Genomic DNA, 138,377 nt, shown 5'->3' with positions numbered 1-138,377 from the left:
GGAGGGAGGATGGAGCTCCCGAGGTGATGGATGGGGCTTGGAGCAGCCTGGTCCATGGAGGGGTTGGATTAAATGACCTTTAAAGTCCTTTCCAACAGAACCATTCTGGGGTGGCCGCTGGGCACTGGGAGCTGCAGCCCCGGGGAGCTCCAGCTGCTGTTCCAGGAGCTGCTGCTGCACAGGGCTGGGGGAAATGACAATTCCTGTGACAGGCAGAGTCCCACACTTCCCCATGCTCTGTAAACAAACTTCCCTGTGCCTGGAGACAGATCAGAGCCCGGGACTCCATCCCTCTGCTCCTCAGCACGCTCAGGGAAAAGCCAAGAGCAATAGATTTATGGAATCCAAACATCACAAATGCGATTTATTTACACTGCTGACGCCAAAAGGAGAAGCAGATGCTTCTGTTTGGATGCCTAATTTCAGGAAAACATGGGGGTCAGTGTGAGGGAAAGGAAGGGATCAACACATTCAGTGTGTCACCCCCAGTGACAGCCCTGGTCTGTTCTGATGCTGAGAGGAGCTGGAACAGAGGCTGCACAGAGTTCAGGGGAATAAAATTGGTGTTTATTGAGAGGCCTTCAAAGGCCACACCTGGCAGTACCAATCGTGGCCCTGCCTGGATGGCTCCAAGATGGGAACAAAAGAGGGTTTGGTCTCAAGATCTCACACCTTTTTAGGTTTTAGTCCATTTGCATGCAAGCATCAACTGTCCAATTAATAGTCTCAAATTGTGAGGTTCCATCCTCCTTCCTTGCTGGCCTGCCCTCCTATTTCCACGTTGTTTATGCTTAGGGCCTGAAGTTTGAAAAAACTGTTCTTGAGTCCCCAGCTGGAGTAGGACTGGTTTGTCTTCACCACCCAAGCACACCAGAAAAGCACACCCAAGCAGAACAGAAAAATGCAGAACTTCAAGCACCAATCCCTGTCGCATCCTCACAGCTGTGTGTGCCTGACACAAAGCTCAGCCCTCCAGGAACAGCCTCCCTGCTCACACAATCCTATTTTCTCTAATTCTGCTGCAAGATATCCATCCAGGATAGCTGCAGCAGGGCCAGAGCTGAGCCAGAAGCTGCAGAGCAAGGCAGGGCTCTGGCTGACTCAAATCATCCTGCTTGTGCTGCCTCAAACCATCCTGGGCACAAAGCAGTGGATAAGAACCCCCAGGGGATTTATTTGGGAGCTGCACCGTGCAGGGCAGAGGTCCCCAAACAAGGTGTGAATAAAGGGGAATTGTGTGGCCACTGAAGGGTGGGTTTGGCAGACAGATGTGGAGCTGGCTGTGCCCTGCAGCCTCCTGTGGGATCCCACACTGGATACTCCTTGGGAAGAGCCTTAAAGCCCATCCAGCCCCAGCCCTGCCATGGGACACCTTCCACTAGCCCAGGGTGCTTCAAGCTCACCAAGCCTGGCCTTGGACACTCTCAGGGACAGCCACAGCTTCTCTGGGCACCTCCCCACCCTCCCAGGGGAGAATTCCTTCCCAATATCCCCCCTAATCCTGCTCTCCATCCTAAAACCATCCCTCTGTCCTGAGCCTGCCTTTACCCGGATCCTCCATCAGGTGCCAGAGCAAAGCAGGGCTTTTTGGGCTGGTTTGAGCATCTCTTCCAGCAGAGGGCACGATGTGCAAGCGAGAGCCGCGATCCCCGGCCAGGAGCGATTCCTGGAACGATGGAAAAGATCCAAACCTGCTGGGATGGGACGTGCCGGACACGGTGTGTGCTTGGGGTGGCCAGAGCCACTCACTGCTCCCAGCCCGGGGCCAAACACCTTCTTGCACTTTGGAGAGCGTTTGGTTTCTTTATTAAACATCTCCGGAGGTTATTTAAATGACATTCGTGGAAGCTGCTGGGAATTCAAGAAAATGGAGCTGTTAGAAGAAGGCAAATTGCCCCTAATTTTCCGGAATTTTGATCTCGAAAGAGCAACATTTCCCAAAAACATTCAAGGTCTTCTAACTGATTTACTGCAGGGAGCAAATCCATCTCCTCAATACAATCAGCTCCAGGGGGATGTGAGGTCCAAATCCAAGTGTTTGGATTATCAATGCTTCAGAAAACTCATCTCTAAAAATCCCTGTAGGAAAATACCTTCCTGTCTGAGTCTTTCCTTTCCCCTGGATTATTATGAAACATTCTTGGAAAGAGGTTTCCCAGCAAAAGAAGGAGAAAAGTTCCCTTCTTGCCTTAATCACTGAGTAAGGTAAACATGCTGTGTAAACTCAGCTCCAAATTATGGACTTTGGTCATTGCTGCGACATGGGAATTCCTCTTTCTTGGGCACCATTACACATCTGATCCAAAAATTCTTTTATTTGACCTCTCTGCTCACATGGTGCTGCTGCACCATGATGAAGTGTTGAAGGCCTAGCTGACACTCACTTACAAGCAGTGAAATATAAACCACTTTTCTTCCAAGAAGCAAAGTTTACACAAATCCCATGTCCTGGGAGAACCTCTTGTGAGAGAGAGGGAGATGTCATCCTTCAGCTGCCCCATGCCAGCTTGATCTGCCCATTGGACTTCCCTATTGCAGGGATGGGTGTCTCTCCCTGCACCCCAGAAAAGGCTTTTGTGGTCCTGGAGAGGATGGATTGGGGGTTTGGTGCAGGAAATAGCTCCACAATAAACACAGATGGTCAAGAGAAGCTGTGGCTGCCCCATCCCTGGAAGTCACCATGGTTGGACAGGACTTGGAACAACCTGGGATAGTGGAAGGTGTCCCTGCCCATGGCAGGGGGGGTTAGATGACCTTTAAGGATCCTTTCCCACCCAAACCATTCCATGGTTTTGTGATTCCAAGCTCTTGGCAAAGGCAGATCTGAGCTCTTTTGCAGAGAATGATCTGACCCCACAGCTCCATCAACCACCAGGAGCCAGCAAAGACAACTCAGGGAATTGTATCCAGGTGGAAAATAAAAACAGCTCGTGTGCTTTAGCTGAACTGTAGAGAAGCCTTCTTTATTCCAAGGGTTTGGAAACTTCAGATGAGGATGTGAACAAAGGGACTGGAGGGTCTGTCCTGGACTGCAAAGTGCTTTGGGTGTCCCAGCCATGCTGATCTCTCTGTCCCAGAATTTCCTTGTGGAGCATCTCCTTCCCTTCCAACCTTACCACTGCCACAGCCCCAGCTGCTCTCAGGAGGGACATGGGGTCAGCAGGGAGCCAGGGGATCTCCAAGATCACTGATAACCTGAGCTGTTCCATGTGCAGAGCTGGCACCAGCCAAGGGAAAGCCAAAGGCTGCTCATTCTCCTGGGAAATCCCTTCCTCCCCTCGCTGCTGGGTGGGCACAGGGTGGCTCTTGGCCCTGGGGGACAGCACCCATGAGAACAGTTAAACCACCAGCAGCCCCTGGGTCTTCCCTGGTGGCTTTCTGCTGACAGGGGGAACTCTTCCATTTATCAGTTCCATCATCCTGTGCGGGGTTTTGTTTCCTCTCCATCTGCAAAGGTGATCAGAAGTGGGGCTGAGGGGGATCAGCTTCCAGGAAGTGCACCTCAGCAAAACTGTGAATTTGCTGAGATAGGACAGGAGATAGAACATCCCCTGGTGTCACTGGGTTCTCTCTGCCCTCTTTGCCAACAAAGGCAACAAATGTGGTCTAAAGATTCACTATAAAACCTTGCCAACACGGGCTGTAACAAAATAATCATCTCCTCTAGATCTTTCCAGCAGAACCTCAGCAAAAATACATAAACAATAGCCAGGCTTTAACAAAACAGATTTTTATTAATTACAGCACTTCAAGTAACATTTCATTTCTCCTGGGAGCGTCTCACTTCAGGCTTCAGGAGCAAGAACAGGTTATCACAGTGCATCAAGTTATTAGGACATCCTTCCTGCTGACAGGATCAGCTTTGATTTGGAACGTTCATCCAAGGCTTTAATTGACTTGATTACATTGCTGCTCTGCTTTTACTGATCCCCAGCCCTTGGCAGAGCTTCCTTTTGAGTCTCTTGAGAAGCAAAGTCAGCACTCAGCTGCTGGTGCTGCAGCCACGAGCTGGGGAAGGCAGAAAGATCTGGGAATGGCACAAGGATTTGGGAATGGCAGAAAGATGTGGGAATGGCAGAAAAATCTGGGAATGGCACAAGGATTTGGGGATGGAAGAATGATCTGGGGATGGCAGAATGATCTGGGATGGTAGAAAAATCTGGGAATGGAACAAGGATTTGGGGATGGCAGAATGATCTGGGATGGCAGAATGATCTGGGATGGCAGAATGATCTGGGGATGGCAGAAAGATCTGGGGATGGCAAAATTATCTGGGGGTGGCAGAATGTCTGGCAGAAGCTCAGTGTCTCCTCACCACAGTCTGCACCTGGAGCTCCTGTGTGAAGTCAGGAGGGTTTGGAAGTGCCCATGTGCACCTTGGGCAGTGTCAGAGGTATTTGAAGCACTTTGTGCTTTGCTGATAAAATCCCAGAGTGCTGAGGAAATCCCAGCAATCACCAGCTGGGGAGCAGCTCTCACACATCCAGACAAGCCCCAGTGTGGTCAGAAGGATGTTGGTGCTCATGATCCTCCACACCACTGCCAGGGCTGAAGCAAAGAGCTGCACTCCAGCCTCACACCCCCTTATTTCTGAAGAAGGATGTGAGAGAAGCTGTTTCCAGCTCTGGGAAGGTTCCAAGGTGTGACATCTCAGCCCAGCTCTGTCCCAGGAGCTCCCCAGGTGGGGCTGATGCCCTGAACCCACCTGGGACATCTCAGTGCTCACCTTGTCTCTCCATCCCACCTGCAGAGCCTGGGGTCACCTGAGTTAGGAATATTTTAGGACACAGATCCTGTCTCCAGTAAACAACTACACAACTCTTGGCTCAACAGATCCCTGAGGAAGCCTTTAAGCACCTTTTGATATAAAAAATAGTCGGGTTGTTTTACAACCATGAAATGTCTTTTGTTTCACCTCTACAGTGAATAAAGTCTGAATAAACACACACCAGCTGTGCTGTCTCAGTGCCAAGGGTCTCCTCAGCCCCAAACTGTCCTCAGTAATGCTGGACAGCACCAGCCTTAGTCCTGGTTATTGAACAGTGGTTTGGAATTGCATTGCAGGGCTTTGTGCTGTCCCAGCACTCCCAGAGGGAACACATCCTACTTGGATTTGAGTCTGGACCTGGGAGACATGCTGAAAAATATCTTGTAGTAGATGTACACGTTGACAATCCTCAGCAGAATCCCCAGGCTGTAGCTGAGGGACTGCAGCAGGGCCGTGGCCGTGCTGGAGAGCTGGAACAGGAGCCCCAAAGTGGCACAGGAGGGGGCAGAGGCACTGCTGGCCCCCAGGTGCTCATCCAGCAGGAACAGGGCACACTCTGCGGCCACCAGCGCCCAGATCCCCCTGCAGAGCAGCCTGGCCTTCCTGACTGTCCTGTGGGGCCGGGACTGTGCGGGCAGGAAGGTGATCAGATAAGCCTCACAGGCCACACAGCTGAGCAGGACACAGCTCACGTGGGCGTTGGCCATGAGGAGCATCCGCGCCAGGAACGGGGCTGCGCCAAAACCGCCCAAAAACAGCTCAGAAACCAGGCTGAGCAGAACCAGGAGGTCTGCCTGGGCCAGGCTGGAGATGAAGACTGCAGTGGACTTGGAGGAGACCTTGGCAGACTGCAGGAGGATCATGGTGTAGGCGCTGCCCAGCAGCCCCAGGAGGGTGCTGGCAGCGTTGGAGGAGGACAGCACCAGGTACTGGATGTATTTCAGTGCCAGGTATCTTCTGAGGTCTTTCATGTGGTCTCTCTCCATTGAAATGCCAGTTAGGGAAGAATACCTGGAATACAGATACAAAAAAAAACAAAACCAGTGATTAAATGTGAAATTAGCAGAGTGGATTCCAGGCACACTATGATTCCAGTGTCAAGAACTGCTTGGAGATGATGCCAGCTCAGAGCTTGTATCTACACACTCATAAACAGAAATAAAGTTTGGATATTTTTAGGTAACAGCATAATCTTGCACTGAAGGGATGTAAGTGTGAATTATCTCTGGTTCTGAAAGGGAGGAGCCAGAAAATGATAAACTGCAGTTCCTAGAAAATACTAAAATCATCTCCGAATTCAGTTGTAACAAATAAACAAGGAAATCGTTATCTAAATGGGAGAGGGGAGATAAGGAAGAACAATGCGGGTTTCCCACAGATAAAGCAAATTGATTGAGCCCAGCTTCCTCCTGCAGCAGGGTGATCAATCCTGCTGGGAACCAGCCAGTGTCACATAGCTTGAATTTTCTGAAGAGTTTCAATCTTGTTTCAGGAGGGGTTTTTGGGGAGGAGCAAGGTGAGAAATGTGGCCTAGGTGAAGCTGTGGTTAAGTCACACACAGCTGGATGGGAACCCAGGGAAGGCTCATCCTCAGGAATTTGAGGAATGATGTGTCATGTGGGGCTCAGCAGAGATCTCACATTTGGGGTTTTCATGAATTGCAAGCAGGAACTCAGCAGAATTCAGGCCTTGACTGAGGTGTGTGACCATTTTTGAGGCCACGAGCTCAGGAAGGGGTCACTGAAGAAGTTTCAAGGAGGTTGATCCTCAGAGATTGAGCCAAGTGTAACAATTCTGCTTCCCTCCTATGGAGCAATTATCTCCATGTGTAAATTCCCCAAATTCCCCATCCCAGCACCTCGGAGCTGGTGTTTCAGAGCTTTTCCAGCACATTACCCAGCAGGTCTGGGTGGTTGTTTAAATCATCACCTGGGTTTCATTCTGCTGGGATGATGGGAAAATGATAATCCCAAGTGATTCCCACAAAAGGCACAGAGCCAGGTTAGGGAGACTGGGATTCCCAGTGCTTGTAGAGACTTGACTGGTACCAGGTTGACTCAGATTCACATGGGCCTGTTCTCCTTTGTCTTTGAAGTGTCTGATCCAGCTGGCTGGGGGAGAAGTAGGAAAAGATTTCTCCCTGTATTTCAGCTGAGTCAATTCATCCTACCCTCACTTCCCACAGTGATTAAGTGGAAAAACGATTCTGCATTTTGTGGCAAAAGCAAATCATCTTCGAGGTCTTCTGCAACCTTAATGACTCCATTATTGGTTTGACCTTTTGTTTTGATACAGAGCACCAAAGAAATTCCAGTCTAATGGAACAAACCCTGAATCCACAACGTGGAACTCGTGCAAGTCCCCAGCTCCAAGAGCAGGAGAACCAAGCCATGACAGGTACAGCTGAATCCTGATTTATCTTCTTATCTTCAAGCAAGTTACTCCTTTGAAAGGTTCATTAAGAATCCCCTGTCATTTATTTTTCTTGCAACCTATTTGTGTCCATTTTCATTAAATATATTGTTGAGGAGATAAATTACATGCCTTGATGAAGATCTTTGCTCATTTTAGGACCACCATCCAAGGGCTGGATTTACAGCAGATCTTGGCCATGTGGAGCATTGGAACTCAGAGCTTCTGGGCTTTGGCCCTGCCTTACCCCAGGGTTTGGTGATGACTCAAGGGAGGAGTGTTGGAATCAGGAGCAGCCGGAGAAACCAGAGGAGGTGCCCAGGAGGAGCTCAAAATGCTTCTCCCATCCTCTCTTCTTGATCTTCAGCATTTCCCATAGTGCTGCTGGCATTTTTCTGAACACCACAGTGTCCTTTGGAAAGGAACTGGAGCTTCTGGCTGGAGGATTCCTTCCAGAGGTACCCATCCCTTCATCCCAGAGCTGCCCCTCGAGCAGGATCACTGCCAGGGCTCCCTCCACCTCTTCCACACCATAATTGAGGGGTTAAAACTGGCATCCAGAATGCAGCAGAGCAAGGCTAGATTTCCTCCTTTGCCTCAGGGGATTGGGATGTTTATCTCTGTGGGTGGATAGGGATTGTCCTCGTGCCTCTGCAGGAATCTGGGCACAGTGTGAGAACGCAGTGACACCAGGGGCAGGGGTCAGGAGCAGCCCCATGGGTCACCACACAGGCACTTGCACGTGTCTGATGGGGAAAACACATCCCAGCTCCTGGCACTCGGGTTCATCTGCTCTTGGGAATGAAGCAGAGCTGGGAGATGTTCCCAGGTGCTGGAGTTTCACTCACAGAGAGCTCCAGGGGCTCCTGGCAGAGTTTTGGCACTGCCAGTGCACTCTGTCCATGGGCTGGGCTGTGGCAGCAGGGGCAGGGGATGCTGCCCACCCCACAAGGATGCTGTGAGGGCACAGTCCCTGCTCCTGCAGCCAAATCAGGGCCAGAGACACCGTGGGCACGGCTCTGGTCAGATACAGGTGAGAGAAAAGCAAACCTGGGTGAAGAGCAGGTGCATGGAGAGAGCACAGGCAGGGCTGAAGCCACAAACCCCTCCTGTGTGACCCCAGGATCCCCATCCACATCTTCCTCCAGCTGGGAAATCCCAGCCAAAAAGACATTTGGTGAGGAGAGAGCAAAGTCTTCCCTGTGCCTGGGCAGGTGGGATCACAGCTGCTATGGGAACAGGAGTGGGGAGCTCTGTCCTGGATGTTTCCAGAATGGCCACGCTCAGTGAAGGAGGAAACCTGAGCTTTGCCCATTTATTTCCAGTTTTCAAAGCAGCTCCTGTGGCCTGTGGTTCAGGTCACCCACAGGAGGATTCCTGCACATGGACAAGGACACCTGGGCAGGTTTTGGTCAGATGAAATCTCAGTTCAAATTCATAGAAGGTTTCCTGAACCAACACTTGGTGTTTTCAGTGCACTATTTTTTTATCTCCATGGGCATCTCTCCTCACACACTTCCCAAATTCCAGTTAATAATAACTTCTCATTTGTCATAAATACACTGTTGTAGTCTAAAGGTTACCCAAAAATACCTCCTGCACTTAAACAACTAATTCCTTTCAAAATTCCTCCTGGAACGATGTCAAAGAATATAGAGAAGAACAAATGGAAAAGGCAGATTAGCACTGAATATCCCGGCTGTAATGAGGTGCTGCTCCTTATTTGAAAAGGAAAAATACTTACAGTTGCTGGAAGAAGCAGGCAGGGATAGTTTTCTGCATCCCTGCAGCCTGTGATGTCTCAGCAGAGCTGAAAAGTGCCGTTTGCCTTGGAGTGATTCCTGGTTTTTATACAGAGCACCTCGTGTTGGGCTCCACGTCAGCGCTGCAGGATTTGTTTTCCTGGGCAACTTCCTCCAGAGCTGGTTTCACAAGGATTACTCACTCCAATCCTGGTGCCCATTAACTTTCAGCTGTCTGGAAAAACTGATGGCCTGAGTGGAAAAGGAGTCCCAGACACTTCCCCACACTCAGGCTGGAGCAGATCTCAGGCGGCGACCCCAGGCTTGTCTGGGTGAGCCAGCACAGGTTACCCACGAGGAAAACCCTGGGAGCACAGGAAGGATGTGCCTGGCACGGCTGGACTGGGCTATCCCGGGAATGTTTGTGTTGCTGTTGCCTGGGATACCCAGGTTTGGTGCTGCTGACGCTGCACTCCCGCTCCTCATTGTTCTCCAGGGTCCGAGCCAAGTTCTTCCCCGTGTCAGGAAAATTAATCCACAAACAGCAGAGGTTTGTCCAAAACGGAGACAGGGGAGTCCTTTTGCTTTATTCAAATAAAGTGAGAGGCCATGGAGCATTCCCCTGGAATCTCTCAGATTTTTGATGGATGCAGCCTTTATTTTATCCTGATTTCCCAGCCACATTTCGCTCTCTCTGAGGTACATGAGAGGCACTGATACCTAAATTCCCCCTAATGTATAACCCTCCCTTTTAATTTTTAATTCTTACAGAATTCGTGGTCTTCCCCATTGCATTTTTATGTTCCAATATCCAATTTCATTTATCAACAAACCCACAGTTTGTTTGAAAAGGCAAATATCTTTTTCCATTCACCAATCAGTGGAATCCTTCCCATTGTTTCTTTTACCTCTCAGTGCTGGTGTTATCTACCAGCAGACCCACAGTTTGAGAAGACAAATCCAACATTCCCCTCACCTGTTCTAGGGATTTTCCTCATGGCTGAGGAGCATCCCAGAGCATCCCAGAGCATCCCAGGGCATCCCAGAGTATCCCACAGCATCCCACAGCATCCCAGGGCATCCCACAGCATCCCAGAGGATCCCACAGCATCCCACAGCATCCCACAGCATCCCCCAGCCACCGTGGGGAGCAGCAAAAGGACACATCCCCATCCCAGCCACACGGACACGGGCACAGCTCCCAGGCTGGGGGTGCCCATCCCCTGCCCACAGCCAGCACATGGAAACAGGGAACTCGAGGCAGTGATGCTGCCTGGGTTTCTGATCAGCCAGGAGGGTTCACTGCCTGTCCCACACCAGCCCTGCCATTCCTGAAGCTGTGCAAGGATAAAGCAGCAGGAATTCCAGGTGCTGCAAAGCTCTGGCAGTGCTGTGCCCACCTGAGGATGGTGCAGGGAAGGAAGCCCAGGGCTCTCCTCCCCACCTGGAGACACTGGGGGAACATCTGCCAAAAGCCCTTGGAAATAGGGATGGACTGGGGGGCAACAGAATTAAATATTCATTTTTGTGTTTGATTCTAAGGAGTGGGTTTGCCAGGGACTCTCCATAGCAGTTTTGTGCTTTAAAACTTTTGCTATGCTTCACAACTTCTATCATCTTTTACAGCTCCTATTTCACAACTTCTGTTGTATTTGCTTATTCCTCTTGCCTGCCACGATGATAAAACAGAACCAGCAGCTGCAAGGGCACAAATTCTGCAAACTGGCCACACTTTTCTCAGCAGCTCAAAATTTCACAATGACTTGGGGACAGATAAGATGAACCCTCCATCTCCCAGGGCACCACCCTTGTGGTGAGAGCTTCCCCTGTGCCACCCACCCTGTGAAAACAGCAGGAAACTCCTTTTCTGGGGAGGCTGATCTGGGGGATCTGGCTGTGCCCAATTTCACTGGCCATGGGGAAGGTGCTGGAACCTCTAATCAGCTCTCTCATTTAATCAGTTTTAGCCAGTGTTTTCCCATAAGCTGTTTATTTTGTGCTACACCTTTGTTTGAAGGCTGTGCCCAGTTCCCTACAGTGATTACAGTGCTGTGCCCTTTACAACTGGGCAGCTGAGGACTTTTTTTGTTGTTGTTGGTTTTGTTTTAGTTTTGTTTGTTTGGTTTTGGGGTTTTTTTTGTTCCCCTCAGCAGCAGAAGTTAATTAGAATTCAACACTATGTTGTAAGAAAATTTCAGTTTCCTTCTGTCTGAAGCACATCACTTTTTATCCATGAGGGTTTCCAGCACTCTTCCCTTGCCATCTCAAAAAACACAGAATGATGGAATCCCAGAGTGGTTTGGGTAGGAAGGGATTTTAAAGCTCACCTTCCACTTTCCCAGGTTGCTCCAAGCCCCATCCAGCCTGGCCTTGGACACTCCCAGGGATGGGGCAGCCACAGCTGCTCTGGGCCCAGGGAAATGGCATCATCTGAATATTTTGTATTTTGAGGAAATTGAGGGAGGACAATTTTCTTCTCCAATAACTCTGCAGTTTGGTCCTACAAACCAGGTCCTGGTTCCTGTTCTTTGGTGGTTTTGCAGTTATCTGGTGCTGCTGGTGCCAGCTGCCATCCTGGTCCCTGGGCTGATCCATGGCTCTGCTGCTCCCAGTCTGGGCTGCTCTTCTTGTGCTTTACCTTGGTTTTATTTTCTCTTGGCTTGTTTGAGAAACCAGAACAGTTCCTGTCAGATCTTCACCCAAGTTTTCCTGGTTTTTCCCCCCATGAAGGTTCTCCTGCCTGGACATCTTTATTCTCCTCAGAGAATGTGCATTTCTTCAGCACCTTTTGTGATTCATCCTTTAAATTCTCCACAATCCCACCTCTCCCTCACTTGGCAGAGTTCAAAACGTTCCTTTTCAAAGTCAAAGCCAGCTGAATGATTGATTGATTGATTGATTGATTGATTGATTGATTGATTGTCTCTTCTGGCTGGAAAAGGAGAAGGAGAAGGCAGGTGAGTGTCTGCAGGTATGAGGAGGGGCTGGGTGGCACAGGGCAGGAGTGATGTGTCACAGCTCCCACTGCCACCAAGCCACAGCCACAGCCAGAGCTCCAGTGGCAGAAAAAGAGCTGAGCTGCCCTCCAAGCCCTTCCTGATGGGAAAACTGCAGGTGCTGCACGCTGGAGTAACAGGAATTGGAAAAGCTCAGCCCTGTCCCTGCCAGCTCAGGTGTGGGTGTGTGACCTGGTGTGCCCTGCCCCTCGCTCAAGAACACAACTTTCCCATTTTCACCTTTTCAAAAAGCTCATCAGCAAAGGAAATCATCATTGTTGTATTGCCATTATTCTCAATTTTCAGGGTAGAAAAGGAAATTACCTTTTAACGAGAGCAAATGAGGGCTAAAGCATTACTAATGGAATGTTTATTCTTTGTGGACAGTAATTCCAGCCACAAAGCAGGATTTCATCAGCCCCTTCTCAAGAGCTGGCAGGAAAGATTTCCTTACAGAGAGACAGGAACAAGGTTGATGGCACAATCCTTTTTGTTAAGGTGTAGAATGGATCAAGATTACAGAAAAAAAAATGCAGAAAGAAGTGGTGGTGATTCATAAAACTGGGGGGGAGACATTTAATGCAAATCTCAGGATGTTCTGGCTTCCTCCTTCACTAATTCCCATTTCCAGTGTGGAAATACTCGTGGAGCAGCACTTGGGGACACACCCTTCATCCCGGAGCTGAGGGGGGAAATTCCCACTGCTGCCCTGGGCTGAAATTTTGGGAATAGCTCGAACACGTTGGGAAGTTCTCAGCTCTTGTAAGGGCAGCTCTTCTGAGCTCCCCCAGCCCCACTCAGCTCCTCGGGGCTCTGCCCCTGCCTGCTCCAACCCCTCCCAGCAAATCCCTGGAGCTCCTGGATCTCTCCTGAGCCATGGGCAGACCCTTGTGGGGTTTGTTTCTGTTCCTGTCCTGGTTTCCCTCAGTCTCTCTCTCGTGTCTGAATCCTCCTGGTCAGATCAGCCTGGTTCCAGTTAAACCCTTGTGCTTTCCTTTGAGTCATAACATTTCACTGCTCAGCTCATCCCCAGGGATGAGGCTGGCAGGAATTTCCCTGGAAGCCACAGATTTCCTCAGTTTTCTGCTGAACTCTCCCACCTTCCCCACCCACCCACCAACCCACGCTCACCCCACCCTGGCTGGGATCCATCCCCACCACGCACCCTTAGCAGGAAATTATTCCCATCCAGGCTTTCCCTCTGCCATAAATTTTGTCACTTTGACCATCCCAGTGCTGTCCCCATCCCACAGGAGGCTGGGATCAATCCAGGCATGGTGCCACCAGGAGGTACCAGCCCAGAGGGCTCAAACAGAGCTGATGTCATCCCATGGCTCACCCAGATTTACCTGGAGCAGGGATTTCCCAGCTTTCACACAGTGTTGTAAAGTGAGAGCAGAGCAAACACTCATGGTGAGTGCAAAGTCATTGGAAAAACCCAAAGGAGGTTTTGGGGTTGGAAAAGGGCAGTAGAGGGATGGCAGGATTGGAGGCTGTGCTGAGCAGGGATCAGCTGGGAATCCCAAACCACCAGGGACAGCTCCAGGATCCATCCATCTCCATCTGCATCACCACACAGAGCAGCCCCAACTCACAGAACATGAGAAATCCCTGGTGCTGCCTCCAGTGTGTCCCACAAACCTCTCCTGCATGAGCATTGCTTGTGTTCAGCTGGCAGGGGCAAAGTTGTCAGAGAGAAAAATTAATGATTTCTTCAACACACAATGCTAGGAGCTATTTTGGGTGTTATTGTTGCACTAAAGAATAAAAGAGGAAACAAATTCTGTGTTATTCCATGCAATTCCCGTATCAGTGAATGTGTTTACTTTGGACAAGTGACAGGAATTAGGAAAATGTTTCCTAGTAGGGCCACACAGATGGATAAAAATAACTTCCACAGAAAATCACCTAATTAAAAGAGTGACCCAAGTGTGCTGCTGCAAAACTTTGGCAGGTCCAAGCTGCCAACCCAGGAAAATCTTTTTGGATCATGAAAATCCTCAATTCCCTGCAAAGGTCAATTAAGGTTTATCCCCAAAAAAATTATAATTTGGGGGATTTATGGCAAAGAGCTGGGACATCTGTAGCTCCTGTGGTCCAGGGGAATGGGAGGAAATAGAGGAAAATGTTGGTTTCTGCTCAAATTCTGGTCACCAATGCAAGTTGGCATCAGGATTTCGGGGCCTTGGCAGGTCACAAACTCTGCTGGAGCTGATAAAAGACCTGGGGGCAGAGGGAGAACCACATCTGTTCAATGGGGCATTGCCATGAGTTTGGTGGGGTTTTTTAGGGCCCCATGAGGGTTCCCCAGAACAAACTGCCCTTCCCTGTCACCTGTGTCCCCACAAACCCAGCACAGTGCCGTGCTCACCACAACCTGCACTGGGAAGGCTGAAGGATTCTGGAGGTTTTTTTGGGATTCTTTCTTTTGAAGAGAGCAGTGGGACATGGAAATGGGACCTGTGAGGCACCTGTTGCTCCTGGCAGTGGTTGTGGAGAGCCAGAAATTCTGGGAGCTGATCCATGGCAGGGATGAGCCAGGTGCTTGTGCTCACACAGCCCCAGCTGCTCCTCCCCAAATCTGTCTGGAGAACAAAAATAAAAGCTGAACACTGATTCCCCTATTCCATGGAGTCCTGCTGTGCCTCAGGAAAAAGCAGGAAAACACAGCATAGAAAGAATAACGGGAATAAAGCACAACTAAATAAATAACGAGGCAAGCTAATGGCTTGTGGTTCCTGCAGGGAAAGCTTGGGAGCTGGGAAAACATCTGCCTGATGCTTTTATAATTCTGTTCTAATACTTAAAGGCAGGGAAGAGAGGCTGAAATTTGATTTTTGAAGCAGTGGAAAGATTTGAGTGTGGATGGATTAATTGTAAGATAATGCAGAAATCAGTTGTCAGCCTGGAAGTTCAACAGAAGCAGAGCTGGTGTGACTCAGATGGCCCCAGATGGCCAAAAAACCCAATTTTGGTGGTGTGGGGTCTGCAGGGAGCTGCAGCCAGGCAGAAATCTCTGAGATAGTGCAGAGAGTTTTTCCCAGAAATCTGAATTGTGCCCAGAAGGGGCTGGGGTTGGGATCAGTCCAAGGTCACTCCTTGAGCCTGACCTTGCACAGACAGACACAGAGCAGACAGGCAGAGCTGTGCTGGGCTGATTTTTATCTGTGGGTCCTCAGACTGTGCCAAAATTGAAACAAAATCTCATCAAAATTATTTCAGGGAGGTCAAAGAAAGTTGGGAAAAATCCCAAATCCAGCAGAGGCACTGACTGGAGTGAGCTGCACCTCTCTAACTCACAAAATAATGGCTCAGAAGCAGCACCAAGAGGGGTTTAAGGTGTTTTTTGGCAATGGGTGATGAACACCAGGGTAATTACAGGTGGTAATTACAGGAATCCTTCAGCTCCCTGCACCTCAGCACTTGGAAATCCATTGGGAAGGGTTAAAAAGTCGTTAATTCCAACAGAATCACGTCCCAGCTTTGCAAAAGCTCCACTGATATCAGATATTTATCATCCCCCATCAGAGTTTTTCTTTGCCAGGAGTATTTTTGTGTTTTGTGGGATGTCCAAATGGATGGAAACAGCCACGACTTCTTTGGCCTTGAAATTGCCCAAACTCAGCCTCAATGCGGCCATAAATCTGGAAGAGAATATATTTTTATACAAATATTTGAGTTATTCATATTAAGTCATGTATTTTATTGCTGCTGGATTGAACTGGTGATCAACACTGATGAATCATTTTCTAGGATGTTAATCCCTGTCCTGACTGTCCCCAACAGGGACTGATAAGGGACAGCAGCCTGGGCTGGGACTGTCCTCAGCCTCCAGCACCTCCTGGAGCATCATTTGAGGCATCACTGATCACAGGGGAGATGATTTCTGTGTAATTTTATTTTATTTATTTATTATTTTATTTTATTTTACTTTATTTTATTTTACTTTATTTTATTTTATTTTATTTTATTTTATTCTATTTTATTCTATTTTATTTTATTTTTTAGCTTTACCAATAGCTGCCTTGGCTGCTCTCCTGTCCTTTCCCAACCCAGGTGAATATTCCATTTTAAAGCCTGTTCCTGGCATTTTATGGGTCTGGGCTGCACAGAGCAAAATTATGGCAGAAAAAGAGTAAAAAACCTTCTCCAGAGAGCACTAAAAAGTCCCCCAAGAGCCATTCTGAGCACATGAGATAAGAGCAGGCAGTTATATAACTGAGGGATGATTCAGAGCCCAGAGGAAGCATTTTTGGGCTGATCAGGAGCTGATAGCTGGCCTGGCCCGAGAGCACAATCATGAAATCCGAGCAGAAAGGATGGGACTAAAGATTTGGAGCAAACCAAGGGAGCCAGAGCAGCTCAGGGTGGTGGTGCAGGGTGCTGCAGACCACACAACTCCTCACTCTGGTGGAAAATGTGAATTATTTTCAGGCAGATCTGCCGGTGACATCCAGGAAATGAGAGGCTGTAACTATTAAAACCAAAACTTCGATTTTATGAAGATTTCTGGTGATATCTGCTGCAATCTGCTGTAGAAGCAGAGCAGCAGGAGGGCTGGAGGTGGGCACTGGGGCTGTAGGAACATCTCTTCACAAATTCCTGGTATGGGGGGTGTCCTTATCTGCCCTCAGCTCTGCACAAAGGGCCTGATTAAGTCATTGCTCATCAGGGGCTTTCTCTTTGCATTTTTCCTTTCAAGTCAACAAGAAAACAAAACAAAAAAAAAAAAATCATCATGAGAACTGCTCAAAGAACAGGAAGTTTCTGATACTCTTTCCTGTGGTGTTTTTAACCAAACACTTTGCATATCTGATGCTCCAGATCTGTCATTCTGGAGGGCTCAGTCCATGTTGTCTCCAATCCTGGTGCTGCAATTGCAAACCCTGCCCCTGAAGAGCTGGGGATGAAGAATTCCTTGAATTTATTCTGCTCCAAAGCTGAATTTTTGGGCTGGCCTTTGACATTTCCCTTGGCTGAAGAGCCTGGGGGTGTCCAAGCCCGGTTCCATCCTCCCTTCTCCTTTCTCCAACAGCTTGATTGGGCTTTTCCCGTGTTAATTGGGCTGGTTTTTAATGATATCCTTCCAAGGTCTTATCTCTGTCCCCATTCCTGCAGGGTCCATCTGATACCTGTTGGATTCCTTTGGAATTTGAAGCCCAGGGCAGAGCTCTGAGGCTGCTCCAAGTGATCTCAGTTTGGGGCTTTCCCTGTCCCCATCCTCCTGGAACAGATCATTTTACCACCCAAATATAGCCCAGAAATCCAGGAATATTATCCTAAAAATAAATTAAATGGCATTTGGGCACGTGATCTTGGCTTGGCAGTGCTGGATCATGGTTGGATAAATGAGCTTCAGGGTCTTTTCCAACCTAAATCATTCCATGATTCCAGTTCCCCTGGTGGTTATTGTGCAGCAGATGAAAAATGAGGTTTTTCCTGGGAAGTTGGTCTTGGCCTTGTGCTCCCCATGTCTTCCCAGGGTAAAACTGTGAATGAGAGCAGAGAGGACAGGTGCAAATAAAATAAAATGGGAATAATTAAAAGGTTCATCCTGTTTGATCAAAATATCAAAATATCAAAATATGTTTGATCATCAAAGATTAATTATGGAGTTTTATTGACCTGGCATTTCTTCTGAATAGCTGAAATCTGATTTCCACGTGGAGGTATCCTCAGCTAACATGGAGCCATTCAAATGCAAGGCAGGATTTGCATCCTGATGGATTTTTCCTGAGAAAAGCCTCTGATAGGGGCTGCAGTTCTATTCCAGCACGAGATGCTGAACATGATCTCAGGGATTCTGTGGAAAATACTGGATGTGTGCTGTGTCCCAGATAATTCTCTGGCCATCCTCAAATTCTGAGCAGCAATTTATATCACAAGACACATTCAATAAATACAGGCTACAATTGTCACCAACAACTGTTGGACTTGGGGATTTTTGAGCTCTTTCCCCACCTTGCTTATTACATGAATTATTAATTCACATTTACCTCTCTGTTTAGATATGAACAAATTTCCAAGTGCTAGAAAACCTAAAAATAATATTGATGCCAAAAATCCACTTGTTTTCATGCTGTTTATTCCAATCCACTTCCCAAAAGAGAAGCTCAATTTCCACACACTGTTTCCAGCTTTTTAGTTTGCTTTCCAAAAGATTAAAGCAAAATTTCTCCGTGAGGAATTTTTTGCTTTTGTAGTATTGAGTTTCCAGGAGGGGAAGTTTGTTTTCTCATCTTCCAACAATAAAGAAGTCTGGAGGGTTTTAGTATGAGAAAACTCTGTCCAAAATGATCATCAGAGAGTTCTCACCACTTTTTTGGGTGAGAAATGCTCCCAGTAGCCCCAGTTGGGAGGGTTAAAGTCACTGGTGGCTTGCAAGGACCCTCACACCCAGCTCCAGCCTGAGGGTCCATAATGCACCTTTAGGTCTGCCTTATTCTGGAAAAAATATTAGAATGAAAAGATCATTTGGAAAGATTTGGATATAATCCAGATTTCCCATCAGTTCTACAAAACCAGGAGAATTCACAGGATTTCCCAGCTCCTCATAAATGAACCATGAGGAACTGGGAAATGTTTTCAGGCTGTTTTTCCCTGACAAGGGATGCTGCACATTCCCTGAGCGGTTTCTCTGTGCTGGGACTTGTGAAACAGCAGAGGCAGAGCTCAGACCCAGCCCTATCTGCCCCCATCTGCTGCAGCCCTGGTGTTCCAGTACAAAACAGGAAGGGGAAGCAGCAATTGGCTCTATCAGAACAGCATCTCCAGCCAGAGTGGCTCTTTGTTCTCACAGGTTAACACGTGGGGACCATGAAAAAAAACCAACTGAGGAAATGCAGCTTATCAAGTCAGCAGTTCAAAGGGTTTTGTGATGATGGCTTTGAGTTTGTTCTGAGGTGGTTGATCACCTTGGGATGCTTTTCGTGGCACCCAGCACTGCTGGACTCAGGTGTTCAGTGCCTGGAGGAGCCCATCCCATCATGATTCTGGGAATGTGCAAGTTCAAGCCCTCTCTTTCATAAAGCCACAGGGAGAGTGTGACCAGCTGGTGGCACTTGGGTCAGTTCTGGTGCTTTGCTGGGTCCTTCACCAACCAAACCCCAGCAGAAGGATGGCTCAGGGGCCTGGTCTGCGGGTTTGGCCCCACAAATTTGATTGAAACATCTTTTCCAGAAGTTTCCTTTGGCAGAAGAACCTGAAATGTCTGTCCTCTGTCCCAAAGATCCCTCCAAACCAGTGTGGATGAGTTCAGGGAGGAGTGGAACTGCAGCACCAGGAGCTGTGGCAGTGGGGACAGCCCTGTCCCTGTCCCTGTCCCTGTCCCTGTCCCCACACCATGGCAGCTCCACTTCCCAGAAAAGGATTTGGGTTTTTTTGAGATGAAATCCTGTCAGTGAAACAGAAACAATCAGTTATCCCTGACTGATGCCTTTGGTCCTTCCCAGATTTGTCATCCATCTCCATCCCCACCTCCTTTTCAGGGGAGAGGACAGCATCATCCTCCAAACGTTTGGGATAACAAGGGCTGAATGTGCTCCTTGAGCTCAGTCCTGGCACTCATTTATTTTATTCATCTCAGCAGAGCAAGTGCTTTATCCCAAAAAATGCTGACTGCAGACCATGCTGAAGGTGTCCAACTCTCTCCCCATCCTCCCTCAGTCCTCTCTCCTCAGCAGCCACTCAAAAAGTTGTATTTGCAGTAAGGTTTGATGGGCTGGGTGACAAGGGCTGCAGTTTCCTTCACAGGAGGTTCCCCAGCTCTGGTGTCACACAAAAAACAGGGAATGGGGAGCTTTGTTGGCCTCATGGCTTGGGATGGAGCAGCTTCTTGCAGCTGCCAGGGCAGGTCACTCATTAATACCAACCCCTAAAAACCAACAGGAGATGGGAGCAGTGTTGGAAGTGTGACAACAACAGAAGGAAATCTCTGCTGGAGCTGGGTGCTGATAACACCAAGTCATGGCTTTGATCCCTGGATAAGCCATTCCCTTACAAGTTGGACTTGATGATCCTTGTGGGTCCCTTACAGCTCAGAATATTCTGTGAATTCCCTGTGCTGAGTCCAGGGAACAAAGCTGAGGTGAGAAAAAGGGATGAAACCCCAGAGAAGCAGCCCCCACTGGGGGGAAGCAGCCAGGCAGAAGCTGATACAGCAAAGGGATTCCACAGCCTTGGCAAGCAGCAGAAATGACTTCTCCAAACCAGAGGAAGCAGAGGAGGAGGGAGCAGAAGCCATCCCACAGTGTCCTTCCCCCGTGTGGCTTTGTCACCCAAACACCGACCCAGGCTGACCCTGCTGGGGGTCAAACACCAACCGAGCACTTCCCAGAGCACAGCCCACCTGGCTCTGGTGGCTCTGGGCTGTCAGCCTTCAGGGCACTGAGTGGATTGCATTGAAAGGCTCTTCACGTCCTCTCACACCGAGGGGACACCCCCAAACCTCCCCTTTCCTTCCAATTTCCCACCCCTCTGCAGTGGAAGCTCTACCCTGCCAGGTCCAGGAGCACTGCTCCAGCACTCCCCTCTCTAACCCCCACCAAGAGCTCTCCATCCTCCTTCCCTCTCTTTTTTTTTTCCCTTCTGCTTTCCTCCTGTGCTTTACCTCACTTTCAAGAGCTCTCCATCCTCCTTCTCTCTCTTTTTTTTTTTCCCTTCTGCTTTCCTCCTGTGATTTGCTTCTCTTCCAGGAGGGACATTCCTGTCACACACATTCCAGGCTGAGTCCAGCTAATCAGGGCAGGCATTCCCAGGTCTCCATGCCTGATTTCAGGCATCATCAGCACAGTCCTGCTTTTCTGGAGAAATCCTGCAGCTGACACTTGCCCCTGGGAGCTCCCTGCCAGTGCCACACTGCCCAGCCCACTCCAAATATCTTGGGGCAAGTCTGAAGCTGGGATGCCATCCTTATCCATGAGATTCCAAGGAAAAGGACTTTTTTTTGGGAAGTCACAGGAGAGGAAGGAGAATGCAACACTTTTAAGTTGTTTGTTTCCTCACAAAACCCCACCTTTCTTCTCTGCCCTTCTTGAACAGCCAGACTGGAAGAAGCTGCCAGTGCTGGAGGGGTTTTTCATTCACTCTGGAAAGCCTTTAGGCTTTTAGGAAGTTGTCTGGAAGTCCTGCAGTAAAGAGATAAGCAGTGTGCTGGATCAGTGGCATTCAGGATGCTTGAGGAAGGAATGAGTTGTTGGAATCCCGTGCCATGGGAAATTTCTTGGAATGTGGTTGGAATTTGGGGGAGAAGGCAATGGAGGGTCAATCAGTGCTAAGTGTAGCCCTAAAGCATGGTCAGGCTTTTACCAGATTTGGATGGTCCCAGACAGGTTTCCAAAGCCTCATTTGTGCCTTTATTCCTTATCCCACTGTCCTGTGGAAAGGGAATCAGAGGAGTTACAGCCTCAGAATCAAACTGCTCTCATCAGACCTGATGGGGATTGCTTTATTGGGATCCTCCTCACCCTCACTCCTCTGGGAATTCCTCCAAGGCTCCTTTGAGGAGTCCTCTCCTCCCTTTGCTCTCCTCTGGATCTCCTCACATGTTGTTATATAGGGAGATACCTCAGTCCTGCCCACCCAAATTCAACGTGTCATCTTTGCCACATTTTGTCAAAGCTGCAATCTGAGTTCCTCTTTCATTCAGTGTGGAAATCATTCCCACCAAAACTCTGGTGCAATTCCAGCACATCTGGAGCAGCAGCAGCCTCCTTGATCCCACACCAACCTCAGTCTGACTTTGCAACTAGAAATCTTCCTGTTCTTGAGAGTGAAAGGCAGAAAAGAAAAAGGAACAGAAAAAAATAGATCTATCAAGGAAATAAAAAGAAAAGGAGAAGGAATTACTGAGTAGCAAAAAGCAGAAGGAATGGCCAGGAAAGGGAGCAAAAAAGCAGAAGGGTGGCTGAATAGAGTAACAGCACAATGTGCACCACAATTAAAACAAACTCCCAGCACAGGAGATTGAAGGCAGCACAAGGAATTGTCCAGTCTTGAAAACCTTCAAAATCAGGTGGGACAAAGCCCTGAGCAGCCTGGCCTGGCCTGGATGGAGTAGGAGTGGCTCTGCAGATCTCCTGAGGTCCCCTCCAGCCTGAATTATCCCCTGATCCTGCAATTTGGCTGCTCCCAATATGCTGCCAAGCATAAAGGTTTGCTCCCCCAAAGGATTCCCCACTGCCCCAGAGGAACCAAAAGCTGCTGGGTCCCACTACCCAGCCCCCTGAGACCATCCACATTCCAGTTAAATCTGGGGATGGGAGAATAGAAGAATTCCTTCACTCCTTAGCAAAAGGTGGGAACAGCATATTATGCATCCTCAAAAGAAAGCAAATATAATAAACTGAAAGTTCAGAGTGGGACCCCCATACACACATAAAATATTCAAAATTGAGAAAAGTAATACTTCATTTGATATAGCCTTGGAGTTCGTTTGGTTTTCTTTGGTGGGTATCTTTTATTTTTGGTGGTTTGGGTTTTTTTGGTTGGTTTTTTTCCTGGCAAAGCCACAGCTCTTTAAAAAAAGATAGATAAATACAGCATATTCTGGGATGCTGGAGGAGCAGAGTGAGAATTCTGTCTTCCCTCCTAGGACACCAACACCACAAAATCTCCTAAAAACTATTTTAAACCGGGTTGTAACTCTGCTATCAGAGATGAGCTCCCTGCCCGTTACAAGCAGGAGTAAAACACAGAACAGAACCAGGGCGGGGTGAGCTCCCACCAGACCGGGCACGGCTGCGATGCTCCCAAGCGCTATTTCCAAGGAAAGTGGGAAAACCTTGGGAAAACTGAAAGTTTGGGGTCCCGGTGGGGCCAGGGCGGGGCTGGGGGCGGGCTCGGGGGCGCGCCCCGCTTTAAGAGCGGCGGGAGCGCGCCTGGGACAGATCCGCGCTCGCTCCGACCCCACAGCGCTCCGGTAAGGGCTGCACTGGAGCTGCACCGGGGCTGCTGCAATGGGGCTGCTGCATTGGGGCTGGGGGTCCCGGGTTTAGGGGGTCCCGGGTTTAGGGGTTGTGCCTGTCCCGGTTTGAGCCGCTGCATCCCTCCCGGAGCGCAGCCGCGCCGCTAATGAGCTGCGGTGTTAATTAGCGGCCGCTCGCCGCGATGCTCGCTCCGTTCCTGTCCTGTGTCCCCGCTCGCAGAAGGGGATTTGGGAGTTTTGGGGTGTTCCCGTCCTTCCCCAAACGGGGATGCAGAGCCCGGAGCGTTCCTCGGGATGGGGATGCTTCGTGCTTGCGCTTGGAACGAATCGCAGCAGCGACTTTGTGCGTTTGGGCTGTGCAGTTAAATTGTGATCTGCTGGTGGTCAGAGGTGCTCCGAGAGCTGGAGCCAGGCTGGGAGAGCTGGGGGTGCTCATCTGGAGAAGAGAACCATCCAGGGAAAACTTAGAGCTCCTTCCAGTGCCTAAAGGAGCTCCGGGAGAGCTGGAGAGGGACTGGGGACAAGGGATGGAGGGACAGGACACGGGGGATGGCTTCCCACCGCCAGGGAAAGGTGGGATATTGGAAAAAAAATCATTCCTGGGAGAACCTGGCACAGCCTGCCCAGAGAAGCTGTGGCTGCTCCATCCCTGGAAGTGTCCTGGGATAGGGGAAAGTGCTCCTGTCCATGGCAGGGGTGGAATGGGATGAGCTTTGATGCCCTTTCCAACACAAACCAGTCTGTGATTCCATAGAAAGCTATAAATTTATCAGTGCTGCATCAGACTGAGAATAGCAGTAGTTCAGGGTTTTGCTGCCTTTGGGAATGTTTTATCCACTGTGGTTCCCTTTCACTCGTGCACATTCCCAGTGAGCTGAATTCACCAGCGCACAAATAAATGGTTCAGTGAACTGCCACTGCACAAATATAAAAGTGCCTTTCCACAGAATAAGAGAAGAGATGCTTTTCTTCGCGATGCAAATGTAAATCCTCAGCTGGGAAATTCCATCCTGTGGGATTCTTGTTGATTTTTACTGATGCATTTCTGGGTGTGATGTTCTCTCATGCTTAAGCAGTTGGATTGTGACCATCAGTTTCCCTTTGGTTGCAAAACTCAAATTACATTTAGAAATACAAGAGAAAACAGGTCTTGCTTGTCCTTTGGCAAATACCTCGAGTGGTTGTTTAAACTGTGGGCTGGTTTGCTGGAATTGAGGCCATAATGTCATAAAAGCATAAAAGATCGTTGAGACGTGGGCTGGTGCCTTTGTTCAGGATTTCTAAGGAACAGCACCCCTCTATCCTCGTGTGGTGACAGTCCCCTCATGACACCTGCTCAGCTTTAGGTCATTTGTGCATTTCAGATAATCCAAAGACTTATAAAAGAGTGCAAACACCAAAATAGCTGAAATTTAGCTGTCACCTGGAAGGCTTGAGCATCCCAGAGCATCTCTGAATTTAGACTTCACTAAGTCCTGGGGGCAGACAGAGAACCTAACACTGCTAAGTTATTTTTATGGGTGAAAATACATTCAACAGCAATTTTGAGCATATTCATGGTGCAGTTGTGAGTTGTCATGGCTGATCTTGACCCAGCTTCTGCTTTTGTTGCTGTTGTGGTGTCCTGTTATTTCAGCTGGCTCTTGTCCTGCAGATCTGATCTTGCTGCTTTTCATGGTCTCAGGCTGCAAGGGAGGTTCTGCATTTGAACCATTCAAGACTGAAATTCAATTAAAAAAAAAAAAAAAAGGACAATCAGAGCTGAAAAATTATTAGGGTCCACTCTTCTTTTTTTAAATTCCATAGTGCTGTTGTCACCTTCGTTATCCCTCTCTGCTGTTTTGCTGAGTAGCTGCCTCAGTTTGTGAGGAGTTAAGAGATATTTTTGGCAATTTAATGTCTGGATGACTTGGCCTCAAGTTGCCCCAGGGGAGGTTTAGATTGGATATTAGGAAAAATTCCTTCACCAACCCTGAACTGGCTGCCCAGGGAGGTGCTGGAGCCATCACATGTTCCAAAACACAGGGATGTGGCACTTGAGGACACGGATTAGTGATGATCGTGGTGGTGGTGCTTGATGGTTGAACCCAATGATCTCAAGGGTGTTTTCCAGCCTTAAGGTCCTGTGATATGATTCCATTTTGTCACTCATGACCAGCTGTTGGTACCTGGTGGAGAAAGATGGGTGTAGTGAGGAAGGGTCAGATCCATACCTGAGAGAGATGACAGGTTTTCCCTCTTATTTCATCATGGATTTTTATTTTCCTGTGCTGCTTTAGCTCATGTGCCTTTTCCCCTCCAGGCCTGACACCAGGGAGTTGGTGCCTCAGCTGGGCACCATGACAGAGCTGTCCCCCAACTTCTCGTGCCACCACCACTCCATCGACGACTTCCGCAACAGCGTCTACTCCACACTCTACTGCATGATCAGCATCGCGGGCTTCGTGGGGAACGGCGTGGTGCTCTACGTGCTGATCCGCACGTACCGCCAGAAAACGGCCTTCCAGGTCTACATGCTCAACCTGGCCCTGTCCGACTTCCTGTGCGTGCTCACCCTGCCGCTGCGCGTCACCTACTACGTGCACAAGGGCCACTGGTTCTTCAGCGATTTCCTCTGCCGCCTCTCGTCCTACGCGCTCTACGTCAACCTCTACTGCAGCATCTTCTTCATGACGGCCATGAGCTTCTTCCGCTGCATCGCCATCGTCTTCCCGGTCCGCAACATCGGCCTGGTGTCGGAGAAGAAGGCCAAGTTTGTGTGCGTCGGCATCTGGGTGTTCGTCACGCTGACGAGCGCGCCCTTCCTGCGCAACGGGACGTACCAGGACGGCAACAAGACCAAGTGCTTCGAACCGCCCGAGAACTCCCAGAAGACAAACCTGGTGGTGATCCTGGATTTCATCGCCCTCTTCGTGGGCTTCATCATCCCCTTCGTCATCATCACCATCTGCTACACCATGATCATCCGCACGCTGCTGCGCAACTCGCTGCGCAAGAACGAGGCCAACCGCCGCAAGGCCGTGTGGATGATCGTCATCGTCACCGCCACCTTCCTGGTGAGCTTCACGCCCTACCACGTGCTGCGCACCGTGCACCTGCACGCGCTGCGCCAGCGCGGCTCCGCCTGCGCCGAGACCCTGTTCCTGCAGAAAGCCGTCATCGTCACCCTGCCCCTGGCCGCCGCCAACTGCTGCTTCGACCCCCTGCTCTACTTCTTCTCCGGGGGAAACTTCCGGCAGAGACTCACCACGCTGAGGAAGATGTCCTCCTCCAGCTTGTCGCAAGCCTTCAGGAAAAAGGTGTCTGTGAAGGACAAGGATGAGGAACCTTTTAGAGAAAGCCACGGTGAGGAGAATGGGAAGGCAGCTGTGGCTCCTTTGTAAGGAGTTAAACTTTCCCATCAGAGCTCTGCTGGCGGATGGAGATCTCTGAACTCTTCCAGAAGATGGGATGGAGGCTTTCAAGCCTTTGTTGCGGTTAAATGACTGTGGGCAGAGCCTGGTTTGTGGTACTTGGTGGGGCTGGGCAGCCCCTGGGACCCCCAGAGCCCCTTAGGACAGAGCAGCCACCTCCAGCAGACCGTGGAGCTGCTGCTGACCTCCCAAACCCCTTCCAAAGCTATATTTGGGCATTTGCTTCGTTTCACAACTTTCCAAGAGCGTTAATTCCCCCAGCCAGTGGGAAATGTAAACAAAGCTTGCAGCGCGTGGGGAGCTCTTGACCAACGGCGAGTTTTCACTGGATCTTCAAACAGCCGCCAAGTTATTTACACAGCAAGGCCAGGATGATTCCTGCCCTGCTCCCAGCTGCCTCTGGATTTTGGTTTTTATGCTCATTTTAGGTTTCCAGGGCTGTGCATGGGCTGCAAATCAGGATGGGCCCCTCTCCCACCTCCAGTGAGCAGCTCGAGAGGCTTTGGTGGGCAGCAGATTTGTGGGTGTTTTCCCAGTTTCTAGAAAAATCCATGGGATCAGTTGTAAAATTGCAGTCTCTTACTGTGCAGGATAACTTAGGAATAAGGATAAGAGGGAACCTTATTTCAGTAGGACTGGTCCTGAAGTGATGGCTGCAGGACTCAGAATGTCACTCCAGTTTTTGGGGAAGTTTAGGTAAAAGTGCAGCTCTGCATGCTTGGAGTCAGATTTGCCTTTCTCAACTATTGGCCAAGGGTGTTAAATTAATAATAAATATAAATAAAGCTCTCCAGGATGTTTGATCCTGTTCCAGAGTGTTCACCTCACCCACACCTGGCAGCATAGAGGCAACAGGAGGCCCCTGGAAAGATCTTTAGGAAGAGCTGGAGATTCAAAATTTGAGTCTGGATGAGATGTGATGCTGAAAAAACATTTCTTCTGTAAAGAAAAACTTCCAGCTCTTGGAGGGAAACATTCCTGTACTTTTCCAGGGGATCTGCAGGAAGGTAACTCCAGCTCTGCTGGAGCAGAGCCTGGCCAGAAATGTGCAACACATCCCAACAGAAATAGAAATTCTTGTAGGATAAAACCTCTCAGTTGGAGAAGGAGTTGATAAATGAGCAGCAAGTGTGTTTGGATAAGGTATTTATGAAATTACTTGATTTATCTTGAATAAAGAAAACAGTTTTAATAGTGAAGAATAACAGTCAGCAAAAGGAGTTTGGCTTGGACAGGAGAAATTATCTGTACAGATAATAAGAGTGTGGATTCTCTCTTTTCACCACAGCCCTGGCTCAGCAAAAGGCACTTAAAAAACCAAATTCACCTGCAGGACAAATGATGGATGTGAATTTCCAAGGAGAGCTGAGATTCCTTTTTGAAATTTGAAGGATAAAGCAGTAGAGGGCTGAAAGCTGCTGCTGCAGAGGGGATTTAGAGACCCCATAAACCCCCAGGGCAGAGCCAAGAGTTCAAAGCCAGAACTGCAAACTGTTCAGGGAAAAAACGTGGATGAATTGGCTAAAACTCATTTTCAAGGGCTAGCACTGAGTACTCCACTTGTGTCTCCAGGCTTTAAAGGCATTGTGAAACTGTAAATAAAAATCCTCATGGATTTTTAAGAAGAGGATGCAGGAATAACATGGCCATTCCCAAAGTTTAAAATATTGTACAGCAAAGCTAAGTGTGTGTGTATATATGTGTGTATATATTGCACAGCATTTTTATTGCACCAGAGGTATTTTTTAACGTTTTGCCTTTTTTATTTGAATGAGACAATAATAATGGCAAAGGAAATAGCAGCTTTTTTTTTCCTTTTCTTGTGCAATAGGAAAGCCTGTTTTTAAAAACTTTGCTGCAAAAATTGCAAGTGAAATTTCAATCACTGTTTTTTCTGTGGCTTGTTTGAAAATCTTTTACAGCTTCTTCTTCCCTACAATAAAACTATACTTGCACACAGCACCAGAGTGTAATATTTGCTTAATAATAATAATAATTTTTAATGGCGTAATAAACACTTAGAGCAGCTCAGATGCTGCTGAGATGTTTGGGGAGTTATTTTGCTCCAGCCAATCTGGACTTTGCCATAGCCCAACTTTCCAGGATTCACCTGGAGCTGCTGTTTGGGGACCTGCTGGAGCCAAACCACTTCTGATGCTCTTGGTAGAGCAGCCCACCAAAAAGCAGCTGGAACCTGGATAAATTGGGATTTACAGACAGAAAAGGCTTGGAAGACACTCGGAGGGCAGGGATGCTCTTGGTGAGGGGGATTTTTTTTTGTCTGTTCTGTGTTGGGAGTGTTTTCTGCTTGGATTTCCCCAAAGCAGGGTCTGCAAGGGGGGATGTTTCTTATAAAGCTCCAGCCCGGAGGGATGAGGAGGGACTTTGCCATCAGCCCAGGTGACAATGTCCCTGCGTGTGCCTTTGCTCTGTGGGCACAGAAAAGTGGCAGCAAATCCCGGGCAGGTTTTGCCCAGGAATAGGAAACTGGAGAGAAATCCGGGATTGTTACTGGGATGGGACAAGTTAGGAATTGCGGTGTTTTTGGGGGCTGTACAACGTGACAGGAGCTGGGAAGAGGGGGCCGAGTGTCACAGGATGGGGTGACAAAGAGGCACAGAAAACGAAATTGAGTGGGTTGGGATTTTGTTTAAAGCCGGGCTTTTTTCTGCTGCGGTTTCTGGTCCGATGGTGTCCCCTAGTGCTGAGCCATTCCCGGAGCCGCCTGTGGCTGCCGGGGTTCCCTCTTTTCATTTAACCCAGCCCCAGTTCCTCTCCTGTCACACTGTCCTGTTTCCTCTGCTGTTGACCCTTTCGTTCCTTGCCTCCCAGCCCTGCCTGTATTTTATTTCACAATCTTTGGGTTTCTTTTTTTTTTTTGGTTTTTCCTATTTTTCAGGATGGATGCTCCAGCTGGGAAGGACCCAGTCTTTTCCCTCCTCCTGCTTTGGGCTCCAACTTCACCTTCGACTTTGCTTTAAAAATGCTGAATTTCCCTCGGATGACCATCCCAGAATGGCCTGCAGAGCTTGCAGTGGGTACAGCCCTCGGGCATCACCTCCTGTTTGGCCTGGGTGTGTCTGGAGGGTTTTTTCTCACCAAACCAGTACAGCTGGGGCTGAAAAGCTCTGCAAGAAACTGGTTCTCCATGTGGGAATGGGATGGTCCAGCCTTGTCTCCCAGCAAAGGAAAGGGAGCAGCCACACAGGCACAGCTGGGGAGTTCCCAAACTGCAGGTGGGACATCTCACACTAATTCCATAAACTGCTTTCCCATAAAACTCCTGCAGGATGTGAGAAGCCAGCAGCCCTTCAGTTTAATGAGCAATAAAGTCCAAGCACTGGCAATAAACAGAGATTTCCTCTCATTCCTGCTCTGTGCATGCTGCCTCCTGCCCCCCCCCATCCCTGAGCACAGATTTTGGGGCTGGAGGGGCTCAATCCATTCCCACTGCCTGGATTCCCCAGGGATCTGTGCACTGAGAAGCTCTGGGTCCCTTCAGCAGGAGTTAATTCTCAAGCTGAATCTTAAATTAGCATTTTTTCCCAATTCCCACTGTGGTCTGACATTAGGAGAGGGACATCTCCCACACGGCAGGAGAACACCAGGCTCTTTATCCTTCTCCTACACAGGGTACGACCTTATTACCAGGGGAAAAAAACTAAGGAGCAAAAAATGAAGGAAAGCCCATCAGATTTTGAAATACCATCAGCACTAAAATGTCTTAGAAACATTCAGCAAGCAATAAAACGTCTTAGAAACATTCCTGAAAGCAAACCTGAGGGATGAAAAGCCCAGCCTGACACTTGGGGTTCCAAATCCCTCTTGGGATCAGCAAGGTTGGGAACTCAACCCTGCTTCTCCCAAACTCTTAATTCCAGCCCTGCGAGTGGCCACATGTACAAACAACTCTTTGGAATATTTGCAGACTTCACTGGAGGGGGAAATGTGTCTGTTTTGTTCTTGTCAGTGTGGTTTTTTACGCTTCAGAGGAAACCAGGCTGCCCTGGGAGCAAAGCAAGGGTCCTTTGTTAGGTCAATAAATACATTCCTGATGGATCTTCACCAGGTTGGGAGGGACAGAAGGAACAAGGCAGCAAAACTCCACATTTCTGATCATTAATAAAACCTCCAAGTCCAGGACCACCGCTGCAGATCTCTGCTGGGGGAAGACTAAACAGAGTTTGGTTTGAGTTTGGTCTGTAAAAATCCTTTTATTTGCGAGGAGCACGACTTCCTGGTGTTCTGTTTGAGTTTCATTTCAGCAATGAGGTCACTTGGGTTGTTCAGCCTGGAGAAAAGAGGACACAGGGGAGGCTCCTGAGGAGCTGCAGCTCCAATCTCTGCTCCTCGTGACAGGGACAGGACCCAGGGAACAACTGGAGTTGAGTCTGGGGAGAATCAGGCTGGATTTTAGGAAAAGGTTCTTCCCCCAGAGGGTGCCCAGGCTCCCAGGGAATGGGCACAGCCCCAAGGCTGCCAGAGCTCCAGGAGGGTTTGGCCAGCACTGCCAGGGATGCCCAGGGTGGGATTGCTGGGGTGTCTGTGCAGGGCCAGCAGCTGAACTCTGATCCTTGTGGGTCCCTTCCAGCTCAGGGTATTTCATGATTCTAACTCTCCCCACAGTGCCTGAGCCCCCCAGCAACACCTGGAGGGATCAAGGACAAGAAGCAGAGTGTCACCATGTCCCTCCTGTGGGGACACCCAGGACAGGAGCCTCCTGCAGGTCTTTGTCCCACCAGCCCAGGAGGCTGCAGGGGCAGCTGCTGGGTTTGGGAGCAGTTATTGCAAAAGGCAGCCTGTGGCTGGACTGTTAGAATTGCATCTGTCCCAGGACCAGAGAGGCTTTATTTCCTTTCTGAGTAACCCTGAGACAGCCCCTTCTCTGCCTGCTCTCCCCACGTTACTCACAGCAGGAAGCTGCTTACGTGAGTGAGGGCTGGAAAATGCTGCGCTGCCCTTTCGCCACCAATTTTCAAGGAAAACGGAATGAGAAGTTCCCCCAAACTGGCCTTGAGCCACTGCCTCCTGTCAGCAGCATCTCCTCCCACACTCCTCACATCCTTCATCATCCCAAATCACTGGGCCAGAGGTTCACAGGACTGCAGAGCTGCTCTGGGTTCCTCCTGGGTGCTCAGGTGGGAAGGGCAGGGAGCAGCTTCCCTACAAAGCTGGAGCAGCATCCTCACCTGTGGGGAAGGGCTCGTGGTCCCCAGCTCCAGGGAAGAGACTGGAGCAAGGCTCAGACCCCAGGGCTGTGTCCCAGAGAAGATTCCAGAGCCTTGCACGAGGAACCCCAGGCTGAGATCAGGTGGATGCAGCACCATGACTCCACTCAGGGTTAATCACATCCTGTGGGAGGAAAAGGAACCCTCAAGGATGTGAGCTAACGAAAGAGAGGTGCTGAGGAACGGATGTCAGAGCCCTGGGGGACAGTCCTGCACATCCTCAGCTCCTGGGCTGGATCCTCCTGGGATTTATCCCTGGGATCCATCAGGAGGAGCCTCCTGGGATTTATCTGTTCAGATCCAAATTGTGCCACTAACACCAGCTGATGGTAGAGTTTGCTGCCACTGTAATTAAAACTAAAACTAATCAATAGAATCTGAGGTTGTTCTGAGGGTCAGCAAATGTCCCTGGTGCATCTGCACATGGCAGAGGACACTGGAGGCACTGGGCAGTGCTGAGCAGGACCCACAGAGAGTGGCACCAATGATTCAACTCAAATTAAATGTTTCATTATTAATTATTATTATTAACTCTCTCACATGGTGGGAATTCTGCTGGTGAAACAACCCCAGCAAACACCCAATATTAATTATATATTCTATTCTATTCTATTCTATTCTATTCTATTCTATTCTATTCTATTCTATTCTATTCTATTCTATTCTATTCTATTCTATTCTATTCTATTCTATTTTACATTTATCTAAACTCAGGCACAGCCTCCACAGCTTCCAGCGAGGTGCCCAAGCTCGTGGCCTCCTCCACCAGCACTGACCCCTCAGCAGAGCTGTATATTTTGATTTTTCCCTGTTTATTTCTACTGGGTGTTCCTCTGAAACAACTGTGCTCCAACAAGGACTGCTGGAGGAGGAGGCAGCTCGTATTCATACTCAGACAGGGCAAAATTTGTGGCTAAACTGACTCTTAGAAGGAAGTTGGGAAAAGTAGAAATATGGTTTATCAGCCATCAAATCTAGATAAACAGCACAGCCAGGAAAATACTGCCCTCCTGTGAGCCAAGGATAGTGGTAATGAAAAGTTAAAGCTGAAGTTTCAACCCCAACTGTGATTCAATTACAAGAAAACAAAATGTAAATTCTCCAACCCCTGCTTTCCCTGGAAATTTGAAATTTCTACAAAATACCAGCTCTTTATCCAAACTACAAGGACTATGTAAATACAAACTGCAGATGTAGGGAGAGGGAGGAGATTTGGGGCTGTCTGAAAAAGTAATAAATTGGGGAATATTTTTGTTTCTTTCTATTTCATGTTAAACTTCATGGGCTTTTCCTTGTGTTCAGTGCAGCATCACCTTTGCCATCCCAGCTCACACAAACACAGTCTGGACTCCTTTTGGATGGAGGGAAATATATTTCAATATTTTATTGATTGATTCTATATAGAAATACAGAAATAGGAAGAGCAGGGGCAGTGGTGAAAAGGCAACGCTGAGCAAGACCCTGATGTTGGGGAAGTGTTTTCTGTCCCCTCTCCCAAAGTTAAAAGGGTCAGGGCTCCCTAAGGAGACTCTGACAGCATTTTATCCATCAGAAGGAGGATTTTAGAGCCCTGTAACCTTTGCTAAGAGCAGGGATTTACAAACCTCATTGAGTGACACTGTGACAAATGTCCCGTGTCCCACACACGCTGCCCGGGGACGCTGCTGGCACCGTTTGGGGAGAGAAGATGAAGTAACAGCAAAGAGGGGAAGTGAAAAGGAGATTGCTTCATCTCTTTATGAAACTGTTGTGCAGTTCTCTCGAAATGTGCGCTTGTTTCTGGAGAAATGGCTGGGACAGGCACCGAGGCCACACGTGTCACTGGGGGAGGGATTTGGTGATTTGGTGGCTCTCCAGTCATTCCCAGGTACAAATATTCCCTGTCTGGAGGCTTTCCCTTGGCTCCAGCAGAAATGTTCAGCGTGATTAAGACCAAAGAGGGTCACTCCAAGGTTTTTATTGAAGGAATGGCTCAAATACTTTGTCTCAGGAGGAGGCAGTGGGGCAGTGCTGGGGTTCAGCCTCCCCATCCCTGAGCAGGGCAGAGGAGCTCTGGGATCAGATCCCAAATCCCTTCCCAGCACACAGGAGCTCCTCATGCCCCTCTGACAGCTCTAGCACCGATCTGTCCTCATCCCATCGTGCTTATCTCACCCCTTATCTCACCTCCAACGAGTCAGGACTCCTGACTGCCCTGGCAAGTGGGAAGTGAATTTTTCCTGCTGTGTCAGGGGAGCAGAGGGGCAGGGATTGATGCTGGAGCACCAGACCATCCTCCACCAGCTTTTCCAGCAGAAAAATTCATCCTGAGCCCACCACCAGCTCAGGGTGAGCACCAGAGGCGGTGACAGGAGCACTGCCCTGCAGGGACAGCTTCAAGGCACACTCCAGGAAATGTCACAGCTCCGTGCTCTGCTTCCACCCCCCTTTTTCCTTCTGCTTTCCTCACAGTGATTGGAAAATTCACCTCTGGAGCATCCCAGACAATCCCCACATCAATCCCCATGGATGCCCTCAGCTGCAGCTGCTCCAGCCCCTTTTCCAGAGCAGGGAGAGGCAAAGCCAGCACTCCTGGAGCAGAGCCTCTGGAAGGGTTCCCCAAAATTCCCAGCACCAGGCACAGCAGCAGGGAGGATTTTTCACAGCAAGAGAGGATGGGGAAGGTGGGAAGGGGCCAGTTTGGGGGTTTTTTTTCTGCTTTCTCTTCTGAAGTGTCCTCAATAATTCTACTTGCAGGTTCTCTCCCAGAGATCTGCTCTGGCAGCTGAGAAATGCTCCCTGTGCCACCACCTCACATGGAATATCAGTGCTTGGACCTTCCCTCTGAGGCTGGGAAACCAGATCCATGCCAATCTCAAACTGGAGATCATTAGCCCCAAACAAATAAATAGATTTCAGTAATGGATACAACGTGGAGGTTTTTGAATTCTTCATAGCTGCATCTCTGCCTTTTGCTGGGTGGGTTGGGTTTTTTTTTTTTTTTCTCTTTAGCCTGAAGTGCTCCCAACTGCCTCGTGCCATGTAGCTGCTTCTTATTTGCATCCCAGACCTGATTCATAGCTCTGCACTGATATAAAATAGATCAGATATAAAATGCTGATTGGGGTGGGGAGAGTCCCTGGTGCAGTGTTGAGGACACCACTCTGATGGGAAGGGGATGCTGCCCCAGCTCCAACATCTTTGTGGCTCTAAGAGGAGCCCCCAGTGCAGAGCAGGGGCCCCCAGGCCTCCATCAAGTGAAAAATAAAAAACAAAACAAAAATTAAAAAAGAAGGGAATGGAAACAATCACGAGGAATGGGGTTATTGTAGGAGAGAGCAAGTAAAAGAGGTTGTTTGGGGACAGGGAGGGAAATGCCAGATAGGAAAGAAATAGAGAGCTCTGAAGAGAGACAATGGAGAGCTGGAGAGAAACAATTGCAGTCCCATGTGGACAGGGAGCAGGGAGATCAGCAGCACGGGCAGCTTTTCCCAAAGGTGCTGCAGCTTCCAGCCCTCCCAGCCCAGGGATGGACATCAAACCTTCTGTGCTCAGCGAAATTCTGGTGCCAGAGTGAAGGGAGAAGGGTTTTCACTCCCTAAAAGTGAGTTAAAAAGGGAGTTAAAACAAGGGCAGCAGCCAGAAAAACAAGTGAACCTGTGGGAAGGTGGAAACCTGCTCCGAGTGCCCAGCAGGGCAGAAACAGCACAAACAAAGGGGTGAGCATCACATTACACCTGACACAGGAATATTTCAGGTTTTATCAGTCCTGAGGGTTCACCTGCAGCTCCCCTGGACGTGCCCTTCAGAACAAGTTAAGAAAGAGATCAGCATTTCAACAACTAAACTCTCAGCCTTTTGTCTGATGGAAAAAATTAATTCCAAATGTGGAGATTTCAATACAGGCGGTAATTTTGTTACAATTCAGATTTATTCTGTTTGCTTTCTTTTTAGTTTTTTTTGTCTTTCCCCTCCTCTCTGTTCTCCAGACATTGGCTCTGGTGCCTGTTCTGCTTCTCTCAGCTGAATTCCATGCAGGGAAATGAGCCCCTGCACAGCCCAGGGAGTGAAATCCCCTCTTAGGAATAAAAACCCAGGATTCAGGTGCTTCTGCAGCATCCTGGAAGTGTTCTCTTCATGCAGAGCAGCAGGAAAGCACATCACAGATGGTTTGTTAAACAGCTTCACTTCTTATAAATGAACTTATTTTGGCTTCCTCCTTTCATCACCAGAGCAAGGACGAGCATCTCCAGCTCTAACGTGTTTAATTATGGTTGTTTGGATTTCTGAGGCTCCTTGGAGCTGTGAGCACACTCCCAGCTAAGCACACCTGACCCAGCTGTGGTCTGTGACCAGCTCAGCTGCAGGACTGTCCCTGCACCCACCTGGGAGCGGCTCTGCTCCTGCTCCTGAGCCTTCCCACTGCTCACCCCTTCCCTGGGCTCTGGGGATGCTGCAGCACCAGGGGCAGAGGCAGGGTGGGCTCCATCCCACCAGGAGATCCTGTTTTCCAACACCAGGGGCAGGATGGGCTCCATCCCACCAGGAGATCCTGTTTTCCAACACCAGGAGCAGAGGCAGGATGGGCTCCATCCCACCAGGAGATCCTGTTTTCCAACACCAGGGGCAGAAGCAGGGTGGGCTCCATCCCACCAGCAGATCCTGTTTTCCCCAGCTGAATGTTGGAGCAGAAGCCCCAGCAGGTGCCACGTTGCTTCCCAAGGTCTCTGCTTGGACCTGCCCATTCCAAACAATTTCTTGAGGCACAGAGTTGTTCAGCCTGTTTGGATTTGGGCTTTTGTTGTATTTTTTTTTCCTTGTTTGCTTTTCGGCTTGGGGTAAGAGTTATAGATTTATGGCTAAACAGAGCCAGTGGTTGGAGCTGGACTGAAATGAGATGTTTGATTCCTATCAGGGCCCTTGCTGAATAAATTGAGGAGAAACAGAGCAGAAAGACCTTGCAGAAGGTGGGAGAGACCAGGCAGGTGCTCCACAGCCTTCTCCTCATGTCATGGTGACAGCAGCTCCAGTTTGGGGCTGAGAGAAGTGAGGAACAACTTCCCTGCTCCAGGTTTTTACCATTTACAGGAATCCAGTGGCAAGGTGGGAGCTGCAGCATCTGGAAGTGTCCAAGGCCAGGTTGGACAGGGCTTGGAGCAGCCTGGTCCAGTGGGAGATGTTCCTGCCCATGGCAGGGCTGGGATGGATGGGATTAAATATTCTTTCCAACCCAAATTACATTAATTATTAGAGCCAGCTCTGCTCACAGAAAGATTTTCAGTGGGCCAGGGTTTCATTCCCTTTTCCAAACAGCCCCTGCTGTGTTTGCACCCTGCAGGATGGGGCAGAGGGAGGTCAGGACATGCAGTGTTTGCTCCTGGGCTCTGCCATATAACAAGTGAAGGAATCATAAAGCAGGTGTTCCCCAGCACTGAAATTCATCCCTCACACCTCCAGCAGCCATAAACACCAGCAGTGTTTGTTGTGGGCTTTTGGTTTGGTTTTTATGGTAACGTGTGCCAGCAGGTTTGTGGATTCAGGGTTGATGTTCAGTGGGATTTTATGGCAGCAGCTCTGTTCCAGGAGTTCCTGGTTTGGACTCAGGGTTCTTGGGAGGTTCTGGGTCCTGCTTGGAGAAAGAAGCACAGACAGCAAAATGTGGTGTCCACCTGCATCTCATGCTTCCCTGCCAGACCCTGCTCCCTGTCCATACTGATGCTAAGCAGCTGCATTTTCTTTTTAATCCATCTCTTTTTTCGCTATAAGGCACCACCAGAACTGAACCAGGACCGAAAACCACTCAGAGGACAGAGAGTTCTGTGAATATTACCAAACCCAGAAGAAAACCTCCAAACTTGGTGTAATTTCTTCAATTAAAACAACATTAATTTTAGTGATCACCAGTGCTGGTGCCGCCCTTTGTCCCCTGTTTGTTTAGTGGGTGTTTAATGACCCTAAATCATTTCTGCTGGTGTTGATTTGCTTTTGTGGTTCAACATCAAAGAAACAGCAGCTGGATGGTGCTTGGAACAACCTGGGCTAGTGGAAGGTGTCCCTGCCAGTGGCAGGGAGTGGAACTGGATGGGTTTTAAGGTCCCTTCCCACCCAAACCACTCCGGGATTCTGCAATTCCACGGAACAGGGATGAGAGCACCTGCAGAGCAGCAGGTGTGTGAGCTTTGGGGAAAACCCCCTCTCCTGATGATGCCCTCCAGGCTTTTCCCACTGTGCTGCTCTCCAAACCCACAGCCCAGAGCTCTGCTTTGCTCCCTGTGGAGCAAATCCCAGAGCAGCAGGAATCGCTCCTGTGGTGTGGAAGGAGCGGTGCCAGCACACACGGCTGGAAAATCCGCTCCAGCCTCGCTCTTTGCTCCTGCAGATCCCAGCACAGCTCCCAGCAAGGTGCTGCTTGAGGGAATTTTGTTTGCCAGGCTGCCCTGCCCCGCTCCCTCCTGGAGTGGATTTTGTTGGAGCCAGGGAAAACCAAAAAACGCGTTCCAAGGCTCGCAGCTCCCAGCGAAGGCGGGAGAGGGGAGGCTTTGCTAGACACGAGTTCAAATAACCAGAATCGTTATTACTGTAGTCAAAGGATGGAAAAATAAACATTTTTATTATGGGCTGGAACTAAAACTCCAGGAGGGCTGCTAATCCCCCTGATAAGTGGGGTGTTAGTGTGGAGGGGGGGTGTGCATCCAGATTTTTGTTATTCAAGCTCCCCTGCCCACGTTCAGACTGGCTTATGTTGTAATTGCAATATTCCTCTCATCTTTCTTTTCTCCCCTCTCTGTCAAAGGCTTTTCTTTTCCATTTCTTTAATATTTTTCTTTCCCCCTGCCCCTTTATTTTTATTAACTCACCTAGGGTAGTTGAATCAGCAAATTTAAAAAATGAAATCGCAATTCCAAATTTTCTAGTGGAAGAATGAGCATGCTTTTGGCACTGCCTCTTGCCATTGTTTTGTTAAGACAGACTCTCCTTAATTCCCCTCCTTTCCATTTTTTTTCTATTTCAGAGCCTGCCCTTCCTTTATAAGCCCAGCTTTCTTCCCATTTGTCCTTGCTTTCCTCCCTCCTGACTCATTTCCACTTCCCATTTCTTTTCTCTTTCCCTTTCCTTTTGCCAAGTGTTCTTTGATGTTATATTCTGCTATTTTTAATTCTTCTTTCCCAGGCCTGGATCCACCCCTAACCCAGTGCCCTCTTCCTCTCCAGACTGCAAGGACAGTCTGGGCAAAAATTTCCTCAAAATCCAACTTTTCCCAATCCAGTCGCTGTCTCTGTGTGTGGAACCCGCTGTCCTCACACGGTCCTTGTGGCTCTCCAGGAATTTCAAAATAGAGTTAAAGCTGCCCTCAGCCTTGTTCCATGTCATTCCTGACCCATTTAATCAGAGCCTTCCTCCCAGGCAGTTTGGTCACTGTGCTCCTCACGCCAAATATTCCTCCCGTGCGGCTTTTCCGTCTGGAACATCCTGCCTCTGCCTCCAGCCTCACCTCCCTTTCCAATTCCAGCTGTAAAAAACAGCTCTCCCTCACTGTCCTGCTGTGACAGTCTGGGTGTAGGCAGCAAACATTGGGTCATTTCTTTTTCCAAGCTGTCACACTTGGAGCTGTTGGGGTTTTAAAGGAGGATTTGGAGTTTTTGGTGCGCAGGCAGGTTTGAGATCTTTCATCCCAAGGCTCACTGGAAATCAGCTGTGACTCCAGAATTTTCTCCACCACTTTGCTGGAATGATCTTGTTAGGATTTAAAATTTCCATTTTAAATGGAAGTTTAAGGAGGAAAAAATGATTGAAGGAAAGGCTGAGGGAAAAGGAAAGGGCGATTTTTCTGCACTGTGTTATTACCTACAAAGGAATTCTTGTTCTTATCAAAGCTGGGGGGTCCGGGAGCTTTCAGAGCAAAGAATGCTCAGCATTCCCTCCCAAGGACCTCCTTTATTCTGGATTTCAGGCACAGGACATCACCACAGGGGAGCACAACCACCACTAGTCACAACTTGTGAGGTTTAGCTGGCAATGGATAAATAACGAGCCTGGGAAGTCAAAACAGTCCTTGAATCTCTGCTTTCAACAGCAAAATCCATTTGGTGCAGAGAGTTTCAGATTTCCAAATCCCATCTGGTGGGGCACTTTCAGGAGATGTCCCAAAAATGAAGCCCAAATATTTCGCTTCAAAAATGAAATCCCCAGGGCACTGCAGATTAGGTAGAGCCTGTGGAGTTCTGAGATTCCTGAGATGGAGCGCTGAAGATTCCAGGAATTCTTTCAATGGTGACATTATTAACCAAATTTTTGTTTCTAAAGCAGGTCTGCACTCACAGAGTCCCGTGCTGGTCTGGTATTCCACCTTTCCTGAGGTGTTCCCAGACTTAAATGGGAGCTGGAATTAAAGAATTCCATTTGAAGTCGGTGAAATTCAGAGTTTAATATCAGGGACAAAAGCGTGGTGAGACTCAAAACAAAGGAGCAGATTATTTTTCCCGTAAATATTTGTTTGAAGGTTTTAATCTACTTTATAGGTAAATTTATAGGTTCTTATTAACCATAATAAAACACAGGATGTGCTGATCCACCTTATTTCACAGGGAAAAGAATCAGACCAGGAGTCACACATGTGCAGGAAAACTTGTAGAAGGGGTAAAAAGAAGAGGAATTTTCAGTGCAGAGATTTTTACCAATTATCTTGTTAAGAGGAAAAGATTTCTCCTGGCTTTTCCACCTGGAATTTGCAGTGGATTCAGCTACAAAATTTTGCTTTTCAGATGCAACAGATTTTATGTTCTTTCACTGTTTGCTCCCAATTAGCAGGGAATATATTCATCATTTTATGGGTCTATATGAGTGAAATTAATGGTAAAGTTACTCTGAGAGTTGTTTTTGCCTTTGTTTAACAAGGTAACCTATTAATTGCTTTAAAATTCAGCACTTCAGGACTTTCTTACTAGGGCCTGCTTGTTTAAAAAGGTGGATGGGAATTTATTTTAGTCCTGTCCAGCACAGGGTGTTTGTTCTGGTAAATCAACCCCTTCAACCAATCTCCACAGAGCAATCCTCTGACATTAAAGAACAATTTCTTCTAGTCATCATAAAAATTTTTATATTCATTATGAATACATCTAAGATCGATCTGGGGGTAAACACAAGCCCATTCATTTTAAAAGGTTAGTCTTTCTATGTCTATTATATAGATTATGTATACACATTTATTATATTGCATATAAATGTCAAGTGTGACCTTTTTCTGCTGTGATCCACAGTTTAGTAGGGCTTGTATTAAAGCACAGCTGTCACATTTATTTTACATCCACATGGAGCTGAATTCCACACAGAATATCTCTGAAATTGCTGCTTTAAGCAAGTTTGAGGCACATTTTTTTAAAAAACATATTAATAGAAATATATGGGTGTAAACTGCCTGCTGGAAATAAGGTGAAGCATGTAAGATTTATTGGTACATTATTTGCCAGGACAAAAATGGATGTGCCAGAGGGGCTCTACATCCCAGGAAGGTTTTTTCAGCCCTTGATCCTCCTTGCAGCAGGCTGAAGATGGGAAGGGAATAACAGGAATATTCAGGTTGGAAAAGACCCCAAGGCCACCACTAACCCATGTCCCCAAGTGTCACATCCACAGGGATCTTAAATCCCACCAGGGATGGGGTGTCTGTGCCAGTGCTGGACAATGTTTTCCTTCAGAAAAATTGAGAAATTTTTCTTCATGTCCAGCCAAACTTTCCTCTTTGCCCCCTCAGTCTCACTTCCATGCTGTCACCATCACAGCTTTTTGTGTCACGACAGTTTTAGGGCCAAGCACGCTCTGTGACCCCAAAAATTGTGGGGTGGAATGGCAAAGTGGGAAACCCCACAATGATCCACGAGGGGGATGGAGATGGGAGACCCCCGAGGGGACCGGGACCCGGTTTGGTGACACGGGTGGAGAACTGGGGTGACAAACAGTGACTGAGGGTGACACTGCCCGGGGGGGACAGACAGTGCCCAGGGGTGACAGTGCAGTGCCTGAGGGGGACAGACAGTGCCCGGGGGCGGCTGGCGGTGTCCGTGTGTCCGTGAGGGACAGACAGTGCCCAGACATGTCACCCACCCCCTCAGGTGCCACCACCGCGTCCCGCCGGGGCCGCCCCCCCGCGCAGCTTTGGCGGCCGCGGGTGTCCGGGAGCCGCGGATCCACGCGGGCTGTGGTTGGCGCGCCCGCCCGCCCGCCCCCGGCCAGCGGCGGCGCAAGCGCGGTGCGCGCATTCCATGATGGCGGCGCGGGCGGGCGGCGGGCGCTGAGGCGGCGGAGCCCGCGGGGCACACGGTCAGTACCGGGGGGAACGCACGGGCAGCGCCGGGGGCCGCTCCTCGGGGCTGCTTCCCTGAGGTCTGCTGCTCCCCGGGGCGGCGGAGAGCGGCGGTGCCCAGGCGGGGCGCGGCGGGCAGTGCCGGGAGCGGAGCCCCGCGGAGCGGAGGGCGGGGGCGGCTGGAGGGACAGGCGGGAGCCGGGCACGGGAAGGGTGCGCTGGGGCGGGGGACAGCCCGGGCTGCGGGGCAGGTTCGGGGACGGGGCAGCTGGGGGCAGGATCCAGGGGGATCAGCTGTCCCGGGACATGGGATGGGGTGTGTGGGATGGCACGGGATGGATGGGTGTCCCGGCTGGGCTGCAGTGCCCGGGGTGCCCGGCTGCGGGGCAGGCAGCGCTCGGTGTGTCCGGGATCTGTCCGGCTGCGCTGCCCGCTGCAGCGCGGGCATCCTCCGGGAGACCCGGCGGCTTCGGGCACAGCGCTTCAGGGGAGCCGATCCCAAAGGGGCTCTCTGTGCTGGGAGGGGGCTCCGGCTGAGCCTGCCCCATGGGGTTAATGCCGGCGGGTCGCGCTTCCCCCGCTCCGCTCCGCAGCGCAGATTCTCCGTCTCCTCTCCCTCCCCTGTCCTTACCCCCTGTTCCGTGGGGCAGCCCAGGCTGCGATGTGCCGTCGTCCCCCCCAGGTCCCCCCTGGCCGCCCCCCCGTGCTCCCTCCCCGGCAGCCGCTGCCTGCGAATGCCACGTAGCCTTGTAGTTGTTCCCCTTGGCTGCTCCGCAGCTCCGGTCCCAGACACCTCCCCCGCGTCCTCCTGGGCTCGGGGCAGGGGGAGGTCACTGCTGTCAGCCCCTGCCTGCCTGCTCGCCATCTTCTGCCCTCCCCTCCCCGCTGTGTCCCCTCTCCGCCGTGGGGCAGCAGCAGCGGGGACCCGCCGGGGTCACTCCGTGCCCGCTGCTCACAAAGGGCTGGGACTGCAGCAGCGGGTGCTTCCCTTCGGGGACAGTGCCCAGGGATTCTGTGCCACCTCTGCCGCCTCACATCGGAGGTGTTTAGTGTGGTAATGTCAGAAAACAGGGCAGTAATGCATTGCTGGCAGGTGTATTTGCTCCCTTCAGCAGCTTGCCCAGCTGGTTTCTGAGTTTCGTTTCTGTTCAAAGCTTGATTGGAATGATGGAAATTCTCTGTATTTAATGACTGAGGTTTCGTTTTTGTCCGTTCTGCTGATACTTTGTCTTCTTTTTCTTCTCTCTATCCTTTGCTAATTAAATTTTTCTACATTGGCAGCCCTTCCTTGCTTTCCCTGCTGCCTGATTGGGAATATTGACACACAGATAAGTTCCCCAGCAGCCCGCTCCATGTATGATTCCTGATGTTTTCCTAATGCATTTATCTTTACAACTCCGGGTTCAATAGGGAAATACTGTGTCAGTCACAGATGGAAAGACTGAGGCAACGAAATATTTATGGCCCAAGGTCGCACAGGAAGTATGTGGTGAGGCAGGGAATTGAATCTAGATTTCCTGAGCCTCAGATTAGCATTTGAACCAGGGAAGCATCCTCTCTGTATTTTAAGCCAATAAATTGACCTTGGAGTTAAGATGCAGTGTAGAAGAAAGTGCTTTGTGTTTGGTTCAGTATCTGTGTGAGTAAGAAGCAAAGCCCGAGTTGCTTCCCACACTCGCATTCCTTCTCCTGGTTTATGTAATTTGTGAAAAAGGATAAGGTGGTAAAATGGGAAAGATGTTGACTTTCTCAGGGCTCAGTGTGTGATCATGGGTATTGAAAAGCAGCCAGCTATTACACTCTCCTCTCATTTTGGGCTTTTTACCTTCCTGTTTCCAAATCTTGGAAAGTTTAGGAGAGCTGTTGTTGTCTGGGAATCATTTGTTCTCAGCTGGGATCAAATAAATCTCATTTTCTAGAGAGCTGAACTAATTCACTGGATCTCAGATCTCAGTTTGGGATCCTTCATGGGGCAGCCATGGATAAACAGGGCTGGCTGATGGCTCACACACCTCCTGGAGCAAGCTCTTACAAGTTATTCCCTCAGCTGTAGCTCAGGATTGTTGCAGCAAGTTTTTGGGAAGTTTGGCTCCAGCTGGAATGAAGCAGCACTCTGACAATGCAGTGGAATGATTTCAGCTCCTTGGGCTGGTGCACAAATACCACCTTTCCCTGCTCCTCTCTGGGCACAGCTGACTTTTGGTGGTGATTTGGTTGTTCATTTTCTTCAGTGGTTTTGGGGAATTGGATGTTAGAATGGTTTAAAACAATAACTCCTGGTGGATTCACCTTGAGAGAGAATAAAGATAACTTTGTCTACACAAATCCATTTCCTGCCACAAGCCTTGATGTCAGACTGCATCTCTCTTTGATGTTGCACTGACACCAAATCTGGATATAAATGTTCTTTATAACTCTTTTCATGACCTTTTGATTGTCATTTTTGGAGGTTGGCATTGGCATCCTGTTAACTGTGGGGCTTGTCCCAGCCCTGCCAACAATTGTCATCTTTTGTGGTTATTTTTAGGAAAGATTTGGTGAAAATAAAAAAAACCACCAATATATCATATGGACTGTGCAGACAGGAAAAATTCCTGTATTCTACTCCTGTTCTGCCTGGCCTTGGGTGAATTTCATGCAAATTAAAATTTATCTTTTAAACTTGAACGAGTGGCATTTTTATTTGGTGACTTGCTATTTCCACAATTGGGAAACTTGTCAGATTTAGAAGGAAATACGTGACTGGGAAGACATTCTTCTAATATTGTTCATCAAAGTCAGGAGCTGGTATGAAATATTCTAAGAATTCTTTCCCTAGTTCCATATTTTCTTAATTTCCTGCCATGATTTCATTGAATCAGGGAAGAATTTTAAAATTATCTCTGAAAGCAGATGAGAAAACCTCAATGTTAGTAATCCTACAAGAGGGAAAAAATTACATTTCTCACTTCTAATTTTGGTCTGTCTGAAAGCACCAGGTCTGAGCTCTCAGTATTTAAAGCTGGGCTTGCTCAAGGCTCTGGCCTCAAGGCTGGGGGATGTGGGAGCAGGAACCTGTGCATTTTTTCACCTGTTTTTAGCACGTTGTCATGAAGCTTCCCAAGGTCAAGATGGTTGGTTTTCAGCTGTTATCTTTGCTGCAAGCCAGACCTTCACTGAAAAGTTTTGGATTCCTGAGGAGGAGCACACACTGAACTCTTTATTGCATTCTTGAAGAGCTTATTGTAAAAGCAGCGATAATTTATTCTTTCAGTGGTGCTAACACAATCCTTTCTGTGTATTGACCAGCACAGACAGACCACTGGCTCCCAGCCCTTGGGCCCTTTCAATCCTAATGTAAATCTCCCCTTGTTCCCAGGATCTTGATTGATGTGGAAAATGCCTCCTTTTGCCCAAGATTCACTCTGGGGCCTGATGCTTTACATTCAATATTTTTCCAGTGTCTCGTTTAAAGTAGCTCAGGAGGAGCATTTGTGGGGTTGTGATTTCAGAAGCATCTTCAGATGATGTCATCAGTGTGACTTGAGGACAGTGTCACCTTTTTGGTGACAGTGACAATGGATTGATGTGTGGGAGCTTCTCCAGGCAGCCTGAGGAGCCACCAGGACTGAGATGTCTTGGAGAGTTCCAGTAAAACTGCAGAGCACACTGCACCTGCCTGGGCCTTATCTTTAGATATTTGGGAAAAATTTCCTGGAATGGGTGGCCAGGGTTTGGAAGGGGCTGCCCAGGGAGGTTTGGAGTCCCCATCCCTGGAGGTGTCCAAGGAAGGACTGGAGGTGACACTCAGTGACAAGGTGGGGTCAGGCACAGCTTGGACTTGATGATCTTGGAGATCTTTTCCAGCCTTTATAGTTCTGTGAAAAACAATAATTGGGGATTGACTGATCCCTGCAAAACCTTCCTGTGTTTGGAGGGCCAAAAGAGGGCTCAGTGTGCAAATATTTTAGGAAGTGTTTTAGTGCTAGATGCAGCTTGAGAAAGGTGATTTATACATTAAACCACTTCAGATGTTGTATTTAATAACTCCTGGAGCTGTTCATTTCCTTCTGCTGGAGCATCTTTAGTGGAGCAGTTTGTAGAATAAAGCTCTGCTCCCTATAACAGCAAACTGGGATTGTATTTCCAATTTTCCAATCCAAATTTATGTCTTTTTATGTCCCTTATCAGAAGGGAAATGTGTGCATGACAATTTAAATTTGGGTATGTTTGGAACCTGCTTTTTCTGTCTTTGTTGCTATGTATAGGAGTAGAACAGGTGTAGAGTAGGTAACTAAATAAATCCATTTATATCCAAAGAGCTCCCCAGTGCAGTTAGCACTGCCTGTCCCCTCCTGCTTTTTCCATGAATCTCTGGTGTTCCTTGCAGCTTGTTTTTCTTCAGGTTTCATGTTTGCCAAAGCACTAACATGAAAATGTTGGGGTTCTTTGCCTGCAGAAAGAAGCTTGAGGACAGCACACGTTTCTCACTCTGCAGGAGGCACTGGAACATTCACCAGGAGGAATTCCAAGTCAGGAGAGTGACAACGGTAATTACACAGAATTTAGGATTCTCCCTGATTTTATGAAGTGTTTATTCTCTCATTAAGTCTCTAACTAACACTTTAAGTTGAAATTAATGTATTTGACAGACCTCTAAACTTAGGGCTTTTTTTTTATTCCTGGAAGAAAGAAGCTGGACAGCTTCTTATCAAATGGAAAAAATGAGGTAGGGAAGGAAGAACTGATTTGAGTTCCTGAGGTAAGAAGAGTTTCAGGTTCTACAGGAACATTATTGATTTTGTAAGGTGGCAGCCTTATCTCTACTTTCACATTTCTTACTCTTTCTTCTCCCTTCACCCACTTAGCTGGAAGTTTTCTCTTGGAGAGAATTGCATAATTGGCTTTGGATGAAGAAAGTAAATTCTGTTTTTAGCCAAACGCATTTCCTGTGTGGAGAACAGCTGGAATGGGTGACAGCATTCTGGTAGTGATTTACTCAGATCCTTTGGTTTTAGCTGGAAATCATGGACCTGGTCAGGTCAGGGAACTGATCTGCTGGAAAAGCAGAGAGGAATCTGTCAGAAACTTGGGGAGGAATGTTAGAAAGCAAAACATGATCAGCAAATGGATTTCATACAGGAGATAAAGAAGTGAGAATCATGCTGCATTCCCTGGATCTGTCCAGGTGTTTTGGGAGGAAAAGCATTTAAGCAGGTTAAATCCATGAAGTTTTTTATCTGCTGTTCATGCCCTTTATTAAATAACTTCAACATTAATGTCTCTTCCATGGCAATCAGCTGCTTTCAGCTCTGCTGAGGTATTGAGGTGACCACTGATGTGTCACTTGTTTGTCACCTGCAGTCACTTGCAGGCAGTTTAATGTTTGCATAGGAGGAATTTTATGCTCCTGAAGGACTTGCAAGATGTTCATGTTGGTTTTAAGCAGATTCTGCTTTAAAAAAGCTTTAATCTGGTCACCCAGGTGTGTATGTTTGTCTATTTCAGTGTGAGGGGTGAGAATTATTTAGAGGAACTATTCAGATTTAGAAGATCTCATGTAAACAGCATTTTGATGTATTGTAAATTGTCATTTTGCTTTTTAATGCCTATTAATAACTTACATAAACTATCATCTTTAAATTCTTGAAAACTGAAAATTTCTACTTAGGCAGTTACATAAAAATGTGATTCAATCCCCAAACTTCCAGCAAGTTCATTGATCTGCAAATAAATATTCAAAGCTCAGATGGAGAAGTAAATGGTTTCAGTGTGTTCAGCTGAGCTGTGACAGTGATTCTGTGCTGGTCCTGCCCCATCACCCAGACTGAGGGAAGTGTTCCTGCTCCAGCCTCACAGGGATGAGCTCACATTTGCATTTTTCCCTTGAGTTTTCCATGAACTACAAAAATGCACATGGTCTGATGCCACGAGACTGCTCAGCTGTGGTAATTACAGTCATTTATTGGTGTGTTTTAGCCCTGGGTTTAAGCATAACCTGTTCTAACCAGCCCAATTTGACCCAATGCTCAGCTCAAGTGTTACAGCCCCAACCTCTGGTGTTGTGCAAGGAAAAGTCTTCAGCTGCTGTATCAAAAGAATTCCTCCTTGCTCAGAGTTTGCTTAATCTGCTCCAATTTGAAGAATTCCTTTGCTTTTGCTGGGTTTTTCTGCTTGGTTTTGAAGTTTTGGTTGTTATAATGAGAGAGGCCTGTTTGTGCTGCATCCAACATTTGGTGATTTACAGATCAGAGCTGGTGGAAAATCAGCCTTTGCAGAAACCTGTGAAATGCTGATTTTCCTCCTGTTTGGTTGGATTAGACAGCAGCTGGCTGCTCTGAGCTGTCTCATGGTGGGGAGCCTTTCCTGGAAATGGCTTAGTTGCTGTTGGTTTTCATAATCTGCATGATTACCTTCCCTGAACTGAGTTTCAAGTAAATAAATTGGTGGAGATGCAGAATGCAAGCATTTGGGAAAGTGCTTTTGGATCACCTCTGTCTCATACCAGCTATGTGTGTCTGCCATCCCATAATCTCCCCAAATTCATGGAGCTCTGGCACTAAAAAAGGCTCAATTTTGGTTCTTTCCTGGCTTAATCCCAGGAGGTTTCATCCAGGTTTGGACACACATGGCATAGGATAAAACAGAACAGCCAAGCTCAGGGTGAATTTAAATTCCCCACTGGAAGATTCTAAAAAAAGCTTTTAAAAAAACTTTAATATTTCTTCCTTGCCATGGGCTGGGTGTTCCTGGCTGGAGGGAGGGACTGGGATGAACAAGGTGCTGTGGAATGATGTGTTCCTGTTGGAGGGAACATGTCTGCACATACAAGAGCCATTCCTCTGGGTTGCTTCCAGGCTTTCAAACAGAACTTCTTCCCCTGGAATCTGGTAAATGGGCAGAACTTTCTTCTTTTCATGGAAAAAAATAGCATAAAATGGCTTCAATTTTACCTTCCACTTCAAGATAAATTCATGCTGTGCTCAGTTCTGCAGATCCTTCAGAATTTCAGAGCCTTGGGAGTGGGTGCAGCTCCCTGTAGGAACTTGCAGTTCCCAGCTGGAAAACCTTGGCACAGCTGGAGAGGCTTTGTTTGATCTGCCCAGCTCTGTGCTGCTTCCAGGTGGGAATTCCAGCTGCCTTTTTGCTGACCAGTTCAGTTCAGCTCCAAGAGAGAATTCCAGGCACACACAAGGGTTTGTGCTCTGTCTTGTGCCTCTGGGCAGAGATTTTTTTGGGTTTTTCCATGGACTGTGGTGTCTGTTACTTCCATAGCTTCCAAGTGATCCAGAGAACCATTTGGATATAGAATTTCCATAGTATATGGTTAATGTGTAATGTGGTTTGCTTCAAGGTCTAAAAAAACCAGAATAATGTAGTTTGAAATTCACAGTTTTATGCTTGGAAAATCATATTTAAAACAAATCCATTGTTACATTTCATTTAATAAAGGCTTTTTCATCTAAGATTGAAATTTTTTGCCTTGTGTAGCATTAAGACATTAAAATGAGTACCTTAGCTTATTCCACCTTCCTAACAGGTGGAAAAAAGGAAGTTTTGCATTTAATTCTTTTTTCTCTCTTTCTGGTTTTGGTTTTTTTTTTTTTAGCTACAAAATTCCTTAACTTTTTTTTCCTTTTAAGCTGAAATAAGAATGAAGCACCTTAATGGCTCAGTCCTTTGAAGTGCTCAGTTCTCTGAGCATTTGTAAAGCAGGATTGGGATTAGGACAGCACCAGGACCTTCCAGGAACTCCTGGGTTTTGGTTTATGGGGCTGCTCACTTGGGAAGCAGCACACAAGTGCTCAGGGTTCAACTCTGCTTTTCTGGCAATATAAGAGAAAAGCCATAAAAGAACTAAAACAACGAAGGAAAATATTTATTCAAAAGTTCTGTCGTGTTTGCATTGCAGAAACTGTTATTGCCAACTTTACAGACCTCCTAAATGAATAATTCTGAGGGCAGGCATGGCCTTAATGTGAACATAATGTTAAATAACAGCTCAAATAAAATTAATGCACTGCCTGAGCTTTTCTGCCCAGCTCCCAGCTCTTCCCAGTGGAGTTTTCTTTGGGAAGAGCAGCAGGAAGTTGTGCTGTGTGGAAGCCTGGAGGGTGGGCAGTGACCTGTCTGTCCCCTGGAATCCTGAGGGATGGAGTTTCAGGCTGGAAAACAATCCTGGAGTGCTGGGGGAGGCTGCAGGGGACAATTGTTTGATGGCTTTCCTGGCACACTCCCGCAGGAACCCGATCCAGAGGGATGAGGGAGGGTGAAAGTTGATCAGATCCTTCAGGGCAGAGCTCCTGTGGCATTGCTGGCTTGGAGCTGCTGTTTCTGGCTGCTTGTAGGGATTTTGGTATCTGGGAAATGAGAGCTTCCATCCCAATCCCAATCTTATCCTCCTCCAAGGGGAATTTTAGGAGAGATGAGCAAATTATTATTGATTATTATGTATATAAATATATGTATATATTATTATTGATGCTAAATTAAAAATCCTTCTGTAATTTGGTCAGAGTGTGGAAGCCTTGTCCTGTGTGTGTGGACATGGGTGGAGTTTTGTTGAGGTTTTTTTGTTTTCCTGGGGTCACAGACCTCACCTGGGTCAAAGCCACCCCTGGATCAGGCTCTGTGTAGGGACATTTTCAGGCAGACTCAATACTTAAAATATTTGAATCCATTTGTTGGGAAAATCATGAACATTTTCAGGCAGGCTCTCTCAATATTCAGAATATTTGAGCCTATTTACTGGGTAAATCATGAACATTTTCAGGCAGGCTCTCTCAATATTCAGAATATTTGAGCCTATTTGTTGGGTAAATCATGAACATTTTCAGGGAGGCTCTCTCAATATTCAGAATATTTGAGCCCATTTCTTGCATAAATCAATAGAGACATTTTCAAGTGAGCTCTCTGAGTATTCAGAATATTTGAGCCCATTTTTTGGGTAAATCATGGGGAATATTTTCAGGCACAAGGCTGTGTTGCCCTCCTGGCTGGGAGCCAAACTTCCCACAAGATGCTGCGGCCGAATTCCCTCGGGGGCCATTAGAAATGATTTCCAGGATTTGAATCAAAACATGGATTTAGTGGGGAACAGATGACTTATGGAGCAGGGGTGGTCCCTCCAGAGCTCAGCTTCTAACTGAGCTTCTGTTAAATCTCTCCTTGCCTTCATCTTGCTCAAAATAAACCCAGTCCACCCAGCAGGTCTCACGTGTGGTCCTGGGGCACAAATTATTTTAGGGTTGGGATGGTACCTTCAACACTTTGCTAAATCTGTTTATTGGGAAAATTTGGGTGGGAGAGTGCAGCTTGGGGCTTATTTCCCCAGTTGCATGGGGCATAGCTGGGGTATTTAGGAATCATAATTAAAGTTGGATCTTTTTTGACAAGGTTATTCTTCCTTAGCCTGAGGTTTGGGATGGCTCTGTGGTTGTTCTTGTGAACAGCCTTTGGAGATGAGTGATGGAAAATTGAACTGACAGAGTAAAAATACTCAGAGGTTCAGTTTGCAGAGCTGGACTGTAAGGCATGGCAGTAACAAGTAATATTCTTTATCAGAGAACATGGAGTTTTCCCCCTGCTCAGAGAAAATATATTTGCTATACTTTTATATATTATATAACATTTATAATACTAATCTGTAATTCTGCCAGTATAAAAAAGGTGTAAGTAAAGCTTTAGGTGTTTATACAATACTGCTTTTAGTAAAGAGCAATATTGGAGTAGTTTATTTCCTGCAATAAATGAAAATTTAGGATCAGGCTGACAGGTTGCATAAGGCACTGAACCTGGAAATCAGGAAGTCTCTGCTGAATTTCAGGCTCTCCTTCCTGGACACATTGTTCTTTCTAACTCAGGCATGCTGTATTTTTAAAAAATAAAGTCTCCATTTAAGTAATGAGCTCCTTGGAAGAGGAGCTTTCTCATCTTAAATCCAGCACTTACTGTAATGAAAATCCAGCCTTTGGGAAAGCTTCTGTCTGGGGTTATAAACTGATTTTTCTCTGTTTATGAAATGTGTTTGGTTTCTTCTCTGCACAGTGGAAAGGAGCTGATCCATGCCTGTCTCAGTGTTCCTCCCATTTAGTCTGAGATCTTTCTGGAGAGAGATTTTTAATGTGATAGGAAAATACTTAAATATGAGACAGCAGGAACTTTGAAACTTGCTAAATCCATAATACTGCAACACATTTGCACTGTAGATAATCTCACAATCCATAACATGACTAAAGGATACAATTCCAATGAAAAAATATTTTTTTCTTTTATGAAATATTTCTCTTTTTCATATATAACTATTAAGAAATGAACAATCTTTTGTTTTTACATGTGCTGCAGTAAATAGTGACAAATTCACTGTCAGTGCCCAAAGACAAACAAATTGTAGGTTGTAAATTAGCTCCAAAAACTCCTGCTAAAACAAGAATGATGTGTTTATCCAGGAAGATTCTTCTGCTCAGAACCTTTCTTCCAGATATTGCTGTGACAATTTTGAAGTCATTTCTCCCGTGTCATTCCAATGGAAATGACAGAGCTGAACACTGGAAATGGCTGAAGGAGCTCAGGAAAATGCTGGGAGTTCTTCCCAGGAGTTTACAAAACATTTATGGAACTGTTGTGGTTGGAAAGGACCTTTAAGATCCCCAGCTCCACCATTTGGCTGTAAGTGCCCCCATATGTGAGCATGACCATGTTGTTTGGGATTGTTGAACTAGTCCAGAATTAATCAAGTTTTACAATATGGATTGGGTTTATTTCATTTAAAATTTGTTTTGTTGTGAAAAATTACTGTATTTCACTTTTTTAGATTTGAAAACAAAAACTCAAGCTATTTAACTTAGAAATGTGTTACCCACTAGCACTTCTTCCAGCTTCAGGTTTGTTGCTGAGATGATTAATGCCAATTGTTTTATTTTTTTGTGGCTCTGAAGGCTGAATTCATCCCTCAGCTCAACCCAGGTTTGGGAATGACCTTTAGCTGGTGTGTCATAGAAACCACTGCAAAAAAAATGAATCAGGCCAGAAGTGCCCTTGCACAATGTAACCTTTCTAAAATTTAATCTGTTCAATTCCATACTGAGTCAAAAATCTCCAGGACAGGGTGACAAAGCTGTAGAGACACCTATACAAGTTCTGCTATTGATTCATATTTAATGAGTCACTAAACTTCAGTTTATTCCTATAAATTACCAAATTTTCTTGCTCTTTAATGCTTCCAGATGGGATTTTTCTTGCTTATTTTTAGTCTAGAATTTAAGATTTAGTGTATTAGCTCATCTTTAATGTCAGTGCAGCCTGTGAATTCCCAGGACTGTAGTTTTCTCCTTGTTTTTTTTTTCTTCCCTGACCACTTGAATGGTTCCTGGTGATGATAAATCCCTCACTGCCAAGAACAGACCATGGCCAAAGCAGATTGAGCTGCTCTTCTGAGGTTTGGTGCAATAAAGTGGCTGTAGGGACCAGGCAGCTCTTGGATGCAGTGTCCCTGTGGCTGGGTCCAGGAACACTCCCCAGCTGGATTTGTCTCTCCAAGCTGAGAGTAAATCCAAGGGTTTAGAGGAAGCCTGGAATCCCTGACAGAGTTTTAGGGATGATGGGGAACTTGGGAGTGTTGGAGGAGAGGCTGGGCATGGCCTGTCCCAGAACCCCCTGATTCCAGGGCTGAATTTCCCAGCGTGGGCAGGAGGAAGGGAGGGAATTCAGCCCAGCTCAGGTGAGACCCCACCTGCAGAGCTCCCAGCACAGGAAGGACCTGGAGCTGCTGGAGAGAGTCCCAGGAGGCCACAGAGCTGCTCCAAAGCTGGAACCCCTCTGCAGCCAGGCTGGGGGTGCTCACCTGGAGAGGAGAAGGCTCCAGAGTGACCCCAGAGCCCTTCCAGTGCCCCAGGAGAGCTGGGGAGGGACTGGGGACAAGGGGTGGAGGGACAGGACACAGGGAATGGCTCCCCCTGGGGATATTGGGAAGGAATTCCTGGCTGTGAGGGTGATAAAACCCTAACACAGGGTGTCCAGAACAGCTGTGGCTGCCCCATCCCTGGAAGTGTCCAAAGTTGGAGCAACTTGGGCTGGAGGAAGATGTCCCTGCCCATGGGAGGTGGCACTGGATGGGCTTTAATGTCCCTTTTAACCCAAACCATGCTGGCATTCCATGAGTGTGGGTGAGATCCTGGAGTCTCCTCTGTGCCCCTGTGTGATTGTCCTGCACCTTTCCCTCAGGAGCAGGACTGGATTCCCTGCCCCAGCCCAGCTGTGGGAAATGGCTTTTCAAGATAGAGCTCTGGCTTTGTTTTGTTTTGCAGGAAATTGTGCTGAGTATGTAATAACTTTTCAGGAATTCTCTTTTTATTTACCCAAATACCACCTACTTCCTCGAGTGGAATGAAGACTTTGGGGAGGTGAATCCTTGGATATATTTCCCTGGAAAAGTTTTACCTGTTGAAGTGACATTCATTGATTGTCTGGATGTTTTTGCTGCTCTTATCAGTGTTTTCAAGGCATGAAGCACTGCCCAAAACTCAAAATAACTTGGGTTTTTTTCCAATTTCTCAGGACATCCCTCTTTGTCCTCAGTTCTGCCACTTGCAGCCACCCCAGCCCAGCTGCACAAGCAAATATCAATGTTCTGAGTCAGGTGAAACTGCCCCAAAACTTCTATAGATGGTTTTGTTCCTGTCAATACTTCTGTTTTCTCTGACCATATGGCCAGTGCTACAAAATTGGCTATTTTTGGAGTTTAACAGTTCAAAACCATTTATTTCCTGATACTCCAGATATTAAATCCTTCCTTGGAAAAATGAAATTACAGCACTAAGCAAGCAGAAAGTGTGTGGAGGTGTCCATGTAAATTAAATCCTCAGTGTAATTAAGCAGGAGATGAAGAGTTCTAAAAACCATGAACCTTTATTTAAAGTTGTAGGGGTTGAGTACAGAAACTCTGAACCTTTATTTAAAGTTGTAGGGGTTGAGCACAGAAACTATGAACCTTTATTTAAAGTTGTAGGGGTTGAGCACAGAAACTCTGAATTTTTATTTAAAGTTGCAGGTGCCTTTGGGCCCTGTTTCAGAACACATTTTTCTGCAGCTGCTTATTTGTTGTAGTTGAATTTCAATGCAGGTGGAGTTGTCTTTTGGTAAAGGGGTTTCCCCTTTATTTTAAGTACTAATTTCTGTTTTCTTTGAGACTCAAGAAATTCATATACATGTATAAAATAAAAAATTTTTATTTCCCATGTGTACAGTGGATTCCAGTTGAGGCTTAGATCCAACCTCAAAAAATGGGAGAGGTGTAGAGGAACAAACCTTTGCCTGAATTTTACTGTTCCAGGCAGGGTTTTTAAAGTGGAATAGTTCAAATTTGAATCCTTGGCAAAGGAAATTCCAAACCTGACAAAAAAGGAGATTATTTTATTCAGGAAATAAACACCATGCTAAGGCAGTTCAGTGTATTTATTACATGTATTTAGGCCAAACCTGATGCAAATTTGATCTTTGAGATCCTGTCCAGCCCTTGCACCTTGCAGTGATGTTTGGTTTCTGAAAATTATTACTGGAGCTGCCCTGGAAAAGAATTTCCTTGTGAAAGGAGCTGAGTTTTGGGAAGTCTTGAGGAGTTTGTTTTGCTGGATTTTGTGTGATTGTATCTCTGATTTTGGGATGCTTTAGCAAAGGAGGAATGGGGGTTTTATCAGTGGATTCCACCAGCTCCTTTGCTTTGCCTCAACAACACAAGAAAAACCTTTGTAATCTCAGCTTTCTTACAGATTTCTCTGTACAAAATCAGTTAAACGCAGAAGAAATTATATTAATTATGTTGTATTTCTCCTACTGTTGCTAATCTGCTGGTGCAGAATTAATCAGTTTTCATCTTTTTTCTTCCCCAAATATTTCCCTTCCTGTGCTGCTTGTGGAGAACTGAAGGAGGATTTGACACTTCCAAGCAGCCTGGCTTGGTTCTTGCACAGATTTAGGGGGGTGTTTTGTGGTTTGCTTTTTATTTTTAAAGAATTGGGCTCTCCTAACCACATTTTGCCTTCTGGTTTATGGGAGGTAATGGGAAAGGAGAAGGAAGTGTCAGCATTTCCTGTATCCTGTTATCTTGTGCTTTTTATGGATGCTGGATTAACTATACACTGAAAATTCCCCACCATTGGGAACTTGCAGCTTGACTTGCTCTAATTACTATAATTAATTTGTATCATGTGTATTTTGACTTGATCTAATTACAGATTATTCCCTGGAGGCTCTGCAGCACTTTTCCATTCATATTTCCCCATGGCTCCCTGTCAAAAATTTTGGGACAAAGCAGGATTTTGTGTTGTCTTAAGCTTTGTTAGATTTTGTACTGGAGAAATTGCACAGTTTGGGGATTTTTGATCATCATTAAGATGTAAATGTGGTGTGTGCATTATTTAGCCTAAAGCTTGGGGTCTGGAGTGGAAGCAGTTTAGGAATTTGAAGTGCAAATTTAGGAATAAATTGCTGTATAAATGTAAATTCTTCTAGTGTGTAATTGCAGCACTGAGGTACCAATTCCAACACTCATGGCTGATAATTAAAGGGGAGAATTTTGGGAAAAAGACATTTATTGCTGCCATGAAAGGAGTTAAAAGTGAAAATCAGAGTTTGGGTGCACTGGGAATATTCTGAGTTTGTCAAACAAACAGAGAATGATTTAAGGAAGGGAGAGCCAGATCTGAACCTCATCTTTTTTTTATTTTGGAGCAGGTGGAGGTGAGCAGGTGTCCATGAGTGATCCCAAGAAATGATGGCTGAGCAGCCGCCCCCCCTGGAAGCCACACCTCTGCTGAATGAAGTGCCACTCCTACCTCACATGGTCAACGGGGACAGCATCCAGCAGGCAAGTCAGCCCTGAACTGGGAGCACTGGGAACAACTCCACAAAATCCAGGCAGAGCTGAGCAAGGATGTGAACACTGATGGCAGGAGTTAAATGGAGAGAGGAAAAAATTAAAAAATCATTCAGCTCCCAGCCAGTGGACAGGTGTGCAGAAATGGCTTTAAAATGGAGCTGCAAACTCCCAAACATCAAAGGAAAAATCAGGGGGTTAATAAAGGTTTTGAAACTCCTGTGGAGTAATGAATAAAGATTGGCAAGGGATTGCAGAGGAAATCTATTCCAGGAAAATGAAAGGAAAGACCTTGGCTTCCTGGTTTTAAGTGTCTTCATTAATAATTGCAGTGCTCTGGTGAAACCTGAGTGTGTTTAGTTGAAACTTTAGAGCTTTGTTGGACACAACCCTTCAGAAGTCCCTGGAAGGATTAGAAACTCAGGTAAAAGTGACAGCAGAACAGTTTTGAAGCCCAAATATGTGAAAATTGTCAGTAAATGTGGATTTAGTGTTGGGCAGAATTTGAGTGCTTTGTACTAGAAATACTGGGAGCTCTTCCCATCCTTTGAGGTCTGGGAGGCCAGAAATGCTGAAAGTTTAGATGCAATCTTTAATTTGTCATTGTTGCAGATAAAGAGAGCCCTGTGTTGTTTCAGTTATATACTGAAATGAGCTTTAGTAAAGAAAAAAAATAATTTTCCCTTTCTGCCTCAGATCCTGGAGGTGGAAACACACTGAGTGTGTCTGGAAATGAGTAAAGTCTCCAAGATATTTCTGAAGCTGTGGCAGTAGAAGGTGAAATTTCAGCCCTGCACAGCTGGCAGGTGGTTCAAGTGGTTCTGGTTTCATGAGGAAAAGAGATCAAGTAAATTTAATTGGCCCCTGTCCCCAGAGATGTGTGTGTGGGACATGGAGCTGACAGTCACTGACATTTTTAGGATCTAGAGGGGACTTTGCAATCAGGTGAGATTAAAAAAAAAAGGAAAATAATAAAGTTATACTGTGGTGATGCATTTTGAGAGCAGATTTGAAGTTCAACTAGAATCTTTTAGAATGTTTATTAATTCAGAGGATTTTTAATTATTTCACTGCCTGTGGAGGACAGGGATGAGCTAATTATTAATTATTGTAGAGTGATTTGTTTCCAGAAATCAAACCTGGATGTTTGAATCCATTCATTCCATTTCACTTAAAGCAAAAGCTGGAAGTTTTCTGGAAGTGTTTCTGACTCCAAAAGAGTGTGAATGAGAGGTAAAAGCAGAGCTGTGGCTCTTCCAGCCCTGGAGGGGTGCTCAGGACCCCTGGAGGTGTTGGCAGCCCCTGGGCTCAGCACTCCCCTTAGCTCAGATCCACCCCTCAGCCACACTCCAGCTCCCTGCACATTGTCCTTGTTGGAGGTGCCTGGGATTGCATTTGCTTCATGAAGTGCAGTGAGTCAGTGCTCTGAGACATGGCCTGTGCATTCCTGGAATTCCAGGCTCCCAACTGCTGCAGCCCTGCCACTGCTGCACTCCCTGGGTTCCTTCTCTCCCTTTTCCTGAGCTCATTCTGAGTTCTGCAGTTCATGGAATCCTCAGAATCTCTCAGACAATCCCTTTCTTGCCTCTGAGTTTTGCCTTTCCCTGAGGTCACTCCCTGCCTGTGGAATCCTGGATCCACAGCAAATTTTTTTCCTGTGGAAAATCCCCAGCCCATTATTGTCAGTTTTCTTTGAACAATTAACACTTCTCTCCCTTTACCCCAAGAAATGTATTAGCTTTGAAGTCATGCATTTATTTGCATTCTGAAGTGACAAATCTGCATAAAAAGTCATTATTAATGTAAATTATTTAAGGGCATTCTCTGCCATCTCTCACTCTCCTGGAGCCATAATAGATATGACTGAAGGGCCTTTTCAGGGAATTTGGTACTCACTTCTATCCAGAAACAATTCATCCACCCAAACAATTCATCTCCTGTACAAAGAGAATCAATTCTCCCCTACAAGGGAGGTTATGAAAAATAAAATCAAAGATTAATACACCAATATGCAGGAGCTGCAAAAACAGTATTAAAATAGCATTTATCATTTATCCTTGGAGTCTGTAGTGATGAGAACTGGTGCCTGGGGAGTTCAGGGAGCTCCAGCACTGAAAATGTGACAGCACAGAAAAATCCATTCATTAATGTCATGTGTTGCTCATTTTTTCAGGAATTAAATGACCAGATGATTTCTTCAGGTCCCATCTACCTGCTACAAATGTCACTCCATGAATAGTGCAAAAATACTTTCTAAAAATTGGATGGAAGAAAACCACACTGATTTTCACAGCTGCTTTAACAAATACATTTCATTTCAATTTTTACATCAGCACCAGGTTGGAATTTTAGTGGTGTACCTGCAGTTCCTACCTTGCCAAGCCCCCTTTTTATTAAAAGATCAGCTGTGCAATGTCACAATGTGCTGCCGAAATGAGGGGATGGTTTGGGATCCTGGCCCAGCTCCAGAACATTTGTGACAAGAGGATGTGGCCATGTCCAAAGGGTGTCCCTGGAGTCCTTCCACAGGGAAAACACACCTGGAGCTGCAGGGCAGAGGGGGTGGGAAAAGCCTGGAATGCAATGTGGATCTCAGGTCATTATTGCCTCAGTAAAAACAGCAAAAGCAGTGTGAAACTTGAAATTAAAATCTTACTTCATGTGTGTCAGGTGAGGCACTTCTGGGAGTAAGCAGAGAAAAAATGCAAGGATTTTATGTCCAAGTATAAAGGAATATTTTCATTCTGCCCAAGGTTGCCAAAGCTCTGTTGTTGTTTGTCTCTAAAAGGAGTTTTCTCCCAGAGGATTTCTCAAATGTAAAAAGCCCCCAACCCCTCTTTTTGTGTTTTGTTTCCTGCAGGTGATTCTTGTCCAGGTAAACCCAGGTGAAACATTTACAATTACAACTGAAGATGGACACATTCAGTGCATTCAAGGTAAAGGCAGGCTCAAGTCCTGAATCCAGATATTTTGGTTCTAGGGTTATTCCACTTTTTTTTTCTTTTTCTGTGATGTCACATGGGTTTCCTGCACTGGAATAAATCAGATTTTTCACTTTGTGTCCAAGCACAAATGAGGCAGCACTGAGGAGCTGCCAAGATTCCCTGTATCCTGCAGATTTTCATTCCCAAAAGATGAGTTTGAGTGTCTTCCCAGGATTTTAACACATGGTTTCTGTGGCATTTAATCCACAATAATTTAAAGAACTTTAGTGGGCACTGGCACCTATTGCTCCACTCTGTGCCTGCAAATTCCTTTTTACCTTTTGGGTAAGTGACAGAAAATCCAAGTCAGGGCAAAATATCTCCTGTAAGTCAAGTTGAATTTATCAGTGTTTCCATTTTTGGAGTATTTGTCACTATTTTACATGGTATTATATAAAAAGTGTCCATTCTGCTTTCATCAGATCCCCTACAGGAATACTTCCCTTGAGCTTAACATAAAAAATAATGTATCTAAACTTTTTTTTAAGTTCCTGCATCAGCTTTACCCCAATACCTGCATTTGCCTTCATTACTACAGACTTTTAGCTGTCACAAATCAAGAGCTGAAATTATTTATACAGATTTTTGTGCAGTTTAAAAGACACTGTTAGCCAGAGCGTGGTGCTTGGGATAAATCCAATAACGGAACAGAGAGAATGGGATGCAGTTCCTGGTGTTTCATACTCCAGGGTGAGCTCCCATTTTGGAAAAAGGTGTTTCCAGGTGGGAAAAGGTTTGGCTGTTAAAAAGTGGCCCCTTGTCCTGTGCAGGTCCTGCCCATGTCCCCATGATGTCACCCAACGGTTCCATGCCGCCGATTTTTGTGCCTCCCGGTTACGTATCTCAGGTACATTTATTTCTCCTTCTCTTGCAGTCTGGTTTGGAGGGAAAATTTTAATAATATTTTTATTATTTACTGCTGATTTTAGCTGTGAAAAAAGCTGTTTTTCCACTGAACTTACCAATTATTTCACTGTATTGTGGGTTCTGTCCCCTCTGTTAGTGAGCAATGCCTGATGCGGTTTCCAGGATTTTTAAATCCTGCTCCCAGCAGTTAAAGATACTTTTAGTAACAAGGACAGCTCTGAATTGACAGTGTGAGCCCCATGAACAGGATCCACATGTTTATTTTTCATCAGTCCTGTTGGCAGGGTGAAGCTGGGTCATGTGAACAGTTCCAACTGGCTGCAGGTTTTCCATTTTGATATAAAAATTTGTCAGAATTTGCAGTGCCCCTTTCTTTCCCAGCTGTGATCTCCTGAAATTGCAGCAAAGCAGCACTGCTGGAGCAGTGTGGTGGTGATGCAAACACTGATTCCAGTGATGTGTTTGGGAAATGAGCAGGGCTCTGGGCTCTCCCAGCTTTGCTTTTCCACTCCTGGGTGTTGTTCAGGTCAGACCTTTGTGTTGTTACCAGAGATACTCCCAGTTCCAGTTTGATTTTTTTTTTCTAAATTGATGAGTTTTAAAAGGAAATAATTAAAACCAAATGTGGAAACAGAACTCATATTGTAGTAATGTTGAAAATCAGGAGTGTTCTGAGGAGGTTTGAAAGCTGTGAGTTCTTGGCTTCTCCAGGCAGTTTCTTTTTGCACACAGCTGCATTTTGGGCTTGTGCTGTTCTTCAGCTCTGCAGAGCTTGAGGAAAGATTTCCCCAGACAATTTGTGATCCCTGTGAAATGGATCCCTCAGTGCAAACAGTGGGCCAAGCCCTGGCAGCACTGAGCTGCTCAGCCTGAAAACCACATTTATTTGTTCTGTTTGCTGTCACCTGAAACCAGCAGGGTTGGGTTGTTTTCCCTTGGTTGTTGTGACAGGGATTGACAAGTTGGAAAGCAGCTTTAAATCAGAGCTTGGCTTACCTGGGCTGCTCTTGTCAGATGAGGTGATAACTTTGTGTTCCCAGTGTCTGGAGGAGCCCAGGGCTGGTTCTCTTGGGTTCTGCCAAAGTGGAGTGAAATAATTCAGCAGTGAGCAGGTTGTGGATTCCCATCCCTGGAAGTGTCCCAGGACAGGCTGGATGGGGCTTGGATGAAATTTAAGTTTTTTTCCTACCTAAACCAACCTGTGATTGTTCAGTGGAAGGGGTGGGATGAGATAAAGTTTAAGGTTTTTTTCCTACCTAAACCATCCTGAGATGCTGTGATTGTTCAGTGGAAGGAGTGGGGTGAGATGAAGTTTAAGGTTTTTTTCCTACCTAAACCATCCTGTGATTGTTCAGTGGAAGGGGTGGGATGAGATGAAGTTTAAGGTTTTTTTCCTACCTAAACCAACCTGTGATTGTTCAGTGGAAGGGGTGGGATGAGATGAAGTTTTTTTCATACCTAAACCATCCTGGGATTCTGTGATTGTTCAGTGCAGGGGGTGGGATGAGATGAAGTTTAAGATTTTTTCCTGCCTAAACCATCCTGGGATTCTGTGATTGTTCAGTGCAAGGGGTGGGATGAGATGAAGTTTAAGATGTTTTCCTACCTAAACCATCCTGAGATGCTGTGATTGTTCAGTGGAAGAGGTGGGATGAGGTGAAGTTTAAGGTTTTTTTCCTACCTAAACCAACCTGTGATTGTTCAGTGGAAAGGATGGGATGAGATGAAGTTTAAGGTTTTTTTCCTACCTAAGCCATCCTGGGATGCTGTGATTGTTCAGCACTGTGGTGTGACTGACTGCCTCCAACTCTGCTTTATCCCAGCAGCACCTGCCTGGTTTCCACACCCAGAGCAGAGAAATTCCTTGGTGAAAGTACAGCATTTTAGGGGATTGTCTCACGCTCCCGTTTCTCCCGTTTGCCAACAGGTGGTGGAAGAAAATGGAGTTCGGAGAGTGGTGGTGGTGCCCCACTCGGGGGAATTCCATCCTTCCATGCATCCCCCTCCTCCTCCCCCTCCTCCCCACGTGCCCCATTACATGCACCACCCCCATGCCCTGCTCCCACCCCCTCCCCACCCCGTGTTCCCCGCCGTGCCCGGCACAGGAGAGCTCCCACCTCAGTTCATGCACCAGCACCCACCACCACACGTGTTCCAGGAGCAAGGTGAGCCCCAGCAGTGTCCCAGCCCAGGGGAGCAGTGTCACTTTGTTGGTGGCTGTTTTCTTCTTGTTTTGTTTTTATTTATTAAAGCTCAAGAGATGGATTTTCATGTTTGGGCTTGGTTGTTTATTAAATCTTATTTAGAGTACAGAGTTCTTCAGTACTTATAGCTAGCAAGCTACAAGTGAGAAAATGGAGGTGTAGCTAAAGGCTAAAATCTATATTATTTCTACTTTTCACCTAATAACTAAATACTTGTGATGGAATTTTCTATCTAATTAAGAATTATTGCTCAAAATTGTGAACAAGAAGGACGAAGAGACAACACTTAAAAAACCTCTATCTTGTCCTATACTTCTATTTTAAAAACTCCAAATCTCAAACCCTTCACCCTGTTCAGCTGCACACCAGTGATTTTAACTTTATCACTCAAATTTCTCCAAGGCCTCAAGTCAGAAACAGTGCTCTGCTGAGGCTCAGTGTCAGAAAGTTCAAAATTTTCAGGGTTCCAGCACTCCAAGGGTCCTGTCACTAACTCAGACCCCCACTCTGGGTCAGGAACTCACCAGTGGTTGTGTATTTTCTGAATTTTTTGTTTTAATCTTGTGTTTTCAAGGAATTATGCACATTTGTACCAGAGAAATGTTGTATTTTCCAGGCCATCCCTGCTTTTGCAGCTGAAAATCCCACAGTAGTGACCCCTAAAATTCCTTTCCCTAAAACTCTGCCCAATGAGTTTTGTCACAGCTTTGGTGTGAAGTTTATTCAAAATGAACTTAATTTGATACATTCATGTATTTTTTTTTTTTTAAAGTCTAAATATGACTGAAAAGTGAACAAAAATAACCCAGAAAATGTCATTATCCATAGTGGAGGGTGAAGTGCAGACCCAAAAAAACCTGAATGAAGCAAAAAATCTGTGAAGGATTAAGGTTATATTGAATTAAACCAAGCTCTAATCCTTACTTTATACAGTAATTTTTTATAATCAAGACTTAAAACAGAAGTTAGACTTAGTAAGACCATTCATTGTCTCTCAAGCTTAAATTGGTAATTTAACTCACTCTAGGGTAAAACAGCATTCAAGCTGTGTTGGAAAAATTCAGTTTGGGTCCTAAATGTGATGAATTTTTTGCAAATGTGTCTGTAGCAGGGAAGAAAGGCAACTGTAAAGCAGGACCTGGAGCAGCTGACGGGAGAAAGGCCCCAAAAATTCAGTTAAAAAAGACCCCAAACTCCAAAATCCCTGCACTTCCAGACTGACAAAGCACAGGGGAGTTCCAGGGGCTTGGTTTTAGTGATTTTTTCCAACTTGTAGATTCAGAATAATGAAATCATTTCTCCCTTCTTTGCAGAACCTCGTTCCCATGGAAGGACAAACTTCATCCAGAGGGACGAGAGGAGTCTCAAAATGCCAGAACACTTCAAGAAGAAACTAAAGGACAGACAAGCCAGTGGTCACACCAACAATAAACTGAACAGCCCTCCCTCCTCACCACATAAAGTCCTTAATTCTTCCAATGCCACAATTCCCAATGGCAATGGAAAGGGCCAGCAAGGGCCAGTTGGAGCACTAAAGCAGAAGCAGATAGGAAAAACAAAGGGCAGTCCAGAGGCAGAGATGGGAGGTAGGTGGCATGGACAGGGGAAAGAAATCTCAGTTATTTTCTTATTTTCTATGAATTCATTGCAAAGCAGGTCCTGAAAAAGCTGAATTTATAAATTTGACTGTTCAGGATTAGAGTGATCCTGAAATCCATTATGGTTAGATTTTTTTTTTGTCTAGGAATCATTGGAATATCAAGATATTTTTTTTATTTGATATTCGTCAAATAAGGCCTTCAGGAAGATTTAATCTTAAATCTTTTTACTTCCCTGCTGTTTCTGAGGATGACCCAGAACTTCTGCTGTTACTTTTTGTGATACTTTTTGGTTACTTAAACCTTCAAGAAATAGGAAAAATTGAGCAGTTGTGGAGGCTGCTGTTTAATTAGTTCTAATTTCAGCTTTTTAATACCTTGTGCAGTGTCACTGTCTTTGCTTTGTGACAATGTCAGGCTTCTTCCAAACTGGGAATGTTCTGCCATAGAAATTCCAGGAAAACACATAAGGCAGAGATAAGATCTTATTGTCATTTTTTTTAACACCTCTCATTTTTGGAGGACTGTTTTTGTGTTGTCAAAGAAAACCTATTTCTGCTCCATTAGGAAAAGATCCCCTTTGTGCAGGATGTACTAAAAGGGTTTTTGTGCCACTGTTGGTTTTGGATAGTTGGTGTTCCTGCCCCTCACACAGCCAAAACAAACAGGGGAAATGAACTTTGCACAATAAGAACCATTGTTCAAGTCCTAATGAGGCCAACTCCATCTCGTGGTGGCCTTTTGGTAACAGCCTGGGTTGCTCTCAGGCTTTGGGATAATCTGGTTTGTGTTTAAATTGCAGAATCTGACACAGAATCCAGGAAATGTGATACTCACTTGAGCATTGGCAAGCCAGTTGTAAGTATTAGCCTTAAATTCCCATTCTTTTCTGGGCCTGTGCTTCCTATAAAATAACTTGTGTTTTATCAATCCCTTTTTCTTTGTTCTTAATGGTTTAATTTTTTTACTAGAGAAGATAAATACAGTTTAGTTGGCAGAGTTTATAGCTGGGAAAGGGCAACCATGCTGGAAATTCACTGTTTCTCAGCCTGTAATCCCAGAATATTCCACTGTTGCAGTTTTCCAGTGTATGTGAGGGATTTTTTTACCTTGCAAACCAGGGGCCTGCTAAACTCTTGGAAGTTTTATCCACTCTTGGAACCATCCTTTGCTCAGCAGAGAGGATTTAGGAGTATTGAGGATAAAATTTACACAAAGAGATCCTCTTTTGATGTTATATTGAGAAACTGGAGCAAATATTTGAGTATTTAGAGACTTATTTAGGAAGGTGGAGTTTGGTGAGGGTAATTAAAATGTCTGTGTTTGATCTTGAGCAAGTTTAATGAGCTCTTCTCTGCATTATCCACACAGCAAACAGGGGTTGTGTTCCTTTGCACCAGCTTTTGAGGGGTTTTTTGGTACTTTGCAACTTTTTTCCCTGCTGCTTCTGATACCTGTACTCAGAGCTACCACAGGGCTCTGTTGCCTTGGGCAGAGAGAATTTGGAATGTGGGAATTAAGCAGCAAAAAAAAAAAAATCAGACAAGAAATGTTGAGTTTACAAACCCAGCCTGTGCTGTCCTTAGGATCAGTGGTTGAATGTTGTGTGAGGGAGCTGTCAGAAAATGAGGTGTGTGTGCCTAAATGTGATCTGGGGTCCTGCCCAAGAGTCCCCAGCTGAACATTTGCTCCAAATGAGTGATGGAAACGTTGATGCAGGAATTTTCTCTTCCTGCCCCAGCCTGGTGTTGGTTTGGTGTTGGAAGGGAAAATGAAAAGAGGAAATCCAAAGAATGCCTCTAGATTCCCACTCCAAAGGGAAAGAATTCCTCCAGTGAGGAGCTTCCTAGGCCAATGTTATTGACTAATTAACCTTTTCTTGCAGAAAGCAAACTTACTTGCATTATTTATGCTTTTAATAGGTTTCTGATATACAAGCAAGATCAGCCGTTCTGTCCTGGAATCTCCCAGTTAGTTCACAGAATGGAGAGAGCCATAGTCATAGTCCAGCAGCATTTACATTTGAAGTAGCAATATCCAACAGTGGTAAAAATGGAAAATTTAAATCTGTCTATGTGTAAGTTTAGTTTCTTCCTTTAAGCACAATGTTTAAACCATTAACCAATCGGCAATCTCTCTATCAGGAGCTGTTTGTTGACTTGCAGACCTTCCTACTTCACATGAAATAAATTTTAAGTAATGTCACTAAAAGAGTTGTACATGGACAGTGGGAAACTTAAATGTGCACTACATGGTTTTGCTTTTCAATGAGCTTTGAGCCCTGAGGTTTAAGGAAGAGCTGTAACTCTGCTTTCTGTTTGTTTTTGCCTTTTCACAGTGGGGAAGAATTAACAATTACACTGCCTGATCTCAGACCAGCCACTGATTATCATGCCAGGTATGCTGCTGGGAAGGAAATAATGCTTTGGGGGATGTGGGAATTCCAGGATTATTGTGGCTTCATGGAAAGGGGGTGATACAAACAGTTAAGGAATACTCTGAAAACAATCCACCATGCTGTGGACACTGGCTTTGCTATCTAAATTCCCATTTATCTTCTAACTTCATTAAAAACCACCTCATTTTCTTCCCTGCCATCTTCTGTGTTTCCTCATATTTCTCAGTTAAAAACTTTAAATTATTCTCTGCTGGTATTTTTTTTTAGAACAACACTCTGTAGATTGCTGTGGGCTGGAGTCAGTGGTAAATTAAATAATTTAGCCTTGAAATTGGATCTGAAAGTTTGCCTTGTCAGCTTGATTTCCAGAAATGCTTGTCTGACCTGCAGCAGTGCAAGCAGCAAAGTGGGAATGGCTGGAATGGGATGATCAGGAGTAAATGATCCTGACTGGAGGTGTTGGGCTGGCCAGGGAGAGAGCAGCTGGTGAGACAAACAGGGAATCTGGGAAGAGCCACTCGGTGCTGGGGCATGGAGCAGATGAGATTAAAGATTCCATGGAGCAAATTCCTGCTCTGAAGCCATGGAAGAGTTCAGAGTGTGGGAAATGCTGGGCACAGCTCCACCTTCACAGTGGGTTGTGTTTTCCACAGAAAGAGGCAGGACTGCTGAAAACATGAAACAGTTTTTATTTTATGATTCAGCCTCTTTAGTGCCCATACTGCTGCACAAGTGTGGGCTAGATTTGAATTTTGAGGTGTTTTTAGCAAAGTTTCATTTCCAGCCAGGTATCCTGTTACCATTTGGGAACACCTGCCATAGAATTCATCCCCTATCCCACAGGTATTTCAGCACTGTGACACAGAGTAATGGCATAGTAAATGAAGTGTGAGAAGTGGGGTTTGGGGTCAGCAGGTGTGACCCCCACCCTGCAGCCACTGCTTGGGATTAAAGCCCTGGAGCTGCCAGCTCTTCCCTTGAATTTCCAGGGGCCAGTGCAACAGCCACACCATTAATTACCCTTTGTTTAGAGTTTCAGCAACCAGCAGTTCCATCAAAGAAACCATTTCAGAACTGGTGAGCTTCACTACAGAGAGCTGTGAGCCAGACTGTCCAGCTGCCCCCAAACTGATTAACAGAACCAAAAACAGCCTGAGCTTGCAGTGGAAGGTGAGAGCCAAACCTGGGGCTGGCTGAAGGGGAGCAGAGCTCTCTGCTGGATTCCTGAGCTTGTCAGGAATTCAGTGTGTGCTGTAGGTGTTGCCTTTTAAGTTGCTCAGTGAAGATTGGTAATGAAATAATGATTTCCTTTCTCTTTTTTTTTTTTCAATGTTTGCTGAGTTTCTTGCCTGCAACTTTAGTGGGACAGAGTTGGTAGGAGGGATCTTCTCTTCTGAACTGGTAGAGAGGAAAAAAAATGGGTTTTTATTTATTTATATCTTAGCTTGAGGTCCTGGATGATAAATAGATATGACTTAATGTTCTTTTAGTTATTCTGACCCATTCAGACTAAATTTCTTCGGGTGGTTTTATAGATTCTCACTTTTAATCTGATTTTTGGATATAACCACTGTCTGTGAAGGCTTGTTGGTAGCTGTGTTTGCTTAGTTTTTGTTGTTTTTCTTATGACCATGCTGAAAAATGGTTCCAGCTAAATTACTTTAGTGAAGTTTTTTGTACAATCTGTGCTTAGAAAATGAAGAAGTTCCCATTTCATGTGCCTTAGATTGCACAGGCATGTGGTGAGCACACAGTACAAGGCACAAGGAAAAGAGCTCTAAGAATATAATTTGCTTCATTTATAAAATAAAACCATTTCTAAATTCATATTCTAAACTATCAGAACTAAAAGAAGTAGCACAGCAGTGGGAGTTTGTAATATTCAATATGCAAAAATATTTATAAAACATATTTACAACCACTTGATTTTAACTTTTTTTTCATTGTTTCTTTATTTTCAGTCCTCAAATGACAATGGTTCCAAAATAACTAATTTTCTTTTAGAATGGGATGAGGTAAGAGCTTTTCTAGTACAAAAAAAAATCATAATGACATCTGTAGAACAATTAAACTTAAAAATACCCTTTGCTTAGGTACAGCAGCTATTTTGGTGTCACTGTCCTGACAGTTTTGAAGGGAAAAATGATCAGTGGGAGAGGGCAGTGTAAAACTGCCTCAGTTGCCATCCAGAGTATCACTAATTCTTTTGAAATGCATGAGCATTTGGCATCTTTGGGTAGTGTCACAAATCTCTGAGCATCTTGCTGAGATGTAATGCAAAGGGATGAAAAACTTACAGAATGTGTTTTGTTTTCAGCTCAATGGTTTACCACCATTTTGTCAAATCTACAGATATCTCAGTCCCAGTGTGGTTTATTATCTGCTCAGGGTGATTCAGGATGACCATGATACATTAAATTTTGCATTCTTAAGGCTCAGTAATTTCTTTTTAAATTACTTTTAAATGAGTGCAATGACATTTCTCATGGAAGGTGCCCCAGCCCATGGGACAAGATGAGCTTTAAAGTCTCTCCCAAGCCAAACCAGTGTGAGATTCTGGGATTTAGGAAGATGTAGAGTGAGGAGGGTGACCTTGGCAGGGATCAGGGAGTGACTCTGGCTCTCCCTGTTTTCCAGGGGAAGAATGGCCCCTTCAAGGAATGTTACTACGGGCACCTGAAGCAGTACAAGCTCACCAAACTCACTCCCTCCACAAGATACTCCCTGAGACTGGCTGCTAAAAACGACATTGGAATGAGGTAACCAGGAGCCCAGGGATACCAAATGATGGATTCCCCCCTGGATTCCATCAGCTACTGCTCACCCTTGTTGAAAATCTCCTCCCCAGTGGGTTCAGTGAGACGGTGACGTTCGGCACGGCCGGGGTGGTGCCGCCGGCCCCGGCGCCGCCCGCGCTGCTGGAAGCAGGAGTGACCTGGATGGCCCTGGCATGGAGCCCTCCTGCAGGAGGGGCCTTGGATGACTCCCTCACCTACAGCCTGGACATGGAGGAAGAGGGTTCTGTAAGTGCTGGGCTTTGTGTGGAAACTTCTTCATAGTGCTGAAATAAAAATGAACTTTTTTTGTAACTTCGATAAATGGTTGGAAGGTATTGCATGGAGATCGTGGCAGAGAGGGAAAGCATTGCAGGGAATTCATGGGAGGCAAAGCATTGCAGGGAATTCATGGCAAAGAGATAAAGAATTGCAGGGAATTCATGGTAGAGAGAGAAAGCATTGCATGGAATTCATGGCAGAGAGATAAAGAATTGCATGGAGATCATGTAGAGAGAGAAAGCATTGCATGGAATTCATGGCAGAGAGATAAAGAATTGCATGGAGATCATGTAGAGAGAGAAAGCATTGCATGGAATTCGTGGCAGAAAGAGAAAGAATTGCATGGTACTCATGTCAGAGAAAGCATTGCATGGAATTCATGGCAGAGTGAGAAAGCATTGCATGGAAGTTATGGCACTAAGAGAAAAAATTGCATGGTATTCATGGCAGAGAGAAAGAATTGCATGGAATTCATGACAGACAGAGAAAGAATTGCATGGAATTCATGGCAGAGAGAGAAAGAATTGCATGGAATTTGTGGTAGAAAGAGAAAGAATTGCATGGTACTCATGTCAGAGAAAGCATTGCATGGAAGTCATGGCAGAAAGAGAAAAAATTGCATGGTATTCATGGCAGAGAGAAAGAATTGCATGGAATTCATGGCAGAGAGAGAAAGAATTGCATGGAATTAGTGCTACAAAATACTGCATGGTATTCATGGCACAGAGATGAAATATTGCATGGAATCCATGGCAGAGATAAACTACTGCATGGAATTCATGGTAGAGATAAAATATTGTGTGCAATTCATGGCACAAAGTATTGTGTATAATTTATGGCTGAGAAATGAAGTTCAAGGTTTAAAAAAAAGTGATTTACCCACTCTGGATTTTGTTTTACCTTAAAAATCATTGCCTCTGTTCATCCTGATTTTCCCTCCTTGCCAGGGCTATGGATTCCAGCCCCAGTACAATGGGGATGAACTCTCATGCACTTTAAGAAACCTGAGGAGGAGTACATCCTATAAGTTCAGGGTTTGTACCTTACTTTGTTCCTAATTTCATGTGCTTTCCTGGGCTTTGGCATTTTCCATCAAATTTTTCAACTTTGTATGGAGACAGCAGGAATTCACCTGTTGTCCCAACAATTACCTGTTGTTAGAGGAGGATGTCCAATCTGGTTTTTTGCACCAGCTAATTTTGGTATAAATGGTTGTCTTTATTTTGGTTGGGATTTTAATAGAAGATTTTTTTTAATCACCTTAATGTCTTATCAACATAGAGTACTGTCACTAAATAAAGCATTTATTCTCTTCCCTGCTCCAACAGCTCTTTGCCTACAACAGTGAAGGAAAAAGCAGCCCCAGTGAGGTGGTGGAACACAGCACCAAACCTGACAGACCTGGAGCTCCAAGCAAACCTGTTGTGAAGGGCAAGATCCATCCCCACAGTGTGAGAGTCACGTGGGGTAGGTGCCTTGGGGTGTGGAAATCCTCTCTCTGATGAAATGAGAGGGAGCTCAGGCTGATGATTTATCTGCAGGTGTTGTTATTTCAGGGGAAGTACTTAACTTTACCCAAAAATGGTTAATTTTGATGCTGTGGTGTTGTTCATTCATTTCTGAGAAGCAGTTGTGATAATACCCTCTGGGTTTACTGTGATGTTTAAATAATTCTCATGTTGATTTAAAAAATAAGAGCTGATACTTGAAACTGGGAGTGTTTTCTCATTTATTCTTCTTGGCATAATCATGATTAATAATAGGAGGGAAATTGCTCTGAAAAATGTATTTTGAATAATTAAGTGCACTGATTTCTCTTGCTGGTTGACCTTTCTGTTTGAATAAATATGCAATTGTTCACTGGAAAAGCTGATAACAATGCCTGAATATTAAATCTTCTGTAACTGAAGGTGTTGATTTCTTTCAGAGCCCCCCAAGGATAATGGAGGATCAGACATTTCTAAATACTTTTTGGAAATCTCTGAGGCATCAGCTGGTAAGGAATGACCTTTGGGTACTAATACAGTACTCAGTCTCCATCCCTGGAGGTATTTAATTCACATTTATATGTGGGACATGGTTTAGACTTGGATTTTGGAGATGTTTTCCAACTTAAATGATGCTTTACTCCAGCAGTCACTCCTGATCTCACCCAGTGTGGTGTGTTGTACACATTCTCTGTATAACTGATCATTTCAGTTTAATTCTCTGGCTCAGTAATTGTGTGAGAGAATTTTCAGGTGGGGTTTTAGAAAGGTTTGAAAGGGTAAAGTGCTTTTCCTTCCCCCAGGAGGGAGGTGGGAGCCCATTTACAGCGGAGCCCAGCGGGAACACGTCTGTGACCACCTCAGACCTGGCACCTCCTACAGACTGCGCGTGTCCTGTGCCAGTAAAGGTGGGGACAGCCAGGTGAGCAACAGCAGCAGGGGAGAGGTGCTTCTGGAAACCATTTCTGTGCATGTTTGATCAATGCTTTATGTCTGTGCTCTGCAATGACCTGTGTCCCTGGCAGGCCTCTGATGTCACGACTGTCACGACAGCGGCCGTTCCCCCGGGCCCTTGTCCTGCCCCAGCCCTGGTGGGCAAAGCCAAGCCCAAGGAAATCACTTTGCAGTGGGGTAAGCACCAGAGCTGGAGTAAAACACTGCTCTGATTTCTGTCATCCACATCAAAAATCTATAGAACTCTTAATGGGGGGAAAAAAAAAAAAAGTAAAAATCTGGAGATGCTCTCCATGACCTTAGTTGTTTTGGGGGTTTGGGGTGGGGTTTTTGTTTTGTTTTTTGGGATTCTTTTTAAGAAGACCAAAGCTTCTGTCCATCTCTGGTAGTGAGACTTAAGCAGTGAGAAAGCTTCTTGTCCATGATTGACACCTGCTTGGCAATTTAAAAATCATCTCTTGTTTTCTTGCTGTTATGTCAGTGAATGAGATAAGCAAAAATTAATGAGAAGAAAACAGGGGAGATAAATGAGAAAACCCTGATGAAGGCCATCTTCTAAATATCATTACCTGGAGCGGGGAAAGCAAGCTTGATGAAGTGTTTCTGCTCAGATACATGACAAGAGAGTGCCCTAACTTAAGGAATTGAGAAATTAATAGGAAAATCCGTTCTCTTTTTGTTTGCCAGGCCCCCCAGCTGTGGATGGAGGCTCTGAGGTCACAGAGTATCTGCTGGAGATGGCCAGCTCAGAGCAGGAGGAGCACAGGGTGGTTTATCAGGGCCCAGCAGCTGAGTTTGGAGTGACCAACCTGCTCCCAGGGAGAACCTACAGCTTCTGGCTGCGGGCAGGGAACAAAGTGGGGGTGAGCACTGCACTCCCATCTCACTGCTTGCACACAAGGGACCAGTGATGCTGCTGAGGGGCTTCTGTAGCCTGTGCTGTGTGAGCCTCCTGGTGTTTGTGCCTTTGGAAATGTTGGGTGGGTTACCCCCAGCTCAGCCTCTGAGCAGTGTTGTGTGGGAGGGGAGAAGGGTGGGGTAAATGTCGGTGCCATAAAAATCTTTGTGAACCAGTCCCCAGCTGCTGCTGGAAGGCAGATCCCTGCTGGGGGAGGGAGGAGCTCAAGGAATCTGAAACTGAGCCCTGAACTCTGCTGTTTACTTCCCTGTCAAGTTCAAAATAGTTTTTCTTCACTTGCACATCAGTCCTTGCCGTGATGCTGTTGCTGTGTTCATGCAGTGTTGTTTCCCTGCAGTTTGGCCCCCACTCTGAGAAGGCAGAGTTTTGCACTGCTCCAGGACCCCCTGAGCAGTGCTGCAAACCCCTGATAACCTGCAAAAGTGCAACTTGTGCTGTGGTTTCATGGGAGGTAGGTGTTGATGGCTTCCAGTAGCACCCAAATTAGTGTTTGGCTTTTGGAATTGTAGTGACATATTTCTGATACACAGAAATGAGACAAGGAGTGTGTGTAGGGGTGGAATATTTTAAGCTCATTTCTTTATAGTTGTCTGTGTTGGGTTTGTAAACTTTGGGAGTTATTGCAGTCCTAACTGACAGACTGTATGGCATTTAATCCTCCTCATGGTGTGGTAGTTATTGTATTAAGTGGTGAGTCAAAATTCTGGTGTGAACTGTGGTGGTGTTAACAGCCACATATCACCTTTTAACTTAAAATCCCTTGGAACAGACCTCAGGTTTCAACCCCTGTGCTTCCCGAGGTTGGATTTGATATCTTGGAGGTGTTTTCCAACCTTTTCTGTGACTCTCACCCAGTGTGTCAGTGTAACAGAGCTCCCCCCTGGGCGCTGGGAGTGTGGAAGTGCCAGAGCTGAGCAGAATTTCTCCCTCACCCACAGAGCCCGGCGTGCAACGGAGCAGAAATCACCGAGTACAGGCTGGACTGGGGCCAGGTGGAGGGGTCCATGCACATCATCTACACTGGCCCCTGCCAGAGCTATGAGGTCAAGGGGCTCGCACCTGCAACCACCTATTACTGCAGAGTCCAGGTAGGAAAAGCCTTTTGGTGCCACTGGGTACTTGCAGTTTGGGGACAAACTCCAGCTAGGGAGGAATAAAGTCATGTGCTCATGAAATAGAAAAGGTAATTGAGAAAAACACTTCCTTTGTCCCCCAGTCCCTCCTCATCCCCTGAATCTGGAAGGGTTTAGATCCAGTCTGCTGTGAAATACCAAATTATTCAGGAGATTTTCCACTCTCTTCCACATTGCTTTAACAGCACACAGAAAGCTGTGAGAGCTGGGAGTGCCTGGTTGGAAAACAGGGATTTGGTAACTCCTGTGTGGTGTTTTTCAGGCTGTGAGTGCCAGGTCGGCACACAGGGATTTATTTGGTAATTCCTGTGATGTTTTTCAGGCTGTGAACGTGGCTGGGGCGGGGCTGTTTGGGGACACCGGAGTGGTGACCACGCCCCCGTCGGTGCCCGCAGCCGTGGCCGTGCTCCACTTACTTGAAGAGGATCAGATGGAAATTTCCCCTCCTTTCTCCACGTGCCTTGCAATCCAGTGGGAAGAACCCTGCTGCCACGGGGCAGAGATCACAGGGTACAACATCGAGTATGGGGAGAAGCAGCTGGTCACTGTGGGGAGAAACACAACCCATGTCCTTGAGAATCTGCTGCCTGACACCCTGTACAGGTAAGAATTATTCTGAAATCACATTCATAGAATTTAAAAGTCCTTTGAGGGGAGCACTTTAAATTTTTGGAGCAGTTTTTCATGCAGCTTAGAGACTATTTGCCTAATTCATCCTGCAATTCCAAAAAAACCTCCTTAAATTCTCACATCCAGACTCCAACCATGACATTCACAGCACTGAGATCATGGTTGGAGTTAAGGTTCACATTCTGTCTCAAAGCCAAGACTTTCAGGTTTCTGGGTTTAGAATTTTTCATTGGGATGCTCAGGTGTGTGGACAGATAAGAGCAGAGCAGGGGGTTCCTGTGACCTCAGCCTTGGTTAAAGCTGAGTTCAGATTTCATTTCTAACTGCATCTTCATTGCTTTACTGTTTGGAATTACACTCTGTACACCTTTTAGCTCTTGCTTTGTTACCCAGCACTTTTCCTGACCATGTGCTGCTCTCTCCCATTCCCAGGATCAGGGTCCAGGCCATCAACTGCCTTGGAGTTGGTCCTTTCAGTCATTCCATGAAAGCCAAAACCAAACCACTACCTCCTGACCCTCCCCACCTGGAATGTGTGGTCTTCAGCTACCAGAGCCTTAAACTGAAATGGGGAGAAGGGCCCAGCAGAGCTTTAATTCCCAACCCTACTCAGTTCAACCTGCAGATGGAGGACAGGTTTGGCAGGTGAGACCGTTAAGGATCTTGTGGTTTTATCTCTTCATGTCAAGTTTTTAAGGGGTTTTATGTTATTCTCCCTTCTGTTTGCACCACTGAGTCGTTTGGGCATCCCAGAGTTTGCCCTTTTGCAGTTTTGCATCTCCCATCTTTCAACCAGAAATTATATCAACAACTTCTGCTTATAAGCAGTAAGTACTACTTCAAGAACAAATACCTTACCAGCATCCTGTGCTGGCAGGGCTATTTTTGGACATTCTAAAAGATACCAAAAAAAAAAGGAGTTGACCAGCTGTTATTTAACTGGAAATTTCAATTTATTTTGGATATTTAAGGGTTGTCCTCTTGATTCAGAGGAGTTGGGCCCTGCAACCTCAGTGGGAAGAAACCTGGGACACTGGGAATGCAGCATCACAGCTTTGTCCTTAACTCAAATCCCAGTGTTTCAGGTCTGATGCTGCCCTGCACATGGTGATTCCTGGCTAACTGTGTGTGTGCTCTGTGTCCCCCAGGTTTGTGACAGTCTATAATGGTCCCTGTCACACGTACAAGGTGCAGAGGCTCAGTGAATCCACCACGTACCATTTCCGCATCCAGGCGTACAACGACGCTGGGGAAGGAGCCTTCTCAGAGGTCTGTGCTTTCACCACCACCAAATCTCCACCTGCACCTCTCAAAGGTGAGCTGGCACTGCCCTGCTCTTGGAACCCTGGAAACTTTTGGGTTTTCTGTGCTAACAGGCACTCTCCCCTGCTTTTGACCTGAAACTTCCAAAACTGAGTGATGGAACTGGGATCGCCAGTGTGGAGTTTGAATAGAAGTGTGTAATTCACATGGTGGAAAACTCTGAATTTATAATTTTAGAATAGAGTAATATATAGAAAACAAGATGGAGGTTTTAGGGCACCTTCTTCTTCATGGCTCTGGGTGGTACTTTTGTAATTGGATAGAAAATTTTGCATTGGGGGTCACGGGTGATTGGTGATTGGGTTAAAAGTAAAAATAATTTAGGTGTCTGTTCTTAATTGGACAGATTGGCCCTTAAAAGGCCTTGTAGAGAGAGAGATACATCTCCATTTTTAGTTTGTTAGCTAGAAGTGCTGTAGAACTCACTGTGACATAGATAAGAATTAATAAACATCTGAGTTTGAACACAAAACACCTTCTCTCGAGCTCTTAGTCCTGACTCTGGCAGAGAGAAAAAGATAAAACAAAGATAATTCACAATACCCTGGCAACTTCTGCAAGTCACTGGTGGGCAGGATTGAATCCTCCAGCCTGACCCTCAGCCTGTCTTTGCAGGCACAGACACAAACTCCTCTGAGGGGCTTTGGGTGTGAAAAGGGCTCTTTCGTTGTCATCAGCTCCTGCACTGCAGCTCTCCCAGCCCTGGCCTGAGCACTCCCACCTTTGCTCTGACATTTTACTGGGTTATCCATCAAAGTTCCAGCAGAGTGCAGGCAAATGAGGGCACAGTTAATTCCTCTGGTCTTCACTTTTTAACATGGACATTAAAGGTCACTGTGAAGGTCAGAGTGCTGAGTGCCTGCAGCAAAATTAATTGAACCGTGGTTAGAACATCATTTCAGCTCTGCACATGGACAGAAATGCTACTGCTCTCTGCAGACATCATGGGCTCACCCTGGCAGCTTGAAAAGACCAACAAGAGTAATCTAATTATCATTTTTTAAGCTCCTCTCATCAAAAAGAAAGAAATCTTAATTGCTTTAAGTTACTGGAATGAGTTACCTCTGAGCATGACAGCTGTACATTTATACAGACCATTGTTCTTTTTTTAAAACACCAACAAATCACTTTATTTTGCAGCACCCAAAGCGATTCAGCTGCAAGAAAACACTTTTGAAATCACATGGGAGCCTCTACAGCCGATGAAAGGAGATTCCATTGTTTACATCCTTCAGCTTGCTGCTGGCAGAGAGTTTGATCAGGTACCTTTCATGCAGCACCAGGAACATGAGGGGTTTTGACTGGGAAAAATTATTACAAAAAAAATATGTGCATATTTCTTGTGGAGGGTGAAGGAGCTTTAAAGAAGAAAATGCAAGATGATTTTTCTCTCCTTTCTGAACCTCCCATCCTAGGAGAGCCCTCACTGTGGGGTGTGGCAGGAAACTTAAATAAATGGTGAATTTTCCAGAGATTTAAGCTGTGATTTTATGAATCTGGAGAGAGGAGAGGAGATCAACTCCAGTTCCAGATGCTGAGTGAGATGTTGTAGGAGAATTCTTTGTAAGGATAATGCAGAAGGCAAACTTTCCCAATAAATTACCAGGAAGTGGAGACAGCTTTACCTGCCCAGTGAGGGTGGGAGTTACAAAAGTGGGCTGGCTAATTGAGAGTAAGTTGCAGTTGCAGCTTGAGACTCAGAGTGTGCTGGCTGTGCTGTGAGGAGGAAGGGACATGTGGTCATGCAAGGGACAGACAGGTAGGAAGATGATGTGTGAGGGACAGACAGGATTTGGCTGCGGGGTAAGAGACAGCTTGGACTTGAGCCAGTCGTGCAGAAGGAAGAAGGAAACTTGCAGAGAGGATAGAAGGAGTCAGTACTGTGTCAGAAAAGGAGTCAGTGCTGTGTGAGCTGCTTGTTAGAAGAGGAGTCAGAGCTGTGTGAAGCTGCCAGTGAGGGAAGGAGTCAGAGTTGCTGAGAGAAGTTCAGTGAAAGAAGGCATGAAAGGTTTTTGATAAAAGGCTCCTGTTGGTGCTCCTCTGTACCTGATAGCTCTGAGGAGCTCGTGGCTGACGTGGCTCTGTCTCCCGCAGGTGTACAAGGGCCCCGAGCCGTGCTTCCGGCTGCCGGCGGCGCAGACGAACTGTGAGTACCGCGCGCGCGTCTGCGCCGGCCGCCAGTGCCACGACCTGCCGGGCTGCCCCGAGCTCTACGGCCCCTACAGCCCCAGCGCCGTGTTCTGCTGCCAGCGCCGGGAGCCGGGCCCTGCCGCCGCCCCGGCCGGCGCCGAGCTGGCGCAGAGCGGGAAGCGGCTGCACGAGGAGCGCGTCATCGCCATCGCGCTGCTCTGCGGCTTCGCCGTGGTCGCCATCCTCTTCGCCGTGGTCATCCAGTACTTTGTCATCAAGTAGGGCAGAGCTGGCCGTGCTCAGCTGTCTGTACAGAGCTCTCTGGGGTATTTATGGGTAGTTCAATGAAATCCTAGCTGGGAACCCCTCACTCCGTGCGTTCCCACTCCTGCTGCTGGCGAGGCTGGCGAGGCAGATCCTTTCCAAATGCTGGACACAGATTTCCTGTGGGTGATCCTGGGGTCTCTGCAATCAGGGTGAGCTGTCAGAGAGCAGCAGCCTTACAGTGCACACTGAGGGGGTGTGCACACTCCTCTCTCCCCATCCCAGGCACTTGGAGAGGGAAGGCTTTGCTAGAACAGTCCTTTCCCAGCACCACCAGAGCAGCAGGAGGCGGTGGCTGTTCCGTCAGGTCTCGCTGTAGTTTGATATCCATGAAATCCAGCAGCACAAGTGCTTGAGCTTAGAGCAGAACTGCAGAGCCTACTAGAGCATACCACATTTACTAGACTGTAGAAGGAAAGCAGAATATTGACTTAGTGATATTACTACTTTACAGTTATTTTAATACTTGGGATTCAGTAATAATCATTTCAAGTGTTGGAGTAGAGGGTGCCAGGGTTTTTTAGGGTTTTAATCCAAACCAATGCCAGCAGGACGTGGCACTCGGCCGGGATGCCCAGGAAAGCTCTGCCCGGAATGTTCCTGCTGTCCTGAGCAGCTTTGGCCCAATCCACATTTCACTCTCAGTGCCTGAGAGAAAAGTAATTCCCTGTGCAGCGTGCTCAGAACAGCACAGGAGTTGTCTTTAAGGAGAAAGAGTGCATTTATGATAAATGTTACACTATTTGGCTCAAACTGAGCAAATGTTTTTTGTACTATTATTAACCTAAAAAATAAAAAAGTTCAGCCTGCTTTGGGTGCCCTTCTAACTTAACCCCAACGAGCAAATTGTACGTGAGAGAACTCTTTTTAGATAACGTTTATACGATGTTTTAAACTTGCTATCCCAGTGGTAGCAGCTTCACATTCCATGGTTTTCCTGTTGGGAATGTTCAGCCTGCTATGAACTTGTCTGAAACTCGTCCTGGTCGGCTGGGGGATATTTTTGTGGACACTGTGCACTACATTTGACTGTCGTGTTCCATCTGCTTGTGGGTCCCTGAGGAGGAGCCTGGCAGCTCCTGGCTCCGTTAGATCAAAGCTTCTGAAAGTTGGAACTCACAAATTTCCAATGTTTCAGGCTGGGTCTTGCCAAGAGCATTTGGAACATGCCACAGAATGGTAGATTTAAGGTATTTTGCAAAGTCTGTGGCTCCACTTTGGCCATCAGAGCGATGCACTTGTGGGTGGGAGGGTGGATGTGACAGAGCTACAGGCGATGTGTTTCCAGTAATTAATTAATCACTTTTAAGGGTCTTTCTCCTACAGCAGTTGAGGAATAACGTTGTGTTAGAGTTTTGAGGCATTGTGTTGTATTTCAGATGTGGAAAACCTAAATTATGACCTAGTATCACTTAATCCTCTTCACAGTAGATTGATGGTGCAATCTGAAATTCATCTTTTCAAAACGTACTCTTCATTTTTGTACTCTATTTATTTTGATTAAAAGTCCTGGAAAGAAAAAAAACATGTATGTTTGAATGTATTGTTCTACTTGTAGCAGAACTTTAAGTTAATCATTTATTATATCATAGAAATCTCTCCCTCCAGTGTCAGAGTTTTATACAGATATTAGTCTCTAGTTTGCAGAAGAGTTTACAATCTGTCTTTATTTTCCTCATAGTCTCCCTTTAGCAGATAAACTGCCTGCAGCAAATCTCTGTTGCCAAAGGGTTCTTTCTTAACTCCTTAGAACCAACTTGTAGAGGTTTATTTGGCAATAATAGTCCTGAAATTAGGATTGCAGAGTAAATACTAACAAGTCACCACTGCTAAAAAATGAAATCGAATCCTTTTGTAATTGCCACAAAATGCTCATATTTTCAGAAAATATCCGGGATTTTTACTGCAATATGGATTTTCCATCAGCTGTTGTCCATTCCAGAAGGATGTACCCTCGTGGCATTAATGTATTTTAGGTATCTTCAGTTTTCTTGTATTGTCATTTTTGAGGTATCTCAAACGTATGTTAAAGCTGCCATGCATTGTATTACTAAATTGTAACTATCAAATAGATAATATATTTAATACAGCCAATAAATAATACAAATGTATTCAAATTTGACTCCGAGCTCCTGTGGTTTTGTGGGATTTGTTCTCTCTTGTGTCGTGTAATTTAATGCTCAGTGACATCAAGAGCTGAATTCACTGGGGACCCTTGGAATATCACTTCCATTTCTTCTCACACTGCAGGAAGGACCTGCAGCTCCCAGGTGAGGTAGAACAGTTCTTTGATACTGGAGAATGAATAATTTGGGCCTGATAACCAATTTTCTGTCATTTTGTGTTGACTCAGGGCCTTTCCCCCTTGAGCTCTTCCCCAGTGTTTGCTGCTGAGTGTGGAATTGCCTTAATCATGTGATGAAGGTAAGATGGGAAAGCTGGACACTCAGCCTGGATAAACTTTCCACTTCAGGAATAATCAGGGATGAGGAGCTGGAAAACGCTGGGGTGGAGGAGGCAAGGGGAGTGGGGAGTCCCAAAAACTGGAAGCACAGGGCCAAAGGGAGCAGGGACATCCAGCACAGGATGTGTCCTGTCACAGTCCCCAGAATTCCTCCAGAACCCAGGAATGGGGCTCTAGCAGGAGTGAGAGGTGTCAGCTACAGAACAAACCTCCCCCTCCTTGGAGCTGGCTCAAAAGTCAGTTTTGTGGAGCCAAATAGTGTGGGATTGGTGCTGGAAAGGTCAGAGCTGAGCACAGGCACTGCTTTGTCCAGCAAATTGCAGATCTGACGTTAGGGAGATTCCTGCTGCCCTTTCCAAGAGGCAGAAGCTCTGGCTGGGGTTGTTCTTGCAGATTTGGACACCTCCCAACAAGAAAAGCTGTCTTTGTGCCAGGGCCCTGTGTGCCTGCACACCTCAGCAAATCCTGTCTGGGGAGAACTTCCCAGAGAAACTTCATAGAATCATGGAATAAATTGGGAACGACCTTAAAGCTCATCTTATTCCACTCCCTGCCAGGCAGGGACACCTTCCCCTATCCCAAGTTGCTCCAAGCCCTGTCCATCCTGACCTCGAACACTTGCAGGGATTTGAGATTTATGGGATTTAAATCCTGCACTGTGAGCAGAGCCACGTGCCCAGGCTGTGCTCCCAATTTCTCCAACAGATGATTCCCAGCTGGCCAGCAGCTGCCTGGGAGGAATGACCCGCGGCAGACGGAGGAGTCGGCGCCGGGCCAGGACACACCATGACCCCATTTCCTGTTTTCTGATGCTCAAAACAACCCCAGTGTCTGAGCAGAGGGGAAGGGTGGCTGCTCCTCCATTGGGCCAGCGTGTGGTGCCCATGGAATGTGTCCTTCTGTGTTTATCCTGGAGAAAATGAGAATCCAGGGGAGCTTCTGGCTCTGCACAGGTCCCTGCCAGGAGGGCTCTGCTCCCAGGGAACAGGGACAGGAGGAGAGGAAACAGCCTCAAGCTGTGCCAGGGCAGGGTTAGATTTGACATGAGCAGGAATTTCGTCATGGAAAAGGTTGTTAACCATCAGAACTGCCCAGGGAGGTGCTGGAGTCCAAGGAAGGAGTGGAGGTGGCACTGGGCTGGTGACACAGAGGGGTGAACTCGATGGCCTTGGAGGGCTTTTCCAGCCTCAGGGATCCAGCACGACTGTGCCCCACAGGACTGTCCATGGGGAGAAGCATCCATGGCCAGGAAGGCGTTTGTGGCCCTGGGGACAGGTGGCTGCCCTGTGGGAACTCTCCCTGTCTTCTACTGCTGCTTTCCTCCCAGAAATCCTGCAAGTAGCTCCTGGTTGTGCTTCCCAGAGTGGAAAATCAGCTGTGGGCAGGTGGAGAAGGTGGCACAGAGGGGGCAGAAGAGTCAGAGGGTGGCACAGAGGGTTTAGGAATAAATCCCAAGCCCCACAGACTTGCAAACTATAATTTTCTTTCCTACCTCAGGAACAAATGTGCTGAACCCATGTGCTGAGTTCCAGCCTGATCCCAGCCTGTGGAAGAGCTCCTCTCCCCCCCTTTCCTAAAATAAGAGGAAAGAAAAGTGGAATTTGTTTGTTGTCTAAGGTCAGTGTCTGGAATTCCTCCTCCCTCCTTCCTCCCAGGATGTTTTTGTGTAACGCGCTCTGACTCATGGAAGTCAAATGACTTGGCCTCAGCGCTGCCTCAGCACAGGAATTTTGGCACAGGAATTCTGTGCCTGCCCCTTGTGCTGGGTCAGGGTTTTCCAGCTCCTCCAGGCTCTGCCAGAGCCGTGGGGCTGCTCCTGTCCCCCAGGCCGTCCCCAGCACCCCCAAACCCAAGGCAGGGCTGGGGTTGTCCCCATCCAGGAAGGTTCTGGGTGCTTTCCTGGCTGTGGATGGGGCACCTGAGCTGCTGCTGGAATGGATCAGAGTGTTGTAAATACATATTATGGTATTGGTTTTTCACAAATATTAAAGTGAATATTGTATGTGTAGTGTTAAAATAGTATATAATTTTCTTTAAGAGCAACATAAGCTGATAAAGTATCTTTATAGTAAGTGAACTACCTACTTAGTTAAATAACACCCAAACACCTGCTGCTGATAGACCAGTTACCAGCTGTGACCATCTATAAAAATTAAAAACCACAACTCAAATTAAGACTGATACAAAAAATAAATTAAAACCACAGCCAAAAAACATGCATACTCTAAAAAAGCAGACTCAAGAAGTAACCATGTAAAATAGTTCTTAGAATATATAAAATAGTTTATAAAAATGTTTTAAAATGTGTAATAAGTGTATAAATATGCAATGAGCTGATAAATTTAAAGAGTGTCTCCAAAACAGCAGGTGTGCTCTTAACTAAATGCCAAGCACCCAGCCCTTATAACCTTTTGCTTTATTTTATTTGTCTGTTGTTGTCTTTCATTAAACCTTTTAAAATCTACCAGAAAAGTGAACCTCATTTTTCACAAGAGGAGCAGCTCTTGGTGTCTCCATCTCTGAGGAATTGGGATGGGAGTCCCCAGCGCCTCCTCTTCCTCCAGGCCTGGCTGCAGTGGCACCATCCCAGATTTTAACAACACACTGCAACTGCTCCTGGAACATTGCTGATGGCCTGCTGGACAAAATCGCAACAAAACTTTATTTTTGGTTCTGTTTTGCCTCAGAAAGTGAGAAACTTTGACTAAACTCACATGGAATGTGCTCTAAATGGCTTCCAAATCCAGTCAGCTGTCATGAAAACCAGCTTTAAAAAGCTTTTAAATTTGCTTCCAAAACAGTGGGAACACACCGCCATTTTTAGTTTATCCTGGGAATGCTGGCAATTTAAAAAGTGGCTTCAGAGCTGTTAATGAAATAACAAAACATCCCCTCCTGCCTCACCACAGGCCAAATGGGGGTACTGAGCTGCAGCAGGGGGAGCAGGAAAACAATCACTTGAATCCAGCAGATTGGTCTGTGCATCAGTTGGCCTACATGAATATTTATAGTAAAATCAATTCCCGCCTTGCCAGGCCGCGTCTCCATGGTAACCCCGCTAGGCCGCGTCTCCATAGCAACCCCGCTAGGCCGCGTCTCCATAGCAACCCCGCCAGGCCGCGTCTCCATAGCAACGAGCCCGCCCGGCCGCCGTAGCCGCGCCCTTGTGTCACATGACCGGAAGCGATGGAGGCGGCCAAGATGGCGTCTCCCAAGAGCGCCCCTAAAGACGCGCAGGTACCGCGGGGTCCGGGGGGATCCGGGCGGGACCGGGAGGTACCGGGGGGCTCGGGGGGCTGAGCGGTGCTGAGCGGTGCCTGTGTGCCCCCCGCAGGTGATGGCGCAGATCCTCAAGGACATGGGCATCACCGAGTACGAGCCGCGCGTCATCAACCAGATGCTGGAGTTCGCCTACAGTAAGCGGGGCCGGGCGGGAAGTGCGCGGGGAACCCCGGGGGGAGCAGGGAAGTGTTGTGTGGAGCAGGGAGTGCTCTGTGAATCCGTGTTTGTGCGGGGGGTCCCCGTCAGACTCGGTGACCGTGGAGATATTTTCCAGCTGTAATTCTGTGACTCTTTAAAAGTAATCACAAATCGCAGGATAGTTTGGGCAAGGACACCTTGCACTGTCCCAGACTGCTCCAGCCTGGCCTTGGACACTTCCAGGGATCCAGGGGCAGCCACAGCTCCTCTGGGCACCCTGTGCCAGGCCCTGGCAGGGAGGAATTCCTTCCCGTTATCCCATCCAGCGCTGCCCTCGGGCAGTGCGAGCAGTACCCGCCAGAGCCAGCCGGGATGGGGGTGAGGATGGGGATGGGGAGCATTTAATTTAACCCAGAGCCTGTTTCCCTCAGGATACGTGACCACGATCCTGGAGGACGCCAAGATCTACTCGAGCCACGCCAAGAAGTCGAGCGTGGACGCGGACGACGTGCGCCTGGCGATCCAGTGCCGCACCGACCAGTCATTCACATCGCCCCCGCCCCGCGATGTCAGTGCCGGGCATGGGCGGGGCGGGGCGGGCCGGGACACGGGGATGAGGCTGGGACACAGGGATATCACTGGGACACAGGGATGAAGGCAGGAGAGAAGGATGTGTCTGGGACACGGGAATGAGGGCAAGACACAGGGATGTCACAGGGATGTCTCAGGGATGTCACCAGGACACAGGCATGAGGGCGGGACACAGGGATGTCACGGGGATGTCACCAGGACACAGGGATGTCAGTGGGACACAGGGATGTCACCAGGACACAGGAGTATGGCCAGGACACAGGGATGTCACAGGGATGTCAGTGGGACACGGGGATGTCACAGGGACACAGGGATGTCACCAGGACACAGAGATGTCTCAGGGATGTCAGTGGGACACGGGGATGTCAGTGGCACACGGGTATGGCCAGGACACAGGGATGTCACAGGGATGTCACCAGGACACGGGGATGTCACAGGGACACAGGGATGTCACCAGACACAGGGATATCTCAGGGATGTCACAGGGACACAGGGATGTCAGTGGGACACAGGGATGTCTCAGGGCTGTCAGTGGGACACGGGGATGTCACAGGGATGTCAGTGGGACACGGGGATGTCACCAGGACACAGGGATATCTCAGGGATGTTTCCATGTCTCTGCAGTTCCTGCTGGACATCGCCCGCCAGAAGAACCAGACGCCGCTGCCGCTGATCAAGCCGTACTCGGGCCCGCGGCTGCCGCCCGACAGGTACTGCCTGACTGCCCCCAACTACCGCCTGAAATCCCTGCAGAAGAAGGTGAGGATTGCTCAGGGGCTGGGGATTCACCCCTGGGGGGTTGGGAGTGCTGTGCAATTCCAGTTTGCCACACCTCTGAAAGGTGGGGGTGAATATTGGCCTGTGCGTGACAGCTCGGAGGTGTCCAGGCTGGATTTGTAAATGTTGGTTGGTTGATTTGAAATGTAAATTTTAAAATAGGGGAAAATTTAAAATATGGGAATATTGTAGTATTAAAGAAATACTGCAGAATCGTTGAGCACTCCAGGATCAGCAAATCCAACCTGTGCCCAATCCCCACCAGAGCACTGGGGGCCATTCCAGTCATTCCCTGGACACCTCCAGGGATGGGAGCTCCAACCCTGGGCAGCCCCTTCAATGCCTGACCACCCTTTCCATGAAGAAATTCCTCCTGATATCCAGGAGGAACTCTCAGGTTTAATGTTAAGTTGCCAGAGGCACAAGTCAGGATTTGGTGTGGATATTAAAGAGTATAGAAATACTCCACCTCAGTTGTTTCTGCTTTAAAGGGAAAATATTTCCTTTGCTGGGAAGCCCTGAATGCCTCAGTGAGGGGATACTTTCCTGTTGATTCCAGACCTTTCCCTGATTCCCTGGTTTCTTCCCACAGGTCTCCTCCACAGCAGGCAGGATCACAGTCCCTCGCCTGAGCGTGGGCGCCGTGAGCAGCAGGCCCAGCACTCCCACTTTGGGTAGGAATCAGCTCCACAGGGGATTCCCACCTTCATTCCAGGAAGGAAAAATAAAGAGAAATCATTTAAAACACTTTTCATTCCCTCTGAGGGAATGTTCAGGAATGCCTGACCTTATATTGTTTGACAGCATCAGAAAGTTAATTTCATTAATTAATCTTTATTATACAATAACATTTAAACAAAAATGCATTGCACTGTTCTATATTTGTGATAAATTCTTTATTTAAGGGCCCAAGAACTTCACCTAAATTTAGGGTTGTTTTCCCCAATGTCAGTATGATGCTGAATTAAATAGCCCTGGGAAAGATCCATTTTTAAAAGAATCTTAAAATTTAGAGCTGTACACTTAAAATCGTGTGTGTTTATAGTCTGGAATTCTGTAGATGTGGCAAAATGTGCAGCTCTGCCTGGAAATCTGACTCCTTATATCTGCTGTCTTTGTGTTCCTGTGCTTAATAACGAGTTCCACTTGGGAGGGAGTTGTGGGAGTGTTTGTGGGTTTATTTTGATTTGTTTTGTGTTGATTGCAGGTACCCCCTCAGCCCAGACTGTGTCGGTGTCAGCCAAGGTGGGAGCGCCGGTGTCGCTGGCGGGGCAGCGCTTCACTGTCCAGATCCCATCCTCACAGCCTGCTGGCAAGTCAGGTATTCCTGGGGTTCCTGGGATGGAAACAGGGTAACCACAGAGCCACAGGCTGCTTGCCTTGGCATCCATGGACAGAGACACCCTCCCTGCTGCTGCAAGCTGCCCTGGAACACCTGGGGCAGCCACAGCTGCTCTGGCCAAGCTGGTGTGGGAATTTCCAGGAGCTTCCAGTGTTAATTCCCATTCCCAGCCAGAACATCACCATCCTGGGCAGCTCCCTCCCACCCTGGCTCCTGGTTCCCTCTCCCCCTTGTATTCTCACCCCCCCAGCATTTCCCCATCCTCCCTCTTGGGATGAACCCCCCGGAACATTCCGGCAGCACAGCGCTTTATGAGCCTGGAATAACTCAGGGATTGCTCCAAAGCTTTCAGTGAACCCTTCCCATGCTTCCCACAGCCACTCCCACCACCCCCACGGTGCAGAACGTCCTGATCAACCCTTCCCTGATCGGCCCCAAGAACATCCTGATCACCACCAACATGGTCCCGCCCGGCGCCGCCGACCCCAACCCGCTCAAGAGGAAACACGAGGACGACGACGACTACGACGCCTTGTGAGGGCCCACAGCCCTGCCCGTGGGATTCATGGAGCTCTGCCTGTGGGATTCATGGAGCTCTGCCCATGGGATTCATGGAGCTCTTCCTGTGGGATTCATGGAGCTCTGCCCATGGGATTCATGAGCTCTTCCTGTGGGATTTTTAGAGCTCTCCCCATGAGATTTATAGAGCCCTTCCCATGGGATTTATAGAGCTCTTCCTGTGGGATTTATGGAGCTCTTCCCATGGATTTCACACAGACTCCAGAGGGTGGGAATGGGTGGGAAGGCCCCGTTTGGGCCTCGGGAGTGTGGAAATAAAGTGGAGAGTTTTTTTTAACTGTTCATATTTATGTATTTCTATATAAACAGAACTATATGATTCCCTCTCTTGTTACACTCTGAAAATATTTTATATTTGTGTTTACAAACAGTCACATCAGATACTCATTTCCATTTATAACAGCACCTCCTACAGAACAATTCCAGCAGGGTTTGGAGCTGCCCTGTTATTGGCACTTTATTGATTATTGGAATAACTGCTCTGGGTATGGGCTGTGCTGCTAGAGCAGGACATTATTTCTGTCTTGGTTTGAAGGTCTGCTAAGGAAAGCAGGAGCCTGTCTTGAAATGGAAAAATTCAAATCCTCTCCCTCCAAATTATTATAATTTTGAAATTAAGGATCTCTCAGTCCAGGGGCCAGGGGGATTTTTGCCAGGAATTCTGCCCTGTGAGGGTGGTGGGGCCCTGGCACAGGTGCCCAGAGAAGCTGTGGCTGCCCCATCCCTGGGAATGTCCAAGGCCAGGCTGGACAGGGCTTGGAGGAGCCTGGGAGGGTGGAAGTGGATGAGCCTTAAGTTCCCTTCCAACCCAAATCCTGGGATACCAACAGGCACATAAAGAGTCTCAGGGAATCAGCCCTTTGCACATCCCAGGGAAGGGCTGGGTCACCACCAGTAGCTGTAGAGGAAAAATAAATTTAATAAAAATTATATTTATTGCCTTTTCTGCCTGCTGAGACTCAAAGCTTCAGACTGAGGGCAAGGAAAAGCAGCAGAACCACCTTTGGGGTGTCTGGACAGAAAGACCTGAGCAGGTCCCAGTGGCAGCAACTCCTGGACTGGTTTTAAGACCAAGGTTAAGTGCAGAGAGCCCAGGGGAGGCTGGGGACTGTTGTGCACAATAATTCCAACTCCAAGCCAGGTTCCTTTAGTAATTCCTTTATTAAAACTACAAACCAGGGTTAAAATTCCTACATTATTCACATTGAATGCATTGAATAAAGACAGTCCAGCGGCCAAAGGGGCCAGAAAGCCAGACCAGTTCAGAGCTGCTGGTTTAAGACTTCAGCCAGGGCCTCCTCACTCCATGGCTCTCCCAGGGCAGCTGAAAGTTCCTTCAGGCTCCAAGGGAAGAGGCAGGAGCAGAGCTCCAGTGCAAAGGAAAAGTTCTTTCAAGATTACAGGTGAAACCGTACCCAGCAGTACAGGAGGGAGGGAGCTGGGAACACCCACCTGGAAAATCCCCTCCATTCTACCCCAAGAATTCCAGAGGAAAGATTCTTACCCTCCTCCCCCTGCCCCAACACACAAATATTTACAGAGACAGGACCAGCAGGAAGGAGAGTTTGACTCCCTTGCTGAGGGCAGGAGCTGCTGCTCCAGCAGGAGAATCCAACTCCCTCAAAATTCACCAGGAATGTGGCCTAAAGGGATGGGAAAGCTCCAGCTCAGTTAAACTCCTCCTTGATGGGGGTGCAGCCTGAGAAGAAGCTGATGGTGCTGTTCAGCATCCTCTTCTTCTTCTTCCCCAGGGGGTTCTGGTTCTCCCGGCACTCCTCGTCCCTGCCGAGCAGGGGGGCAGCGGTGCTGGGAATCTTCAGCAGCACCTCCTGCTCTGTGATGTCCTGCAGCACCTGGGGGAAAGCAAGGGACAAGCTTTGGAGTGCCAGGCCAACCTCAAGCGTTGCTTTTTTTACTCAAGTCAGGAAAAAGACCATTTTTTGGACAAAATATCAAGATGCAGCAGGAAGAGACAGCAGTTGAAGTAAGGGGTTCCCATGGGATAGGGGAATTTGTTTAGCTGAGGAGAAATGAGATGTGCCAGCTCAGAGAGAACAGCTTTGAACATGGACAGATGTGATTTCACCCTGCAAGCTCCTCCCTTCCCCCCTTCCCTCGCTGAAGGTGCTGCAGGAAAATGTGGCAAGCTGTGGGATCATTTCATTGGGACACAGGAATTCAGCCCACTCTCAACTTCCACACGAGCTGTGCAGAGTTTTCCAGCAGCAGCTTCTCCTCTGGGGTGTTTTCCCTCCAAGATCCCTCAGTGAGCAGCTCTGCTCTCCCCTGAGAATACCTTGGTGGTGGGAGTGACACACACAGGCTGGAAGAAGCTCTCTTCTTCTTTCATCTCCATGGGGTCTTCCAGCTTCAAGGACCCTTCTGAGTCCCTTTTGTGCTCCTCACATGTTGTGATTTCCTGAGGGGCAGCAGAGGGTGAAGCTCTTGCAGAACATCCATCCCTTCCCTTCCCACCACATCCCCCTGCTCTCCAGCTGGGAACTTTTCCACACTACAGGATGCTCCAGCTCAGGTTAGGCCTCCATAAAACAGGCAATAATTAGGTCCCACTAGGAACAACTTCCTCCAAGAACATCAACTTCTCATGGACCTTCCCACTGCTACAACCCCTTCCCCAAACCATCCCTTCCATTCTTAAAAAGAAATCTTGGAATGAGTCAAGGTTTTGTGTTGTCTGAAGCCAAAAACACAACTTTAATTTAGTGAGTCCAAAAGGAAAATTGAAATTATTTGTCCTTGGATTTGTGGAGGAGAAGTGGGAACACGAAAATCTCTGCTGTGAATCTCCAAAAGTCTGTGCTGAAAGGCAGAGTCTGGTCCTGCAGTGGAAAATTGTCCTCAGTTACCAGAGAGGCACTAATCAGCAACATTCACAGAGCTTCAGCAAAGTGCACGTGCTCTGCCTGGACAAACTATGCTTGTGTGGGAATTATCCCTTCAGCCAGCCTTGCTCCTGCCCAAATCCAGGCCCTGCAGCCCCTGTGCTCCCCAGATCCAGCAGCACTCACCAAACCCCTCTCCCTGTTCCTGCACGTGGTCTGGTTGCAGCTGCAGCCGTCAGTGCATCCCAACTTCTGCTTCCTGCAGCCACACTGCCTGTTCCCACAGCGACCCTTGCACGAGCACTGTGGAGGGAAGGGGGATCCAATGGCCAGGATGCTCCTGGAATGCTCCAGCTCCTGCCAGCTGTGACATCTCAAGGACAGGGACACCCCCAAGCTGCCCCTTGGTGCATTTCACTGCCAGTCCTACATCCCAGAATCATTTTCTTCCCAATATCCAGAATAAATTTCTTCCACCTACAGATCCATCTTCAGGATCTACAGGATAAGCACCTTCAGTTACTCAATGCCTGACTTGGGTCATACAAAAGATCCAAATTTCCGAAAAAAGAGGGAGCCCCCACCCCAAAAGCCTCAGGAATTTTCTGAGCCCCAGGCTGAAGCTCCAGCTTGACACAGACAGATGGAAGCTGAGGCTTTGTCAGGACTGGAAGTTGCAGATTCCCAAAGGGAACAGGGATCCACAACAGGTTATCTTTTTTGTTTTTCCCTAAAACTGGCTCTCTGGCTGTTCCCAAAGCAGAGGCCATCTCAGGCATGGGCAGCACGACAGAATATGGGATGAAGGTGACTTGGACAGGGAAAGCCTGTCCAGGAGTGTGTTGCTGACTGCAGACAACCTTTGCTGTGTCTGTGGGAAGACCCCAAATGTCCCCAGGCACCCAAAGAACCCATTCCTGCCATGTGAGAACAGTGCAGACCCCACCCCTCACAGCTCCACACCCAATCCTTGGACAGAGTGATTCCCTAACAGGCACTGGATCAGTGCAGCTGGATCTTACCCCCATGAGGTTTTTCTTTCCTTTGCCTGCTTTCCCAGGAAGCCACTCAGCATCCTCCAGCTCCCCAGAGTCAGAGAGCAGCTCCTCCACATCCATCTCAGGGCTGGGTGCTCGGGGCTTGGCCGTGGTCTGCCGGCGGGTCTTGGGCTGTGGCACAGGAGCACCAGGGGTTAGGCCTCCAAAATTCACACTGATTGTGTTTTATTAATTGTTATTATGTTTTAATAAGGTTTTGTTATGTTTTATTAAGGTTTTCAAGAGTTCCTCACAGCCATGAAGGTTGTGGGGTGAGGGAGGGGGGAAACAAAATCCAATTTAAAGTATTAATGACAAATCCTTGGAAGTCTGAGTTGTCACATTACATGACAAAAACCAAGTGTCACACTCCTGTCCAAAGAGTTTGAAATCATTTCTTCCTCCCAGCATTAAGATTTGGCTCTTTACAAAGCAGCAATGTTTGCCTTGCTCCATAATTTAAAGACTGGGAATGCCCCAGAAAAACAATCTGGATTGTGAAGGGGGGATTGTTTGCCTTTTTCTTTTTTTTTTAAATCATTAGCCTTCTGGAAAGGACTGAAGGGGCCACTTCAATGAGTGGAACAAGTGCTGGTAAAAGCAGCTTAGGAGAAAGAAAAAAAATCCACATTATCACCAAGATGAACTTTGGCAAAGAATTCAGGTGCAATACAAACTGTGCAGCCTCTTACTCTGGGTGGAACATAATCAAAAGAAGAATCTGGAGACTCAGGTGGCCTTTGCTGGATGTGCCGGAGCTTCTGGCCACTGGCAACTTGGAGGAGCAGCATTTTCTGTCAAAAGGGCCAAGAATTAGTTCTGCAAAATCCATTAAACCCAAGTGGCACAAGGTTCTGGTGTCTGTGCAAGGCTCACCTGTTTCAGATTGTCGTTTTCCCGGAGCAGTTCCTGGTTCTTCTCACAGATCTCCCTCATTTTTTCCAGCTCCTCCTCCTGTTTTTGCAGGACAAGAGGAAATTTGTTTCATTGGAGATTAAATAAGAGAAAATGCCCCAGGGTTTTTCCAGCCTGCACAGGGAACAAACAATCCCTGTCCTAATTCCAGGTATCCCAAAGGATTCCCCTCCCCAGCCACTGCACCTGGAACTGGAGTCGCTCCTGCAGTTTCTTCTCCTGCTCATTCAGGGAATCCTCCAATCTCTTCTCTGCTGCTTCTTTCTGCTGGAATTGGCTGAGCAGGTACAGAACCTGAAAGCAAGTTGGAATAAACAGGGGTGAATTTCTGAAAGGAGCACTTGGCATCAAAGTCCAGGCTCAGGGAAATTTCCTGCAACTTCCAGCACGATTCCACCCTGATCTACTTGAAAAGTGATCTTGTGTTCAGGTGTAACCTCATTTAAAGCAGGAGGAAAGTTACTGAACAAACCAAGTTGCACAGGATAAATACAGAGATTTCTTTGGCTTTTAATGAGCTGCCTGCAAAAAATCCAAGAAAATTTGAGTTGAAATTCAGCTTCATTTTCCCTTCACCCTTCTCTCTGAGCAGACCTGGAGATCAGACTCCAAGATTTCCATAAGCTGTGATTCACCTTTTCCTGGTGTTGTTGCTCCTGCACCAAAATCTGATTTTGGAACTCTGCCTCCAGCTCTGCTATGTGGTTCCTCTCTTCCATCAGCATCTTCTGCACGTCAGAACAGCTGGCCTGGCTCTGCTCCAGGCTGCTCTGCAGTTTGCTCTCCTGCACTTTGGAGGTGACCAGCTGGAAAACAAGGGCAAGGGATGGCTTGGGACAGGGATTCCCTGCAGGGACAGGGCTGCAGTGTGGAGGGGAAACATCCCTAAAACTTTCAGTCACCCCAGGAACTGGCCCAGCCCTCAGCACCAAGGAAAGCAGGAGAGATTCAGAGCCAGACACTCTGGGAGTGCAAAGCAGGGAGCTGAAGGTCTTGCTCACAGTTCTGAATTCACCTCCCTTCCTGCAACACTCAGAGTATTTTCCTTTTCACCCTTTTCCTTTGATTTCCAAGCACCAGGGAGCAACAAGTAATTCTGTCCTTCAGCTGCTTTCTCTGATGCCACAATACCCCAATTTCCCTTTTCCCATCTCAGCACCAATTCCACAGCTCCCCAACCTCTGCCAGCACTGCCCTTTTCCCCTGCTTGTTCAGGAAGAATTTCAGTTACTTTTTCTTCTCTTCCACTTTTGAAATCTGTCTTTTTGCTTTCCCATGCAAACATTTAGCAGCTATCCCACTTCCCTGTTTTTCAGATTTCCAATATAGATTACTTTAATCCAAACTTGAGAAGGGAATAAACTTCATCCACTACAAGAGGGCCTCACTCAAATTCCTTTGGTCACTTCCTTTTATTTGTGGCTAATCAGACTCACAGCCTCTGTTTTCAGGGATAAAAGAGGACAATCCAGGGTTTACCTCTCCCAGGAGATACTTCAGAGCACATTTGGCCTCCAGGATGGTGGCAATGCTGTCCCAGCGCTGCTTGGCCCGATCTCCATTGTCTGCATCCAGGAGTTTCTGCTGCAGATCTGCTATCTGAGCACTCCTGGGGAAGAATCCATGGATTTGGGGTTACAACACAGGAGAAAAGCAGGGCTGGCTTCTGGGCTAATGTTACTGTTCTCAGAATATTAGTAAAGTAGCAGAAATTGAGATTTTTGCTGCTCAGCAGAGCACCTGGAGCCTGCATTGCTCCCCTGGGGAGTGTTGCCTCCACTCCACATTCCCAAATAAAATTGGAGGTTTTTCCCTTCCACCCACTAACAGCTCAAAACACCCAGCTGAAGTACCTGAGTATTTTCCCCACACTCCAGAAAAATTCCAGCCAGGAAAACCCACGCCTTTCCCTTATTGTTTCCAGGCTGTGTGTTTTTACATCCTCTCCCACCTCCCAGAGAGCTGGGGTGGAAATGAGGGAAAAGGCAGGGCAAGGCTGTGTGGGTGAGCTCTGTGGCAGTGCTTACCTGAGCTCCATCTCAGTCTGCAGGCTCTCAATCTGCTTGGAGATGGAGAGATCCGTGTCTGGAGCCTGCAGGTCAGCCAGGCAGTACGTGCGCCTCTGGAATCACAGCACAGGGATCCAGGGCAGCAAATCACACACACTGACAGATATTCCAGCTGGAAAAGCCTCCAGCACCTCCCCACAGCTTCAGCTCCACTTTTTCTTGCTAAAATCCTTTGCTAAGGGGAGCCATTCGCATCCCTCAGAATCCTTGAGGCTGGAGAAGCTCTCCAGGAGCAACGAGTCCAACCATTCCTCCAACCCATGTCCCCAGGTGTCACATCCAGATGGTTTTTGGACACTTACAGGGATGGTGATTCCACCATTTCCCTGGGCAGCCCATTCCAAAGCCTGACTGCCCTTTCAGGGAAAACATTTTCCCAAATTCCATTAAGTAACAAGTTCCTTGGGGTGGGAAAAGGGGAATTTCTCTTACCCGGAGCTTTGGAGGAGGGTTTTCCCCAGCATCTTTCTTCTCTTTCAGCTGAAGGAGCTCCTTAGCCAGGATTTTCCTGTCCTCCAGCAGGTCTGCCAGGTGTCTTCGAGCTTCCTCAGTGCTGACAAGAACCTCGACTTCATTTGCAAGCCAGCTCTGGAAAAATCACCCCCAAAACCCAATGGGTGAGCTCAGAATCCTCTGGGAAGGCATTTCAGAGAATAATCCCCATTTCAATAATCCCATTGCAATTCCCTGGTCCTGCTGTGCTCCAGCACCCACCCCAAATTCCAGTTTGCCCAGTGCTGGGATGTAAAAATGCTGTTACCCACTTTGACTCGTGCAGCAATTCCTTCCATGCCCCGATTTTGGGTCTCCTTCCGTTTATCTGCCGCCTCCTTCTGCTTCTGCAGGGCATCCTTGAGGCGTTTGTTGGCTGCTGCTGCCTGGAAAAGATCCCACAAGGAGCTGAACAGGGAGTGTAAATCATCTGTTAGAGCTGGAAACACCAGGGATTCCCAGCCCAGGGCAAACACTGGGACAGTGACAGCACAAGGTTAATAAATCTCAGATAATTCTGGTTTAACTCAAGGATTCCTGTCCTTGATTTATTTCCTTTGCTGCCATTCCTCCTTTAAAGAGGAGCTCCTTCTAGGCCTGAAGGTAGAAGAACACAGCCAAAATGAGGGGTTGAAGATGCATTTCTTTTACAAAGCCACCCTGAAAGGATTTTGAGTTGCAACCTTGCAGATCCATCACCCAAACTCATCTCCCACTTCCTAGCTTGGGATCTGTGTGGATTTGCCACAGGAACCTGGGACTCAGAGTCATTTGGTACCCAGAATCATTTGGCCTTTAAGGAACAAATTTAATTGGGATTCCTCAAAAGCTACAAGGCAGAAATAAGGATTTCTCTACAGAGAATAAAAAAAATCTTTTCTTTCCAGCCTCTAAATCCCTTTAAGCAGCAAATTTAACCAGGATACCTCAAAGGCTACCAGGCAGAAAAGGGGATTTCTCTACAGAGAGAAAAGCTTTTCTTTCCAGCCTCTAAACCTCCTTTAAGAAGTTTCTGTGTATCCTGTTCCTTCCTCCTGCCCCACTCGGCAGACCTCAGGGACTGGTTGGGAATTTCCAGGAGGGGTTGGCTCCTCACCTCCTCTGTTTTGCGCCGGAGCACGTTGGCCTGTTTCTGGAAATCCCTCTCCAGCTTGAGGAGCTCATATTGTCTCTTACGGTCCTGCAAGGAAAAACAGCTTCAAAAGTCACATTTTCCATGACAAAAGAAAGGTTACAGTCCCAAAATTCAAGCAAGAGCTTGAAAATCTCCAGCCACAAATTATTCCAAGTGCTGAAAAATGGCAGCTACACAAGCCAAGCTTCTTTTCAAAGCATTCCCAGCTCTTTTCAGATGTTTCCCAGTTAAAGAAATCTTGCAGCCTTCAAACAAACCCTTCCTCTGGAGGGGGGAACAGTGTGAGGGGCTGGTTTGCTCACCTTTTCCTTCAGCTGGATCACTTCCTTGTCCTTCTGCTGCTTCCACTGCCTGAATTTCTCAGTGTCTTCTTTCATCTGACGCATCAGCTGCACCCTTTGCTGCTTCATTTCCTGAAAAACATCAGTGGCTGGAAGAATTATTCAGGATTTACATCCTAAAGAGTTTCAGCCTCCATTCCCCCCAAGTTTGCCAGCTGTGGGGAATGACAGGTGGAAATCTTAATGTGCTCCCACTCAGGACACTCTCAAAGTGCTAGAAAACTGATTTTTTTTTTTTTTCAGGCATAAAGGGAAGACCAACACATTTTAAGGAGAGCAAAGAGGAATCAAATTATTTGACTGAGGCAATAAATATTAGAAGTGCCAGAAGATACTTTGGACTTACAAATCTCAGTAGTCACCTCCCTATTGTGGTCATGTAGCCACAGGAATTTTGCCAAAAACTGCTGGCTAAATAGAAAGTGGATTCCTGACAGGAATTCTTTTCTGGGATGATTCCATTAGGGATTTTTTTCTCCTGCCATCCCTGACTGGGATTACATCAGTGATTCCATGAAGGATTTTCTGGGACTCCTGACAGGGATTCCATGAGGGATTTTCTGGGATTCCTGACCAGGAATTCCATGAGGGATTTTCTGGGATTCCTGACCAGGGATTCCATGAGGGATTTTCTGGGATTCCTGACAGGGATTCCATCAGGGATTTCCTGCCATTCCTGACCAGGGATTCCATCAGGGATTTTCTGGAATTCCATCAGGGATTCCTGCCAGGGATTTCCTGCCATTCCTGCCTGGGAGCTGCTTTGCCCACATGGCTCAAGTCAGAGGTGCTGCTTACCCTGATCTCCTGGTTCAGTTTGGACACCGTGTGCTCTGTGGATTCCTTCAGCTTCAGGAGCTTGGATTGCTCATTCAGCTTCTTCTTGAGCTCATTAATTTGTGCTTCCAGCTCCTGGAGCCTTTTGCGGCGCCGCTCGCTCAGCCTGGAGAGAAACAACAACAAATCCTCTCCAGCTTGAGACAAACCTCATGATAAATGTCACCTCTGTCACCGTGGCTGCTGCTGAAAGCCCACAGGAGGCTTCTCTGCAGCTCCTGGCACGTTAAAGGGACACTTTTACACCAAAAAAGAGCTTTAACAGAGGAAGGAAGTGCAAGGCATTGGATTTTGAGACACATTAAGAACCCCCAGAGCTGCAGGCAGAGCTCTCTTACTTGGCCTGGTTGATGTCCTTCTTTGCCATGTGCAGAGCAAGGACCAGCTCCTCCTTCTCCTTTTGCAAATTGCTGACCTCCAATTCCAGATTCCTGATATTGGTCTAGAAAGGACAAGAAGAATAAATCTCCAAGTAAAAACCTTGGGAAGACACACAGAGGCAAAGCTTTGAGATAGAGAAACCTTGGAAAAAATCCCATTCCTTCACAGCAGAGGCTGTTAAAGCACCTTATCTGAGAGCAGTCTGAAGGTCACAGGGGCTGGCCCAGCACACTCTGGAGGTTTTGGTGGGCACAGAATCACTGTCACTGAATAATTTCAGGGATGGGAGATCCCAGCACAGCAGGGAAAAAAGCCCAAGGGAGCAGAAACTCAGCTTAAGGAACAGACCCAAATCAGAACAGGCTGCTGAGGGCAGATCTCCCTTCCTTCCCCAGCAGGAACTGGGGAAAAAAAACTGAGCAAGGAGGATTTCAGCTTTACCTGGTACTGGGACTGAATGGGCTCCAGTTGAGTATCATTTTGAGACATTTTTTTGGCCAGGGCCTCTTTCAGACTTAGGGCTTTGTTGAGCTCCAGCAGCTCCCTGGAGAGCTGTGCCTGGCGCAGGGCGTGCTGGGTGCTGAAGTCGTTGGAGGTTCTCTTGGATTCCTGGCCCACTTCTCCTACCTGCAGGAGACACAGCCATGAGGAGAGGCCAATCCAGAGCTCCTGAACTACATGATTCATTTCTACAGAGAGCTTCAAATTCATTTTATGTAAAAAATCAGATATGCAGAAATGACAACAGGTTCTTGACCTTGAACACACTGAGTTTAAAACAGCACAGACAAGAGAGATGATTTATCAAGCATGTGAGTTAGAAAATTAGCAGGAAGGAGCAGAAAAAAGTGATGAGGAGATAAAACCATGCCCCAGTGAGTGTGCACTGCTGAGCCCCTCACTTACACCTGGAGAATTCTGTTCAGAGTTTGGCAGCTCTGCAGCAGCTTCTGTGGAGGCAGCGTTTTCACTCTGGTGGGCAGAGAGAAGAAAATTTAGGTGAAAAGGGAAATATGCAATGAAATGAAGGAAATAACAGTCTGTTGGCACATTATGGCAAAGTACAATGTGATTGTCCTCTCTGGAAAGAGGAGACCATCATCCTCCTCCTTGAGGAATGTGAGGAAACTCCTCCTTGTCTGGTTGGAAAAGCCATTCCTTGAAATCTTCCCTGAACTCCAGCACTGGAGAGAACAGGAAAAGGAGGAGGAGAGAACACAGGAATGTCCAGTGTGGGAGAACTGAAATTCCTCCATTAGACAAAAGCCTGGAAGCTTCTGTTTAACAATTTCAGATCCCTGCAAATTACACTGTCCATAAAAATCACTAAGTTCAGAACATTCCATCCAATTTAGGGACTGTAAATCCATGTCAAGCTCCAGTACCAGATTTTTTCATGGAGATCAAGAGTAATTTTACACTTTTAACTCCTGGCTTCCTTGAGGGAAGTTGCTGGAGTGGAATCCCAGATTTCCTGAGGAAATTGTCACAATTCCCCTCTCCCTGGGCTCAGCCTTACCTGCAGCTCAGCCAGCACCTGCTGTAGATTCCGGATCACCTCCACATTTTCCTTTAATTCCTCATCTTCCACAGTCTCCACCAGCTTCTGCAGATCCAGCTTGCACCTGGAAACATGGCAACAAGGCCATGGCAAGTTTGTACCAGGGAAGAACAACTTTTCCCACTCAACCTCTGAATAAATTCTGGATGGACAAACCCCAGCTGACTGGATCCAGTTTATCCCACTGAAAACATTGAATTCCCAAGGACATTATCCCAGGAGAAGGGTGTGGGGACACTTACACAGCATGGTGCTGGAGCTGCTCCAGCTTTGCACTCATCTTCTCATTTTCTTGCTCTGTCTAAAAAAAAATTAGAATTATATTCAATTGTAGAGGAATCCAGGAATCAGCTGATTAATCTGCAGCAAAAAAAATTGTCAGTGTGAAAATGAATGCACTGAGAGATCTTCTGAACTCACCAGGATGATCCTCTCCAGCATCTGTGCTGTTTGTCCAGCAGCCTCACTCAGCCCTTGGCTCAGCTTCTGGTTCTCCTCCTGCAGGGATTGGTTCTTCTCCATCAGGGACTGGAGGCTCTCTGAGGGAGCCAAACCACTGCAACAGCAAGGAGCAGCTGGGTGTGAGTTTGGGCTTTGGGATAGCACTGAAGTCACCTCCAAAATTATTATTATTCCCTAAATAATTTACAATAAATAGCCCAGAACGGTTTGGGAGGGAAGGATCTTAAAGCTCATCCAGCCCCACCTTGCCAGGGCAGGGACACCTTCCACAAGCTCCAGGTTCTGTGCAAGCCTTGGACACTTCCAGAAGGCAGGAAAAAACTCAAACAGAGGTTGTGAACTGCATGTGCTTGGTTTTGAAACATTCCCAGAACACAACAGCTGCACAATCCAACTCTGTGCCAGATTTTGTGCTTTTAAGGATAATGGAGGTGGAACTGCCCCACATTTAGGGGTAGAGGGGTGAGGAAAACAGGGATAGATGAGTCTCAGAGACAGGAATTTATTCAGGAGGTGTTTCAAGTTTCCTCTTTTACTTCCTGCAACACATTTTTGCAATCATGAGGTGTTTGCTACAAAACTAAATATCCCAGAGAATTCCAGTAAGCATGACAAAAAGAGGAGGGAAAAAAGCAACCAATTTGTTTTTCCCTCACTCCACAGCACTGGTCAGAGTGTGTGTGACGAATACACATCCATAGAACATTAAATAACACATCTTACTTGAGAGCCACAGGCAGGGTCCCTCCATGGGCCTGGAGCAGCAACACCTGGAGCTGCTGGACCTGCAGAGACAAATAATTATTGCTTGTAAATGGAGCAGCTCTATGGATCCTTGGTATTCCTGACTCCACAGGCTGTGGCAAAAGGAGAATTATGGAGCAGAGGAAAGGAGTGCTGTTGTTACAGCATTTCACCCATTTACTCCTCAGCTAAAAGGTTCTTCATTTCCCTCTGGGATCACTCCAGGCATTCTTCCCTTCCCACCCTGCTGGGCACAGGTAGATGTCAGGAAGGCACCAAAGCATCTCTGTATCTCTAATTGTGCCTGGAGCTCACCAGGCAATGATTTGTTGGGTGGAAGGGAAATTTAAACCACACTAGCACCACCACTTTACCCTGACTGCAGGAAAACTCCAAGAAACATCCACAGCCACCTCCAGAGACCCAGCAACGCACATTAGGGATGATTTGCATTTTTTGTGAGGTTTTGGGATGTTGCTGAGCTCAGAACCTGAGGGATGTCCCAGTACCTGCTGCTTCAGGTGGTGCAGCTCAGCTGCCTGGGGGTCCACGTTGACAATGGGTTTGTTTTTGATTTTCCTGGCCCTGTCAGCGTAACGCAGAGTGTTCAGGGTCTCCTCCAGGTTGGAATCTGCTGGGCTCACACAGGCAATCATCAAAGTGTGGCTGTTCCCACCCAGGGAGTCTGGGAAGGAAAAGAAACTGTCAGAGCAACAATGACAAGGGTTCCAACTCCATGAGGGCATCTCCAAAATGCAGATTAAAACAGCTGGATTTTGGTGCCACTCATGACTTTCTCCTCTGCCCACTCAGTTTTGTGTGAAAGCAAAAATCAGGGTTTGAAACCAAAGATTTCACCCCAGAAGCCTCAGTTATTGCCCTAATAAATAACTTCTTTATGCCATTTCTGGCCTGGTTCTTTCAGATTTGCCCCTTCCTTTTCCCCCCAGTAATAAGACCTCCAGGAATATCCAGAATTTTCACCAATTAAGAGTGCCTAAGAACAGATCACAAAGCTGCATGGAACTTCATCCTTTGGCTCCTTAAAGCTACTAATCAATAAAAAAAAAGGGCCCCCACACCCAGCCCAATCTAGGTTTTAATGAGGTACTTTCAGACATGGAAAATACTGGAAAGCTTTTGCACCAAATTATGTAATTACCACAAAAATCTCAGTAATTTCATTACTAAAGCTGAGCCCAAATTAAAGGGTAACTTAAATAAAATGCATTAAAAGACAAATCCCAGCTATTGAAAAATAAAGAGCAGCTATTCAGACTAAGAAAACAAATCCCAGGGAAGGCACAGACAGCTGGAGCTTCATTCAGGCTCTGACATCACCAGGGAGTTGCTATAATTAAGGTACAATAATAGATCTCTGCTCCCAGACTTCTCTTTCCTTCTCCCCACCAAAAATATGCCTGAATTTGTCTTGTTTCCTCCTGTCACACAAAGTGCAGGAGAGCAGGACTCATTCTGAGCTCATCTCACTGCATTTACAACCTAAAATAAGTCCAGGAAAGGCCTGAGGAATTAAACAAACAAATAAATCCCTTTGCAGCAGTAGCAGCTCTGAGCTGAGGGGTTTCTCCTGCTTTGTTATTTAAAAAGCACCTGTAAGTTTATGTTTTGTCATCATCTTCTCTCACCTTGCAGCAGCCTGGTCAGCTTAGAGTCTCTGTAGGGGACATACCCTCCCTTTTTATTCTCCTCTCCCAGAGCACTGATGACATTCCCCAGGCACAGGAGGCCTCTGTTGATGTTGATTCCTGCAGACAAAGCTCACAGTGAGCACAGCCACCTCAACAGCTCCAAACTCCTCATTTCCTGCCCTTATTAAAACTTCAACAAGGTTAAAAAAGCAGATTAAAGGATAAAAGAAGTGCTTTGCTCTTTTATTAACTCCCAAGTGAGAAGAAACCCAAACTCCACCACCTCCCAGCCCACAGACCTTCTTTGAGTCTGTCTCCCTCAGCCTTGGCTTCTTTTGTCTCTCAGAGCCAGCAAGATCCACCAGGTGTAGCTTGCAGTGAAAACTGCAATTCCTAGAGCAGAAAGAAACTGTTTTATTCTCCCAGGTGGAAAAGGAGCAGCCCAGGAGCTGAAAATTCAGAGAGCCAAAACCTGAGAAGCACAGCTCAGGACCAGGATGAGGAAATTTTGGGAAAGCCACTCTGATCAGCTGCACAATGACACTCACTTGTCATTTTTCTTCTTCTGATCAACACAGATGGTGAAGATGGCATGGGATCTGGAGGACTGGGAATTCATGGCTGTGGATCCCACAGTTCTGCAATTGTTCCCCTGCTCCAGGCAGGACACAGTATCTTGGGCACAGGTGACATTTCTTTCTGTCAACCCCACAATCTGTAGCCAGGAAGGAAATATTGTTTATCCTCTGCTTCCTCTTCATCCCACCTGGGATCAGAAAAATCTTCCCTGCACCTCAGACTGTGCCAGCCCACTCCCAAAGATCAGTGTCACCTCCAGCCAGGGGCCTGGCACAGAAACTCCCAGGAAAAACTGGTTCTGAATTTCACTTCACATCACCTGTTCCTGAACAGCCCCCAGGTTCCCCTGCCTGCTCCAGAGCCAGAGACAGAACTCCTCAGGGCTCCAGGGACAAATCCATGGATATCCCAGGCCAAGCTGGGAGCTGTGCCAGGAAGGGGAGGGGATTTGTGTGAATAAAGGATTGGAGAGGCAGCTCCCAGGGACACAAAGCAGAGAGGGGATGAGCAGGAGGGACTGGATGTGCTCCTTGGCAAGCTGTGCTTCCCCTGAGGATCCATCCCCCTCGATCTCTCTGTGCTGCTCCCAACACATGGATGAGCCCCACCCCACTGCTTTAGGGATGACAGAAAATTCCACATCACCCCCTTCAGTGCCCATCCCTCACCCCCTGCTGCTCCCACAGCCAGCAGGGCACACCTTGATGCCTTCCTTGGGATCCTCCCGGATGCTGAGCTGGGCACGCTCTCGGGAGGGGCACAGCAGGTCCAGGATGTCCTCGTTGTAAATCTGGAAGCAGCAGAGGAGCAGCTCAGTTACCAACCAAAGGAAAGGGTGGTTATGCTGAAATTAGGGCTGATTTGGCATCACATTTTACTCATTTCACCTTTAGAGAAAGACACCTTGGACCAAAAATGACTGACAAAACCTCCTGGATTCTTAGGGGTTGATTTAATCAATATCTGCTCTCATTCATAACTTGATAAAAACCAAACTTTTACCTCCAGATAAGAAACTTTGAGGATGAACTCCCAATCCTGCCTTTGCTGTTGCTCCTCAAAGAGCAGCTTGATGACCCTGGGGATGACCCCCACGCTGGGCTCATACTCCTGGTTGGCAGTGTAGGTGCCCCCCATGGAATAGGTTTTCCCTGACCCCGTCTGTCCGTAGGCCAAGACGGTGGCATTGTATCCTGAGGGAACAAAGGGCACTGTGATGAGTCACGTGGGGACAGAAAGCTGCATATTTGAAAGCCACGCTTCCAGAAAATCAGCTCTTGTAAGCATAGATCACAGTCAGGAACATGGAGAGAGGAAAAAAAAAAAGAAAACTCCATGAAGCACGTATAAAATTATTATTTCAGCTCTTTTTTAAGAGTGGATGTTTTTATTAGCGCTAAACAGAAACGCAGCACAAATTCTCTGCCTTCCCAGCTCCACAGCAGCATCCTGGAACAGGATGTTTAACAATTCGTTGTGTTATTCTTAAGGAGGGAAAGGGACTTTTTAGAAGTGCTTAGAGTGACAGGACAAAGGGGAATGGCTTTCCACTGCAACAGGAATATTGGGAAGGAATTATTCCCTGTAAGGGTGGGGAGAAGCTGTGGCTGCCCCTGGAAGTGTCCAAGGCCAGGCTGGACGGGGCTTGGAGCACCCTGGGCTAGTGGAAGGTGCCCCTGCCACAGCACAGGATGGGATTTAAGGTCCCTTCCGACCCAAACTCTTCTGGTATTCCATGAAAACCAGGCAGCCTCGGGAAGCAGCAGCCCCAGAGAACACAGCCCCTCGTTCTGTGGAGAACAACAGGCTCCAAAGCAGCAAAATCCGGGACAAACCTTTGAAGATGCCTCGGACCAGAGGCGACACCGCTGTGTTGAAAACCTCCTCCTGCTCCACGGACGGGTCGAATACGTAATCGTAGGTGAAGGCCTTGTCACTGCCCACCACGACCTGCGGAGGAGAGGGACGGGGCAGCGCTGGGAACGCGCCCGGGCTGCGGCAGCGCCGGGAGCGCCCCGGGCCTCACCTGCGGCTCGCCGGGCACGAAGGACAGGCACATCTGGCAGCCCTCGCTCGTCTCCTTGGGCACCAGCGGGCGGCAGCGCAGCGCCACGCGCACCGGGATGCCCTTCTCGTCCTCCCGCACCATCGCCGGCCTGCGGGACACGAGCGCCGTGAGGGGGGAGCGGGGATGGAGCGGGGACCCGCCCGGGATGGGGGTGGAGCGGGGGGTGCAGCGGCCCTGCCGGGGATCTGGGGTGGGGGGGTGGGGAGGGAGGGGTGAAGAGGCCCTGCCGGGGCTCAGGGATGGAGCGGAAGCCCCGGGCCTGGAGCGGGGGAGGAGCGGGCCCGGCCTGGCCCTGCCCGGTGTCGCGGGGCGGCCGCGGGACTGACCTGGAACCGTCACTGCCCGTTCCAATGGCGGCGCCGTAACGGCCGCTGTTCAAACCAGCCGCGCGCTACCACAGCCAATCACCGAGCGGTGCGGCAGGCGGGGTGGAGCGCCAGCCAATCGCGGGGCTGTACGTCACCGAGAGGCGGGATTACAGCCAATCACAGAGCTGTGCGTCATATGGGGCGGGATCAACGGAGGTGGGAGTGGGACAGCGCGAGAGGCGGGGCGAAGGGCGGGGCCTAACCAATGGCGTGCGGGTGCGTCAGGCGGGAGGCGGGGCGAGGGGCGGACCGTGACCAATCGCAGCCGGTGCGTCACGCCCGGGGCGCGTCCCGGCCGCGGCGGAGCGGCAGCATGGAGGGCCGGGTGCCCTACGATGACTTCCCGGTGGTTTTCCTGCCGCCCTACGAGAGCCCGCCCGCCTGGGTCCCGCCGCACGAGGTCAGCCCGGCACGGGGGGAGCGGGGGGACGGCCCGGGGTGGCGGCGGCCGCGGGGCCCCGCCGGGCGGGGGAGCCCGGCCCGGCCCCGGCTGAGCCGCCGCGCGTCCCCCGCAGCGCGTTTATCACACCGACTACAACAACGAGCTCACGCAGTCCTGCCCCGCACCATCGTCCTCAAGAAGCCGCCCGGGGCGCAGGTGAGGCGGGCGGTACCGGCCTGGTGTGGCGTTCCCGGACGCTTTTCCAGACGCTCGGATTGCGATATTCCCGACTGGCAGCGTCCTGGCACGGGGTGGCAGATTCCAGGGCGGTGGGCAAGGGGAGGAGTTATGGTGTGTTGGGATGTGTGGTGTTTTGGGATGTGGAGATGCTGGAGGGTGGGAGCGGGTCCCTCAGGTATTCCTGGTGGAAGGAATTAGGAGAGAGGGGCTGGTGCTGCCTGGCCGAGCACTGCAGCCACGCCTTGGATCCATCCTGGAGTTGGGGAATTGGAAGGGCTCTGGACAGGGAGAAGTGTCCTGGGAAATGGAAAAGGAACTGGGCCAAGAGAAGGGTCCTGGTAACTGCATTGCCCTGCTGGTTCTTCCCACAGCTGGGCTTCAACATCCGGGGAGGAAAAGCCTCGCAGTTGGGAATCTTCATCTCCAAGGTGTGTCCGTCCTTGTGCCATTCCCGGATCCTGCCTGTGCTGTGGGAGCAGCTGAGCTGGCTGGGTGTGCAGGGAGGCTCTGGCTACCTCACACCCCCTGAGCTCGGGGCTGGCATTTACCACAGAACATCCTGCACCACTCCCTGATCTGTTCCCAGCCCCTGGAATTGCTCCCCAGGGCAGTGTGGGAGGGAGCTGTGGCAGATCCACGCTGCCATCCCTGCTCTCCCTTCCCAGGTAATTCCCGACTCGGATGCTCACAGGGCTGGGCTGCAGGAGGGGGACCAGGTGCTCTCAGTGAACGATGTGGATTTCCAGGACATTGAGCACAGCAAGGTGAGTGCTGGGATGGAGAATCCACCTCCTTCCAGCCTCTCAGCCCAGCACAGAACCCTTGGAACTCTCTTTCCTTGTTTTCCAGGCTGTGGAGATCCTGAAGACGGCGCGGGAGATCACGATGCGTGTGCGCTACTTCCCCTACAGTGAGTCCTGGAAGCTCCTTGGGAAGCAAACTTCCATAAATCCCTGCCCATTCCACCCCAGTTTAGCAGCCCAAGGTCACTGACTGCATCACATCAGGATAATGAGGCCTGGCTTCATCTGCCCACATAGGAAAACTCGGAGAGCAGGAAGGTGGCATGGTTGGGAAAGTTAATTTAGAGCTCATAAATTTAAGCTAATTATCCTTGAATATCATAGGAATGAGCTCTAGCACAAGTGCCAATGGTGAATATCCCTCACTAAGGATGTTTGAATTGTGAGTGAAGGGAAGGACTGGGTTAACTCCCAATTTCTGCTTCTGCACCTCCAAAGTTCCAAGATTTAAGGGATAAAAAAGGGAGAAGTCAAGCCAAGCAAGGATTCTTCATAAAATGGGAAGTGGCCATTAAGAAGAAAAAAAAAGAGTAGTAATAATTTTGTTCTAAGTGCCCTAAAATCACTTGAAAGGACTTGGGGAGGTGCACTTTTAAAGCCAGAGGGTCTCAAACACTGCCTCCTCTTGGCAATGTGTGTTTTCCTGAACATTTTGGGTAATTCCTCTCCTTGTTCCTCCCCCCCAGATTACCAGCGGCAGAAGGAACGGACAGTTCACTAACAGGGGAGCTTCATCCTGCCAAAACCTCTCCACTCCTCTTTCCCAACGTCTGAGATGACTCCTCACGTTTCAGCTTTCACTGGAGGCACCACTGTCCTGCACAGGATCAGCTCTTTCCCACGTGGAGAGATGCCAAGGGGCTCGTTTGGCTGGAAGATGGATGGGGATTGAGGCTGTGCTGCTGGGAATGGGTGTTGGGAAAAGCTGGTGTGAAGTGGGTCCTGGAGGGCAGCTGCTCCAGCAGCATCAAGATTTTAGTAAGATTTAAATTAAGTGAGTTCTGGGTTGGTTCTGGATCCCTTGATTCTGGATTCCTGGTTGTTGAGCATTCCTGAGCAGAAAACAGGCATTTCACTGGTTCCACTCTTGTGCCATGGAATTTTTTCCTTCTGCTGTGTCCCACCTCTGTTCTGCATTGCTGGGTTTGCTGGGAATTGCAGGAGTAAAATGCAGCCTCAGTCCGTGCACAGCTCTGGCTGTTTGTGGCTCTTTGCTGATAAAACCCTCACAATATAGGGCTGGGATGTTTGGAAATGTTAATTACCAAGTAAACATGTTAATTATCAGCAAATCCAGGGGCAAATGCCTGGTGGGATCATGTTGTAACGGCTTCAGGACAGCCCTGGCTCTGGCCTTCTCTTCCTTGTGGTGTTTTCCACTTTTTCTGTAAAAACAATCAATAAATCAAGTACAGCAGCCTGAATTCAGCTTTTTGAATTCCCACTCAGGAAGTCTGTGTGGAGGTTGGGATGTACCCACCACGAGCTCCATTCCAAAGAAAGGCTGGGACAGGGCTCAGCTCCAAGTCACCCATGCAGCCTGCAGGAGAAAATTTGGGATCTGCAGCTGTGTCAGACACTTTTTCCACTGGAAATCTGTCCCTGATTAACCTGGAGTATGTTCCAGCACTGCCAGGAAGGAGCAAGGCAGGATTTTGGCTGTGGTGGCACCAGCACAACTCCAGGGCAGGACACTGAGCCAGGCTGGGAGCGAGGAAAAGACTGGAAAATACATTTTTCACTCAGAATTAAAAATTAGCTTTTCCACCAGGGGAATGAACATCCTGGAACCCCTGGAAGGGGATGGAGACCTCTTGTACCACCTCTCTGGTCTCACAGTGGTTTCCCAGAATCTCCATGTTCCACAGGAAAAGAGGAGCTCTCTCCACAGGGAGCTGCAGATCCAATTTCAGCGTTGATTTTGTCCCTCCTGCTTCAGAGCATTCCCTGGCAGGAGCTCCAGGAAGGTCTGCCCTGCCCTGGGCAGCTCCTCCCAGGGAATGACTCAGGTGTTTTCCTGCTGACTTGGCTGACAGGAAAGAGTGGATTCTTTATAAGGCACATTCACGTCTTGAATATGTTAATTAGCAAAGCATTAAGGCCACCAGAATCCATTTCATCCTGCAGAACTCCAGCAGTTACTGATTGCTGGTGGGAAAACAACAGCTCCAGCAACACTGGATTATTTTAGTGACTGACAAAACTGAGCTGAGAGGCACAAATTTATAAAATCTTGGAATGGTTTGGATGGGAAGGACACCTCCCACTATCCCAGGTTGCTCCAAGCCCTGTCCAGCCTGGCCTGGGACACTTGCAGGGATGAAGGGAGCAGTGCCAGGGGCTCAGTGCTGGCAGAAGTGCTGCAGGTCCTTCTGGAGCAGCAGGATCAGCCCCAGATGTGTTGCAGGGCTCTCCTGAGGGCTGCAGGAGGTTCTGGCACCACGTTTGTTATCCCAAAACAGGGATCCTTCTTCCCAAGCTTTGGTAATGTCCCCCAGGGCTGAGATCATTGACCCAGCCCTAACCCTCAAGGAGGCAATTCCACCAACAAGTCATTTTTCTTTCCAACACCTGGACACCACTTCCAGCTCAATTTCTTGGATTAAATCTCTTTTTTTTTTTTTTTGCTGATAAGGCTTGAAAGTAGCAAAGATGAAAGGTCAAAGAAGAGACTTCCTGAGAAAATTATTACATATTCCATATTTCACAACAATGTCAGCAAAGTGCTTTCTCCTCCTCCTCTATCCTTCCTCCTCCTTTCTCCCCCTCTGTCCCTCCTGCTCCATCCTTCCTCCATTCTTCCTCGTTTTCCTCCTCCTCTGTCCTTCCTTTCTCCTCCATCCCTGCTCAGGACAGGAATGTCACCCCTCAGAGCAGACCCTTGTACCCCCCCAGCCCTGTGGCAGCAGGAGAGCGCAGTGTTGGTGAAATAACTTTATTTATTTAGTGATACACTGTGGCTGTGTCACACAGTCCTTACTCAGAGTTACAGTCACACTTACTCGCTACAGCTACAAGACAGCAGGGCCGGACACACGGCAGGAACACATCCAGAAAAACAGTGGGAAGGGAACTATTGGATTCCACTAATTACCCCCCGCCCCTTAATTGGGGTCTCCCCCCTCCCGCCCCGGTCCGTGACTCGAACAACACGAAGGGACAGCAGAGCTGCCAGTGAGGAGGGACAGCAACACCTGTTCTACAGACACGGACACTGACACCAGCAATTCCCACAATGGGCTATGTACAGGGAATGGGAGCAGCTTCCCGAGGGGCAGGGAATCAATGGGGATTCACATCCCAGCTTCCTCCTGCAGCCAGCAAGCCCGGAGGGGAAGGGACTCTGGGGACCTCAGGGCTGTCCCTTCCCCTCCTCAGGTGTCAGGGAGTGAGGGACACCCTGCCAAGGGAGGAGAGGGGATGTCACTGTGACCCCCCCACTGTGGTCACTGTCCTACCACAGCATCCTCCGTGTCACACAGGCCAGGTGGGGAAAGGACAGTGCAATTCTCCTCTCTGCTAACTGACAAACCAACTTTCTGTGGACCCAAAACCCCAGGAAATCTCTGAAAAGCTCTATGAATTAATTCAAAACTAGGGGTTGGGGGAAAGGAGGCAGTTCCCAACCTCTAAGGTTGGGGAGTGACACCAGAACTCCCTTCAGCAGCATCCAATCCTCCACCCCCTGTGACAGGAATTCCCTGCCACTGCTCCCCTCAGCTTTGGCAAAGGTAAAAACTCCCCCAAGAGTGAAATGGCTGCTGGTCCCACCAAGGGCAGAGGCAACAGGAATTATTCCATCAAGCAGCACCCTGGGAATGAGAGTGGAATGTTGCCCTTCCCTCTGCTGTGGCTCTCCTGCTCCTGTGATGAGGAACAGGAGAATGGAGATCAGGGAAGGAGCCTGAGGAGCATCCATGACTCCCAGGGCAGGTATTGCCCCGGCAGTGATGGATTCCAGGTCACTGTTTACTTCCAGAATCCCTGAGGATCTCTCTCCACCCAGCCTCAGGCTGCAAAGCCTCTGTTCCCTCCTCCCCACCCCAGCCCACGTCTGCAGCCAACACTCACCAACATCCTCGGGATGGGAAGAGGTTCCAGCCCAGGGGAGCAGGCTCTGGGATGTCCCTGCCAGACAAATGGGAGCCACAAGGCCAAAACTCTCAGAATCTGGGGTTTTCCAAGGGCCCTGTGTGACCTGAGGGGCAAAACTGGGAAGTTGGGAGCAGGAGTTAGCCAGGATCATCCACGGAAAGGAGAAACCAGGGAGCTGATGGGGTGTGTGCCCTGCGGGAAGCAAAGCCTGGAACAGGGAACCTGCAGAGTCCAAAAAGGCAAGTCCAAGTGACTGGTTGAAGTTTAAGGAGCAGCCTTTTACCAGAGGAAGTGGGAATGCAGGACAGGGGGCTGGAGAAGGCAGGGGGAGGATGCAAGGCAGGAGGGAAGGTGGAAAACCCACCCTCCAAAGCTTCATTTTTGTTCTTCCCTAACTCGGCAGCTTTTCCATGGCATTCACAAGATACATCTGAGCAGGGAGGCTCCAGGTGGGAACAGGGGGAGAAAGAGAGGAAGAGAGAAAGAGAGAGGGAGAGAGTGTGAAGGGCACCGTGGTGCCAAAGTGCAACAACATAAAAAATAAAACTCAAAAGACAGGACACTCATTCTGCACTCAGGGCTCAAACCATGCAGTGAGAGGGGCGGCCGGGCTGCTCCCCACCAGTACACAGGGATTCTCTCTTGAGGAATGGTTTTCCAGCCCCAGAGGGGTGGCAATGAGCAGGGTGTTCTCCAGGAGCCCGGCCAGGAGGGGGTGCTGCTGGCAGGGGCTGTTAGCAGGAGCACCCGCTCTCCGTGACTGGCTGCTCGGGGGCTTCTCTAGTTGATGTCAATCACTGCAGGGACAGTCAAGGAATCACCTAGGAAAGGTCTGGAAGGGTTGGTTGGTGTCTCTCCATGGGGAACTGCAAAGGCAGGGACATGGTGAGATCTTGCAGAGGATGGACAAAAAGGGAGTAACAAACTCTGGTGGTTTAAATCCCAGCCTCAGTTTGAGTGGAGAAGCAAAACCTGTGCATGGACATTGGTTGTGTATTTATATCTGGCCCACAGATGGGGTCACGCAGTCCCAGGATGGCTTGGATTGGAGGGGACCTTAAAAATCACTCAGTGACATCTCTCACTCTCCCAGGGTGCTCCAAGCTCTGTCCAACCTGGCCTTGGACACTTCCAGGGATCCAGGGGCACCCACAGCTGCTCTGGGCCTCCCCACCCTCACAGGGCAGAATTCCTTCCCAATATCCCACCTAACCCTGCCCTCTGGCAATGGGAAGCCATTCCCACTTGTCCTGTCACTCCAAGCCATTGTAAATACTCCCTTTCCATTTTTCTTTTTGGCTTCTTCAGGTCCTGAAGGCCTGAATTAGGTCACCCCAAAGCTTCTCTTCTCCAGCTTGAACAATCCCAATTCTCCCAACTTTTCCTTGTGGCAGAGCTGCTCCATCCCTCTGCCCACACTCCAACAGCAAAATCCCAGCAAGGCTGTCCCCAAAATGTGCCAGAGAAAGTAAGTAAGCCCAACTTAACACCAGATGATTGCCCAATTCCATGGGAAAACAAGGATACTGTCTTCTTTGCTCTTCTCTGGTGTGCTGTCCATCCCAGGTAAGGCAGCAGCCACACGGCGGAAAAGCTGGAAAGCGGCAGGAGAGAAGCTCAAGGCTTGTCACAATAAAAGTTCTTGTTAAAAACAAGAGTTTTACAGCAGGACTGTGAGTCTGAGTTGTACAGACTCTTTAAGTGGGTACTTTAGCAGCAGAGCAGTGAGCAAAAATGCATGAGAAATTTTATGTAGGAAATTTAACAGGTTTTAAAGAACTTATATTAAAAGACTTATTCAATGCCTGCAAAAAAAAAGAGTTTTATTTTACCTGTTCCTGCTTGAAGAGAACATGGAATTAATTGGTAACATTCTTCCAGGGATTCACAGAACTCCCTGCTGCACTCACTAAACATCACTCACCATGTCCAGCCTCTGCTTGTGCACACAGGGAGCACATTTGGGGATTTCTGATCACTCAGCTGGCACTGAACATTCCTCTGTGGAATCACTGAGCTTTTAGAGCCCAGCCCTTCAGGTCAGCCCTGCTGCCAAACAGCCACTCCTCAGCAGAACTGCTGCTTCCAGGGAGCTGTAGTTACACTGGGAAGGATGTGCTGGAGCTGGGAAGGGCTATGAAAATCCCAGAAAATGGGTTTGCATCTTTGTTCAGTCAATGTTTGGAGCTCACACAGCACAGACACTGCTGAACTCTGCAGCATCCAACAGCACAGCAATCCCTGCTGCTGCTGATTTCCCTCCCAGCAGCTCCTCAGCCATTCCTCCAAAGGGTGTTCCTGGCTAAACCAAGGTCCCAGTGAGGTGCTGGAGTTTGCAGCCCTCAAATCCCAGCTCTGCCCATGAATATGGGCAAAGAATGCAACACAAGTCAAAAATCAAACACTGAAGTGAGATCAATTCAGAACAGCCACAAAAACCGAGCCCAAAGCCTCCCAACCCCACTGTGAGGTTGTACCAAGCTGCTGGTGTGCAGAAAACTCCTCAGGATGTTTCTCAATTTCCTCCAGAGCTTATTCCAAGCTCTGTCACATCCAGAAAAATCCCTGAATCAGTGGGGAGGGGAATCACAAGCAAGAGGCAAAGGCCACAAGCAGAAATCTGAGAAATTCTGCTTAAAACAAAAATGTAAAGGTGATTTTGCTGTTTGGTTGATCAAACACTGGCATATGGACAGTCCTTACCCTTTGAGATATTCCAAACTCAGCTGGAGTCAGCTCTGAGCAGGAGGGTTGGAAGGGGTGATTTCCAGAGATCCCTTCCAACCTCAATTCCCCTAAAATATTTCAAGATTCTCTGGCTGGCACACAGAAGGAGGAACTTCTACTCCAGTACATCAGCAGAAACAATTCTCCCCACTGATGTCAGCAGTGGTTTCAGCAAACAGTGCATTGACTGTGAACCAAACCAAACCAAATTCCAGCTGACTGGCTGCACAAAACAATGATTTTTCCCCTTTCCTATCCCTCAGCACATTCTGGAGAGAGTTCTCCTTTATTTCCAGGTTTGGCTTCGACAGGGAAACACTGACTCAACAGGAAAGGAGCTTGCACTACACAAACCAAGAAACATCTCAGGGGCTGGAATTAAACACAAGGAAATTCCTGCAGGATCACAAAGCACCCCCTGAAGCAGCCCCAGAGCAGGCAGACACAGATTCCTGCCTGAGAACACCACCTGCATGTACCTGTTTCACATTGTAGCCAGTCTTTGCACTGGTCTCAATGAACATCACATTCAGCTCTTTGGCTCTCTGTTCCCCTTCCTCTGTGGTGATTTGCCTGCACAAAGGTGGAAAAGAGAAACAAGAGAGAGTTAGAGATGGCTGGGAGTGAGTTGCTGCTCCTAATTCAAGAGGGTACAGCCCAGCTCAAGGCTTTCACTCAGCTTGGAGTGAAACCACCTCAGGAAAGCTCCCCAGGGAGCAGCTGGATTTGTGGCAGATGATGAAACTTGTGCAGAACATCTGAGCCTCATCCACAGCATTCCAAGGAAGGAAAAATCCCCACACTGAGACAGGGAGTTTCCCAAATCTAACAGAGGGAATGCTGTGAGGTGACACAAAGACTCCAGAAAGGCTCCACAGTGCAGCAGCCTGGGGGCAAGAATCTGGAATTGCCCCTCTGAGCAGCAGCCTGTGTTTCATTAATCCTGCTTTAGCACTGCTTTCAACACACAGCACATTCAGCTCCTGGGCTTTTCCCTCACCCTCCCCTACAGAAACCTGGCTCCAGTAATGAGAACAAATCACAGAGCAGAAAAACCAAAGCAAAGCAACAGAGTCCAAAAATGAGAGAAAAAGAACTGCAGGGAGGAAAAAAAAAGCCAAAAAAACAAATCCAGCCACCAACTGAAGCAACATTGAGTGGAATGAAAAACTTACCAAGCTGCACTGAACAGGAACAGGGCTATTTTTAGTGCAGCTTTTTGGCCTTAGAACTTGCCTCATCCCTGTTATTTTTTTTATCAGAGGATGAATGGTTTCCCTGCATTCTGCCTCAAAAAAAGTATCACCTTTGTGACACCAAAGGTGGTTTTGTCCAGAATTTCAGCCTCACACAAATCCAACTTCCTTTGAAAAGAAAGGCAAAGCAGCTCCTGTTACTGACACCTGGATATTCCCTTCCCCATCATTCCAGATCCCAGCCCACACCAGCACTTCTGTCACATTCTGCTCCCAAAATAAGAATTTCCAGTGCTGCAAGAACTTGCTGTAGCTGCTTCAAACAATTTTCTGGTATTTTTAATTCTTCCAGCACTGCTGGGCCAGCTGTTGTGCACCATCAAGGCTGAAATGATCCCATTGGGCTCTCTAGTTTCACATGAAACTGGATTTTGAGAGGAATTAGAAATGCCAGATTATTCAGTCAGGGAGCTGCAGTTATTCCCAGCTCACAGGAGGGCATGGGAGAGGCTCAGTGGTCAAAAGCCAGAGCTGGCTCAGGGACAACATCTTGGATTTTGCTTCTGTGAATGATTTCAGGGACAGACCATAAGCTCATCACACATGGAATTCTTAAGCAAAATGAACTGTACATGTTTTTATTGTGTTCCTGAAGCTCTGAGCACCAAGTTTTAGGAATATTTCCAAAGTGCAAGGCATGGGACACCTCAAAATGCTTCCCAGTGAAGTGGCAAAAGTGGAATTTTCCCTGCTTTCCCTGCTGGGCATGAAAATTAAAAACCTGCAGGGCAAACAGCCAGGGATGTTGGGACACAAAACCACCAGAATCACAGGAGAAAATCCACATCACAAACATTATTTTCAACCGTAAATTGTTCTCCTTTGATCAGGAAAATCTTGTTCACAGCCAAAGGACAAGGATTTGGTATTTAAAGGCTTTATTTTTGCTGTGAGATCAGGTGGTTTCCAGTTCCACCTTCCTGAGGTGATTTTCTGTGCATCAGATCAAAATCCCCCTGTGGTTTCAAGCCCTCACACATCCCCTGATACCCAAAGCCCACATTCCTGAGGTGTGTGAGGATGTTTCAGTTTGAAGGGTTGGAACTGCCTGGTTCACTCCATTTTCTCTTTGCCAACTGCTTCTGGCACCACCCATAAAAATAAAAACCTTCTGTTATCAACACTGCACCTGATACCTTCCTAAGGAACAAAAATCTCTGAAAATATTCAACAAAATTATTGTTAAACCAACCATCCAGAGAAGGATTTGAAACAGGAACACAAAGTAAAGCTTGTGCTCTTCTAAGAACCCATTACATTGTTTATTTTGGTTGATGTGCTGTAGAATTATGAGTTTTAAAACAAAATGCTTTAGGGCACCTCCCAAAACAGTGTCTGTGTCATTTTAGCAGTCTAATTAAATTTTTGGGTCTCTCTTTGGTAGAAGTTTGGGGTTTGCTCATCTGGTTTCCTTTCACACATCCACAAGCTCAGTGTGTGTTATGTGTGACAGGAAATTTAAACCCAGGAAAATTCACACTTTTAGATCAACCCTACAAAAGTTTGTGCTGCATCTTAACGAGGAGAAACTGTGCCATGAACTTCCGCTGCACATGCAGAGAGTGAGGGAAATTAGAGAATAGTTGAAAATCAGCTGACTTCCTTGCTTTCACAGGCAGCTTTTAGTTTTTACCACAGTGTGAAGAGGAAAAATCAGACAAAAACACCCCACTGAGAAAATGGTGCAGAGCCACTTCAGCACAATTTTTTTTTAGGTGAGTTTGTTTTAAACTATTTTGTTGGACAAATGACAATTTCCTGCCAAGGAAATGATGTTGTGTTTAAAACCAGCCTTGTTTTAAGCCCAGCCTGGCCTGGGTGGCTCTGAGCAGGGCAGCAGGGCCCAGTTTTCCCCCATTACCTCTTGTCTGCCAGGTCGGTTTTGTTGCCCACCAACATGATGATGACATCACTGCCTCGCTCTGTCCTGACATCATCGATCCACTTGGAGGTTTGCTGGAAGAATTCAAGTCTGCAGGGAAGAATGAAATAGCAAAGCTGAGCATCACACTCCTTTCTGACAGAGAAAATGCTTCACTTGTACTCAGGTGCTTCTCCAAACCTCCCCACCCCTCAGCAATGATTTCCCACCCGATGGAAAAACAAGGAAGGGGGAAAACATTTCTGATTTTAATGATGTTTTTTGCAGAACTTGTGGTTGTAACTTCTCAGTTCTGCTTGGGTGGGTTGTTTCCAACAAAGACACAGCAGAGCACCACTCCCTGTGCTGGGGATGGATAGGGATTTGATAAGAAAGTGTCACAGATATGTGTGTATAACAGGAAGATCTTTGAATGTAGAATCCAAAGAAGGAATAGAAATGAAATCAAGTTTTGATATAGAAAAAAAAAATTGTTGAGCCAGTTTTACTGGATAACTAGAAGGCAAAGGCTATGTTAGCATGTGAGTTGGAAGAGGTTTTTAGATCTCAGAGTAAAGGATAAAACAAACAAAAGATGTTTTTACCAAGCTAAAAGATTTTCACAGGCAAAAGTTCCAAGTAGAGGAAAGCTCCTCAGAATTTACACTGCACAAAAACTGAAAAACAACTTCTAACTTAAACCGTAATACACTGACTTTCTGTGATTAGAAAATAGTAACATGAATATGGTAATGTTAGCAGTTATGATAGGTTATAGGTAAAAGTATTGATTGGTTGTTATGTATTAGGATGCTCAGCAAACAAAAGTATGGAATGCACTTTAACCAGAATTAGAGAGCTTCAGACCAGCCCTCAGCTGAGGCTGACCAGCTGTGGGCTGGGCTCCTGCTGTATCATCTGGACACAATAAAGAGCATTTTAAAGAGCCAGTCTGGAGTCCCACAGCCCTCATTCCAGCTCTGACAGCCCAGCAGCCCCCACTCACTTGTGATGTCATAGACCACGACGGCGATGGTGGAGTCGCGGATGTAGCTGGGGATGAGGCTGCGGAAGCGCTCCTGCCCCGCCGTGTCCCAGAGCTGCAGCCGCACCTGCTGGGGCCAGCCCGGCCACCACGGAGGAGAGAGAGCAGGAAAAGCCTTTAGGGAAAAGGTTCCACACCCAATTCCACAGCCAGCTGCTGCAGCTCAGCTGGCCTTGTCATCTCACCCCAAATCCAACCACAGCAGAGCTGTTTCCTGGATATTTGTGAAGCGCTTTCATTCCATCTTTTGCTTGCTATTCCCAAACATCTCCAGGATTTGGCTCCCACCTCATTACTGAGGGTAGCCAACAGGACAGCACTGATCTCCCAGGATTATGGATGGGATCTCCACAGGACTCATAGCCTGGAGCATCTCTGAGATGGTAGTGGGGATTTTCATGTGGTGCTGAAGCCATGACAACTTCAATTCCAGCAGAAATGAAAGCAAATGTTACACACTGCAGGGTTCAGGTGGTACAAAGGATTTGGGTTCTCCCTTCCAGAGCAGCACAGGAGTCACAAAAATGCTGGGCCAGGTAGAGTTTGACACCAAATTGTTATTATTGTACATTATTATATGTGATATATTATTATATATGACAGCTCCAAGGTCTGGGACCTGCCTGGCTGAACCAGCACTGCTCAAAAACTCCCCAAACACCCCAAATAAAAGCTTTCCACACTGGGATGCCTCCTTTTCCTTCACCCCACAGTGCCTGAAAACAGGATTGCTCCTCATTCCCAACACTTTTATGGAGGTTCCCAGTTTACAGCCATAATCCCAGCAGGGAGGCAGAGCACTGGTTAATGAGGCAGCTCATCAAGGAAAAAGCAGCTTCCTCAGGACCAATCACTGCTTGTTTAGAAGAGGAAGATAAACTGATAAAGCACAGGTCTGCAGTCAGATTCAAAACAACATCTTATCTACATCAGGGAATGTCGAGTTGATGCCCTGGGGCTTAAGGAGGATTAGGGCTTATAGTTAAAGCAATTAGCTCTGGCTTCATTTTGAAGGCAGACTTGATTACAAGAGCAGAAGTCAGGGCTCTTCTCTACCCCAGCAAACTCAAGGTGACAAACTGGGAGCACATGGGCAGTGTCACAGCAGAGCTGGAAGATCAGATTGATCCCCAACAGCTCCCAGGCTTCCACCCCCTCCCTAGACAGTGCTGTTACGCTGGAATATTCACCATGAATATCACCCAGGTGGGGACAGAACCACCCCAAACCTTCACACTCACAGGCAAAAGGCAACTGGAGGAAGCACCACAGAGCTGACCTAGGTAATTTGTTTAATTTGTTATATTTATTAAATTAGTTTATTTAATTTAAATCAATTATAATATTAATTTAATTATGTGCAGGGTAATGCTCTTTGAGGAAAGATCTCCAGCTAGCAGGTACCACACAGACACCCTGAAGTGACCCCAGGTTTGCTGCATTTCTACAAGTTCAGGTTTGTGTGCACCCATTTTAGAAGGGAAAATACAAATAACCACTGTGGGACACCAGGAATGAGCCCAGCCTCCCTCAGGAGCAACCTTCAGGAGCTGAGTATGGACTCCCCTCATGGATCTCTCCACCTCATTTGGGATGTCCAGCACATCAACAATAACTAAGGAATTGCATTGTGCCCCCACAAGTACCTGAGCAAATCCCTTCTATAACACACAAAAAAGATTTGAACCTCTCAGTCACTAAGAACAGTGAAAAAAATGAAATTATCTTCAAAGATCAGCCTGTTACTAAAGAAAGATGAGATCAGCTGTCACTTAATTTCTTCTGACATGGCTGGGAGCTGTTAAGAACAGCCTGGGACTGGCAAAATTTTTCCAGCTGCTTGGATAAAACAGCATCCTGTACCTGTACAGTGGGAAAAATGATGCCAAGCTCTGCATCCTGCCCTGCTGCCTCAGTCAGGACAGTTACCAGCACAGGGCACCACCTGCACATCTCTGTGCTCCCCAAACAGGCCAGTTTGGCATCATTTGCAGGAATTCCCCCAGAAAACACCAGAAAATCATTTCCCCTGAATAGTGAGGATAAATCACAGCCTATTAACTGTAAGCATTTCAGCCTAGAAGAGTAAAACAAATTCACTCTAAACTTGTTGATAACAGAATAAAGCTGGGCCAGAGTTTTTCCACCTATACCATTTTCTTTACTGAAATTTGTATAAATCCTGATACTGTAAATTTACAAAACCCCCACTAGATCAAGTGGAATCAGTAGCATGGAGTTACAATGAAATAATTCTCTTCATAACTTCCTGTCTTGTATCAAAACTTTCATGTCAAGAGTTACAGAGAATTTCCCTCTAAGCTTCTTATTTAGAAATTGTGGTTATTGCATCCCTCCTCTTTCAAAAGCTCTCTTGTGAGTCTCCAGGTCTCTTTTCCAACAAAATGGGAATCTTGAATCCTCCTAAGTCACTCCACAGCTTCTATTTAAAAGGGTTTTATCCTGTTTTACCTACTCTGACAACATTCCTTTGCATTGGCACCTGAAGCTGTTACTTGAATAACCTCTCTCCTTACCCAGAAATGAAAAAGAAAAATCATTCTGAAGTTAAAAAAAAATTAAAAAAAAACAAAACAAAGCAAAACAGAAAAACATAAAAACAGCAAAGCTTTCCAAGGCTACAAGCACAGACACAGCAATTCCCAATCCCTGCCAGCACCCACAGGTGGCTGATGGGTTATTTTAGCTCCTTTAGCTACCACCACTTCCAGAGTAAAGATATGTGTTAAAAGCAAGGTCCCTGCAGACCCTGGGCTCGATACCTACTTGTGATGTCAAAGACAATGAGAGCCACAGCAGAGTCACGGATGGAGCTGGGAATGAGGAACCTCTCCTGGCCGGCTGTGTCCCACAGCTGCAGCCTGATCTGGGAAATGGAAAAGTGTAGGGCAAGGGGAAAGGGGAACAGCAGGAAAATGGAGAACAAAACCAGAACTCAAGTGAAATCAAAATAAATAAATAAAAATAAGTTGCAAAGCAAAACTAAGGCAACAAAAGGAAAGTTCAAATGGAACAGAAATGTGAAAAGAGGCAGCGACACTTCCCGAGGTCTGGGAACATCCCTCCCTCCACTCACCTGGGAATATCTCACACATGCCAACACCAGAAACTGGGGGGAACCCTAAATCCCTCCTCACAGCTCCAGGTAACAAGGGAAATGCACAGCCAGGCCTCAGGGATCCTGCCAGAACAGGCACCCAGGCAGCTGGTCCGGTGTGGGACCCCCTCAGCCTGGTCTGGGAACACCAGAGGTGGTGGAACCCCAACAGCAGCACCCTGCAGGCTGGCTTCCCCTGCACTGCAATCCAACAAGGCTGGGAAGACATGGACACACAGAGAAGGAAGAGCTCTCACTCTGTCAGGAATGAGGGGAGCTGGCACATGGATGTGGCTCCTGGCAGCCAGGACTGAGGATGGGGCTGCTGGTGGCTCCAGATCACTTAATGCCACACATCCCGATGCTGGGAATGTCACACAGCTGCTCTTCCTGGGAGATGGTTTTAAAGAACAAATTCCACATGTATTTAATGGAATTCCAGAATGGTTTGGGTTGGCTTGGGTTCCACTATCCCAGCTTGCTTCAAGCCCTGTCCAGCCTGGCCTGGGACACTTCCAGGGATGAGGATCCCTTCTGCTGGCTTGTCCAGACCATGTTTAGAGCTGAGTGATGGAGCACAGCTCCAATTTCAGGATACATCATTTGCTGTAAGGCCATATCAAATCCACCAAAGCACACATCCCAGCTGGAGGCTCAGCATTCCTCATTTCCAGCCCAGAAATCAAAGTCTGTTGTAAAATCCAGCATTAACCACATCTGAGAAACCATTCCAGTGTCTGGATTTTCCCAGCTTGTTTGCTTGTATTTGTCCCTCCTCTTATCTACACTCCACACCTCTGTTATTTGAACAGGCTTTACAGGCTCTGTGGACCACTTACATAAACAGGAAAGCTCACAGCATTACAACACAGAGAGGAAAATGGGATTTTCAGGATGGCAGGGCAGCAGGTGAATGACATCCTGGCTTACACAACCATGAGAAACCCACACCACTAGAACAGCACACAGGCATCCACAGGTGTCAAGCAGCATTCCCAGGATCTTTGCCTTAAACAAAGGTTAAGGAAGGGCTTTTCTAAGAGGGAATTGTTGGTAAAATGGCAGAGAAACACTCAGGGAGCTTAGCACACACACTGGGAAGAGACTTTTTTGGAAGCAGCAGCCCCAAAGCTCCACACAGGAGTGCTCCCTGCTCCCCACAGCTCTGTCACACTCCTCACACAGCAGGAAAATGGGAAAAAGGCAAAACATGAGCAAACCCACAAATACTGAGAGGAAATCCAGGAGAAGGGAGTGAGAGGTCTCTGTGCAAACAGGAATCTCATGCAGGCTAAATCCCAAATTGCTTTATTGCAGTAGGTCAGAGCTGTGTTACCACAGGAGGAACAAGGAGGAGGAACGAGGTCTAATCATGAAGGACTTCAAGACTTGCAACACCAACTCCTTGGCTTTTTATGGGCTTCAGGAGCTGCACTGGATGAGCCACGTGGGTCCTTTCCAGCTCAGAATATTCTGTGGTACCTGAGGTCTGCCCAGCCCTTTTCATCCTGACAATCCCAGAGGCAGAGCTGCAAATTCTGGGAGCAAACTGCACCAAAAGCAGGTCCACACAACAGGCAGCACATTCCCTGGGATGTGGCCTTTATCCAGCCCTAATTTCCCATGGAAGATTTTGATTTCCTGGTAGAGGTATCAGATCTTGTACCAGTGATGGGATTCAACCAAGGCTGGTTCTCTGGAGGATTCCAGCAGCTGCTGGAGGAAGGGCCAGGGGGAAGAGCCCTCCCAGCCATCCCAGCCCTGCCCCACTCACCGTGCGATCCTCCAGGTACATTGTTTTGGACAGGAAATCAATTCCAATGGTTGCCTGCAAAGAGGAGAAGCATTAGGAGCTGTGACTTGCCTTCCAGCATCCCCTTTCTACACAAACTCTCAGAAATGTTCACAAACTTGCTATGAAGCTGGTGAAGCGATCTGCCTTCAGTTGAGGTGATAAAAATCAAAGCAATCTGGGGATCAGCACCAGCTGCATTTCACAGCATTCTTCCAACACTTCTCAGCTCCACAAGAACCTCTGAGTCTGGATTTTAACCTCAGACGTTCCTGTATCTCCACACAGATTGTATCTGAGCTGGCAGCTCCTTCTGGCCTGCTCCAATTCAGTCTGGTAAGAATTATCTTGTTAGAACTATCCAAAAGGTAGAACAAATGAGATCTATAAAATATGGGCAACTGAAAGCTAAAAAGCCATTTTTATCCAGGCCTTTCCACTTGAGAGTGTGCTTCCTTTCCAGTGACATTCAGCAGCTTCATTTCCCAGGCAGGTCTGCATCCATTCCCATTGCTACAGCAGCTCCAGCACAAAGGCATTTAAAATAATGCACTGAGTTAGGTGCACTCCCAGGCACTTCCATCAAGGAGCTGTCCCAGCCCATCAGAACCCCAGCAAAGAGGAGAGAGCTCCTGATGTAACAGATTTGAGTGTTTTAGGTAAATTATCCCCACTCTCAACACACACAGCTGAATGTGTACCACTGAATAACTGGAAAAGAGCAAAATGTTCAGTTTTAGGAGGGAGAATTTATTTTGGGGAGGTCTGTTTTCCAGTCAGGCCATGGTTTATAACAACTACAATAAGCAATAAATATATCTATGAGAGGATCTTACAAGAGTCAGGAAAAGAAAGGAAGCACAGGAGAAGGAAAAACAGAGGAAGCTCAAGAGGATCCAGTTCCACTTATCCTCAACTTCAAATCACCCCAATCTAAACCAGTAACTCTTCCAGGCAGAATTAAAAGATAAAGCCCTAATCTCATCTGCTTTACAGATATTTGATATTTCCATCAATGCTTCTTCCCAAACCTTCAGGACTCTTACACATCTTCTGCTTTTCATCTGCAGCCTCTTCATCCCCACCCCCCTCTTTGCCTGCCAAGACTTCCCTGGCTTTTCCTATCTTAGTCCTTTAGTCAAAAAATAGTAATAAAAAATTGAGAGACAAAATATACCAAGCTGACTTCTGGCAGATCCTTCTCTGCACTCCAGACTCAACTATTCTGACTGAAATGGAAGCTCTAAAGATAACAGAGCCCAAGAATGTCACAAGATGTTGGTATTTCATTCATTCTCCATTTCCTGAGGTTCCCATATCCATCACCAGAAATCCTGGCCATCACCTTCCTATAAAACAATGTTCTCCCCATTTTCCTCAGGGCTTCTCACAGGATCTATCCCACATCCAAAGGGGATCTAAACCTTGCTGCCCCTCTGGATTCCTGACATCACACTGGATGCTTTGATTTAATCCTGAAGCTTCATCTCCATTTCAGGACACATTTTAACCTCTTATCTGATCTCAATCTGACATCTCATGGAGAAAAGGGCTCCCAGGCATCAATTTGAACAGCAGGGCATAGATTTATTCATATAAATATATTAAAAAAGCAAATAAATACTATCACATACCTGGTAAGTATTGTCAAAACTGTCATACATAAACCTGGTGATCAGGGAGGTCTTCCCAACTACAAGAGAAGAGAAAAATTACTTTCAAGCAGCAGTGAAAAAAAAAAATATTAGCACTGCTTTGGGAGTGGCACTGATCTGACAGCAGCTGCCAATCCCAGGCCATTCCAGCTACACCTTCCTGGGAAACAGCCAGCTGGAAATTTCAGTCCCAAAATGACAGAGGCAGATCAATCTCTGCAGGTCCAAACTCATCTGGAGATCACCTGGCCCCCAAATCAGGTGTGTTTGATAACAAAGAACTGGTTGTTTGCTTTGGACAAGCAATAAATCTGCTTTGTTACCCTGTTCTGCTCCTTATGTAATCCCCATGTCTGGGACATAAACATCAAAACAAAGCAGGTCCCAGATGCTGTTCTGCTGCCTCTGGCTGTGTGGAAAAGCAACATTCCACACTCCCATCCTTCCTTGGTAACAAGATTTCAGATACAGAGCAAACTCTGGTGGTTTGTTTCAAAACTTTGAATTTACATCTCCAAATATAATTGAGAGACAAAGTGCAGAACTGACAAAAAGTGAAAAACAAAGACAAAGATCCAATTCTTGCTCAGGAAGCTGGAGGAATCCAAGAAAAATTCAAAGGACATGGATAGAAGAGGAAAGAGGAATAAATTGCCTAAAAAGATTGTGAAATCATGAACATTGGAGAAGGTTAAAAACAGACAAATACCTATCAGCAGCAATGTCAATCCTGCATTGGAAAGGCTGGGAAATAAGAAAACTTCTGGAAATCCCTCCAAGACCTCCAGCTCCAGGCTTGAGGAGAAAGTGAGGAGCAACAAACCCAATGGTTTGGGCTGGAAGGGACCTTAAAGCTCATCCAGGAACAGGGATGTCCAGGGGTGTCCCCACCCCTGTCATGGGCAGGGACACCTTCCACAACCCAGGTGGCTCCGAGCCCGATCCAACGGGCCTTGGACACTCCCAGCGAGAAAACACCAAGGAAAACACACAACTCATCCATCTATTCCCGGGGAAGGATGAAAGGGGAGGCAAAACAAAACCCCCGCGGCCAGAGGGGCAGCGCCGCCTCCCCGCACGGGCTGCGGGCGCACTGCGGGCCCGGGAGGGCGGAGCGGAGCCCCGGCCTTGGGAAGGGCTGGGTTCGGAACCCCGGCTTGGGGAAGGGCTGGGTACGGAGCCCCGGCCTCTGGAAGGGCTGGGAACGGAGCCCCGGCCTCTGGAAGGGCTGGGTACGGAGCCCCGGCCTTCGGAAGGGCTGGGAATGGAGTCTCGGCCTTTGGAAGGGCTGGGTACGGAGCCCCGGCCTTGGGGAAGCCCCGGGCCTCGCCCGCAGAGGCCTCAGGCCGGGCCGCCCCTCCCAGGCCCTTCCAGGCCCGACCCGCGTCCCCCACCCCGAGCACAGCGCGGCCTCGGCCCCGCACGGCCCCGGGCGCTGCCCCCGCCCCGCCTGCCCCTCCCGGTTCCTCCCGGGCCCGGCCCGGCGCTCACCGCTCTGCTCGCCCAGGAAGACGAGCTTGAACTTCCTGAGCGGGTTCCCGAAGTCGCCGCCGCTGCCGGGCGCGGACATGGCGGCGCGGGGGGGCCGAGCGGGAGCCGTGATGGGGACAAGGAGACAGCGCCGAGCGCCCCGGTACCACCGCCCCGCGCGTCACCTCCGCCGCGTCACCGCCGGCCCGCCCCGCGGGGAGGCGCGTTGCCATGGCGACCGCAGGAGGGGACGCGGCCATGGCAACGGCGAGGGCGGGGGCCGTGCTGGCGGGGAGGGCGGTTGCCGTGGCGACCGGAGGGGGTTGCCATGGTGACGGGGCGGGCGGTTGCCGCGGTGACAGGGCGGCCTCCGGGGTGAGGATGCTGCGGCTTGGAGCGGGATGGGCCCCGGCTGGAGCGGGGGTGTTGGAGCGGGGTTGGAACCGGGACGTAGCGTGGCTGGGCCCCTCCGTGCCGAGGATGGTTGTAGCAGAACGGGTGTGGTTGTACCGGGGGTGGTTGTGCAGGGATTGGACCCAGCTGTGGCGGGATGCATCCAGCCGTGCCTTGTATCACTTCATATCCCCCTGCAGCGTCTGCTCCCCCCCAGCACAACACGGAGCCTGCACTGGGCCACCGGGTGGGTTTATTGGTATCAATGTCACAGAGCTGTGCACAGCACGGGCGGGTGACAGCCACAATGGTGACGTGCTTGGCCGGGGCCATCGCACCCAGCCTGTCCTTGTGCTGGCACCCATGGGAACAGGGAGCACCGTGGGGTTTTCCAGCGTGGTGGGCCCAGGAGGAGCTGCAGCAGCTCTCACCACCATCACCAGGGCTTGGAGTGGGTGCTGGGATCCTGGGGAGGAGGGGGGACCTATGAGGGGCTGAGGGTCATGGTTAGGTGCCAGGTGTGGCACAGTGGGGACACTACAGGTGGCTGTGTCCCAAACTGGGGTGTGGGGGGCCGGCAGCTTAGCTCTCTTCTTTCTCAGCTTCCTCCTTCTCATCCTCATCGTCCTTCTCTCCCTTGAGCTTCTGGCGAGCAAATTCCTCAATGACAATGTCCTCATCACTGGAAGGGACAGCAGAGCACAGTGAGCCCACGGGAGGAGGGGAAATCCCTGCTGAGCCCAAACCCTGCTCCTAATGGGGACAGCACAGTGGTCACCCCGCTCAGAACAATCAGGTCACTGTGAGGCACAGCCTGGCCCCAGCACTGGGAGCTGGGCCTGCAGCTTCTGGTGGATTTTTTACACAATATTTTGCATTTTCAAGGGAAAACAAGGAAAGCAGAACAAAGCTGAATTACCTCCTTGAGAAAGGCGAGCAGCAAGTGACAGCAAGGGAGAGCACAAAGTGAAAAGTAGAGGAGAAAACAGAAAAAGAGTCAGCAAAAGAGATTCCAAAAGCTTAGAAATGTGAAATGATTTGGCAAAACCTATATGGAACCATGGTGGGTAAGAGGAGATTTCCTCTTTGGTAGTTTAAATGCTCTCACTGAGCTGGCAAAGGGATGGTGTGAAAAGAATAAGTGTGAAAGCCTGGAGTTGCAGCCTGGTTTTCCAGGCCCCAAATCCCAGTGCTCACATCCTGTTGCAGGGTGTAACCAAACACAAAACCTTTGGCAGGGCCATGGCTGTCAGGAATGGATTTGGCACTGCAGCTTCCCAGAGGCAAGCAGCCCCAGCTGTGGCTTCAGCTGGAATAAACTGATTTGGGAGGAGAAGAGGCCTCTGGTGCTGGGGAATGTGCAGGGCCACAGGGATGTGACTTCCAGCAGCCCAGGGATCTCTGTGTGGGCACCAAGACCATGGAGACATTTTGTCCAGTGATGGCACTGGTGGCTGGAAAACTCTGCCAGCTGCTTCTGGGGGGCAGGACATGGCCTGGGCTTGCAGCTGCTGTGACTGCAGCAAGGATAATTGCCAAATAAACCCTGAAAGTTTGCAGAACATGTCCCAGTCCCAGGATTTGATCTCTCCTGCTGCCTCTGGGAGTGGCTGTTGTAACACAGGCTCAGAGCTTTGAGACCTGGCTGGTTTAATCCAAGGATGTGACCTCAAGCTGGGATGTCACATCCATCTGTGATGGATCTGTGTGGTTTGTGTGCTAGAGGGAACATCTCTTTACCTTGGCTTAGCTGTGTTCCGGTGATAAGCACAGGGAGAAAGGGATGGGGAGAGAAAAGATGTGCAGGTTAGTACAGAAAGGACATTTCAACTGACAGCTCTCCTCAATGCTTGGGTGTTTTCCTGGAAAGAGGGCAGTGGGAAGGGGAGGACATCTCCCACCCTGCTCACACAGGGTGGGTGCAGCACATCTGGACAGCTGTGCCCATCCCATGGGAAAACTGCTCCCACCCCTCTCCAGGACAGCTGGACAGCTGTGCCCATCCCACAGAGGGCAGAGCAGGCCCTTGGCACTGGCTGTTTTCACCCTGAACCAGAATTGCCTCCTCCCTGCTGATTTTTGGCAGCATCCCACACAACTCACTGTCATCAGGCTTCGGGTGCATGAGGATGACGGGCATCTCCACCCCAACATCACTGGAAGGAAAAGCAGCTCTGTCAAGAATCCTGCCCAGCACAGCCCCACACTCAGCCCCACAGGCAGCTCCCCTTACCTGGAAGTGAGATCCCCCAGGATGCTGTGGCAGCAAGAGAGAAGGGACAGAAATGAGCCAAGGCAGAGGAGGGGAGGTGTTAGACTGTGCTTTAGACATGTGGAAGACAGTTGATAATAGGGGTGGTGGGGTGGGGGTCAGAGAGCAGCCCAGGGACCCCAGGAGAGCAGGGCAGGGATGAGGGATCCAAGGTGTGAGTTCCCTCTCATTTCCCCAGGGTGCAAAATCCCCCAGCACAGCCTGAGCTGATGATTCCCATGCCCAGAGAGCCTCACCCTCCTCGGGACACCACCAGGTTGACCTTCACTTTGTAGGACACCAGGATGCCCAGCACCTCCTTGTCCATGCCAGGTCTCAGCCTAGGAAAAAGGCAGAGAGGGACAGTGAGAGGGCAGTGCTGCCTGCAGACACAACCGCTTCCCCCATGGCAGTCCCAGGGTTCATCTGTGTCCTGCAGCATGTGGGGTGCACTGGGGTTTAACAGAAGAGGAAAATGGGAGAAGAGAGGGGAGGCCCCTCCCAAGACAAGGCCCAGCCCTGCAGAGGGATCCAGGAGCTTTGAACAACACTGGAACTGGGCAGTTGCATCTCTCCTGTGGGATGGAGAGGTGGCTCTGTGGCAATCCCACAAAATCCCTGTGTTTTCCAGCTGGATGGGATGGGCTCAGCAGCCCTTGATGGGAGCAGAGTGAAGTGGGGGAAGGCGTGGTGGGGAGCAGGGGGAGCCCACACAGCTCTTACATGGTGGTGGAGGCCAGGTTGGTGTCCTCATGCTTGAGTTTGCCATCGAGAGCGAGGCCTCGCTTCTGGCGGTTCGCCGAGAGCAGGGGAGTCACCGAGTACGTTTTGGAGAAGGTGGAATTGGCAGCCACATTCTCACTGGAAGGGTGGGAGAGAAGAGGTCAGAGCCAGCCCCAGCCTGGGGGTGCTCAGCATCACTGCAGGCACCTGTGCAGGGCCAGCCCTGCCCTCCCCATGCAGCTGCTGGACCATTTCCTCCTTTTGTTCCCTCCTCTCTTTCCCCTCTACAACCACTTCTTTTTTCTCCCCCCCAACTTTGCTCTGTCCCTCTTCCTTCTCAGCGGGGCAGAAGCTGTGTCTGGCCTCAAAAATGCAAAGTGAGGAGATGAAGAAGCCGGGGAGCAGCTGTGCACCTTCCCCAGGGACCGTCCCAGCCACCCCTGGCTTGTGCTGCTGGGAAGGTGTCCACAGCTTCTCTGTCCTCTGCTTCCCCTGCACCTGCTCTTCTAACCCAAAGATTTTTGCTGCTTGGTGTAAAACTGTCACATCACTCTCCTCCTCCTCATCATCTCTTTTCCTCCCTCTCAGAAATGTCACACCACCTCCAGCCCCTTGTCCCTTACTTTATCTCCTCGGTGCACACAGTCTTCGTGTATTTATCCAGGGAGTACAGGACCACGTCTGTGATCTGATCCACTGGGGACAGACAAGGGGGAGCAGTGTTGGTGACATGGCAGGGGCTCACAGTGCTGGGACATGTCCCTTCTACCCCTCTCTCACCTGTGATCTTAATCTTTTTCACAACCTTGTTGGTGGTGTTGTTGATGTTGACGGTCACATGGATGGGCTCTCCGTGGTAATAGATCTGCAATGGGAAGAGGCTCAGTGATGTGACCAGAAATCCTGGTCCCTGTCCCTGGGTGGGGGAACAGTGTCCCTGCTGACCTCCTTATCCAGGGAAGCTTCGAGGTGCAGAGGCTTGTCTGACATCATGAACTGCCGGGTGGTCTCGGCTCTCGGGGCCGGCCCCGTCTGCGATGGGGCGAACTGGACCTTGCGGATGATGAGGCGCACAGAGTTCCTGTGGGGACACAGGTGGCACCCCCAGTGTCCCCCACAGCCTCAACAAGGCCTTCAAGGGGTCACAGGGACTCTTTGGGGACATCACAGTGCCTCTAGCCAAAGGGTGAATGTTTCACCTGGCTCACAGGACGTGACTCAGGGACCACTGCTCCAATTTTGGGCAGAGTTCCCCATCCAAGCATGGCACAGGCTGACACAAGCTCAGCCTGACTCCTAAGCTGGTCACCCCAAAAAGATCCTGTGGTTTTGTTTTAGGGCCAAAAGGGTGGAAAGGGATCCCCTGAAATACCTCTTGTGAATTTTCTCCTCCAGATTTTCAGCACAAAATCCTTTGACCTCGAAGTCCACACCACAGGCCTGGGGGAACATATGTGGTCACTGAGCAGGAGGGGCTCAGAGCTGCCTGAGCTTTAGGGTCCTTTTCTTCCTTCCTTTTTCCTCCACTGCATTTCCAGAGATCCTGGCACTGACTTCAGCCCATCCTCCCTTCCCACCCCTCACCCCACAGGCCACAAGAATCAATTCTCATTTTTAGCACTCCACAACTCAACCCTCTGCCAGGGAGGATGGTCCAGAGGACACAGGCTGGGGACAGCAGCTCACCTTTCCCACATCATCTGGCCCAGGCTGGAGGGTGATGGAGCAGGGTAGATTGGTGGCAATCTGGGCAGAGCAGAGAAAAAAGGGAATAAAGTGTTGAGAGCCTGGTGACACCATGGAGCTGCAAGGCTGGGAGGGGCTGAGCAGCCCCTACCTCGAAGGTGAAGGGGTAGGCATGCTCCCCGAGCTTCTTCATCAGCTTCTCTTGCAGAGGAGTGAGGGTTTTGGGGGCCTGGTCGGGCACAGGGGGGTACAGCTGGGTGGTCAGCACGTAGATGTCCTTCCTGAAGGTCAGGCCGATCACGTCGAGGTCGTCGCGGCCGTAGCGGAAGGCGCAGGTCAGAGTCACGTACACTGGGACAGGGAATTGGGGAGTGAGGAACAGTTCATCGAAAGCCAAGACAATGAGGAATGCCTGACATTTACCATGCTTGCAAAAATCGGGAGGAGAGGCAGTCTGGTTTGTGATAAACGGAGCCAGAACTTGCACACAGGGTGAGGGGTGCAAGGCTACCAGAGATAAATGACAAACCCAAAACCTTAAACCAGCGAGAACTAATCTGAAGATCGGGAATGTGCCCAGAGGGCTAAGACACATGCTCTGGAGACAAAGTTGAAAAGTTTAAATACGATGAAGAGTTTGGAAGCCTTCATCAGAGACCCCCGACAGCCCCTGAACTGGGGAGGAGCAAGAGCAAAATAACTTTTGGTTCATTTGAATAAGAAACGTGGGTAGGCGGGTCTAGGACATGAATTAGGCATGTTGTGTAATCCTAGGCTTTTAGGGAATGAATAGAGCAGTAGTTTGAAGTTTCGGTGTGCATGCTTTGGGAGGAGCTGTCCCCCATGCACCTCAGCGCTGAATAAATGCACACCTACTTTATAACTCTCATTTCTCACGAGTTATAGCATCTTTTCTGTGACTCTTTTCACACTGAGCCAGGCACGACAGGGACGAGGGGAGGGGTGGCAGGGAAGGAGGAAAGGCACAGGGGATGATTAAAAAAGCAAGAAAAACTATTTCAAAAACTCTTCAGCAGAAATGAGACTTCTCAGAAGCTCAGACACTAAACACGAGCAGCATCCCTCGTGTCCTTTGCTGCCGTGGCCCTGATGGACAGGGAGCTGTCGGTGACACGGAGCAGCTTTAACCTGAGCACAGTCCCAGGGTGCTGCTGAGCTTTGAGCTGGTTCCACCCCCTCCCCTCCCCTCAGGCTGTATTTCTGTATCAATACCTTTCCTGTCCTTTAGGTACTCCGGGTCGATCAGGCAGACACCATCTGCAAACAAGCACGAGGAGAAGGACTGGTGAGCTCAGCTGCTTGGGAAGATCTTTGCTAAAACACAGCTTTTTAAACCCAAATAATCCACTTTGCAGCTGGAATGTGGCTGAGAGGAGCTGCTACAAAGGGAGAGGGTGATGCCTCCTCCAGTGTCTGCACCAGCAATGTGGCTGGTTGTTTTGCAAAGGAAATTTTTCCCTTTCTCCACTGTTTTTCCTGAGGGTATTTGTAGGAACACATGGCATTTGCTCATCCAGAGCTGCTCCTCCTGCTCTACCAGCAGCCCACAACACTGGGACTGGTCTCCCCAGCCTGTACTTCCCCCTCAGTGCAGGGCACAGCCCCACTCACCTACAGATTCCACTGAATCCACATGATCCACATAGTCTCTCTTCCCCAGGTAGAGGGAAAGCTGGAGGCAGCACACGGGGAAAGGGAGGAAGGAAGCAAGTTAATGTTTGCCATTGAATTGGCCCAAATTTCGAAGTTGTGTCATGGGGTTTGTCACCAGGCTGGACCAGGATCACCTTTAAGGGGTCATGTCAGGGCATTTTTAAATTTCTGTTTTGAAAAACCAGTCCTGCAGGGGCATCATGGCAGGTCCAGGAATCAATCAGATTTCAAAGGGAAGGCAGACTGGCCACATGAGGGGACAGGGCACAGGGACTCACCTTGCTGTTGGGGCTGGTCTTCTTGAAAACCCTGTGGAGAAAACAGAGAAGGATGTTTGGGACTGCCTTGGACAAGGCTGGGAGATGATGGGCTGCCCTACAAACGTGGTGCATCACCAAGAGCTATGCCAGGGTGTTCTGTCCCTGGGCAATTCCACCTCCTGCAAATTCAGGGCCAAACCCACCCAGTGTGGCTACCCCTGAGCCCAGGGTGACCATGGAGGAGTGGATTTTGTGTCTTAAATGAGAAAGACCAGCACAGAGCTCCATGACAGGTCAGTGGGAGCTCACATTCCAGCCCCTGGGAGCAGCAGCTGGGGTCTCACTTTCCCCCTTTGCTCCCATCTGCAGTGCCCTGCTCCATCCCAATTCCAAATAAATAAATCAATAAAGATACTTGCTTTGATCCACTTGCCATTTTAAGTCAGTGTAGGAATCTCCAAGTGGAAACCTGTGGGGAGAAACAGGGAAAGCACTGGATGAGGAGCTGGGGAAGAGGCAATCCCAGCCATGGCCTCCATCCAACATCCTGCACATCCCAACAAACTGCAGAGCCCCTGGGATGTGGTGCTGCCACCTTTGCAGAGCTCAAGAGCTCCAGGTTTGGCCTTGGGGCAGCACATGGGAGCTGAGCCAGCTCCTTGTTCCTGGCCAAAAAGGTGATGAAGTGGGAGAGTAAAAGGGAAGGTGTTGCTCCAGAGAAGAAGAAGCACAGACATCCCCAATGGAGCACGTTCAAGACTGGGAAAGGCAAGAAAATGAACAAAAGGCCTTATAAAGTCTCAATTTTAAAAGTTTTTTCCTGTCTGCTGGAAGTTGGCTGTCATGGCTCAGTGGTAGGAACGGGCTTGTTTTATCCTGTCACTCACAGGAAGGTGATGAAAACACAGGGAGAAAGGTCAAGGGAAGCTCAACCACCCCATGGAAAGAGGGGTCTCAGAGCACAGGGTCCCTCCATTCCCATCCCTTTGTGCTGGGAGTGGGACTGGAGCTGCCCAGCCCTGCACAAGCTCCACTGGCTCAAGCCTGTAAAGATCCCACTGATCACCAGCTGATTCTCCAGGATATTAAATGGGATGAGCTCAGCCTCTTAGAGAAGAGACAGCGCTGACATGAGCACAGCTTAAGCCCTGGCAGGATTTTAAGCCCCAGGGGCACGTGGACAGAGTTGCCTCCAAGCACAATCTCAGGTAAGCTGGTGAGAGAGAAGAAATGGCCATGGGTGTGAGGGGATGATTCTCTTCCCCACAGGAAGACAAGAGAAGTCCCAAGCTCAGGATCTTTGAGGCCCTTGGGTGCTGTGGGATGTGAAGTCTGGGAATCCTCTCAGGGTGACAAGGTGCAAAGAGAGTGGGAGCAGAGTTTGGCTCCCTCCAGACCCCAGGAATTGGGGATGAGGCAATGAAAGGTGGAAGGGAGAAGAGCTGAATTCCTGCTCTGCATCTCCCAAGCCCTAAAGAGGGGACTCAGACTCACTGAGCTTGGTTCAGCTGTCCCATGCCACTACCCGACCCCTCCACCCTGTCCTCTGGCTACACTGGAATCCTTTTCATCCACATTTTCCCCATTTTTGAGCTGTAAACCACCCTCCTTCCAAGCCCCACCCAGCACCAGTGTCCTTGCCTGATTTTCCAAACCCTCAGAACCCCAAAGTCCGGGTAGTGCCCAGGCAGCACTCACCTGGCAGCTGGATGGACAGACAGATGTTCTCCTCTTCCTCTCCCAGCACGTCCCAGTGCTACCCAGTCACTACAGCCTGCTCCCAGCCCTGCAGCTTCTTATATCCCCCCTGGCTGTCCCTCCCCCTGGCATCTGATCTCGCCCACTCAGCCTTGGCAGGGGCTGCAGGGGGTGTGTGTCTGTGTGAGTGCTCAGGGAGAGGGACTTGAGGAGAGAATCCTATTAGTTGATTAATTGGGGAGACGCTTCATGAGTAAGAGTGGGCTATTAATACATCTTTTGCTGGAGCCCTGGGAAAGCAGCTTAGAGGGATTGGCAAAGCGGGCTTAGGAGCAAGGTGATGGTAATTGAGGTGGAAGCTCTGCTCCTGGTAGGAAGGAAGGGGTGTGGATTCCCACCAGGGCTCTCTGCAGCTGCTCCCGTGGTGAGGGGAGATGGGCTGGGCATGGGGTTGGATGGGATGGCAGAGAAGGAGAGACCAGCCTGGTGTTGTCCCTCCCTCACCCTCCTGGCTGGATAACAGGAGGACGGAGCACAGGCAGCTTCCTGCATGGCCAAAGTGCCCGTGTGGCTGGTCACACAGAGGTGACCTGCTGTGGCCCAGGGCACACAGCACACCTTCCCCATGGGGACACTGCTGCACAAGGTGATGGGATGAAGGCAGATTCACCCTCCCTGAACCAAGAGGGAAGGACCAGCCACCCCTGAAGGGTGGGACACAAGACTGTCACTGTCCCCAGCACAGCCTGCCCAGCCCAGCCTCCTTTCATAACTCCCAGGCTGGCCTCGCCTGACCCGATTAGCACATCATCAACTCCAGGTTTGCTGCAGCAAAGGGGAGGTTGTGGGAAGCCCAGAGTGGCTCTACCTTATGGCTGGTAGGCAAGCAGGACTCCCACTGCAACCCCATCCTGCCACAATCATTGTGTGGGATGCACTCCCGTGGGAATGGCTGTGGGACTGGCTTTAGGGATGGGGCACAAGGACAGCTACAAACTGCTCCAGCAAAGCCCCACTCATCCTCCTCACCTCCACCACCACTCAAACCCTTCCTTTGGGGCTGCTCTTGATTCTGGCTCAACTCCCAGGGCTGAGGATCAGGATATCCCTGTAGGAGCTGTGCCTCCTGCCAGGACCCTGCATCAGCTCAACAACATTTATCACCTGGGTACCAACTCCTGCCAAGCACAGGTCCCCTGTTCCCCCACGGCCACTGGGAGCTGCCATGCCATGCTGTGCCATGCCATGCCGTGCCATGTCCAGCCCAGCAGCCCCACTGCCAGGGCTTTAGCTGCCAGTACACGTTCCCCAGGGCTGAGACTTGTGATCTCTTTAATTTCACACAGGAGAGCTGCTTACACTCCAGATTAACGGGCGCTATTTCTGCCACAGTCAGGGGGACACGTGAACTGTGACCTTCACACTGGCGGGTCAGAGAGGAGGAGGAGGAGGAGGCAGCCCCACCTGGACACCCTCAGCCTGGCCAGGGTGAGGTGCTGTGCCTGGGGCACCTAATCCTGAGCTTTGTTTGTGGCTCTTCATTATGTTCTTAATGAGAGCCCTGTGCCCAGGGCCACTCGCTGGCTCTGCAGGGTCTGCACAGTGTGGTGAGCTGGAGAGCAGGGCTCATCTTGGGTCACTTCAGCCCAGCCTAATCCCAGCTGGGTGGATTCAGCCTTGCCCAAGCTGGGGAGCAGATAATTCCCCTCCCCAAAACAGTGGGGAGATGGACAGAGCCCACATCCCTTCCCACGCTCACACTGTGCTCCAAACCAAGCACCAGGGAACGAAACAGAGCTCAAAATAACAGGGAAATGAAAGAAACTGTCTTCCTTTTTTCTGTGCAATGAATGACCAGAGATTCCTTTCATCTCCTCATCCCACCATCCCTCCAGGTACATGCACTGTGTGAAGCACAGCTCAAACAGCCACTTCCAGAGGGGCAGGACACTGGTGGAGCATGGTGGGGCCTGGTTCATCCCTCTGTCCCAATGGACAGTGCCCTGGAGCATCCTGCATTCCCAGGGAAGGGCCATGGGGCTTCCTGCATCCACGGGCTCTGCAGGGAGCCTTGGTGCACCCAGAGCCCCCAGCAGTCTGGCCCTGGTGAGCCCACATTGCCTTCCCAACCTCACCTGTGCCCAGGTGCCTCTGGCACTGTCCCAGCTCTGGCACTACACACCACAGCCACCTTACATAAACACTCACAGCAGGCCCTGCTGATTTCCCAAAGCCCCTCAGAGCTCCAGGCCTTCCTCCCCTGATCCGGATTAAGCGGCGTGGATGGCATTAATCGGGAGACAGGCACCTCCACGCGTGCCAGGAATTACTGCTGTGCTGTTAAGTAATGGCAGGGAGCAGCACTGGTGGGACTGGGACCAGCAGGATGGGTGTCCCCAGCCCCACACAGTCCTGCCACCTCTGTGTGTCCCCATTGCAGGTGCTGGGCAGAGCTGCACTCGCTGCTGTGTGACCAGAACATCAGTTCAAAATTAACTGGTTGGCCCAGTTCTCACTGGCTGGGCCACAGGTTCCTCTCGAGGCTGGGAACTGCAGGAAGCCCCTCAGGGGGTTTTGGCACATCTGTGCTGGAGGGCTGGGGCAGGAGGGTGGGGGACAACAGTCCCTCAGTGTTGGCCCAGGTCTGCAGGGATGTGCAGTGGTGCCAAGGGTGGGGAACTGTCAGGAGTATGGCTTGGCACAGTGCTCCATCCTCATCCTCATCCTCCTCCAGCAGGAACCTGCTTCTCCATCTATCCCCTGAGCTGCCCTGGAGCTGCCAGGCACTTGGACAGCAGACGGTGGCTGCTGCTCATCTGTAATTAATTGCTGCTAAATCACCTTGGCAGCTCGAGCCACCACACGAGTGTGGGCTCGCTCCCTCCCGGCCACGAGGTTAAAACCCCTGCGGCTGCACCCGGGACCTGTTGGGAAAAATCTCTCTCCTTCCAGACCCCTTCCCTGAACCCGAATTCCCTGCCACCTGCAGGCAGCTGTGGTGACAGGAGTGTCCCTGCGGGTGCCCCGTCCCCCAGCAGCTCCGTCTCTCTCTGCCAAGGGCAGAGCTCGGCCCCAACGCGGGCAGCGCATCCCCAGGAGCGGGCAGCTCAAACCCTGCCCCAAACGTGTTTCAGGGGCTTTCTGCCATCCTACACCACTCTGCCTTCTCCCGAGGTTCTGCGCATCCCTCATCCCCAAGGAGGATGCGGAGGGAGCGGGCGGAGGCAGAGCGCGCTGCGGGAGTGTCCCCGCTGTCCCCGCTGTCCCCGCTGTCCCCGCTGTCCCCGCCGTGCCGCGGGCGCTGCCCTGCCCCGCTAGCGGGGCTGGAGGAGGAGCGAGGAGGCCGCTCCCGGGGCTGGCGGGGCGCACAGAAGGAGGAAGAGCGAGGCCGCAGCAGCACCGAGCGGGACGGGAACCGAGGGCATCGCGGCGTGACCCCGAGCAGCCGCCCCGGCGGGCAGGGGGCCGCTGTGACACACGGGGGAAGCCCCGCAGCATCCCTCTCGGCTGAACCCCAAAATCCCAGCTCGCTGCCCACAGCACCCCACAAGAGCCACGGGAGCCCCGCACGGTGTCTGAGAGGGATGGTGAGTGTAACCCGGGTGCCACCAGCATGGCCTGTCCTTGCTGTGCACCGCGGCAGGACGGCGGCCCAGCGCCACTTTTCCTGTGACCCCCCCACAAAAGGAGAGATGCGCTCGCTGATTTGTCCCCGTGCTCCCTGCAGGCTGGATGAGGATGATCCGGACCCCCAGCCTCCAGCAGCTGCCCCCGCGGTGCTCCTGCCACGCTGCCTGCCCGCAGTGTGCCCTGTCCCCATGAGCGTCACCTCGGTGTCTCCCTGTCACTCGCCGGGACCTGCAGCCAGCACCACGCTCGGTGTCCCCACGCCACCCCCTCCTTCACCCACCCCAGCAGCCCCCGAGACTGCCAGCAGCCCCTGCTGAGCTGGATGTGGCGCTGGGACGGGG

General features: G+C 48.4%; 9 protein-coding genes across 10 annotated transcripts in view; 5 read left to right on the top strand and 4 right to left on the bottom strand.

Annotated features, from left to right (window-relative positions):
- Positions 1–3,773: 3,773 nt before the first annotated feature.
- On the bottom strand, positions 3,774–9,324 carry LOC117002918 (lysophosphatidic acid receptor 6-like). Its single transcript, XM_033072455.1, has 2 exons — positions 8,925–9,324; positions 3,774–5,779 (listed from the first exon to the last, which is right to left on the bottom strand). Exons 1-2 carry the CDS (start codon positions 8,960–8,962, stop codon positions 5,104–5,106), a joined length of 714 nt encoding a protein of 237 aa, XP_032928346.1. The 5' UTR covers positions 8,963–9,324; the 3' UTR covers positions 3,774–5,103.
- Positions 9,325–25,159: 15,835 nt separating this feature from the next.
- Positions 25,160–28,001, top strand: CYSLTR1 (cysteinyl leukotriene receptor 1). Its single transcript, XM_033072470.1, has one exon. It carries the CDS (start codon positions 25,182–25,184, stop codon positions 26,223–26,225), a length of 1,044 nt encoding a protein of 347 aa, XP_032928361.1. The 5' UTR covers positions 25,160–25,181; the 3' UTR covers positions 26,226–28,001.
- Positions 28,002–41,704: 13,703 nt separating this feature from the next.
- LOC117002872 (fibronectin type-III domain-containing protein 3a-like) lies at positions 41,705–80,742 on the top strand. Of its 2 annotated transcripts, none has more exons than XM_033072379.2 (27): positions 41,705–41,779; positions 46,201–46,291; positions 56,472–56,604; positions 59,474–59,549; positions 60,368–60,444; positions 62,392–62,629; positions 63,982–64,254; positions 65,069–65,124; positions 66,189–66,343; positions 66,605–66,664; positions 67,696–67,834; positions 68,626–68,679; positions 69,302–69,423; positions 69,513–69,687; positions 70,668–70,754; positions 71,049–71,187; positions 71,648–71,716; positions 72,011–72,129; positions 72,233–72,338; positions 72,849–73,024; positions 73,418–73,531; positions 74,019–74,168; positions 74,536–74,816; positions 75,276–75,488; positions 75,992–76,158; positions 77,307–77,428; positions 78,261–80,742. In XM_033072379.2, exons 3-27 carry the CDS (start codon positions 56,509–56,511, stop codon positions 78,576–78,578), a joined length of 3,582 nt encoding a protein of 1,193 aa, XP_032928270.1. In that variant the 5' UTR covers positions 41,705–41,779; positions 46,201–46,291; positions 56,472–56,508; the 3' UTR covers positions 78,579–80,742. The 2 variants fall into 2 exon arrangements, with proteins under 2 accessions (XP_032928270.1, XP_032928271.1); XM_033072380.2 differs by having other exon boundaries at positions 56,469–56,604.
- A 3,519-nt stretch (positions 80,743–84,261) lies between these two features.
- Positions 84,262–88,017, top strand: TAF9B (TATA-box binding protein associated factor 9b). The gene is made up of 7 exons (XM_033072375.2): positions 84,262–84,321; positions 84,419–84,500; positions 84,936–85,072; positions 85,720–85,854; positions 86,465–86,546; positions 87,080–87,193; positions 87,592–88,017. The coding sequence occupies exons 1-7, from the start codon at positions 84,271–84,273 to the stop codon at positions 87,750–87,752; spliced, it is 762 nt and encodes a 253-aa protein (XP_032928266.1). The 5' UTR covers positions 84,262–84,270; the 3' UTR covers positions 87,753–88,017.
- A 957-nt stretch (positions 88,018–88,974) lies between these two features.
- Positions 88,975–104,991, bottom strand: KIF4A (kinesin family member 4A). The gene is given in 31 exon segments (XM_033072422.1): positions 88,975–89,646; positions 90,090–90,212; positions 90,823–90,939; positions 91,659–91,805; positions 92,366–92,467; positions 92,550–92,627; positions 92,775–92,882; positions 93,224–93,394; positions 94,068–94,197; positions 94,616–94,710; positions 95,090–95,245; positions 95,422–95,535; positions 96,246–96,329; positions 96,587–96,697; positions 97,424–97,568; positions 97,801–97,904; positions 98,285–98,470; positions 98,750–98,815; positions 99,363–99,468; positions 99,647–99,705; positions 99,825–99,960; positions 100,590–100,651; positions 101,120–101,295; positions 102,260–102,379; positions 102,562–102,591; positions 102,594–102,655; positions 102,811–102,977; positions 103,542–103,631; positions 103,844–104,034; positions 104,677–104,791; positions 104,868–104,991. Coding segments are annotated over 31 exon segments (3,660 nt in total). The 5' UTR covers position 104,991; the 3' UTR covers positions 88,975–89,460.
- A 547-nt stretch (positions 104,992–105,538) lies between these two features.
- PDZD11 (PDZ domain containing 11) lies at positions 105,539–108,126 on the top strand. Its single transcript, XM_033072353.1, is given in 7 exon segments — positions 105,539–105,677; positions 105,793–105,829; positions 105,832–105,875; positions 106,271–106,327; positions 106,565–106,663; positions 106,749–106,809; positions 107,389–108,126. Coding segments are annotated over 7 exon segments (420 nt in total). The 5' UTR covers positions 105,539–105,590; the 3' UTR covers positions 107,424–108,126.
- Positions 108,127–109,621: 1,495 nt separating this feature from the next.
- RAB41 (RAB41, member RAS oncogene family) lies at positions 109,622–125,920 on the bottom strand. The gene is made up of 8 exons (XM_033072332.1): positions 125,743–125,920; positions 124,231–124,289; positions 122,579–122,632; positions 117,644–117,753; positions 116,642–116,752; positions 114,004–114,097; positions 112,325–112,391; positions 109,622–111,594 (listed from the first exon to the last, which is right to left on the bottom strand). Exons 1-8 carry the CDS (start codon positions 125,819–125,821, stop codon positions 111,578–111,580), a joined length of 591 nt encoding a protein of 196 aa, XP_032928223.1. The 5' UTR covers positions 125,822–125,920; the 3' UTR covers positions 109,622–111,577.
- A 272-nt stretch (positions 125,921–126,192) lies between these two features.
- Positions 126,193–132,840, bottom strand: ARR3 (arrestin 3). Its single transcript, XM_033072598.1, has 15 exons — positions 132,727–132,840; positions 132,407–132,467; positions 132,008–132,052; positions 130,926–131,125; positions 130,775–130,834; positions 130,461–130,528; positions 130,034–130,169; positions 129,869–129,953; positions 129,712–129,784; positions 129,089–129,226; positions 128,623–128,706; positions 128,348–128,371; positions 128,218–128,270; positions 127,854–127,864; positions 126,193–126,798 (listed from the first exon to the last, which is right to left on the bottom strand). The coding sequence occupies exons 1-15, from the start codon at positions 132,838–132,840 to the stop codon at positions 126,697–126,699; spliced, it is 1,254 nt and encodes a 417-aa protein (XP_032928489.1). The 3' UTR covers positions 126,193–126,696.
- Positions 132,841–138,244: 5,404 nt separating this feature from the next.
- LOC117002904 (phosphatidylinositol 3,4,5-trisphosphate 5-phosphatase 2-like) overlaps positions 138,245–138,377 on the top strand; it is a 7,861-nt gene continuing 7,728 nt past the window's right edge. Inside the window, exon 1 of the mRNA XM_033072441.1 lies at positions 138,245–138,377. This exon is cut by the window's right edge and continues 152 nt beyond it. The gene's annotated coding sequence lies outside the window, so the exon portion shown is untranslated.

This window comes from Catharus ustulatus, chromosome 14, assembly GCF_009819885.2.
Source record: "Catharus ustulatus isolate bCatUst1 chromosome 14, bCatUst1.pri.v2, whole genome shotgun sequence".
NCBI classification, from domain to species: Eukaryota; Metazoa; Chordata; class Aves; order Passeriformes; family Turdidae; genus Catharus; species Catharus ustulatus.
The sequence above is the reverse complement of the archived record's forward strand: the minus strand, read 5'-3'. Positions and strand labels throughout refer to the sequence as shown.

Bases quoted from the DNA above. Each gene is read 5' to 3' on its own strand.
- ARR3 (XM_033072598.1), bottom strand. From the start codon at position 132,840: ATGCACCACGTTTGTAGGGCAGCCCATCATCTCCCAGCCTTGTCCAAG. The intron at 130,835-130,925 runs GTAGGGGCTGCT...TGCTCTGCCCAG, and splicing joins CCTACCCCTTCACCTTCGAG to ATTGCCACCAATCTACCCTG. The intron at 128,707-129,088 runs GTAAGAGCTGTG...CCTTTTTCCTAG, and splicing joins AACCTGGCCTCCACCACCAT to GCTGAGACCTGGCATGGACA.
- LOC117002918 (XM_033072455.1), bottom strand. From the start codon at position 8,962: ATGCAGAAAACTATCCCTGCCTGCTTCTTCCAGCAACT. The intron at 5,780-8,924 runs GTAAGTATTTTT...TCTGTATTCCAG, and splicing joins GCCTGCTTCTTCCAGCAACT to GTATTCTTCCCTAACTGGCA.
- CYSLTR1 (XM_033072470.1), top strand. From the start codon at position 25,182: ATGACAGAGCTGTCCCCCAACTTCTCGTGCCACCACCACTCCATCGAC.
- LOC117002872 (XM_033072379.2), top strand. From the start codon at position 56,509: ATGATGGCTGAGCAGCCGCCCCCCCTGGAAGCCACACCTCTGCTGAAT. The intron at 66,344-66,604 runs GTAAGTTTAGTT...GCCTTTTCACAG, and splicing joins AAATTTAAATCTGTCTATGT to TGGGGAAGAATTAACAATTA. The intron at 76,159-77,306 runs GTGAGCTGGCAC...TTTATTTTGCAG, and splicing joins TCCACCTGCACCTCTCAAAG to CACCCAAAGCGATTCAGCTG.
- RAB41 (XM_033072332.1), bottom strand. From the start codon at position 125,821: ATGTCCGCGCCCGGCAGCGGCGGCGACTTCGGGAACCCGCTCAGGAAG. The intron at 122,633-124,230 runs GTATGTGATAGT...TCCTCTTTGCAG, and splicing joins GTTTTGACAATACTTACCAG to GCAACCATTGGAATTGATTT. The intron at 116,753-117,643 runs GTGGGGGCTGCT...TCTTCCCTGCAG, and splicing joins GTCTATGACATCACAAGTGA to ACTTGAATTCTTCCAGCAAA.
- TAF9B (XM_033072375.2), top strand. From the start codon at position 84,271: ATGGAGGCGGCCAAGATGGCGTCTCCCAAGAGCGCCCCTAAAGACGCG. The intron at 85,855-86,464 runs GTGAGGATTGCT...TTCTTCCCACAG, and splicing joins TGAAATCCCTGCAGAAGAAG to GTCTCCTCCACAGCAGGCAG. The intron at 86,547-87,079 runs GTAGGAATCAGC...TGTTGATTGCAG, and splicing joins GCCCAGCACTCCCACTTTGG to GTACCCCCTCAGCCCAGACT.